General features: G+C 36.4%; 1 protein-coding gene across 2 annotated transcripts; it reads left to right on the top strand.

Moving 5' to 3' along the window:
* The first annotated feature begins 40439 nt into the window (after positions 1 to 40439).
* LOC117406716 (small conductance calcium-activated potassium channel protein 2-like) lies at positions 40440 to 119194 on the top strand. Of its 2 annotated transcripts, XM_059022720.1 has the most exons (9): positions 40440 to 40732; positions 66373 to 67343; positions 67833 to 67928; positions 80599 to 81017; positions 98514 to 98655; positions 106592 to 106702; positions 108475 to 108602; positions 113817 to 113886; positions 116704 to 119193. In XM_059022720.1, exons 2-9 carry the CDS (start codon positions 66381 to 66383, stop codon positions 116989 to 116991), a joined length of 2217 nt encoding a protein of 738 aa, XP_058878703.1. In that variant the 5' UTR covers positions 40440 to 40732; positions 66373 to 66380; the 3' UTR covers positions 116992 to 119193. The 2 variants fall into 2 exon arrangements, with proteins under 2 accessions (XP_058878703.1, XP_058878705.1); XM_059022722.1 differs by lacking the exons at positions 40440 to 40732; positions 66373 to 67343; positions 67833 to 67928; positions 80599 to 81017 and adding an exon at positions 85330 to 85408 and having other exon boundaries at positions 116704 to 119194.
* The last annotated feature ends 24985 nt before the right edge of the window (positions 119195 to 144179 follow it).

Below are 144179 nucleotides of genomic sequence, written 5' to 3'. Positions count from 1 at the left end.
AGTATTTATTTATTGGAATTAAATTCAGAACAAATGACCCCCCCCCCCCCCCCCCCCCAACATTTGCTAATTTTAAAAGCACCATTATAAAAGAAGTTTAATTGATAATTACATAGCTCTTATAACACATTAAAATATATATAAAGAAACACAAAATCTAATTATTATTTTTTTTGTTTAAAATAGCATACAAGCCTGAAGAATTTTCATTTTGCTAACTATATAGATGGAAACACGAGTTTGTGTCTTTTTGAATATGGTTCAAGCCATTAAGTCATTGCATCCGTGTTTGTGTTGCGATTTTCAATCCATGCTTTTTTACAGTACCAATCAATGATTATGAGAAAACGCCACACATGAACTTAATTAAAAGTTATACTGTACTTTTTTTCAGCTCGCAAACGTTGAATGTGTTTAGTTAGCTTAGACTCCGACTATTAAGACTGTGTTTGTTAACATTTATGTATTTAACTAAATCTGGACTTTTTTTTGTTAAATCTCGGAAAAAAATACGCAATTTACATTAATACATGACATTTTTTTTTACACTTATCGGCACTGTTCACTGCAATTTCACTGACACGCTCGCCACTTCAAAAATAATTTCTCCGGTTCTACAAGTCCTACCTAGAGTAATCGTCAACGGCTCATTTGAAAGGTAAAAACTTGGCCTAATTAGCAGTCATTTATTTATTTAAAATGTTCTATCTTTTTTTTTTTTTTTTTTAACAGAACTGCCTCTTTAGTCGTGCCCCCCTTAGTGACACTCCACGCCCCCAAGTTTGCGCACCACTGTTTTAGAGGACAGAGGAGGGAGTTACAGAGGAGGGAGGAGGGAGTTACCGAGGAGGGAGGAGGGAGTTACAGAGGAGGGAGGAGGGAGTTACAGAGGAGAGAGGAGGGAGTTACAGAGGAGGGAGGAGGGAGTTACAGAGGAGGGAGGAGGGAGTTACCGAGGAGGGAGGAGGGAGTTACCGAGGAGGGAGGAGGGAGTTACAGAGGAGGGAGGAGGGAGTTTCAGAGGACAGAGGAGGGAGTTTCAGAGGAGAGAGGAGAGAGTTACAGAGGAGGGAGGAGGGAGTTTCACAGGCGGGAGGAGGGAGTTAGGGAAGAGGAAGTTTCAGAGGAGGGAGTTACAGAAGAGGGAGGAGTGAGCACATAATGACTCATTTTTGCTTTATGTACGAAGATGTCCTACTATGGACACCGTCGGTCAGATTAAACATGATCCCTGCCTGGGTAGTTTATTGAATCAGTCATCCTGGAGGCCCACCGAGTCTGCTATTTATCGCGGAGCCCAGGGGGACGTGCTCCACAGTTTGAAAACCTCTGCCCTAAAGGGATCACTTATTGGCCAAGGCTGTCAGTAAAGCGATAAGATTAAAGTATTGGCGCTGTGCAATGAGGCAGAAAAGAGAAAAGAGGGAGGGCTCGTTTTAAGCATGTATAAATCTGCTTTTTATGATCATCACATTGCTTTGGTTTTTGGAAGTGCCTAAGATAAACATAAATGGAATGCTAAGGAAAGCTTTAAAATCCCCTCCCTCTCTGTTTGGCAATAAACAGCACTTCAGAATAGGGAGAATTTTCACAACAATATTAAATAAAATGTAATCCATTTTAATTTTGGAAGTGCTATCCATAGAGCAACTTTAAAGAATATGCCAATAAAGGATTTATCTTGCTATGAATAATACATGATCAATGTCTTAGTTAAATCTTATATATATATATATATATATATATATATATATATATATATATATATATATATATATATATATATATATAATGTATATATATATATATAGTCTATGTTAATTATATACTTTCCAAGAATGTGTTTTACCCAAGAAAACAGTTAACTGAATCGGGCCCTTTAGAGCCAGAAGATGAAGTTTGATTTCCAGTCCATTTCCTGACTGGAGTAACTTGACCTCTTTGTCCCTCTCAACTGTATAGCTGTGTTCAAGGTGGATCAAACTGGAGGTGAGATGTTCCATAGCTGGTCTATCCTGTGTAAATGCCTTCTAAATAAAGAGCTGTGAATTTCTAACTTTGCTCCATTGATATTACCATACGACAGTTAAAAGGGCTATACAGTAGTAATTGTTTCTGCTTATTGCTCATACAGGCTATTTATTAATGAGTTTCTGAATGATTAATTACTTTCAGACAGGGCGGGGGTTACATGCAGAATTGAGTTATGGGTAATTGGTAATTGATTGTGAGGTTTGCTATCCACTACTTGTCTGTAGATAAAATAAATAGCTTTTTAATAGCTTTGCTACAGATTTCTAAATTTAGGTCAGTGGTAAATTAAGTGTGACTTCTGAAATGAAAGTAATGCCTAAAACATTTAAATACATTTACCACCATATCCTGGTAAATCTGCTTCAATTACTAAAAACGATCCTGATAAACTAGAAGTGCAAAAGAATGAGATAATATTGACGTAAGTGCAGATTTGCAATTGTCTACATTGGCTCTGCTCTCTGTTTTTATAAAGAAGGCTGTGCTGTCCAAACTCAAAAAAGAAATACATAAAATAAATGAATAAATAAATAGCATGACCAAGTTCGGACCTGAGTTGTGCAGCTCTATGAACAACTACAACAAAGACTAACAGGTGTGGCTTTTAAATTGTTAAATTCTTTCCCTGTGGAAAAAAATGATCTCTGCAGCCTCATTGAGGGGGTGTTCCTGGTGATACTTATGATAACCCTATTCCCATTCTTCATTAAAGGAATCTCCTTGGCTTGATTAAATGCGATGCCAGGTTTTAAATTAACATCCAGTAAGGGCCATTGCACATGGTGCAGCAGATTGTTTGCATTCTCTGAAGTATAGTTCAAGTATAGAACACTGCTCACAAAAGAGAGAAACGTTAATGCACTGTTTCACATTTTGTCTGGTAAGAGGGGAAACCAAGTGAGAGATGCAGTACCAGTTCAGATGTACTTCTCCATTCCCCATGCGTTTGATATAAACATGTTTGACTTTTATTTTTGCTATGGCACCTGAGGCACCTGAATTTCAAACTTATTTGTGTTTACATAATGATAAGAATTGATTTGTTTTGTTTATCAATAGTTATCAATACCATAAATGTTCTATATTCAATTTGTGTATTATCAATAGTGTAGCGTGCACGGGGGAAGGCAGCAGCAGGGCTGGTAGGTGACGTAATCACACACAAAGACATAAGCCCGATATACTCTCCTTGCAAGGGAGCCGACTCTTTTGTACAGCGGTATCGGTGCTATGCTTTAGTACGAGAGGTCCCAGGTTCGCGCCCGCCCTCTGCCTGTGCGTGGATTGCACCTGCCTGCGGAAACCAGGATCGCTACAATATGTAGTGATGCAATTATGAATGCAATCTATATATAATAAAAGCAATTAAGTTAAGATCCAAACAAAAGTATCTAGTAAAAAAAGGCAAATCGACTTAAGAAACCAATCAAGTACCGTAATAGTATGTTTCTTCAACCATTGACTGCTATATTGTAGTAGATCCCAGGTGGGTACGAAACATAATGTCTGCAATTGAAGAGTAAAATAAAGTAGAATATTTTACAAGAGACATGATAACAATGTATGCTATCTAATTAATCGTGTTAAAAAGGAAATGCACAGGCAGAGCATTTATTAATGTGTGTAATGTTATTATCGTTCAATTTGGTTCATAAATGAATTTATAGTGTTATTTAGAATGCTGTTTTGGCTATTTATATAATTATATTAACCACAGCAGGTAAAAAAAAATCATGTTGTTTTTTAGTTGATTAACCTTCATCAAAGCAATGTGCACCAATACTTATTCTTGTACATTCATCAAATAGACACACTAAGTGCACATAAGACATTTGTTAACTGAAAATACTGTTCTTCATAGCAATTACTGAATTTAGTGCATCAGGGTAGACCCTTGGAGTCTGCAGTACAGTATAATGCTAGTTTTATTTGATTTGTAGTGCATTCACTTATAATTCTATTAGAAAGTACATCTATGTCATCTAACTTGATGGATAAGACTGTTAGCATTCTCTCATGTTACCTTAAACAGTGGCCATGACTCTGACTCAGTAGTTGCTCTTGATGAGAACATTTCTTGCCAGTGTCTGAAAAACGATTTGATTAATGAGTCGTTATCCACATACTAATTTAAAATAGTAGGCCACAGTGTATGATATCTGGGGCTACTGCAATCAGTGTATCAATTAAAATGTTTCAATTCACAAACATTGTATTCTGCATGATGATTTAGTATCACTGGGGGGGGGGGGGGGTCCTCACTGCTTTCCCTGGAGAGGCTATATCAATATTTAGTGAGCTCCTGAGTGGCTCTGGATTAACTGGGTTTAGATCAGGCAGAGCACAGATGGCTCTATCGATTGGTGAAGATCCAGGGACACCATGAAAATGAATCATGTTATCTGGCTTTTTTTCCCCCCTGAAAAGGTTAGAGTGTGTCCTACATGTAACTGTTAAGAAATAATAGTTCAGAACCTTACCTGACTAAAACCAGAAAAAGTGAACATATTATCCCTGTTTTGGCCTCTTTACACTGGCCAAAAGTTGCTCAAAAACTGACGAAATTCGGTAGGATGGTAGATTCTTATGGGAAGTTGGTAAATGTTAATTGAACATATGTCGTAGGTCACATGGTTTGGCCACCATATTGGATTGAAAAAAAAAACATTTTGCCTAAATGTAAAAATTCATCTTTCGAAAGCCACTTATTGCAGAGTGCTGAAAGTTGGTAAACTTATTGAGGGATAGTCCAAGATTAACTGGTGTTCGTAAGAAGCTTTGTGGTATGGCGGCCATGCTGCATGACGTCAAAATCACCTGGTACAGACGTCTTAATCACAAACTACAAAGATCTTTTCCCAAACCTAGTCCGATTGAACCAAAAATTGGCACACATGATCCTAGTATAGTTATCGTTAAGATTTGGCCAAGGGAAGCTGCTACAATAAAAAACATGGTGGCCACATTGGATGACATCATCAACATACAAAACTGGATAATAACCCCGGAGACAGTGCAGATAGGGTCATGGTTACTATGGAACACATATAGAAACACACGTGTGCTCTATAAAGTAATGTCATTGCCCATGACCTTTGACCTCTCCTAAAGGTCAAATGTAAAACTGGCTTATAACTCATTATAGAGTGCAGATAGAGTTATGGTTACTATGGAACACATATAGTAACCCATGTATGCTCTATAAATAAGTCATTGCACAAGTGTTTGGTACTGTTACTGGTACTAGTATTGGAAGCCATAAAGTTGCTGGAAACTCTAGTTATTATTATTATTCTTCCATCAACTTTAAACTGCTTCTGTTCGAAAACGGTGTAACCAATTAACATGAAACTTGATAGGTATCATCCTGTGTAGATTACAGTTCAGATGCATACTCCTGCTTTCAATCAAGATGGCGGCCTGGCGCATTTTTTTGAAATTCTTCTTCTTGGGAACCGGTGAATCGATTGATCTGACACTTTGCATATGTCATCAGCAACCAAACCCGCTTCAAGTTTATGAAGAAGTTGCTGCAATAAATTTTACTATCAAAATGGCTGCCACCAAATTTACCAAAATGTGCCCAAACTTCTTCTGTTTGCAAACCGTTTAACCTAACTTGGTAGGCGTCATCCTGGGGACAATGGAATTCAAATATGGTAAAATGGTGTTCTTTTGTAAAACAAGATGGCGACCAGATCTACATTTTCTTCTTAAATTTAAAACTGCTTCAATTGAAAAATTGTTTAATTTATTAACTCCAAAGTTGACAATAATTTCTGTGTCCATATAATTGACTTTTTCAAAAATGGTGTTTGTGCATAAACCAATATGGCCACATGACGCATTTCTTTAAAAACCTTTAAAAATCTTTGGTCAAATATAAAACTAGCTAGAAAGTGCAGATAGGTTAACGGTTACTGTGGAACACATATAAGAAACCAAATGTGCTCTATTCAAAAATGACATTGCATGTGACCTTTGACCTCTCCTTAAGTTAAAATGTAAAACTAGCTTATAACTCCTTACAGAGTGTATATACTGTAGGTTAATGGTTACTATAAATCCCAGATAGGAGTCCATATACAGTATGCTCTATCCAAAAATTACCTTACCTGTGACCTTTGACCTCCCCTTAAGGTTAAATGTAAAATTAGCTTATAACTCCTTACAGTGTGTAGATAGGGTCATGGTTACTATGGTGTTTAAAGTTATAAAGCATCGTGATATAATGAACTAATGCAGTATTTTGAATTGAAACTGCTCCAACTGATCTGTTGCTGACACTTGTGCTGCAATGCTACAGCTTGCCAAAATTTTCAACTGGTACTGAGCTTGGAAGCCGTAAAACTGCCTGGCAGTTCTAGTTCTAGATGTTTTTACCGTAACAGAGACATTTACGTTTTTCTATTAATAACCTCCTGCTCTGCTATTATCATTTTACTCCAATATGGCAGCACTAGGCTTCACAATCCACAGTTTACAAACTGTTGCAAAAGTGGCAGGGAGATTCTCCTACATCCCCCTTAAAGTGAAGAGCGGTTAAAAGCAGCAGGTTCTTCAACAGATGAAAACATATCTTTGTGTCACACTAGAACTAAAGCATTAATGTGATAGGACATTCTGTAGAAATGTAAATATCTATAGCCATACTATGGAAGTCATGTGGATGAGGTAAACATAATCTCTCCCTTCTTTTTAATTACCTCCATGTGGAAAAATGGATAGATAGAATTGCTGTGATTTACTGGTAAAACAAGAACAGTCGAAGATAGGATGCTAGAAATAGGGATTGATTGGAATCAAGTGGGATGGTAATCTAATCAATCAACAGAAATGTGCATGTAATTTCATGAAAAGAAAAAAGTTAGAAATAAGCAAACATGTTAATGTTTTTTTTTTGACTGAAATGCAATTATTATTTTAAGCAATACAAATGGCCCCACAATCCCTTTCCACAAAGCAATTTTAGAGAACTCTTTCAAAGGTATTTAATTTAGTTATTTCTTGGCAAGCTATAATATTGTTCTTAAAGTCTAAACTTCCTGACAAAAAAGGATTTGGGGCTCTGATATTTGCTTGATTTGATTGTCTGCTCTCAACATTAAAGGATCAGGGTAAGACTTTACAAACAAATTGCTAATTCCAGTTTCAGTAATGCCAGGATACTCTGGAGCCATTGTGGTATGAAATGAAGGTCTGTACAGCGGTCCTTAGCTTTCCTTGTCCTTATGGTTTCACTCAGTAGTGCACTCAGAATAAATGCTCAGCTAATGATGAAATCTACAGGGAAAGAGTCAATAACACCTACTTGACACCTACTTTAAAAACAAGAGGTTGTCTCAGTAATATAATAAGATCAATATTAGTGATTTAACATGTGAGGATCTCCTGTCTATTATAATCAAAGTTAGAGTTCCTGTATTTTTGTGTGCCAGAGTTTATATGTAACTCTCAACTACAGAATTCCCATTGATACTAGTATCACACAACAGTACTAGTATCTCTACCATAAATGACAAGAAAAATAAACTCAGTCCTCAATGGCATAAAAAACTCCAATTCACGTTCATATTACCACATAGGAAATGCAGATATCTATACATATCTACTGTATGTACTATACCTCTCAACACCTGTAGTTTTCAATTACACTAAGAACATCTAAAGTTGAACATAAGAGGATGAGAACATAAGCACATTTATGCACTAGAGGAAGCCTAAAAGAGCTTGCTTTCTCAGGCATTTTCTCCTGCTCAGTGCTGTGTCTAGCGGGTTATGCTGTTTCCATCCAAATAAACACAGTATTTTTTTTCATCAACAAATGTTTTTCTGAGCTAAGAGTTAAACCAAGCAGTTTAAAATAATGATTACAGGAAGGTTATATGAGACATCTGTCCCTTTTGTAGAGTGGTGTGCTGTGGCCTAGTCTTTAACGTATAAAAAAAGTAATACTTAAAATATGAAAAAAGTATCAATATGAATGAGATGAGTTGGTTCATGGAATACAACATACCATATTCATAAATATGTTATACAGTAAAACCTGACTAATCCGACAATGGTGGAATTACGGCCTGCGAGAGAGTGGCTGCCACTTCCAGTCGGGTGAGTTGGTCATGGTCTACAGCCACCATAGGAAGAAAGAGCGCTCTCCAAAGCTGGAAGCACCCTGGATAGGATCCTGTACAGTCCTGGCACGAGTGGGAGAGGTGGTCTACTGAGTACAACTCCTCGTCCAGACCCAGAAAGTTGTACTCCCCCGCCACAGCCTCGCCCCTTATCATGGATTGGAGCCAGCAGGGATGCCCCTTCTTCACCACTGCCACCACAGACCCCCACCGCTATCCCGGGACCTGCAAAGGACTCTCCCCAAGATGAGGTGCGACCTCAGCTGCACTGCTGGGTATCTGCTTGGTATCGGGACCTCGTGTCCAGGGATCGCATTGCATCGCTCGACAGCAGCAATCTGACTGTATTCCGCTGTTGTTGTTGACCGACAACAGCTACCTGCAAGCCCTGAACAGGACTAGCATCACTCCAACTGTAGAGCTAGACTCTCAGGTATTGCACACTGCAAACTTTTTGGGGACAAAAAAGAACTAAAGTGGGGGCAATGTAGTGATCTGTGTATTTGTGTTTCCATTTCTGTATTCCAGCCACTGCTGTTTACCTGTATGTGTAATTCTAGCCCTGCTTGTTTGTGTTCTGTGTCTCCCCTGTGATTGGTCCAGTCTGTGTGTGTTTCCATTGGTCCGAAGTGTGCGACCGAGGACAAATGGGATGTGTGTATGCTCCGCACCCTGATTTACATACGGGGCGGAGCTAAGTATATAAGAAAGGCTGTGCACGGCAATCTGAGTCACTGTTTTGGATCCTGAGTTACTGACTGAGTTATAAACTTAGAAGAGAAAAATCACAGGACCCAGGGCCAGATTGCAAAGTCAGATTTACATTGATTTTAGACAGTACAGATTTAGAGGGTATCACACCATTCATTTCAATAGGCATTTTGTCGGGACCGAAAAAACATGTAAAATTATACAGAAGGCTGGTTTGTAGAGTGGATGGATTACACACTTGATATTGTACAACACAAATCCATCAGATTTACAGGTACATAGAGTATATGATACCTTAAAACTACTGAAATCTAGTAATGTGTAAGAAAGTTCTACAAGCAATCTTGCATCTACTTTTTTTTTAAAATCCATTCCAACTGAGACCTTAAAGTTTCACGAATAATCAAATTACAAACTTTTTCTTCTGTCTTTTTATTTTGTTTACAATGTAATTGTGTTTAGTTGATGATAAAGTTGAGATGAGTTCAGAGACTGCCCAAGCGAAGTCTAGACATCAATATATTCCCTTTGTGCTTTTAGCCTGCAGATGTGATGACATCACACATGTTTATTGGAAGAGCCCATTTCAGTTTTATAGATTTTTTTTTATTTATTTAAGATGCCTTGAGTTATAAGAAACAATAGGATGCTTAGAAAACAAACTGTATCAGTTTACACTGCACTTGACAGATAGGTATTTTATTGAGCACCTTTTTGTTAACAAATAGATTGCTAGAATATTAATACATGTTTTTCATTATTTGTTAATAAACCCATTTCACTGATATGAAAATAGTTCTAGTAGAATTTTGTAATATTGTAAAGAAAAATTAAAGAAATCCATTAGTACAAGACTTAAAACAGAAATGTGAGCAACCGTGTTATCTCTCTAACTTACAGTGAATGCTTTATGATTTATTTAGTGATATTTGTAAAAGCACTCTCCCAGATGAAAATGATACAGTATAGCTCTTTAACAGCCCTGTTGCTGTGTCTCTAAAGGAGAGACCAGATAGGTCCTGATGTCTGATGGATTTCATTTCTGAAAGTATAATCTTTATAACTGCAACCCTCCAGAGCTGAAGATTCAGAATAACTTTGCCAGCCAGAACAGCTTTAAAAGCACTTACGAGTGTATTTGTATTCAAAATGCATTACAGCTTTCTAGCTCTGCATCCCTGACGCTGTAAGTAGTACATTTGTTTTTACTTGTATGACAAATACAATAAGCTCTATTACAATGCATGTATAAATGACGATGACATATTGACTAGGGCTCTTCGGTTGCATTCTTTATTTTTGATCACGTGATGTCCTTTTTTTCTGAGCCGACTCAATTAAACTCATGGGAAAGTGTTGATTGTGAAACAAGTTTACTTTAGTTTTTTCTCCCGTAACTTGATTGAGACTATGATTCTGTTTCACTGATTATGTAAAAAAAAAAAAAAAAGCAGCTCCTTATTTTTAATTCAAAGCGAACGCAAACAGCGAGTGAAGTTAAATTGATTTAAATCGTAATTAAGAGGAAACTATTTTTTTGTAAAACAGGTTATAACATTTTTGCAACGAGTCATTAAGATTTTAAATCCAGGAAAAACAATTGAACTAAACTCGCTTTTTGTGTTCGGTTTGTACAGTACAGGGGCCAATCTGAGTCAATTAATTTCTTGGCAAGTGAATTTATTTAAAAATAATTCATTATAATTATAAAAATAATTGATTGCTTTATTTAAGGAATTCCTTGCTGATGTGGTAAGTTACCTCACCCTGAATTTGCTTAGTGTGCTGATGTACCAACTGCTTCACAAGAGAGCCTTTTTACTCCTCAAGTTCGAGTAGATGCCAGTGCTCCAGATAACGGCCTACCAAAACCTGGCATTCAACAGCCAAAGATAATAAATAAACAACTGAGTGTAAAGAAGCACTATATTAATCCAATTATTGTCAGTGGGAGCAAAGTGCAATTAAGCTGAGCTAACTGGACATTGGGTATTGACAAAAAAGCTGTAACACATATCAAACTGCTGCCATTGATTTCACTGAACTTTTTTTCTTTGAAAAAAGACAAATGTGCTGAAATCCTCTTAAAATAATTTAAAAATTGATCAAGTCACCATTTAATCATATCATTTAAATCCATTTTAACCCAGCTGTGTCCATAACACATACACTTCAGTGGGTTTTAAATGAATTGCCAAAATAAATGGTGTATGTTTTTCTGCTTTGCAGCCCTTACAATGTCATTTAGTATGTTTGGGCTTTGACATGCGCCCAGGGCCTGGATCCCTATGATTGACTAAGCTCCAGAACAGAGCCACCATTTGTCCTCTTCACACAACTGCTCCATTATAGGTCTCCCAAACTCCCGCTTGGCTCAGTAATTTATCCTCTCATATCTCCACCCCCTTAAAGTGATTGTAGCTAACAAAATAATTCCATAACGTCTCAAATATACAATTTTCAAAGAAACAGACGTTATCCTTTTTATTTTAGAACATGATATATTGTACTACACTTGATTAAATAAATCTCTATTTGCAAGCAATGCGTTCAGTTAGTGTTGCAATTGCATGGTCATTTCACCTGAAGGGTAAAATGCCCCCATCCCTTGAGTGTATCCTTTCCTGTCATTAAGCAATCAGGTGTTTCTCCTATTGACAGACATGTTTTTAGCCAGTAAAATGCTTTGGCCCAGAAGACACTACTGAGGTGAAAAGACTCAGGAATTACAAGTGCAAACAGATAACCTCAGAACCAGACATAGAAACTGAGCTGCATAAAGTAATTATTCGGTCCTAAACCCTCCCCACAGGTGTGCTGACACAAGAGGGAAACCCAAAACAATAAATTAGCAAGGGCCTCCGCAATTATGTGAGTCCAGCTGGCCGGGAATTCCTCTGCTGGCCAGGCCAGTAACTAGTGCCGGTATTACGGGGCCTAGTGTGACCAATCACCCCTATAGGGCCCACACAATATACTTTTTGACTGGCAGACCATCATCGTTAGCTGAAAAATGGAATTACCCCTTAAACTGACCCATTTTAACACAAACAAATAAGATAGGTAATATTCAGAAACTACTATCAAACGCAGAAATGCACTGAATACTCTAGGCATCAGACGACATCTGCATACGGGATACGATATACTGGAATTTTTACAAATATTTGACATTGATTTTTCATTTAGCAGACATGTCACACAGAACTTATATTTTGAGGACGTTGGTAAGAAATAATACAAAATTAAAATGAATATCACAAGAATTTGTTTTTCAGGATATGAACACTCACTTTGCTCTTTAAACATATTGTGTGGGTTAAGAAATGGCAAAATTCATAGTAAACTGCTGAAAGTTTCTGGAGCTGATTTACCACATTGCACAGCAGCCTGTGTGACGCTTCCAGACGGCATTCAGTCTTAAAGACCACACTATTTAAAAATACAGTATACAATATGAATTCTAAGTGTAAAGCAGGTTATCACACTAAATGATTTGGACAGCTAAGCAGCTTTTGGTTTTCAAATAACTTAGACACATTTATGAAGAATATTGGAGCTAAGCGGCTAAACCCATTTAGAATTCAGGTAGTTTTACATCAAACCAAGTAATGATAAAGGTAGTTAATGCATTTATACTATTAAGGCATGGTAAAAATACATTATTAGAAAACATTTTCTAAAATAGTGACTTCTTTTCAGCTTACATGTGCAGTTAAAGGAACACTATACCTTCCGAATTTGCAAAGTATTACAATTTTGCTTCATAATAATGATAATTACTCCACACCGCTGTTTTCACATTGCACTGCTAAGATCTTCTCTCGTTGATCAACGAATGAGCACTGACACAAAGAGAAATGGGCGGAGATTTGTGACGCATGCCAAAATGAAATCTGATCAGAAAGAAAGCTCGGCCAATCAACATGCAGTGATTATACTGATGTTAATGGTGGCCAATAGCAACTAACTGAAACAGAAGCAGTGTGAGGAAACAGAATGCAAGCAGCACTAACTGTGCTGAATGAAAGCGCATTTGAGAAATGTTGCACTAGTGGACTGTGTGAGTGGATGGAATGCACCCAGTACCGGCATCAAAGTAAGTCCAGGTACGGAGTACCGGTGAGTGCCGGCAGAATTTCACCCCTGATAATAAAAATACACATTTCTATATATATATATATAAAAAGTGAAATGCTATTTTATTTCCTGCTGACATAATGTACACAACGATATTAGGAACGTATATAACTGTTGTCGATATTATAATAATTCATACATATTTTGTAAGTCTTTTTTTTCTATTATTACAGTAATGTTATTTTAAAATAAAATAAATATAAATGAATGAATAAATAGCCTACGCATAAAAGTGCAGGCTTCTGGTTAGGAACAGGGCACTAGATGAGAACCGCACTCTGCTTCTGACCTCAGCTCACATCCAGAGCGGACTTGGTGTTTCATTTACCAGGGCCGTAGCCAACCATGAAAAATCACTGAGGCACTTGCCCATTCACCATGCCATCCCCTATGGTGGTGTGAACTTAGTGGTGTCGCTGTAGTCTGCAATGACAGTAAAGATTTTGAAGAGCACAGAGGCTGTAGATATCAGCGGGACTTGAGAATGAATGCATATGTACAACGAGGAATCTAAAAATGCATTTTATTTAGCGGCAAAGCAACTTGTAAGAGAGCCTAAATAAATAATCGTAAGTATGATTTTAACCGAGGCCTCGGGTGCCTCATAGCTGGCTATGGCCTTGTTTACTGTATACAATTATTTTATGGTGTCTAAAAATACAAAACTAAAACCAAGAGGCTGGTGAGTTCATTCATCCCAAATGACACTGCTGCATGTGACACAAACAGACCGTATACTAGCAACATAAACCACTACCGTCTGCAAAAGTTAGCTTGAGAATAATGAGTGCATCTACTAACCTTGATCAGCATGGACTGACCGGAGAGAATGAAGATGCTAATTCCAGGACTGTGGCCAAAAATGTAAACAATATCATCAAGGTTCAGGATGATCGGAGTTGCCTGTAGCAGTTCATAACGCCATAACATATTGTGCTAGTATGAGCACTACTGGTAGTTTCTGCTTGCATGTATTCATCCAGCTAGTAACCGATTTATTGATTCATCATATATTTTCAGGCAGATTCATTTAATTAAACAGTGATTAAACATAGTTTGAAAAACAACATTCGAGGTCCTTTACCAGAGATTAAGGACCTTCTATTGACCAATCAGGTTAAAGGAAATCTCAGATCAATTTTCTGATTTCTTTTAGTATCAATTGTGAGAATGAATCAAGGTCGGAACAGAATTAAAAAGCTACTTCAGGGCATCAAGCCTAACAGAGAGAGCGCACACTTTATATTTCTTTTGGGGAGAAGTTAGTATTTCTGACGAGATGTCATACTTATTTAGTGAGAGTGTTCTAATTATATGCTATTGTGTCACAGGTGGAAACAGAGACTTGATTTGCAACCCTGATACAGTATTTAACCTGCAGGACACAAGCTGGTCATTTAACCCACAACGGGTATTTGTTTATAGTTTGTTTATTTTAATGGTTTGACATTCGCTCTGGTATATTTCTTCAGAACTTCTAAGCAGGTGGGGAAATACTAACCTCATCATGTGTTTGATTGAATCCTTCATGCTTTACTAACAGCCCGTGAAATTGCCTGCCAAGTAAATTATTTCTTGATAGTTTCAAATTCTGACTTCTGAAGTTTGTCAGTTTTCAGATATCATGTTTATGTTATCACCAGTATGATCCTATAATGTATGTTAATAGTATTTTAGAGAATTCCCTTATGCTTTTTCAGTATTTTTCAACTGCACAGTAAACACACACAAGGAGCTGGATATACTCCAGTAGGTTTGTATACAGTTTGGATTTTTTTTTTTCCCTAAGTGTTCCAGTCACAATTCACAACCATACAGTTTAGTAGAGGGTAAGATATTCTTCAGGATTGTGGCACTAAGGTTGTCAACTTGTCTATTGAAGAACCACAGGATCAACATCTCCACACAGAAAGCTGGAATCCCAGGATTTCTGGGATGCTTGGACCATGTCAGTGTGATCTGGCGGAGAGGACATTTCCAGCCCGCTCTTTAACAGCACTGAGAAGAACTGAGCATGGTTTATTCTTCTTAAATACATGTTCGGCCATGGAGTTTGCACAAGGTTTTTTTTTTTTTTTATGAAGATGCAGTACAGTATTTTCCATCATGCCTGTGCATAACCATTCCTTTTCCAGGTTCAAACCAAAATTAGGCACTTTTATGTTTAGCAGACTTGAGAATTGCATTAAAAAAGCTTATTTTTTATTTTATATTGAATGTGATTGGCGTTGCACTTTATAATTCATTATGGATGGAAAAATATATATTCTCCCAATTGTATAGCTGCATTTGTGCCATATAAAAATGTGAGAAACGTTATCATTGTATCCATCTGTCTGCAGTTATTACATAGCCTATATTGTTCTTATACAATTCTACGGTTATGCACCAATACAGCGCTTATATTTTCTGCACTCACACTACAGGATGGTCTGTCAGACCCGTTGAGACTCACTCATATGTTTGTGGGTTGCTTTGAGCTCCCTAAATTCAGATACAAACAAGCCCAGTATAACGCTAATTTGATACGAATCATATGCAAAGTTTGAAATAGCTGACACCGTACACGACATCGTAGGAACCTGTTAAAAACATGTTCATTGCAAGATGATATTTCCTAACTTTCACTTTATTTTCAATTTATGCATTTTTTCAGTACCAATCAATAATAATGAGAAAGCATCTTCGAATTTAATTAGATAACTTCTCTGAGCACTTTATGTAGGCTTTTTTTAATTGCTGATCATAACTGGGAATTCTTTTTTTTTTTTTTTACTTGGGTTAAGCTATGCGATTATAATAAGGAAGATTAAATTGTATTCCTTTCTGAATGTACATTACATCTTTTCATCTGCAATCAGCAACACAGCTGGGGAGAAAAACAGCTAGTTTATTAAAAAAAAATGTAAACAATGTGAGTGGAGCGGAGCGTGCCTATTTCGTCTGGAGCAGGGGAGCGGAATGGGAATCGCAAGCAGTGGAGTGGAATAGAAGAAAGAGCGGAGCGGAGGATATTATGAGCAGTGAGCGGAATTTTGTCACCGCTCCGCTCTGGCTCCATTCCTGGATTTAGCTAATGCATATGGTTCAGTGCCACATATGCTCATTTGGGCTGCATTTGAGTTATTCAGTGTACTATAACAGGGTTAGTGAAAGCCTACTTCGGTTTTTCAACTCCAGAGTTTATCACTACTTGGCAGTTTTTCGAAGTCGGAATCATGGTAGGTTGCACCATTTCTCCACTGGCCTTCACTGTGCCAATGTAAGTCATTATTAGGGCCTCAAAATGGGTAGTAGGAGGTGAACGGCTGACTTCTGGCATACTGCTACCACCACTTATAGCATACATGGACAACATGACCACCATGACTACAATGATAGCCTACACCACTCGGTTACTTGGCAAACTAGCAGCAGATGGGCACGTATGCAGATCAAGCCTGCCAAGCCAAGGAACATCTCCATCATCAAAGTGAAAGTCAAAGCCATTCCAACAGTGTCAAAAAAGCCTATAAAGAGTCTTGGGAGGTGGTACAATGGGGATTTAAAGGACACAATCTGAGTGGGAGAGGTGAGACAGCAGACAGTGCAAGGGCAACACTTGAAAGACTGGAAGCCTTGATTAGGCCTCCACGATGCTTTAGCAGGGTAGCACTCTACAGTAAAGGGAAACTGCAGCTGCCAGTCTCAGCTCTGAGGAATTCAAGTGCACTAAGCTGTTGTGGGCTAGTTGACGAAACACAGAAGATGTGAGGGGCACACCTGACCCCTGTGGAGTGCCCCACCCAGCCTATTGCAGATGGTTGCCATGCTGAGGCTCTAGGGAGGCCACACTTTGGTTGATTACATTCAGCCATCAACACCGAGCCAAAAGGAAATCCATGTCACCTGGTGGAGGTAAAGTACTGAAGGCTCATATATTACAGCGTCTCATATTATCATGGTGAAAGCAAAGAAACCAATATTAGCATGAAGTAAATAACAGCTCATCATGTAATAAAAATCTAATTACATGTTATTTAATATTATTTAATTTGTATTAGTGATGAATGATTGTAATTTGAAAAACAACATTACATTACTATTCATGATTATATTTTATATTTATTGTTAGTATACAGTACACAATGTTGCTATCAATTAGGCAAGAAATAATGATTTGCAGAATCCAATCAGTTTATCCATTAGGTTTTCCCTTGTAGGCCTCTCCTCTGTTGCAAAGCAGTCTGGTGTAAAGTGTGCTGAACACAAAACAGTGTTGTTGTTCTGCTGAACAGAATACCTCTTATGTAGGGGCCTGGAAAATTAGCGGTATTTTTTAAAGAAATTCACGAATGACAATCAAAAAGAACAACAGAGATCAGGGAGCAGAGCAGGTAGGCAGATATCAGGGAGCAGAGCAGGTGGGCACAGAGATCAGGGAGCAGAGCAGGTAGGCAGAGATCAGGGAGCAGAGCAGGTAGGCAGAGATCAGGGAGCAGAGCAGGTAGGCAGAGATCAGGGAGCAGAGCAGGTAGGCAGAGATCAGGGAGTAGAGCAGGTAGGCAGAGATCAGGGAGCAGAGCAGGTAGGCAGAGATCAGGGAGTAGAGCAGGTAGGCAGAGATCAGGGAGTAGAGCAGGTAGGCAGAGATCAGGGAGTAGAGCAGGTAGGCAGAGATCGTGGAGTAGAGCAAGTAGGCAGAGATCAGGGAGCAGAGCAGGTAGGCACAAAGATCAGGGAGCAGAGCAGGTAGGCAGAGATCAAGGAGCTAATGTTTACAGTCGGCTTTATACTTTTCAAACAAAGGGATTGTTTAAATTTCCTGCTGCACACTCTGATTGGCTAGTTCATGTCTGGATTGGGTTTGCAATCTGGATTGTCCCCCCCCCCCTTTCTCTTGCATGATTATCATAATTCAAAAAGGGGAAACTTTTAAATGTACTTAACTTTTGCGGAATCATTCTGATTTTATTCTGAATTCCGGTTATTTTTACCATAAAAAGTTACATTTCTTTAAACACCAAATATGTTGGGATGCGACTTTGGTTAGACATCACAAACAGTTTAATTTTCTTATGAATTTATTACCTGTGGTCCTGCACAATACTTTATTTTTCATATTTAAATTAAATCTTTGAAAAGAATGTTGAATTTCAACAGAAATATTTGGAAATAACTCATCTCAAAAGGTTTTAACTTAAAAAATGTCTTATTAAAAAAATTGAGATATCTTGTTTCTTTATTTGCAAAGACAACATAAAATGTAACATTAACAGAAAAATATATTCTGCACAGTAGAGTTAGTGAAAACCACACACATCTGCTGATCACTAACTTATATAAGGGTAAGAACGCTTCATTATGTCTATTTTTACTGTCATGATGGTCGTGTCATGTTGAGTTGGGGCGGGGGATACGTATATGATAATGAGTGTTCTTTGGGTATGACTCCTCCCATGTGTATGATGCGTATGACCCCACCCGCCCCCCTCCCCGGAGACGAGCGTCCCGCTGAACAGTTTCCAAATGTTGGCAAGTATGGTAATGGTGTCACAGTGTTGACAGCATGAAGTTAGACACCTGACACCAGGAAACTGCAGTATATAAACCGGGTAGCAATGTGGAATGCAAAGTCTGCATCTTACTGGAAAAAGAATGTCATGCCCGACTCTTAATGCTTTACCGCAGCCACTGTATATTCAGAGTTCTGCCGCCCTATTTCTGCTTTGTGCGTTCTTTTTACAGGTCAGTCAGTGTCACCACAGTAAAAAAATCACTGTCTCTTACAGCAAGTCAACACATGGCCAAGAAACTGCCTAAGTGCACATCCACAAGCACATTGGATTGGTGTAGCACAAGTGCTGAGAGGCTTGAACTGTGCCATGTTCTCAGTGTTGTCATTTATGTCTAAAGCAGCCTGTAATACAGCAGATTTGTCTAAATGTATAACCTTGTTACTTCATCACTGTTGAACTGTTCATCATCCAGATGTTAGTACACAGGGTCAGCATTCTATATTGATGCATATTTCTATATTATAAAACATTAAGCACAGAAATAAGAATATATGCACTTAGGAATTCTTACTTACATAGGAATTCTTACTGTACATATCAGCTTACTGTATTAAGTACTGGTGTAGGGCCAGAATGCATTAGGTGTGCCTGTTTAAACGCCAGCAAATGGTACTCTGTCAGTGCTGTGACTGATTACTGCACACATCACTACGAACAAGACAAACTGTCATTCACCCACAGCTTAGTATATGTTTACAATTTTAGATAACCCAATGTGTTGCTTAACAGTTAAAAAATATATAATATATAATAAAAAGAACTTTAAGGGCCAAACTCAGTACATCGTACCTCTTTCAGATGGTTGTTTCCTTGTTTTCTGAGCTAAAATAATTTGTGCATTCCCGGGCAAGAGCAATACACGGTGTAGCACGTTTTAACACGTACCACAAAATAACACCACACCAGTACCCCATGCCATTTTATAGCTTTTCTCAGTGTAAATAAATCATGTCTAAAATATAAAGTTAATGATTTATACTTACTGATATAGAGGCTGCAAACAGTTGTTAGGGCACATTTTATGTAATTGGATACCGGGTAATGCATTTTAGCAAGTTTCCTCTGCTCTTCAATTAACAGTACATTGTAAGCTCCTGGTAGAGCTCCTTCACAGTCATTAGCTAATTAAACACATTCACTAAATGGCAAAAACCTCCATATGCCCAGATTAGAGCATAAAAAGCAAACCTTAAGCTTTGCTACTTTACTTTTCTACTTGAACTCAAAATATATATATTTTTTAAATAATCAAATATTAAGATGCAAAATATATGTATAATGAAGTTAAAAAAAAAAAAATAGTGATGACTTAGCAAGCCACCAGTAAGACCTGTTTTTAGCGTCACGCTGTTTGTTTACTGGCAGTATACAGCATGATCCACAAGTCCTTACAATTTCAAAATATCTAAACACTTTTCTTAATACATTGGTCGTATTGGTAGTATTTTCTGGTACTGTAAACATCTTCATTCAAGTGTATTTCAATTCAATTCAATTTAATTTAATTAAAAAGGGGTGGTCACAATGCTGAGAGCCACTGGGTTACAGACATGTAGGTTACAAATTCTATAACTAATAGAACATGTAACATGTCGTACAAATCTGTATCCTTGTGACAGAAAAGGCTAGATTCTCACTTGCAGTTCAGTCCTATACCTCCAGAGGCCTGTATAATCAGCTTCAATTTACTGATCCAAAGAATAAATAAGGTATTAACACATGGGCTATACCAGTGTGTGTGAGAGAGAGACTAGTCAACCTAAGTAAAGGATAAGGCAAGTAGAAAAACAATATTTTTAAATGCTTTAAGAATTACTGTAATATTTTGCACTGCAAATTTAATAACGCCACTGGAAATATACAGTAAACAACAACTTGAGAAAAACAATGGCATAGAAAAATGCACTTTAAAAAGATGACAAACTTACTGCCGATATGGGGAAAAAAAGTATTATTACAATTTAAATTAGGCTACGTGTGTCAGGCTGTTGCAAACTTTTATAATAGGATATGTGAGTAGCAGTACAGAAACGCCTCTGTGGTAATTGTATTTCAGAGACTATAATTATTCAACGATAGTATAGCCTCTCCTTTCTTTTAGCTGACTTTGATATAGCCTGTCGTGATGTATCAAGAAATGGTCTGTCATTTAGATTAACATTTACACAACCTGAATACAGATAGAGCATGTATTTGATTACTTGGGTCCTTTTTGTTTAATTATGTATCTGTAGCATCTGTGCCTGACATTTTTAAAATGCTAATTAGATAGCCTAGGCTACGTCTACATTGATACTTGTTGGCTGTAGGAATACATTGCAGAACTGTCATTCAGTTTCCCCAGGCTTTAGCTATGACTCATTAAAAATGTGTTCTGTCACTAAATCCCTAAGTTATCTATGCTGAAGAATGTTTAAAAGGAATAGCAATTTTTTTTGATCATTTACATACAGTATCAAACTAATGCACTGTGATTGCATGTATTTGTTTGGCAGGATAGAGAAGTATTGATCCTTAAATTTGAACCCCATTGTCTCCGGGACTTCTGTCGCACTACCAGACACAGGGACTGAAAGGGAAAATCGAATTTGAGTTTGAAATCATTGCATCCCTAGTGGGAGTGACAGGGTCTCGGTAAATGGAGTAATTGAAATAAATTCCAAGGTTCTTTGCCTCTCTGATGGTTCGTAAGGTCAAGCATGGTGACAAGTCTCTGTGCCATTGCTCTAATGCCCAAACGATGGTCAAAACAATTTTGTTTTCATCGCACACAAAATGGTCTGAACTGAATTGTGAAATAAATAGATATATACAATGTGCCTTGTTGAAATGCAAAACAAACCCTTTATGATAAGATATAATATTATTTATTTGAAAGTCATAGACATATTTTGAAAGGTAATGAATAATCAATTTAAAGGAAACCTAAATAAACAGTTTAGATTAAATATTCATTCAAATGTTCAATCACATGAAGTGTTTTGCAAGAAATATAGAAGTCTTTTGACAACTGTAAGACGGCATAGTGATACTACAAATATGCTTTGATTAGAGTAGCTGTACCTGACTAAAGTATATTGGGGGCGGATGCAGCTGGATGCATTGTTCACAACCCTGAAGAATTGATTATAGACAATGATTATTTCATAGCCTTTTAAGTGAAAGAAATGACCTAGCAGAGCCTGGTCTAAAAGTGGGATTATTGAGTCAGGATTGGAGTTTACAGGAAAGACTGAATGACAAACTAGTTGTAAAATTATGCTTATATATGTTTGTATCATTATCAGTAATTCAGTGAAACCTTTTTTGTAAGGGTACTTACTATGTATATAAAGCAACTAGTCTTAAATATGTATTTAAGTGACCAAAAACACAAAACGCTATTTAGTGTTTTGTACTCCACCAGTTGTGCTGCTGTACAATCAATACTGAGCTGTCACTGTGGCTGATTCATTGTAGGTACCTTGAGGGTCATGCAGTCACATGGATTCACACACTGCACACATTTCATTTTTGCATCTGGCACCAAATTGAGAAAGCCCATGGCAACGCTGGTGGCCTGTCTAAATGTGCATGCGAGTGTTCTTGCAGTGAAATATGCATGAATCAATGCTGTGTGATTTCTATTCTATGTAGGTTGTCAAATTGATAAAATAATAAGCCAATTTTAACAATACCAAATGAGCAAGAAATGTAGAACATTAATTTAATGGATTCTTCTTTTTCTTGTTAGTTTAAAAGCCCTTTCACATTTGATGTAATTGTAGGTTCAGCATCATCACAGGGCAGTTGGTTCATTTTAAAGGCTAATGTGAAATGTCCTAAGAATCTCAGTAATGCAGTTCAGAGTCTGCATTTTTCAAGTAAACTTTGCACAAGGGAATAGGGGTCTGAGATGGTGATAGGGCCCCTATATTGTTACAAGAGTTGTATTCCTTTGAAGCCTTTTCACTTAGCTCAGTTCTCCTGAAAGACAGGAAGCAGTTAATCTAGCTGTGGCACTTTGTAACAAGAAATATGCCCTATATTAGGTTTCTACTACTTATTTGTTGCTCTAAGGCCCCTTAAATTCAATTCCTGATTTTACATGCTTTTCCAATGATGATTTTCAACCAAACTTTGTGCTGAGAATAGTGATTTCAAGTATTTTATTTCTGCCCCAAGCGTGTTGATAAAGGGGTTACACAAAAGTGAAAAGTGCTAATCAATATTTTAGCTCAATTCTCCCGAAAGACAATATGCAAAGTTCATCCAACTGTGGCACTTTGTAACAAGAGAATTGTGTTCTATTGATTAACACTGACAAGAGATAATTATCTGAGATTGGTACTGTAATAACCTTTACTAGAACTGTTGTGCCATTGGATTTAAAATTACAGAGCCATGTCTCTTTAGGTATGTGATATCAACCTTGGGTCACATAAAGCTTTTTTGTCACTGATCCTTATTAATTATTTAATCTGTGTTTATAATCCCTCTTCTTACCACTCTCAGAGCTGTACAGAAAACGATTATGTTTATGCCAGTAATGTGCATATTGCAGTCTCCACATGGGTCACCAGATGCTGTTCACGTGAACCCCATGCAGCTGTACAGGACTCTGATTGGGTGAGGAATGTGATAATCTATGACATTGTTGTTAGTTAAAGATGAGTGAGTGCTGACTGATTGAAGCCTCACATACTTGTAAGTTTGTGTTTTCTGTGTCTGGGGGATAACAGAAGGTGTATCAGGTGTGTGAGTGTGTGTGGATTCAGAAGATGGAGAATCGTGTGCTGTGAGCTGTGTTATTTGCTGTGAAGCTGCTGCTGCAAATAAAGAGCCTGCCGGCTCTTGAACCATGCTCTGTTGTCAAGATCTTCTTTTTCCGATAGTAATTGCATCCAATGCTAGATTGGTGATCAGAAGTGGGATGGATTGAACACTGTGGAAAGTAAAGAAGGAGCCACTGTCCCGACGGAGATCGGTAACAAGAGAGGGCGTCTCCCAAGACTGGCTGCAAGAGTGGGTTGCTGAGCAGGAGATGGAGAGCAGTACTCTGTAAAGTACATGATTAAATGCAGTAAAATAGGGAGCAGATAAGAGCAAGTAAAGTGCATTAAGGAAGAGTAATAAAGTGTCCAGAGGGAAAAGAGGAGTTCTACAGGTGCTGTCAAGAGGTGAGTCTTGAGGAGGCGCCGGAAGGTGGTCAGGGACTGGGCAGTCCTGACATCTGTAGGAAGGTCATTCCACCACTGCGGGGCGAGGGTGGAGAAGGAGTGGGCTCTAGAGGCAGGGGGCGGGCTCTAGTGTAAATGAGAAGTACTCTGGACCACTGGTTTTAACCAGTGGTCCAGAGTAGATATACAGGGCAGTACCTGTATATCTATTCATGAAGCAAAATAAACAAAACAAAAGTCTAACTCCTCCAAGGAGCACTGGCTAAACTTTGACAAGTTTTTAACTATAGACCAGATGGTGAAGTCGCTTACCAGTAACCAAAAACACTTGTAACCAACACAAGTCACACACACAATACACATTACGCAATGTACATTACACAATGCACAATGCACAATGCACAATACCTGCCTTCATGGTTTCCTATCTGCAGAGCTATAACTTCACACAGACAACCCAACAAAATATTTAGACCTCCTTATGTACCTGCCTGCTTGATCACAGGCAGGTTTCCCTCTCAAGTGGGACCAGGTGCGCCTGATTATTGGCTTGAATTTCAACCCCCAAGGTAGTCCGGTGGATGTAGTCCTGCTACCCACTTAGACCTCAGGGCTACATTTTCTTTATCCTCCCCGGTAAGTTCCGGTGACATGATCCAGTTACTGTTGATAGCAGCAGATATTACTGCAGGTATGTATACAGTTTACTAAAAATCAAATTTGTACTTGTTATTTTCACTGTACCATGTAGCTTCAAGGTTTTATAAAATAAAGTGACAATATAGTTTCACATTTAATGATTGTTTCCAAAATTTTGATTTCAGAAGAGGGGAAAATTTACCAATGAGACTTTTATTTAAGTATATTATGTGGATAATGATGTACATATTGATCAAGCTATGGAGCCAGCACACACCCCTGGAGCACTTGCACCTGCACATGACCACAACCCAGCCCTGCACTGGAGCACCTGCACTGCCTCAGCACTTGAACTGTGCTTGGACTACAGGGACTTGGAATTATTAATTATTGTTTTATTGTTTTGATTTCGGGACTGCAACCCGCTGGTTGTCATCATCCCCCCCCCCCCCCCCACCATTCTGACATTTTCAGATTGATTTTAAAACATTTAGCAACCATTTAGATTTTTTTTTTTTCATACAGTTGCTGGGACGCCTTGGGAGAAGTAAAAATATCCCAAAAAAGCAGCTGTCCCAATTAAATGAGACGCATTTGAGACAACCTTAGTCACGCTTTTTTGTTTCTGAATGAAAAGAAAAATAATGAAATCACATCACATTAGGATTAAATGTTAAATACATCATTTAAAATGTATTTAACAGCAGCCTGTGAAACCAAAGGAGACTCCAGCTCCTTCAAGAGTTCAGCGTGGTTTACGCAATTTACGCAAGTCACAGAGTAATCACGTACTCACTGCACTCTTGCAATCTCCGTTCATCATTTGAAAATACTGTATCCCAATTAAACGAAGTGACGTCCCAATTAAACAACATAAATAGCATTGGGGAGAACCTTCTCCCAGAGCTGTATCCCAGAAATCCGGATTAGGTGCTGCCAGCTGTACTGTAATTGCATCTGGTTATTGTGCAAATATATAGTATTTTCAGCATACTGATGAAAACAAATATAATAATAACGGTTTTGTGTGCAGTACAATAGTTTGTTGTATTGTCAGAGCTAAGTTAAAAAAGGTCAGTTGAAAATCTTCAGCTAAGCTGAAATTCTAGTTTTTCAGCTAGTCAGATTGGCCAGTCAAAATTTCTTCAAGTGAGTCATAACCCTAAATTCAACACCCTCCATGCTGACATGTTTGCTTATTTAATGACTGATTGTTTCTTTTGGGGTTTTTTCAGTTCTTCTTGTGTTCCAGCATCTTAAACAGATACAGATATATAATAGAGTTCAAATCCGGTTCAAATCCTGGCTCACTCACGGACTCATTGTGTGACCCTGAGCAAGTCACTTAACCTCCTTGTGCTCCATCTTTTGGGTGATGTTGTTGTAAGTGACTATGCAGCTGATGCATACTTCACACACCCTAGTCTCTGGAAGTCGCCTTGGATAAAGGTGCCTGCTAAATAAACTAATAATAATAATAATAATAATATGTTATTCTGGTGTGAATGAACCTGCAATATATGTGGTAAAATGTAAAAATGTTCATGCATTTGTGTTTATTTTACATCTAAATTTACAATGACATGCAGTTGAATTAAAAAATGAACTATTTTCTTGCCTAGCTGATGTAATTTGAAATCCAGTAAACAACATTATGTATAATTATTTTAATTTCAGTGGATGTTAAAAACAAAACTATTTGTATTTCAGACTTTTCTTTCATTAAACAGTGCTTCTTTTTGCACTACTGTCTTCAAAGACAAAGCAATACTGGGAAATACAACACAAATAAAGTATCTTTCAAATGGTGCATTTAAAGACAACTAAAAAAACGAGCTATGTACTTTGGTAGAACATGTTTGTACAGTAACAGCTGTAGACTTATCTTAGCCTTTAGTTAATCAGTTTTTCTGACATCATCCACTGGATTCAAAACACACTACCCTAGAACATGGAGTGTTTACATAGATGTTAAAACACTTTACTTTGCTCTACATGTAACATGGCGCTGCATTTGTTTTTATATGTACGTGTAAAATAGTACATGGGGAATCTTCTCAAACACTTTTGAGTAAATGGCTCTGTGAATGCTCCCTTGTGGTTTTCTCTGCAGGGTTACACTTCAATTGCTTACCTTGTGAGATTTGATGAGAGCAATACATGATAGTACGACTGCAGGCAGCGTTTGGGATTTCCAAATATATATCTTACACAATAATTATACTTGCCTCGAATAAGTAGTTAGATGTTGATTTAAATATTTATATGAATTAATAGAACCTTCGTCTGGGATTGGTGCTAATTGGGGGCTGTGAAACCAGTTGCCTTTAAAAAAAATACATATTAAAATGTATTCCAGCCACAGGTATACTGAAAGGTTAACACAAATAGATGATCTTAGTAGTATTTAGACATTTTACAGAAATGTGTCATGGTTCCTTTAGGGGGAGAGCAACAGCCATCCTAAGGATTGACCAAGCTGACAATGTGACATGGCTTGTGTGCCAGACAAAGCTGCTAGCAATATTCAGAGAGAGCACAAGTTCTGCCATCCAGCTGGCCTAATCGCCCATACAGCTGTGGGCTTTTTAGTCTATAATTGAAAAAAAGCTTTTTTGGTATTGCGCGGCTGTGGCTAGCATACAGAATTAAAATGTACTTCCATGTCATTTTCAAGTCAAAATAGCAAACACTGTTTACACAAACCATGTGAAGAGCTGATTTAAGACTTTGGATGCAGGGAGAGACATATTTTTGTGTGGTAATATATTCTTACCCATATTATTATTTTATATACTCTATGTTTCTTACCTTCTAGTTTCGTTTTGTTTGTGTAAACTGCGACGGGCTGCTGCAGAAAATGCTGCATTCATAGTTATGTCTGCACAGGTTATGCTGCTATGCTTGGTTCAAAGTCATCCCCATTTATTTATTTTTTTACTGACAAGATGGCATTCGAAAGGTGAATGCCCAGAATGTTACTGATATAATGATGAGTCAAAGGAAAATGTCAGATATGTTTTCCACAGGAGGTGGAAAACGGAAGAAATTACATGACAGCGAGACAGCAAGGAGGGATTCATTTGCGGAAGAAACTATTAATATGCCCAGGTAACATTATTTACACATGTATGCTTGTGACAGAGTGAAGGAATTTGAAGTGTGAATCTCCCTCCTGACCAGAAAGGGCGCTCTGTAAGGTTGGTGGTAAGCTTTCCCCTAGATGGGCTAATTCGCTGGTAGGTGGAAACTGGAAGTTGGCCATCTTGGGGGAAGTGAGTAGCTGCAAGTACCCTGAGCGACTTCATTGCAATCAGCTGCGAGGCAGACACCGATTGGAGCAACCATGGCAACAGGCTGATTGAGGGGAGAAGTTCTGGTAGTACAAAGGGGACACAGCTACATTAGTACGTCCCCTTACCGCTGATGTACGAACAAGCCAGAGTGCTGTTGTTTGTTTTGTTTATTGTGTTTGCAGAGGAATGAGATCCAGGGAGGTGCAGCCGCGGAGCCAGCATTATCACCCGGAGCAATACTTCACTGCACAGCACTTTCCACTGAAGGACACCAAGCACTTTTCGTGCACAAAAGGATAAAGAATATTGTTGCAACTGTTTGTATTATTTGGGGACCTGCCATGTTTTGCACCCGATACCATTGCTGGTAGAGGGTTGCCTTATTATTTTCATTGTTTAATAAAAACATGGATCGTTTTTGAAAGACAACAATACGTTGTGGACCTTGTTTATTCATCTACACCACACGCACCGTGACAATGCTCTAAAGAAAAGGTACCATACATTTGAAAATGAGATTTAGGCTCATGTGTTGGGCTGTGCTGTGCGTTTTCGGATTTCAATTTTACCCTATTTCAATTTAAGATTCTTGTAATTTCTTTAAATTCCGGTTTTCTTTAAAAAAAAAAATATCATTCACTGTTATGCACTGGGTGCTTTACAGCACACCCTGTGCTTGATCAGGTCAAATAAGGCATTGTTTAAATGATCAATCGCATTATACGGTATTGCAGTTCTCACAGAATATCATTTAAACAGCAAAAAAAAAACATGGCGGCACGGCATGGAGTTATTTTCAGGACACAACCAATAAAGCTGTTTCTAATTTTCTTATTACCTGTTTTACTGTAAATGTTATCTATGCAATTGCTGTTGTCTGTAATGAGGTTTATTGGATTCATATTGGATTTTTTCCATTGTATAAATATAATCTTTCAAACAAAAAGTTATGACCAAAAGAATACTGGAACATGGTATAGAAGCGTTGCAAAGAGGATTCTATTCTATTGATCTTAACAATGGCATATATTATTACCACAGGCATTTAAGTAAACAAATAAATACTCCTGAAGTTTAATATGTTTTTACTGAAAGAAATACACCAAAGGAACAGATTGCACTGTAACAGGCAATAGCTGTCAAAAAATACATTTTTAAATAATTTCAGTGGTGCTTGTATTAATAGCCAACACTGTTTAGATCAATTGAATGTCCTAGAGAATCTAAGGTTATTATTGAAAGATGCAGGGGAATGACCTAAAACAGATAACTATAGATTCAATTTAGTAGCTAACTATGAAGCACTAAAATACTGCAATTGTGCAAGGTCACACGATGATTACATTACTTGGCCTCCACAATGTATTATGATGGCTTTACAAATGACCGGAAACCATCAGTGCTGCAGCAATAGAAATAAGTCATCCCCAACAACTTCCATTACAGTCTAGGAGAGCCTGTTTGTAATATATTCAAGTAAAATATTTTTGTCATCTCTTTCATCTCTTTTGAATCAAAGTTCGGATTGAAAGGATTTACTCAACTTTATAATGATTTAAAAGTCTGGGAGCGAGTCCAAGGCAGGTTGAAACTGACTCAGCCATCATAAAGCATAAGATTTGGCAGCTATGCCTCTACATCCTTTTGTATATCGTCCTTGGTTGTCCTTTGCGGATACATTTTCTACAAAAATATTGATACCTACTATTGTATATACCTAATACTGTTTTGTTAGTTTGGCTAGGGTTTCATTGATTTAAATATTTATATTTTATTGGCCTGAAGTTCAGAGAAAGGGAACTGGGCAGTTAACAGTTCATAAGATTAGGTGGTTGTAATGAATATCCTTCTAGTGGCTGATGAATTAATAACACTGACATCAGCATAAGACCCATACTTACCTCTGGCCTACAGAGATTGCTCTTTAGCTGAATGGTAAATCAGTTGTCTTTCAACCATATGGTTTGTGTTTCTCATCCTGCTCTTCTTTCCCATTAATTCAACAGCCTGATATGCCAGTTTATAACAGTGGGAAGAACCCTGATTTTCATGAGGAAAGAGTGATCCATTTATGCACAAAGTGCTGCAGATGTGCTTAGTTTGTCAGTATTAATCCTGGAGCTGCGTATGTGTCAGGAGCCTTTTTCAGTTGACGAATCGATAACCTGAAGTTCCACCTGCGGTCCTGGAACAGAATGAATGTGGCAAGGAGGAGGGGAGAACAGGAAATACCTGCATTTTTAAAAGCATGCTTGTGATGCAACACTCTTAAAGGATAAACCATTGAAGGTAATGGGTCCCACGGGGGGAAAAAAAAAACATAACATAAACATTGACTTGTATGAAATAAATGTCAAAGTCTGTAATAATACAAATGGATTTCAGAGTCATTTCAAGAGAAGCAGGTGGAAAGTAGCAGTACAGACAGCATAGTCGCTCTTATTGTATTACTTGTATTGTAACGCTTGAAATGTTTTTGCTTACGATTGTAAGTCGCCCTGGATAAGGGCGTCTGCTAAGAAATAAATAATAATAATAATAATAATAATAATAAACATTTACCACAGTATTTTTATATAATATATATGTATATATGTAGTATATATGTTATACTACAGTTTACTCGGATTTGCCTTATTTATCAATATGCTTTGCCATACCTTGCTCTTCTTTGCAATGCTTACCTATGCTTCGCCATGCTTTCACTATGCTTCATTACTTGCTTTATTATGCTTTTACTATGGGACACTTTCATAGGGAGGACCTATTCACAAAAATGTTTAAGTAATGTAAATCCCATTTTGATTAATTAGATCATTTTTGCAGTTCCCCAAAACTTTTCTCAACCATTAAAGAAGGTTAAAGTTTAGGTTAAGTTTATGTTCAGTTTTGAAAGAACAGTCTTTAAAGTTTTGCGAATATGATATCTAACAGTGTAAATACTGTACTAGGGCCTGTGGCATCTAGCCCTTTTCAAAGCTGGAAAACATATTTTCTTTTTAATTTGCTGTTGTTTGCTGATCAGCCTGAGTGTTCCTGAAACACTGGTTTAGTTGGTCATAATTCTCTAGTACAGTCAGACTGTAAAGATGAAGGCTCTTCTCAAGATAAAGCAGGGTTGACCTGGGTGACAGACACAAGTGCACAGTCCAGGTATCAATGCCCCGGAAGCAGTGAGTGTCAGTGTGGAAGGGGATTATGTTACAGGTAGGAGATTAGTTGAAGTGTATCAGTTTTTGCTAGTTTTATAACAGTTGTTCTATTTCTTCCAGTAAAAATTGGGACAAACTTGCACTTTGCTTAAAAAAAAAGGCCCTTGGGGCCTGATTTATCAAGGCATGATGTTCTCTGCCATCTGCTTGAGCTAATTTACATTCAGGATTGCACCGGTCTCTTTTGTTTATTTATGAAAGCATTTTGACTCTGATCAAAGCCCTGAGAATGCACAATCATTAATATGTTAATTAGCCTACTTGTCATTCTTACTTAAATTAACTTTACCTGAAAAATCTACAACCATTTAGGATATTTTTACATACCCTAGTAAATCAGCAATGGTGTCCTTTGATTAAGGCTCTGCCATCTACCTTGACCTTCATTAGGGCCCTTGCTTATGGCTCGGGATGCATAACTTCCATCGGTAGATGCTTCATTGCAATTCAATTTTTTTTACCTTTTTAAAATTAAAATAAGTACATAAACTATTTTTAAAAAATTGCATGTCATTGTTGCTTTTAGGTGACTGAGCAGATGTGTTTCACAAAGAGATAGCTGAGAGTTCAATGGACACTGGCTGGCAAACAAATCCAAAAACTGGAAATTAAAAAAAAGCACATGCGCTGACGTCTCCACCTATGTGACAAATCTTCTGTGATAACATTTTACATGATACCGCACATCAAAAAGTATTCATCACTGCAAGACCACTTATAATTCAAGTTCTGAATTCAGAGCTTCAGACACTAGTTTGCAATTTTATGTTTTGTTTAGTGGAACAGCAAACCTAAGGAGTATGAAAATGAGCAAAACATTAAAATAAACTAGAAATTCCATGAAGGATTCTGAATGCTCTCTTCTGCCTTTGCCATAGTGCTGCTTTAAGTGAGCAAACATAATTTTGGAAGGGTAAGATAATGCAGTTTTAGTTGTATTAACGAGGCCTGTGCCGAGCACTGAGTACAAATGAGTATTTGTAACAAGCATGTAATACATGAATACTTGTGCTATTACTTGTATTTAAAAGAAAAAAAATGCATGTAATCAGCTCCTGGTTCCAATAGGGTAGTAGCAACTGTCACTCTCAAGAGCCAATCCAGGGAGGAAGGAGGAGGGACCATCAGCACATCAGGATTGAGACATAATTTAAAAATAAAACTACAAAAAAATATCTCAAAAGTCTACCGGAAGTTATAATAGTAGTAAAGTATTTCATGTTTCATTTTGAAATGTCTAAAGTAAAATGAGACAAAGAGAAGATCCCAGAAACACAAAAAAGCCTGAAATCCAACAAAAAAAAAACCCACTTGAAATAAATTACACACTAGTCATTTTTTTTTTTTAATTATTTGCACAGTCGAATACAAGGACAAACTGAAGGACTAGCTTTGAGAAGGGCTAAATTACCCAATATCAATGACAACAACAACAACGACAATATATATATATATATATATATATATATATATATATATATATATATATATATATATATATATATATATATATATATTAAAAGTATATTTTAATAAATTATATTATTTTAGAAATGTTATCAGGACATCTGTTTTTCAGAGTGAAAGTAATATATCTGAAAAGAGAATTCTGAGCAGAATGTTCCATCCTCCTCTCTCACACATCACAGGTCCACTGTGTTAGAGACTGTCACACTGGTCCCTCCTCCTTCCCCCCTGGATTGGTTCTCAATCTCTAGACTTGAGATTGACAGTTGCCACTGCCCTTTCAGGTTAGGGTTAAGGTTAGGATTATTAACTATTTGTTGATTTGAATAATAAGAGTAGCCAATGTTGATTGAGTGCAACTGAGCATAGAATCTTTTTTTTAAAATTAGCAATAAAGCAAATTCCTAGATAATCTGGGCCCAAAGTGAACACAAGCAAAAATACCAGCAACACCATAGCCTGGTTTCAGATAGAGAAAGGCCTTTTATATAATGCTGAGTTTTAGGTATAATTTAGTTCAAATAATATGCCCAGACAGTGTCCATTCTGCTGTGTTATGATACTCTGTCATTTAGTGAGAGAGAGAGAGAGTTTTAATTAGATCCCAGCATTGTTCAAACACATTCATGACTTGCAGACCATTGAGCAGCATCAGCGGCATGACATTTTCTGCATGCTATATATGTTGCCAGGGGATGTGAATTGTTAGGATTCCTAAATTATTACTCACTGGAAGACATCCAACAAACCTTAACTGTATAGCAGCTGGGTGATTTTCTTGCAGTAAACATTTTACCTATGCACAATAACACTGTATAGTCACCGCAATAGAGCAAAACAAATGGCTTTGACAGTTCATGAAGAAGTTGCCCTAATATCAGATATTTTCTAACCAATTATGTGTATGTGGAGACGGGTCATTCCATGGTCATGTCCTAAACACCTGTCTATAATAGTGTACCAAAACACTAACCAAACTAAAAGCATGTCTAATATTTGTAAACTGACCTTTGTGAAAGAATGATTTGCAAAAGTAATTATTTTATTAACATGTGTTCTTCATTATCAGGATAATAAAGGCTTTATCTTTAGAAGTATGTCAGCTGTTACATCTGAATGCAGATCATCCCCAGTTGCTGCTGAGCATTGAACATAGGACTTTTTTTTCCAGGTAATGTTCTTGACTGCTTCTTGTTATGTTATACAGGGTATGTAACATTCATGCTCTAAGAAAAAAAAAGATTACTGTATGTATTATTTACAAGGATATTCGCTATGAAATCTGTTATCAGAGCTGTAGGACTCAAGTCTCGACTGTTTTAGGACTACCAGGATGGACAAACCTGGACAAAAAAAAAAAACTACTTTGCAATTTTTCTAATAAAATGTTTTATTTTTCTTAAATGTTACAATGTTATCTTTCAGCCAGCAAAATATGTTTGTCCATCAGTGTACATATGATCCTCTCAGAATTTTCTGTTATCATACTAGTCAAATGAAAATAGCTATGGCTTTTTGAATGTCCTTACCAATAGCTTTAAAATGCCATTTGGAGAACACTGGCAAATCTGTGTGCATTCAAACTGCGTCAGATAGTGCTCTCACTGTAGGGTGGGCGAGTGTGATCGGGTTTTCGACACAACCACACCGACTTTCTTATACTACACATACAAAACTGCTTTAAAATAACCTTTTAATCATTCTGAATCACTGTTTTCACATTATTCTGACAGTCAGGACATAAAAAAAAATTACATTTTTATTTTGAAAACAAAACCAAATTCCAAACTCTCAAAAAAATACAGAATTGGTTAATGCTACGTGTCCAGAAGACATACCTCTTTGAATTATTATCGTATCAGATGTGGTTTGAAAGATATGTGGGTTGGAATAAGTGACGCGCATTCAGGTTTTTACACTGCAGCTCAGCACACACCAGCATGTGTACCACCTGCAGGCCCTAAAAGAATGGTTATCCACATTGGGACAAATAATGTAGCTCAATTTCTCATATGTTATTTTTAAATAATTAAAGTATTTTGTATTTATTAAGTACCCTAAAACAGTAAAATATGTAGGGCCATATATCACAGCCTCCATTCTTTAATTGAGAGGTTAAATGAGTGTTTAAGAAATTAAAATTACTTGATTGCTTGATTCTAGTTTTGTAAAATTAACATGCGTTTTACCTCTTTCAAAAAATAGGAATTAATTTCAGATTGGAGTAAACACTTTGAAAACAGGGCCAATTGTGTCCTGTTATATTTCTTTCTTCCTAAGCGTTGTTGTTTGAATTTTGATTTAATTATTAGTAGCATTAAATATTTATATTTACCAGGCATGGATTGTGCAACAGGTAAAAAGAAGAGTTGTGATCTATAGTTAACAAATCACAAGACTTCAAAAATGACTCCTGCACAGTTTTGCTGTGACAGATCAGCTATGTCAGTGTCATGCTTACCACCTTCTACTCGTAGTGAGATGTGCGGTTTTCAAGAGCCTGGCTTGTACACATAAAACATCTATCCTCCAATTTAAAGTGGTTGTTTAGCTTAGAGTAACATTCTTTCTTAAAATGTGTTATTCATTTAGTACATATTTCCAATTTAAATTACAAAGACAATTACAGAGGCGTAAAGGAGACGTTTGTCTTTCGGTCGTTCGATGATGGACAAATGGAACATCTTTTCCTTTTGAATTTGGGAATATCATCTGCAGGGACTGGGTCAGCAGGCAGGGGAGTTCCATGAATATCCGCTGTAAGAAGCAGAGTTTGCGAGGTACTTTGGTATTGGTCATTCTGTGCACCATAAAGGGAGGAGCTTCGGCTTTCCCAAGTGCGTTGAGGAACTTACATTTATCTGAGTTGAGCCTGTATTGGAGGGTAGATAACATGAAGGTCATTTCTAAAAAATAGTGACGTACTAAACATTTTTGGTACACAGTTTTATGCATATGGCCCCAAGCCTTGCAGAGAAAGAGTGTTCAGGCCAAACTTTTTGCTGTGCTGTGGCACTCTGACTCATCAATTGTTTGATTTTTTCCCTTTAATCTTTTTATATTTAATTCAATTTCTTGTGTTTAATGATTATAAATCCATTTGTTGACTCTACCTCTTTTACATTTTGATTGTAGTGTTAAAGTTTGAGAGATTGTTGTGTACATCTCAAAATGTTGTTATAAAAACAAGCTGCTAAAATATGACATTAAATGAATGTTGTAATGTATACTGTCTTGCATGTTACAAGTAAACAAAAATCTTTTAAAACACCACACTGATTTGTATACATGTGAGATTGTCCTCTTAAAAGCACTTATTGGATACCTGCTTTGAAAAGATGCTTAAGAAATTAGAATTTTTGCTAAAGGTACTAATTTAATGTAACCTTTAATTGGTGTACTCTTTTCCATTAGTAATTATTGAGCACATGTTACACCACCAGTCCTACTTTTTAAGTTATTTTCTAATCAGGTTCCCATAGTGGTTTTAGTTGAGTGTGCAATTATATTTGTATTGTACTGTACATAATGGCCTGACTGGAACAATGTGATAGTCCTGATGTATTTTTTTTAGCCCTTTCTGACTTTCTTAACTGCCTTCCAAAATGATTGCAAGAGAAGTAGAACAATTGTTTTTTAATTTGTAAAAAGACACCCCTCATGAGATCTGATTTGCTCATTGCAGTGTCTTGGGTCTTTCACATGCTCTACCTTGGGATTGAATCAGTGCTTTTTCATGCTAAATTAATGTATCCCATTTGTACCAGAATTACATTTTATGAATAGGCACCCATAAACAAACTAACTAAAAATATTCATCATACAATTCATTTACATTTTTTACTAAAATTGCAAGTCCACCAAAAAAAAAAAAAAAGTCTGACCTTAAAATAAAACGAATGTCCCTATTTGATAATCCATTGTGACTAAATGGATGATTATTCAAAGCAATTTGGGTTTTATTCTTAAGCTCTTCCCTAAGCACTTTTTGCATTTGAGAATGAATCAATGTGCTTCAGTTTGATAAGCGATCTGTATTATTTCACAAGGAGTTGTGTCATGGGAATATTCCAGCATGTCTTTAAGACATGAAGCTAATGCATGTGTATTTATGGTAGGGTCCTTGAAGCAGGCAGAGGATGAAAATAATTGAACAAGAGATATTAGTTTGAGGTTTTCCAAAAATAGGCAATGGACAGAGGCCTTAAGCATTGTTGCTTATTTGCTATGAACCAAATGTTTTTAATGAGCAGGAGCACACTCAAGAAGCACTTAGTTAATAGGAATAAGAATAATTACTGATGTTTTGTAGAAACACTTGTTCCCGTAATTGATCATTAATACAGTAAATGATTACTGCTGAACACGTAGGTATTGCAGTGTAAGAAATCATGACACACGATATAAATGGAACACGTGGGCTTTTTCTGATAAACACACCCCCTGTGCAGGGTGGTGTACACATTGTTCTGTTTCAGTTAAATGGCACAAGCTCTTCTTGTTTCATCAGCCGTTTGTTCCATTATGCAACATTTGCTTATGTGTCCCTTTGAATGATTTACTTTGTGAGAAACTCGGTCTGTAAACATTGTATGATTTTCCTGGGTTTAATGTAAGCTCTCAATCATTGCAGGGTTAATGAATTCTTAAAATTAAGCTGTACATAGCTGGTTTACATCAGCAGTTTGCAATCACCAGCTTTGTCGTTCGACCTTGTGATGCGTGGGTATAGCACTTTGCCGTCTGTGAGAATTTAGCAAAACTCATATCATAGCAAGCTGTTCTTAAGTCTAACTTCTTGTTATCTGGGTTTCTGCTGACCTTGGTGAAGTGAAGAAGAAACACAGATGTTAACTGTTAATGTGCTTTTTTCAGAATACTATCAGCTGACGCCTTGTGTATGTATTACATGTGCTTTGCTTTGTTCCTGAGTTACTGTGTTCCTGAATAAACTATTTTGATTGAAACTACCTGAAGAAGACTGTCTTATTATTTTTAAGAAGAAATCAAACCTTATAGTAGTAGTTTTGATCTGAAGAAACACTGAGTAATCAGAATTGCTGAAGCACTTTTGTTATATACTGTAAAGCACAAGGATAAAACATTTATGAAAGATGCATTTCAAACCCTTCCTGATCGGTTAGAAGTTCATATTCAATTTTATAATTAATAAAAGAATATACTGTGCCCAGACAGCTGCTCCCCATAAAAAGTAGATATATCCAGGGAGTATGTGGCTCTGGGTATACAATATGCTTACAGTGGATTGCTAGGTTTTCTAGAATTGCTAGAAAATGATATGAGCTTGTGATTGATTTACTAATTCCAAAGAAATCTGTGAAACTTTCAACTGCAATGAAAATATTTAAAAACCTCTATAACTAGTTTTACAGAATCTGTTTACTACTAATCTTTGACTACCTTACCCTGGGAAAGTGTATGGTGATCTTTATTTCACTGGTACCTGAAATAAGCAAAAAAAGTAAATGCAACTGAGATTAAGTGCTGTGCTGCAAATGGCAGTGTACGAGTGTTGAGTGCCAGGTGCAGTTTGACCTAATTATTTCATCTGTTATTATTAAAGAAATCCTTTTCAACCCCGTTCTGTAATTCAATCGTGCAGGATAAAATAAGTCTGAATACATTGATTAGATTTCGAAGGATTTTGATGTGAAGATGAAAAAGGTTAAAATGACTCCCTTTGTTACTTTTGGAGTACATTTCTCTTAGGCACTAATGCAATTATTTAATGCATGAAATATGTTAGAACAAAGGGACACTCACTTGAGAAAACTGCCACTGTCTTCTTTCTTGGAACATCTTGCCTCCTGCGAGTGATTTGTAAATGCCCCCCCCCCCCCCCCCCCCGACAACATATAAAAGGAAATAGTTTTCAAACACCACCTGAAATTTCTAGGAGTCAAAATCTTTTTTACTTTAATTGAAACCAAATGTGTATCAAATGCAAAACATCTCAGCCCTCTTCTGGCCTTCCTACATCACTGGAGTAATTTCACTTTGTCTTGCACCTCTTTATCTCACAGGCCTAGTGTATTTACCCTTCATGAAGCATACTCATCACGCATTCACATTTTGGGGGTACTCTAATTGAATTAGGTCCAATGATTCCTTAGGTTGTGTTTAATTCTGTAGTCAATCAAATGAAACACATTATGCAGGGAAGCTCACACTGCATGTGCTACATTGTACATATGCTTCATATACAGAGCATAAGGTTTTAACCCTCTGTGGTCCTATGTCGGACCAGGTACGACATTACAATTTTTTCTTTCCGGTCTGATGTCAGACTTTGTCCGACATCATCAAAAAGACGTCGCGCACAGGTCCCTAGTCTTCAATGGCCAATAGAAGCCGAGAGAAGCCGAAAAAAAGATAGCTGCCTCCGCATCCAGCGCTCAAAGAATATTGCAGACAATTGTCAAGCTTTTTGAGATGTTATAGTAATAAAATAATGACTTGGATCACATTATTGAGGAGTTTGGTGATAAAACAAGTGATCAGGAGATGATTTATCAGTATGCACTACAATGAAGAGAGTGGGGTAGGGCTGGAGATGCAGTACTGAGTGTCCTGTTGCTATGCAGTGCCTTTTTTTTTTTTTTTTTTAGTAGTCGCCAATTAGTTTTTTGTTTTCTCCCCAATTTAGTAGTATTTTTAGGCTCAGCTCACCACTACCACCCCTACGCTGACTCGGGAGAGGTGAAGACGAACACTTGCTGACCTCCGAAGCGTGTGCTGTTAGCCACCCGCTTTTTTACACACTGCAGACTCACCATGCAACCACCCAGAGCTAAAGCTCTGGGCAGCTTACAGGCAAGCCCACAGGCGCCCGGCCAGACCACAGGGGTCACTGGTACGCGGTGAGCCGAGGACACCCTGGCTGACCTAACCCTCCTTCCCCCGGGCGGCATTCGGCCAATAGTGCCCTGCCCCCTGGGAGCTCCCGTCCTCGGTCAGCAAAGGAATAGCCTGGACTCGAACCAGTGACGTCCAGACTATAGAGCGCATCCTGTACTCTACACGAGTGCTTTTACTGGATGCGCCACTCGGGAGCCATGCAGTGCCTTTTAAACCTGTTTAACTCTGAATAAAATTACTTTTAAACAGCGCATGTTATTTGTTTATTTGGCAGACGCCTTTATCCAAGGCGACTTACAGAGACTAGGGTGTGTGAACTATGCATCAGCTGCAGAGTCACTTACAATTACGTCTCACCCGAAAGGCATGTAAAATAAACAGCTTGTGTGAAAATAAATTGGACATGACGTGCTTGTCAGGCGCTGAATAAATGGACCGCAAAGGGTTAAAAGCTGAAAACGGCCACACTCAAGCAACACATGCAATCATATTTGATAGCCCTAGGACTCTACCTCAAGAAAACTAGGTTCTAGGAGAATCTATTTCTCACCAATGTTGCTTTTTTCTTCCAATACTTAATTTTTTTTAAATTAAATGTTATGTAACATTGAATTTCTTATTATACTATATATATATATATATATATATATATATATATATATATATATATATATATATATATATATATATATATATATATATATACAGTATATATATATAATTCTGAAAAAAGTGTAATTTTTAATCAGCACTTAAAATAAATGGTGTGAACATACAGCACCAGGTAATGATACAGGAAGAACATATGGTTTTGTCAGTTTGTTTAATAAGGAATTATCACAACAGGTGCCTGTTGTACTTATACTGCTGCAGGATATAGTTAATAATTCACTAAATACAGTAACCCAGTTTTGTTTTTACACAATTTCAGGCAGTAAACTACACTTCCTTTCTTGTGCATGTAATGGTTTAATAATTATTTCAATTTACGGTCTTATGTGGTTAAAGCCTCAGAATACCTAAGACAACAAGATGTGTGAGCCTCAAAAAAAGGTTGAGAGGGCTGTCATTCATTGTGACAATCCTGTGTCCTGCCCCCTCCTCTTTAAGAATCTGCCTGCCTCACAGATGTGTTTCTGTACGCAGGCAAGTAGCTTTTTTTCACAGATCAACAGAAGTTGAAAGAGGTTCCCCTTTCATCCCCAGGGGTCTTTGACAGCTGCTGGGAACTTATAGTCTAATGGGTTTCTACCTGGCTTGCTAAAGCTTTGCCTTACACTCATCCTCACAACAAATCAACAGCCTAATCTGGCAAGCTACAAGTTCTGAATGTTTTGAATTGCCACTATCTGCCCTACATGGTGGATTCAAACAGACAGAAATCAGGCATTTTGTGCAGGATTGAAATCAGAATTCTAAACTTGAGTGTGCAGCTGATGCCACAGAGGACAATATTGGTGTCTAGTAAAACGTGACTTTGGACCAGGCTAAGGAGCGACACAACAGGTATGTTCTAACAACCAACTATTACTATATATGTCTGTATGTTAGGATAATGTATTTGATTTTAATAACATTACATGTTTAACAGATACTACAGTCTGATCTTTGGCTGGTGTTTAGTTGAGATATAAAACAGTGCTATTGGTTATGTGTAGTAAAAGAAAATAAGTTATACACATTTATAATCTATAATTTAATTGATCTAGAAAATAATAAAGCGGGGATAGATAATTGAGAAGTAGCACAGATTTATATTATCAGGGAGTTTATTTTTCTCCCTTCCTAAACCAGTGATTACTAATCATTACATTTCTGTAGCCCATAAATATTCTACATCATACAATATTGTGTAACATTTTTTGCCTCAACTACGGTATGAAAACAAGAATTGTTGTGAAGTAAACTACATTGAAAAACTCATTCAATCATGACTGAAAAAATAATTTCACATATACATGATACACATTGCTATCTGATAAGCCCTCTGTCAGTTTGCTGTTGCATCCGTCCAGCTCGTTAGTATTCCTGTCATACTGAAGCTCCATTTCTGGGCTTCTCTCCTAGTAGCCTACTAATGTTTCAATCAAATCCTCTTTTAAAATCCAGACATTTCCTTGCCACTGAATCTTGACCATCTTTCATTACATTCAAACACTCATGGGCATGCAAACTGATAAAACTCAGGGGGGATGAAGACAGACAAATTGACACTTGAGACTAAAATCAATGGCAACACATTGTAACATGAGCACTGGTTGCACACCTTTTAAACTGTTAAAGATAACTGTCTCCAAAAATCTTTTTGGAGACAATTTTGAAATTATTTCATGATTTTCTTTTAAAAAAAAACATTTTTATATTAAGGCTGGAAATGTATTTAATTCAATAATTCAATATTTTATTCATTCCTGATACGGTAAAACTAAAAACCGTAATGCCTGTTAAAGGGTTACATAAATAATAATAATAATAATAATAATAATAATAATAATAATAATAATAATAATAATAATAATAATGATAAAATAAAAATAAATAATTATATATATATATAAACACGGCTTGGAAAAATAAAAACCTCTGATTGGTTAAACAGCATCACATGACCGTGCGTATATATAGCGTATACCATGGCTTGCATAGTAATGAGCCGCTTCACACTGAATAAATCACCACGCACCACTACATTTTAAATTCCATGACAAACTGCCATTTTATTTGTTACTAGTTACAAAACCACAGCCAAAAATGAGTGACATTCCACCTATTTCCATTAATATATTTGGCGATCAAAACAGATAACTGGACAACACCAACTTTCTGAGTGAAGACAGCAGCCCACCTGAAAAAAATAAAAATAAATAAAATAAGTGCACCAGCAACTGTCAAGAGTAGACACATAATTCCCCCAAATGACAGGTAGCCGTGTTATAAGCAGTATAAACCACTCCAGGCGTGGTATATATGATGGGAACTGCACGGCCCGTCGTGGTTTATACCTTACATATATATATATATATATATATTATTATGCTATTCATAGGAAGTCTGGAAGAATTCAGTGGTCTCACTTTCCAACTACACAGTTTACCATAATTGTCACTTGGCGCATTTGCATGAAAGGATTGGATGGCTAGAAGTGCATATTCATTCCTTATGAGGATGGCCCTCCACGGCATGCTTGTAAGGCAGCTAACATTACAATCCCTGCTTCAGGTGTGTATTTCCAGCATTGTAAACAGCATTATGAGTACCACAATATCAAAATAACTTCTACTTGAGGAGCAAATGCAGAACATAATAGAGCAACTAGAAATGCAGCACAATACAAGGCAATTCCATTGTATTTATACAATGCCTTTCAAAGCAGGTAGCACTGGTAAGGATTTCTGTGTTATATGTTCTTAAGGTAACAATAAAAAAAAAGATGGACCACACAGTGACCTGTGTCTGATTGACTGAACTGCAAGACAGCATGGAGGTCAGGCTCTATTTAGAACCTTGTAGATCAGTAAAACAGCCTGGTACTTGACAAGCAATGCAGTGGAGTGTTTCACATCCAAGCTACATTTGTATTTACCAGTCATACAAGGATTTGTGAACTTTTTCAGTGTACATGCAGAGATTAGGCATTGTCTTTTAATATTGTAGTGACTTCCAATGTGCCCATGAAGAGGAATATTGACCCCTTATATTGATAAAATAAAATTTGTATCAGTGTACGATTAACAAAGAATAAAGTCCAATTTTGATCTCCATGCAAACTGTACTTTTTTGATGTTGTAAGTACTTAGGGCAGTATACAGGTATACAATTGAGATGTATTTCTTGCAGTGATGAATATTGAAAGTTATTTTTTCAGGGGTCTGCTTCAGAAGACATGGCAGTAAAGTCATTTTAGAATTTGTCATTGTTTCAATGAAATATTTATTATTCATTTGATCGGGGTTTCGCATCACTTTTTTTTCTGACACTGAAGGTACTCCAGCCTACAACATGGCTTCCATCAGTTAACAGCTTAGGCACAAGTCTCTGCATATTAAAAAATATGTGATTACCAACTTCTCAATTTTTTAACCTTTCTTGATAGTATTTTTCACGTAATTGGTCTTGAAATTGTTAAATAATTAGACCTCAAATATGCCCCTTGTTATGCAGTGTGTCTTCATCTCTGTATTGGTATTGTGTGTGTGTGTGTGTATATGTGGTTTATTCTATTATAGTACATTTGCTCTTCATTTAGTACCCTACAGGATCGGCCCACCATTGTAGTTTTTTTCACCTGTCAATTCATTTAAAGAAAAATAAAATGCTGGCCTATTGTTTGTAGATGAATTTATACAGGTTTTCAAACAGTTGCCTGTGTTAAAAGTTCATCCACACACTTTAACTATACAATATGGCTATTGATGTTGGTATATTTTGATTATTAACTTTTAAAATTTTTGGTTTAAAATGATAAAACCTGTTAAAACACCACCATAAGAAATCATAATGATGTATTGAACACTGTTATGTTAGTGCAAGAAACACATTTATTTTCTGTCAAAACAGACAATATAAATGTTACCCCTTTCTCTGACAATTGTGCTGTATTGCTGTGAATACAATAATATTCAAACAGGTAGCTCACGCTAAACAGAAGTCATTTTCCTGTATCTTTTGCTTTCTCATTTGATTCCCCCATTCAAAAGTTGGTAAAACATTGGCCAGATCAATAAAATAGACAGTACAATGCATAATATGCAATTAAAATGACTGAAATACCTTTGAAGTTAGACCTTCTTTAAAAACAAATACATATTATTTCCAGAAAAGAAATCTATACTGTAGCCTTTGTGTAATCTTTTTTTTTTTTCTTTCTAAAAAATACACTCCACAGATGAACGCTTTTACCTTATTGAAAGATAGCTTACGCAAATGCTCTGCTTGGTTTCTTTTCAGCCCTTTCCATTTGTAGCTCCCTGCTTGATATGTATGCTATTAGTGATTGCATTCACTGCATTTGGTTTACTGGAGTGGATTGCATTCAGACTAATCTAGACTTCCAACCGGGGTCTTTTATATTAAAGCATTAGCTGGGCAATAATGTAATACACACCAGGATAGATACAGTTCTATAGCCATATGCTGTGTATCATTTATTGTAAAATAAAATATATGGCTTCACTGTTAGCAGTCTGATATTTACAGTTCAGCTGTGTTAGAGTTCTGGGTGTTAAAAATGTCTACCCACTGAGTAATTGGCAAGGTTAGATTATTTGAAAAGGAAAATAGCTCATTTTTAACCAGCAAAAGGCCCATCAGTGATGTGAAGAGAAGACATCCCAAACTACCCGAGTCCTGAGTTTAATTTAATCAGATACACCCCCTAATAAGATTTATAAACACAACAGGCTCTGTGGTTCAGTATGAATATTAAACAAGGAATTGACAATATGGAGTCTATTAAGCTGTGAAGTATACAACAGCTGTGGTGTCAGTAGCTATAAGTACAGTATTATGAAAGAAGCAATGATTTATTTATTTGCAAAACAAAAAACTTAGTTTCCATAAAAGGTTCCATAGTTATTAAAGCAGGGAGGTTGGTAGCTTTCTCAGAGATGCCAACTGCGGTAGAATATGTTTTAAAAAATGTGTTTAAAAGAATAAATGAAGGGTACTCCATGAACACTGATGCAAATCTATTTTTAAACTACATACATATTTTCCCATTTATTTTCTTTAATAATTGAATTAGCCTAAATATACATGTTCACTGTTAACAGTTCTAAACTCCCTAGGTTACTTAGCAACTGGCTCAGTGGTCCTTCAGAAACTTCCGTGTGAATGTGATATTGGTATCAATCGCACATTACTTGTTTTATTCGTTAAATTGAATGCAGAAATCCTTTTTTTTTTAACTCGCCCTCTCCTCCATCTAAAAGATTGTGGTTGGCTCATTAGAAATATCAGAAGGAATAGACCACAGAATGGTTATTTATGAAAAGAAGTCAAGTGTCTGAAGCTCATGTTTACTGTGAATACTGCTGGACAGAGACACAAAGAGACACAAGCAATACACAGTCAGTGTGGGTGATAAAGGCACAGACACTTTTTACACATTTTACTGGTGAGGACAATCTTACGGTTGTTGTTGTTGTTGTTGTCAATCACATTAGTTTTCTTTGCAAAGCTGGATTTCCTGACTCATAAATCGTCAGCAAATACAGGTCAGTCCGCACAAAAAAATAATACAATCAGTAAAAACCTTGATCATTTAGCAACAATGTGTCAGCTTCTGTCATGCTAGGAGTTCATAAAGGTGTGGCAGCATTTTTGCGGAAGCAAATATATGTCCTTGCCACCTGCTACACCTTGCAGCCCATCATACAGCATCAAAACTACCAGTATCTGTGGAAGTTCTGTTCATTGATATATTACTAGTTTTCCAAAAGCAGCAAGAGAAATACATACTGAAACAATATACATGCCCAAACATACATCACTTGATTGTCCTCTGTAATGCATTGTAAGTTCAACCCCCAATAGACTTTTAATTTGCTTTCTGTCTGGCACTGTATCTGCATTTTAGTGAAAGTTTTAAGTGCCTAGATTGTGTAGTGTTTTAGCAGGATAATTTGGCTTCCCCGTAATTGCTGTTGTGTTATTATATTTAAAAGATTGAATGAATAGAATTTCAACAAACAAACAAACAAAACCAGTGTATTTTTATTGGGGTTTACACATTTTGTGTGTTTACAATTACCAAAATTATGGACTGAACACAAAAATGATGTTCCTTAGCTTGTCATAGCTTATTAACCTTTTGATTTCTGGGGGTTATCAGCCCCTGGTACTTTACGGGTTCTACAGCATACAATGTTACAGAAAATACTTCAATTTTGATGATACAAATGAAAAGGTGTATACTGCTTTTAAATCCCAAACATACTTTTTTTTCTAAATGCAAATGTACAATTGTGATTACTTACTAAGTTGTTATGACATGCATGGTGATGGAAATCTGTTGGGGTAGGTGTCTGTGTGCAGCAGCATTTCAAAAGGCACTTCCTTAATGTATTATCGCATCCTTCTAATCTCTTGTCATTGCCTTTAGTCTTTCATTCGTTGCTTTGCATTTCAAAGAGCTGGTGTTCATTTTACAGCTGTTTTGCTTGATTTTGCTTCTCTCGCCAAGTTAAAAGGTGGTTATTTTTAATGCTTCAAACAAGACAACCCAGTGTCAGCCATACAGCTTTGTCCACAATGAAAGCAGATGTACAAAGAGACTTAGTATGCTAGAATTAATTACATGCACCTCCTTTCACAAACAGATTTCAAGATTCTGCTCCCTTGCAATGGGATTTTTAAAGTAAATCTAAAACTTTTACTGATTTGTGTACAAATAAAGTTTAGTCTTCATTCTGGTTCATTTCACGTGCAATTATAAGAAATTATTACTTATGGCATACAGGGGCCAATTTTGAAGCAAAGGCAAATTTTCAGAGAGGAAAAATAAAATGAAAAATGCAGTATAAAACTAGTAAGAAGCTATCCAGAACAGTATGAAGTATATTATGAATTGAGAAAGTACGACAGTTCATACTTTTATGACTATTCATTTTTACCAGTATTTAAATATAATAAACTGTTAAATACAATTAATAGATGGATAGACTGACTGACTGATGGACTGGTGTACAGGCATGCAGAAAGACTGAGAGTGAAGCTATAATTGCTTAGCCAGTGATGGAAAACACTTTTCATGTTGTAATGAAGCTCTGTTGAAACTAGAAACGGCTTCATTCAAGCTAAAAAAGTAAACAAATCATTTACAGTACCTAAATGTATGCAAATAATACCAGACAGATTACCATATTAATCTGTCTCATGAGCTCAACCTTTAACAAGAGACTTAAAATGAACCTGATATTCATTAGATACCCTGTACATCTCGTGCATCATGGAGCAAGCTTGTATTTGGAAACTGATGCAAGTTTACAATGAGCTCATTTGAACACTGTACCTTCATTTTCAACATTTGTCTACTTGCATAGACCATTAGGGTCAATGACAGTAAACTGTATAAAGTCCAAATACGAATCCTGAATTAATTTTGGAGGAAAATATTTGCAATTTAAATTGCAAAACAAAAGAATCTTAGCATTATAAAATGAAATTATGTATTTAAATGTTTAAAACACCTGAATATATTGTGCCTAAATAAATATTTGCTGAGCTTGTTTTGTCCATGTTCCATTTGACAATGACTGGTATAGCACTATTATCAGAACAGCGCATAAGGAATAAATATCTTTTGAACATGGTCAAATTTACTGTTACGATTATAATGCATACATGTCCAGACTTTTTAAATGATAATCACAAATTAGAATAGGTCAGTACTGTGACTGAAACATGGAGGCTGATTACATCTAAATCTAAATTCGGAACCTGCCTATTCTGTAAATTGCCATTATTTGTAAGTCTTGTCTGTATAAAATCAATGTAAATCTGATTGTGCAGTCTGGCATCAAGTCATGTGATTTTGATTTTCTAAGTTTATAATCAAGTATGTTGTGTAGATACGCACATGTGGAACGTGCAAAGGTCTTAAATGCATTTAGGGGAAAACAGAAAAAAAGCAAAAACACAGAAATAAAAGCTACCACAGGCAACATATATGTAACTATATTATAAAAACATTAATTGTCACCACTGTTTTATTTTTATTGTTGTTGTTGTGTGGTAGGGGTGAGTGATAATTTTTTTTAATTATATAAAGGTCTCCACACACCGGACACGATGTGATTTGTCCTGCAATAAAATGGTACTTTCGCTGCGACACTACCTTGCACACCAGTGGCGACAGGTGCGCAATGTGATGGGCGACTCTCCTCTGATTGTATCATCAGCTGGAAAAAAGCACATGTATGATAGTCCTATAAAAACAAATGAAAAATTTTAAATGTTTAAAATACACAACTGACTAACAAATAAAATAACACGACACAGAAACGCCCCAGAACAGCCCCAAAGCAGCCAGTGTCCTTTCCCGATGTTCTTGCACGACTGCCGCACAGCAATCCTTAATCGGAGACAGCAGAAACAGGTGTGTGATGGATGCAGGTGAAAACAACAAAGAATCATACACAACAGCTATATCCAGTTCCCTGGAAATGGACTGCCAGATGTTCCCCCCCCATTATATTTTTTGTGTCCTTTATTGTACAACTCCGGGTATTTTGATACTGCAAGAATTATCTTTTCTTCCGCCATTGTTTACTGAAGGTGTGCAAGGGAAGCTGTTCCTCATTGGTCAGTTCCCTAGCTAATATAAGGGATTAATGTTAGGTCTAACATGATTTAAGTACCCATGAAAATATGTCTGCCATGGATGTAGGAATCAGAAGTAAAAGCTTACTGGGGTAAGGGCTTTAGATGGGTGTAACTCAGGTTTTAGACGTTTACACTGGAGTCTAGTGTAAGAGCGATTTTTTAAAGCATCTAATGTTTGCACGTTATGCACTTAGGCATCTGTTGGCTTCTATTTTTTTTTAATGTATGCAAGTGAAAGGTAGACCTCATTAACATTTACATATGATTTTCAGTGTATGCACATATCTATAATTAGCAGTTTAGACGTCAAAAGTTACACCTGCTTCAAGTCAGTGTAACTAACACCCTATTCAATAAAACAGAAATAGTTGCCTCCAACTCCTCCAAGTTTAAAGGCACAAGGCTGGATGTATTCCTAGAAGTGGCTGCCATACGAGACGCACAAAGCACAGCTAGAAGTAGAAGGGCTTGGGCATATAGTGAAAGGATCTACCATCACCGGTTGACATTTCTGAGATTACCAGAAGACTAAATCGTCAGACGTTTCCATCTCAATAAGCAAGCCATTTCAGATTTGTGTGAAGTTAGCATCAGATTTGGAGAACCTCATGAGACAGAGCCACTCTGTTCCCGTGGCAGTGAAGCTTACTTCTGCTCTAAGATGTTATGCCTCAGGAGGTTTTCAGAGGCTGATCAGGGACATCTGTGGTAATAGCCAGTCTTCCATCTCCAAAATAGTGACCAAGGTCACTGATGCCTTAGTTAAGAGAGCAGGTAAATATATCTGTTTTTCTGCAACATAACAGCAGCTACACAAAACTAAGCAACGGTTTTATGACATCGCAGGATTTCCAAACATCATAGGTGCTATAGCTTGCACACATATTGCATTACGTGCCCCAGCCTTAAATGGTAGTGTTTATATAAATCGTAAAAATATCCATTCAATCAATGTTCAGGTGGTGTGTGATAAAATCTACAGACTGTCGACATAATTGCAAAATATCCAGGATCATGTCACGAATCCTACATTTTGTCCAGATCTGGTGTGGGCAGTATAGGGGCACTGAAGCATTGGCTGGCAGCTGGCTCATAGGTAAATAACCGTGTGTGTTTCCTTCTTCTTCATTAATGTATAAGGAAAGTTAGTAAAGTGTGTTTTTTTTAAATACATTGGTGACAACAGATATCCATTAAAACCATGGCTCATGACTCCTTCAACTCACAGCACTCACGTAGAGTGCAGGATGTGCCCTATAGTCTGGACGTCACCGGTTCGAGTCCAGGCTATTCCTTTGTGGACCGAGGAGGAGCTCCCAGGGGGCGGTGCACAATTGGCTGAGCACCGCCCAGGGGGAGGGAGGGTTAGGTTGGCCAGGGTGTCCTCGGCTCACGGCGCACCAGCGACCCCTGTGGTCTGGCCGGGTGCCTGCAGGCTTGCCTGTAAGCTGCCCAGGGCTGCGTTGTCCTCCGATGCTGTAGCTCTGGGTGGCTGCATGGTGAGTCTGCAGTATGTAAAAAAGCGGGCGGCTAATGGCACACGTTTCGGAGGACAGTGTGTGTTCGTCTTCACCCCTCCCGAGTCAGCACAGGGGTGATAGCGGTGAGCTGAGCTAAAACAAAATAATTGGACACTACTAAATTGGGGAGAAAACAACAAAAAAAGTAATTGGTAACTACTAAATAAATAAAAAAAATGTGTTTTAGGTGCCTTCAGGTGGTCTGCTACAGTATAGCCCACAAAATGTATGTAGCATCGTCACAGCTTGTTGCGTATTGCACAACATAGACATGGCATTGAGATGCAAGATTGTGACATTGGAGATGGATAGGAAGACAACGAAACTTTGGATCAGGAGCCTCAAATAAAAGCCAGGGCTACTATAATTCTTGAGAATTTGTGTGTCAATTGTTTTTAAATATAACACATATAACTAAACCTAGCTATACAGTGTTGAAATCCTATCAGGCAATTAAACTTAAAAACCCTGGGAAGCATAGCCTTAGCTATAGGTCTGATTTATTTAGTTGTCCAACAACTGCAACTAAGCAATTCTAACCCTGTTCTTTATATGCGGTTTGCAATGTAAACAAACTGGACCATCAACATCTCTCTGCTATATTGCGGTTTCCCCTTTCGTGTGTAGCAGGAGGGGAGATCTCTCTTTGATGTTTAAAATGCCTATCTACTTGTGTCCACTCCTCACCTAATGACTTTATGTTATGTTGTATAAACTATAGATTTCAGTTTGCCTTTTTGTTATGTCTGAGGTGAGGGCTTCTGTCTTTAGTACTTAGAGAAACGCTCCCATAAAACAGGGATGTCACAATTGCACCCCTGCAGAGACAGCTCCAGTTTGTAACAGCAGTTGTGTGATTTAATAATGCAAATGTGTGTTTTATAATGTGTATACAACTTAAACTTATTAATGTATAACACAGATGCAACTTACAAATACACTCACAGCACAATTGTTCTGTCAAAGTGGGGGGCTAAATAGGATTCCTATTAGTAGCTGTAAGTATTTATCTTTATTAATACCAGCATAGGGTTATTGTTTTACATCTTATATATTTGGGGATTATTTACACGTAGGCCAGTATAAACAAAACATTTCTAAATGATATAATTAAAAAAATATATATGTAGCATAGCCTTTTGATTGTTTTTAACATAACTGATAAATATTTAGATTGAACATTGCTTTCTCTCATTAGCCCAAAACAAAACATCATTTCAAACACCAAATCCCTTTCTTCCCTGCAGCAGGGCAAACATCTAACTCAGTGCTTTGAATTGTAGTCCCACATATTTCTGAATTTAGATTACATCGTTCTGTCTTTAGTTCTCTTAATACTACCGCAAGGTCTTTCATCACACCAGCCATTGACCTCTGTACTGCCTTTAGTTCTAAAAAGTTATAATTTATGTTTGACAAAATCTGACTTTGATGCTTTTGTTCACATAAATAAGAGTCACATTTATTTTCTATGCTGTCCTTAAATTTGGGGATAATATAGCTTTTAAATCAGTGTGGTGTTACATGAGTCTCGGCTCCAGGTGAATGTTTCTTCGTACAAGTGTACTGTCTGATGAAGGGGATACTGTGCGCACTGGATGTTCTTCATCTTCAGAAACGTGACGGGGATCCAGTTCCAGTCCCGTGGCTATAATTTCCCCAAAAAATTGGTCAGCTGCCTTCACTGATCCTGTACTCTAGTTTTATTTTTACTTTCGTTTTAACTTTTCCCCGCTCTCTCACGTACCGCCACTCTGTACAACCCCACACCGATCAGCAAATGCTGCAGATTTTTATCTGCGTGACCATCTCCAAATTAACACTTAATTCATCCAACTTTTGATCAAGACAAATAATGTATTAAACGGTGAAATTAGAACAGTGTTGTCTTCACAAATACCAAGATTAGTAACAAAACATACATAGCTATGCCTTTAGAATCTGTAGAATCTACTTGCCACACACTGTGACCTGACCAAGTGTCTTTATAGGAGGGAACCTCTCTATCCAAGAAAGGAGACAGGAGGTAAACTTCTGATGCTTTTTAAAGTATAACATTAATATACAATGTTCTGTAATACTGTAAAAATGAAACGTTGCAGTTAAAAAGGTAACTAAGTCATATATTTTGTTTCTGTTCTGACACATACCTGTTTTAGGGGTCATATTACACAATTAATAGATCTGTTCTCAAATATATATACAGTATTTAATTGTGCATGATTTACTGTAGGTTTAAAGGAATTCTACAAGACTTTTAAAATGTTTTTTTTTGTGAATGGCACAAGCTTTTCCACTGTTATACAGTATATTGTAAGGGCAACAAAAGAAAAAGAAAAAATCCATTTGATCTGGTAATGGTTCAATCCAGTTTTTCTGTGATATGCTGACCCTTTTAGTTCTACAGTGAAAGCCGCAGTCTAAACTAAAACAACACTGTTCTTTGATGGTGCATTTGCAAATTCCCCAGTGGAGAGATTATGGTTATCTTATACTTGCTGGATACTGTAATACATTGAATAAGTGGAGCAGTACTTCCAAAAATCCCATTAAATCTGAAAAATAAGTCATTGCCCTCATTTATTTGATTTCTTCAACATGTCTGCATCACATTGGCCTAAGCAATGTGATTTATTGTGTGCTTCAAATGTAATAAGCTCTCTGTTAATATCAAATCCATTTGTATTGTTCAAGAATGGTACTACAAATCTAATTCCAGAACCAGAAATCTCTTTACTAATAATAGTCTATAAACCACAGTAAGGTTTCAACAAAAATGTACTGAAAAGAGATTGGTTTAACTGTTCTTTCTTACCCAGACTGTGTATTGTACTGGGCTGGCAGGATGTAATTCAGTTCATAAAATGGCTTGGATAAATTAAGTGCTGTGATTGGCTGAACAAGATCACATGACCGTGCAGTAATAATTGTCTTACCACACGGCTATGACATCATAGACTTACTTACCTGATCTATTAATATTACTATGCCTTAATAGTAACACTATCTAAACAGTGTTTCTGTAGGTAAATATGTCAACATACAACTAAAACAGCATTTAAATCACCCAACAATCTTTTTTTTTCATCTCTGTCACTAAGAATTACAGAAAAATTGGCAAATATACTGTGGTATTTATTTAGTCAGGGAACAGAACAAAGAAAACTCTGGGCAAGCAGTAGCAGTAACACTGTTCAAAAGCCATCTGAGAAGTCACCACGCAAGTCTCATACAGCATGTAATATAATGTTGTACATATTAAACTATTCACAAATGTTATTTCATCTCGAAAATTTTACTATAAATGGCAATGTTTATGGCAAATAAATAAAAGTACAAAATACATGTTACAATCAAACAATCTTCAGGGACTATTTTTTCTCAGTGGAAGGATACATAATATATTTCTTATTTTTTTCCTTAAAAAAAGTTAGCTTGTGTAATTATTTAAAAAAAAAAAAAAAAATAGCCATTTTATAAGCGAAATAACCCACCCAGGGAGTGCGGTAAGAATTGTCTTACCACACACCCTGTTGTGGGTTATTTCTAACACAATTGCAATGTTGTTCCTAAAGTGAACAGTAGCATAGAACATTGCTGATCCAATCGTGTATACTTTGTCCCAGTCACTGATATACTGTGTAGAAAACCACAGTAGTAGAACCTACTGTGGTTTATAGACTATTATTAATCTGGAACCAACTCCCCAGTAATGTTGTTGAAGCTCACACTCTGGGATCCTTCAAGAAGCTTCTTGATGAGATTCTGGGATCAACAAGCTACTAACAACCAAATGAGCAAGATGGGCTGAATGGCCTCCTCTCGTTTGTAAACTTTCTTATGTTTTTATGTTCTTATATGTCCAAGTGAACCCATTATATATTGGAGAAAATACAAAACCCATTCCATAAATAGCATATGAGCAGAACGGTCCGTTATATTCCCATAAGGTACAGTACTATTTTGTCATGCATGTAATTTTTTTTATTTTTATTATTTTTTATGAGAAACAGCAAGCCGTACCATTCATTTCATCATATGGATGGGACAACAAGAATAAATCTTCATTTAACTGAGACAGAAACACAAACAGGTCTCATTCCAAAATCACCAACATATCTTAAAGGTGCAGGCACACATTTTTCAAACTGGCGTGTGGTGTTTGACAAGATTATTTGTCTTAATAATTATTTTAAAAGTTTTTTTTTTAAAAACGTACACAAAAAGTTTAAAAGATTAAAAAAAGTTTTAAAAAATCTTTTATTTTCAGGACATTTCGGGCAAAAGCCCTTCTTCAGCTGTTTAAAAAGAAAAGTAAACACAGTGCAGTAAATTGTTATTCAAGAATTGTAATTATACAAAAAATCTGTGGATGGTGTCATGATTATTAGAAAATAATGTTCATTTCCAGAGGTTCCAAAGCTCCCAGTTTGAAGATAAACTCTTGTTCCTTTTGTTTATATATATATATATGTTTATATATATATATATATATATATATATATATATATATATATATATATATATATATATATATATATATATATATATATATTTTTTTTTTTTTTTTTTTCAATACATTTAGTTTTAACACAGGCAATGCAAGCCTGAAACTTGTATTTCATCAGTTTTCAAAAAGCAAATTTGTTCTTATTTCACTAACCAGGTTGCCTGAGTTAAAAATATGTATATAAAAAAAGAGAGCGATTGGGGTTATTACCACTGTAGCAACACCAAGGCTTTACAGAATGGGCAGAGTGCTAAAAGCAGTGTATTTCAAAGAAGACTACAATAGTGAGTGGAAGATCTCACTCGAAGACAATTGATTTACCAAAAAAACATGTCCTAAATATTCAGTACATACACACATCAAATCAACTGAATTGTTATACTGAGCTACCTATGGTTTTTTTGTGCTATAAATATTGTGCTATTTTGCTTTGCTATAGTTAACAGTAGGGTGTTTAAAACATTTATTTTACCATATGGTATGCCCCAAATGTATTTTTAATTTTAAAAATGCCTCAAGCCCATTAAAAAACAACAATGCCCACCTCAGGCTACAGACAGGTGTGTTGTATTACAAAGGTGCGCCACTAGCCAGTCTTTTGTGTTCGTTGTAAACATATACAGTGGCTCATTCTGGGGATACAAAGGTGTCTATTTAAAAACTTATAGAATAGGTATTACAGGGCCTGGAAGTTTGCTTGTGCTAGTTCCCATATTCTGGATGATTTGAGTATGTAACAGGCAGATGTTGTGTGATGCAGTATTGTTACAGATTATGACCCCTGCCGATGAGATGAGATGCAGAGGCAAAGTGCAGGAAGGTGACAGAGGTGTGCCACGGAGAAGAGCAGTGTGTATGCAGGTGTATAAGATCTGGCTGATGTGGTCTCTGTGGAAAAATAGACCTCTCAGACTGTTATTATTGGTCAGGCGGAATTGTTTTAAGGCCTGACCAATAATAAAACTAAACTAACTTAATTTAATATTATAATCAATATTACAATACGGCATACAGACTGTATACAGCCAGTTTTTTGTAGTGGTTAAACATATTCCTAATTATATTCATATCAAAGTCTGTTTCTGAGATGAATATCGACTTTTACATTCTGAGAAATTAGTCAAAATCAAACATGGAAATGCAGAGCCTTGACTCACCCTTTGTTCAACAAAGACAGGAAATTAGAAAGTGTGTGTCTACCATAAAGCTTCTGTCTACCCATAAACCTGCACATCATTTTAGGCCTTATCAGAACTGAGCTAAGTGAATACCATTAAATACATTTACAATAATGAGAGTGGGTGTAAGAATGGTTTATTTACACAATGCGATATTAAGGTTCAATTGAGGAAAAACTCTCAGGTTCTGAAACAATAAACTTAAGTAGTACCTTGTTTGTGACAAAAAAATAAATAAAAAAGGGCACCTACGTGGACCATGTTAAAATTAACAGGAAGTAGAGTATTAAAATAATAAAGCTCTAAAAAAGCAAGCTACTAGGCACAATTGTCTATATTAGCAGCTTGAAAAAAAAGATATATCAGATAGCTCCATTGAAAGGTTTTTTTTTTAATTCCTTGAATGCCCTGACCCTTTCAAATCACTCCGGTGTTTTATCTTTTGCCAACTCATTTACATACATCCATCTCCATCCATGCACTACCATTAATAGGGTTGTATTTTGTTTCACGGTAAAAAAAAAAAGCTTATTTCACGACATTTCACAGTATAAAAATAGGTATTTCAAGATATTTCACGATTAAGCATAATGTTTATTAAAGCAGAAAAAATTGCGCTGTCACATCCAAAATGGATAATTTTCTCTAGAGCTATTTGAAAGTCTCTATTATTGCTTAGAGATTCCCATACAATCACAGTTTACATGATGTTGACATTTTCCTGAAGTTCGGAATGAATGACAGTGTTTCAGTTTACATTGGGTACGAAGTAAGACAATAAGGACCATTTGGGAGTTATGGAGACGTGACATGAATGCTTGGACCAAAGTGTGGTCCCGCTTGGATAAGTCTGACATAGCACTAAAGTCGGATGAAAGGTGTATGTAAACCTGAGTATATGATTAAAAAATAATAAAATGTTGCATGTTTTTCCATGATTATTATTATTTAATCATTTAGCAGACGCTTTTATTCAAAGCGACTTGCAGAGACTTTGATGAACTATGCATCACAACTGCTGCTGCAGAGTCACTTACAATAGGACCACAGTTTTACGTCTCATATGAAGGATATTTACCATGGGTTCTGGGATTTAAAGTTAGGAATTTATGCAGTGTCTCCTACTACAATCCACAAAAGCAATAAGTAGATTTTTAGTTTTAAAAAAACATCATTGCTTTACAATTACATATTTTATATAATATAGTGTAAGAGACCGAGCACAAATGTATATTTTAAATTTGTGTTTGGTGCAACCTGTACATTCTTGTTAACAATATTCTATAGCCTAGGCTACCTCTATGCCTACATCAACAATCGATCACAGTATGGACAGAAAAAAGGAAAAGCCTTCAATGAAGAAAACCTTTTACCTACAGGTAAACATGGAGGTGTTTCAATCATGATATGGGGGTGTTTTAGCAGTTCAGGGATTGGAGACATTTGTGTGATTGGAGATTGAATAAATGCAGCCATGTAGCAAAACATTCTACAAAGTACAATGATACCATCTGCTCATAGGCTGACTGGCAGACAGTTTATCTTCCAACACGACAAAGACCCAAAGCATATGGCTAAGTCAATTCTGGAATTCTTGAAGAAAACTAAGATAAAAGTTAGGGAATGGCCTTTGCAATCACCAGATTTCAATCCAATAGAAATGCTTTGGACTGATCTGAAAAATGCTGTGGCCAAGCATTGTGTATCCAATTTGTCTGAGCTGAAATAAACATGCATGCCAGAATGGGCCCAGGTTTCACCAACAGGATGTAACATACTGGTTAAGAATTATCATAAATGTCTGAAAGCTGTAATAAATGCAACACGAGGACACACGAAATACTAAAGCAGGGGTGCCAACACTTTTGTCATGAACAAATACTTTAAATGAAATACAGATTACTGCATGGTGTTTTGTTGTTGTTTTTTTTTTGTTGTTTTTTTTTTTTACGAATGCTTATTATCTGTCTTGTAGACACCCACAGCATGTTTAAAACTGAAAGAGGTGCATCTGCAAAGTCCCCTCCTCCTTTTATATATTCATTAATAATAGATGTGACGAGGGGTGCCCATGTGGCTCACCTGGTAAAAGCACAGTCACGTAGTGTGCAGGGTGAGTCATACAGAGCAGGTTCACATCCTGGCTGTGTGAACTCAGCAGTCTTCACTGGGGATTCTGAAGGGAGCATCGCATTGGCTCTATCGCTCCCGTGGATTAGGGAGGCAAAAACGGCTAGCCAAGCACCCAGTGAGCTCTGAAAGGACACCTGCACGACTAGCCTTTGTCCTCCAGAGGCCAGTAGCTCGCTGACATCCAATCTTGAGTTTCTTGGTGTAAAAGAGGAAGCTGGCTTGGCTGTGGGATCAGAGTATGCCCACTAAACCTTTCTGTGTGGAGAATTGCTGTGGTGAGGGGAAAAAATAATTAGACATTCCAAATTGGGGAGAAAGTCAGGGGTAAAATAATTGGGCACACTCAAAAAAAATAATAATAAAAAAATGTAAAGAAAAAAACAGCTTCCTAGCCTAAACATGTAACCCTGTGACTAGTTTCCCAACCTGAATTAACGCTTTACATACATTTAGCGCCATTGAAAAGTTTAGAAAATAAACAATAAAAACAGTGCCTACAGCATAATAAGTAGATCTGGTCTTTCTAATCAATACCATATCAAATTGTCTGTAAAATGCAGTCCCTTTCATTCTGTAAAATGATCTATAATTACTCTGAAGGCAGCTTACAGGGTTTACACTAATCTTATCATTTGTTCCATTTGTATTTTAATGGTATGGCATCTGTTAAATCTGATAATGGTGTTTGTAATCCAGAATTAAGAATGTATCAAGCCACTATGCATCAAGTCTGTTTGGACTTCACCAGCATGGACTATCTCCTGTATTAGATCAAACAGGTCAATTTGTATGTGTTTAATGTAATTGTGTTGCCATTCATAAGGAAAGGATTTGTCAAACATAAGAATGGTTCAGAACAGAAAAGGGCATTTATCTTTGTAAACCACATCCTGACTTTTGCTCTCACATTCACCACACTTTTAAAAAAAATTAAACCACCACAATAAATTTAAACTGCCCTAATATTAACCCTTTGTCTGACATTAAAATGTTTCCTTTCCGGTCCGATGTCGGACCCTGTCTGACATCATCAAATAGGCGTCAATCACAGGTACCTAGTCGGTTTTTCTCTGGAAAAAAAGCTTTCAATGGCCGAGAAAGGCCGAGAGAAGCCGGGAATAAAATGGAGGCGGATCTGAGCAATACACATAGTCCCTTCACCACAGACATAACATGGACATAAACAAGACAGCTGCTTCCGCATCCAGCACTCACAGAAAATCGTGGACATTTGCCAAGCTTTTTGAGATGTTATAGTAATAAAATAATTACTTGGATAGCATTATTGAGGAGTTTGGTGATAAATAGAGTAATCAGGAGATGATTTATCAGTATGCATGACTATGAAGAGATATGTGAAAAATACAGCGAACAAGGGGTGGGGCGGGGCTGGAGATGCAGTAATGAGTATCATGTTGATATGCAGTGCCTTTTAAACCTGTTTTACTATGAATAAAATTACTTTTAAACAGTGCATGTAAAATAAACAGCTTGTGTGAAAATAAATTAGACCTGACGCGCCTGACAGGCACTGAATAAATGGACCGCAAAGAGTTAACATTCATTTCCCTTTATAGAATTCTTACACTATAATATAAATCATGGTTACTGGTAATTGTCTATATACTTGATTTTATCATACATACAAGGGACCATCCAGGTTTTAGTTAGTTCATAATTATTAATAATGCTAGTCCATCCCATATACAATGAGGATAAATATGTAGCATTTCCCTTGCCCTTGGCATGAGGAGAATGTTTTACCTGAGCAGGCTCACTATTTCATGAGCCCAAAGGGCAGATTGAAATGAGGACAATTTCTGTACTCAGGGATGAAGTTAATGTGAAACCTATTACCCTCATTGGCATTTTCAGCATGGATTTAATGAATGAGCTCTCTCCATTTAAGCCCAAATACAGATTAGTACAGATTTAAGGCGGTATACATGGTATGGGTTACATAAAGTCACAGAGGTCTAAATAACATAAGTTTATTTATTTATTTATTTATTTATTTATTTATTTATTTTTATGTAGCTGATATCAAGGGGTCTATCTAAACAGTGGCAGATCTATAGACCACTGCTGAGAGGATTCCGTTTGAGAAGCAAGGTTATGAAAATCAGATATCTAACAGTGCATGTCAATCTCTAAACTTATTTTAGCTATTGGTCAGTAAATCTGTAGACTCAAACTGGATGGCCTCTTCATCTGCAACACACCATTCACAACCACACTGGCAACATTGAAACTCTTTCCTTTCCAGTTTAGTATATATTTGTTTCTATACATTTAGACATTGCAAACAAACAGTAATTTATGGTCCACTGCTGCATTTTCCATAATACTTTAGATTAATATTCTGTATAGACCTTTCTAAGATTTAAGCACTCATTTGTTTTTGGTTTGTTTGTTTATGATACTTAATTGTGTGTACTAAAAGCAGATTATAACCTGTCTGAACGAGTTATACTGGGGAATAACACATCAATTGCCTGATAATTATATTCTGGCAGTTTCATCTTAGACCAAGCTAATACACCTTTCTATATGAATCCATAGCTATGCACTTGGGTGTATGTTAAGGGAGTCATTATATAAAGACAATGAATTCCTTGCTATTTAGAAATCTATTCTTGCTGCTTTTTTTTTTTAGTATTACAGGAATGACCAGCTGATGGTTCCAAAATGTGGCTTTTCTGATTTGAAATCTGTTAGGTCTATACAATGACAAATGGTTATCTTTGGTAGGAAAAAACAATGAAACAAAGCCAACATCTTGTTGTCAATAGGAAATAATCTGGTGAGTTGTTTTAGTTTTAGTATTATGTGCCCATTTCAGGTTACAGTCTGAGATTTTCACATTTGATTACATTTGCATTTGTGATTATTCTGCATTTTTAATTGCCCTGGTTGTCAGCATGTTTTTTGTTTGTTGGTAGTGCATTGTGCTGTTTACATCTCCCGACTGAATAACCACAGCTGCATAACCAAAGTTGATTTTTGAAACAATTGTTTACACCACGTTAATTAGACAAGTTTTTTTTGTTTACATAAATCAATATTTCAAGGCAGGGCTGCATTGCTATTTGCTGTGCTACTGTTGTTGTGTCATTAGTTCAAAAATATTACATTTTCTAAAATATTTAGCGAGTTTCTCAAACATCAATAAGGTCCATAACATGTGCAGAAAAGTTATTAATTTATTTTACCAAAAAGGTTATAATGGTAACCTTTTTCACAACAGTCATTTATACTGATACAATATATACATATGGTTTGGAAAGTGCATAAGCATACCATTTCGAATCAATTTGTTTTACCTATTGAGGAAAATCAACAGAAAAACTGGTCAAAAGTTACACAAAATCATCGCGTTTTATACCTGGTGCGGTTTATAAAATTATTAATGTAATTTTATTTACTGCTCAACCAAGGAAGGAACTAGCCATGGTGCTGAATTTGCTAAACTATTTCTGTTTAGTGATGAGTAAGGGTCTACTACAATCGTTTGTTTTTTGTCAACATAGGTGATTTGCAGAGGCAGATGTTTTCCTTATCCCATCCATCTCCCAGGAAGTATTCCTTCCAAAAAACGTATAAACCCCGTCTAAACTCTAATCTTATAGTATTCAGCAATACTATAATGAAGACTTATGTAAATAATTTATCTACAAATCGTCTGAAAACTTATCTTTTTGTAAGTTAGTTTCTCATTTATTATAAAACAATTTGTACAGCTTTATTTGTTATTATTATTATTATTATTATTATTATCATTATTATTATTATACAATATTTGGACCTCTGATGACCACATTTGGGAGGCATGCTGAATAAGACGATTATGAGCTCAAGAGGGATTACTCATGTGTCGATATTTCTGGTCAGTTTGTTGTTATCTTTACAGCAATGTATCATAATTAATGAGCTTCTAACAGGGGTGCTTATGTGACATTTCAAATCAACACATATATGTGTTATCAACTGAGTGAAACACTACAAAATATCATTATGTTTAAGCAATAATGACCGACTGGCACGGCATTTCTTGGCCGTTAATGCCCCGGCCGGGAGAGTTGAAGGCCCGAGGCGTAAGCTCTTATAATCAGTCTTTATGGTTTTAACAGCAATAATATTAAGATTTATAACCTTGTATTTATTATTTTCTTTATGTCCTGCGGTGCTCGTCCCGTGCTGCTACAACGGTTCTTCGACGGTATAATTCAGCCTTGAACAGCTAAGGGAACTATTTTTCCTTAACAAACAAACCAAACATTAAAAAAAAAATCAAAATACAATTTAGTTTTTAATTTATTTAAGACAGGGAAAACATTTAAGACCGCTGTGTTTCGTCTTCTTTCTCGAAAAGAAAGTTACAACAACGAACGGATTCTATAACAGTATTATTAAACACATTAATGTATTCTTAAAAGAAAGGTATTAAATTACTAATTTTTTTTTTGCGGGGGGGCGGTAAGTTTACTTATGTCATGTTGAATTGCAGGTTTCCTGTGAGAGTGCAGTTTTGAAACATAGCCGGTATGTTCGTGATTCAGCTTTCTGAGGGTGCAGCAAAGCATTGGGGTTCAGATTTTGAATGTGTTTTTGCAGGTTTGCAGTTTGTCTGAAGGTTTGCTGTTGATTTCCAACTATTGACGACTGGTGGACATCAATAATTGCAGGAGTTAAGACATTGGAAAGATGTGAAGGCCATTCTTGTTTGGATAGAGATGGAGGCAGTATTTTTTATATCATATATATATATATAGAGGACTCGTTTTTGTGACCTGTTCTAGCCGTTATTTCATGGGTTTGTTGTGGTTTTGACAGTTATACTAGATGTTCTTTTCAGCGGATTGATACCTTACTGTACTTTATAGATGATGGCTGTGTGAACATTCTGAATGGCCATTAATGCCCTCTGCAACCAATCAGAAGACAGCATTCCCGTTCTATTCGTCTGACAGGTTTATAATCAATATTAAGGAAAGGTTTTTGTTCGAGAATTATTCCTTATAAAATGAATGAATTGGTTATATTATAAACTGTACCGAGCCTGAAAGTATTATTCCCATAAATTAACCATATTCACCCAATAGTCCAGTATACCAGTAGACCCTTTATTTGGTTATCTTTCTTACAGAGCTGCAAATATCAGGGTTGAATTATTCCAAGGTGTTGTGGATTATTACGACCTCTAGTGTCTGGAAAAGACCTGGATTTTACGTAAGAAGATAATTCCCGAAGCTCATTTTTTACACACACGCACACACGCGCACACACACACACACACACACACACACACACACACACACACACCCATTATACACCAGGTGTCATACAATATCAGTAAAGTTTAAATGTACTCACATACAACACTGCTATCTCATATGTAAATATATTTTTCCTGAACTACAAGTTAATATGTAAATGACCTTTTATCCTAACTAGATTATACTGACAAAATGCGATAACAGACCTGTTTTAAATTATATATATATATATATATATATATATATATATATATATATATATATATATATATATATATAACTTATACAACATATCAAAACCTTGGGCAGCTGGCTCTTTGATCTAAAATATATACAGCCAAACCCATTTACAACATACCTTGGATAATATGTGCTGCGCATATTGCGTACTCACAGTCCTACTTCTTGTTTGAACTTGACCTTGCTCTCTATTACTGTAATTTATGCAGTACTATCATGGCCACCGCTAAACGATCGTCAGTTTTATTTAAGGACAAACTGTACATTATTGGAGAAATCTTAAAGGAAGGAAAGCAGTCAGAATTATGTTGTCAAAGAGCTTAAATTTAAACAGCAGTCGCTGAGGCAGTCGTCAAAGGCCTTGTCCAAATTAGAGCAAAAAATAAATAAAAAATCGACAACCGAGTTCAGAACTGATTTACCTGAACCCTAGCCCAACAGTGTTAATAAATTAGATAGGGTGGGTATTTTCACAAAGGGAAAATCTTGGGCAGATAAGACGTTCTTTAATTTAATTAAAAGTCGAAATAAAGACCTTTAATGTGCTCGTTTGTGATGTGATCTAAGATAATTTAAAAAGTGTTTTCGCCACTTTTTAAGTTTTGTGTACTACGGTACATTAGCATATCTGAATGTACCAATGGAATATGACAAGAATAAATCCTCCTGTATTTTAATTAGGGTTTGTCTTTCTTTTATTCTCGTCTCGTGTAACCAGGTGGATTATGGCAACGTACTACCGCAAAGCACTAGGGGATATCGGAGGATACTATGAACCAGACTCGAACACTGTCACGTCCAGATTACAGTTAAACCAGTTTATAGAAACCAGTTATGCCGACAACCGAGTTCGAGACTACCTCTTGAGTAGGTTTCAAACTCGGATGTTGAACTCAGTAGTATGAACCGTGTTTAGTGTGGATGCAAATCGATTTAAGCAATGTTAAACGGGTTTTGAACACTTAACTTGGTTCTTAAATGCTAATGTGGCCAGGGTCTAAAAGACTTCTTAAAATAGCGTACAGGCAATGGTTACTGTACTGTACCGGAACTGACTGTATGGTAATGTTTATTGACGTGTATATTATTATTATTTATAGCCTACTACATACATTGTATATGTACATCAATCAATTATATTGTACTAGGTTCTGATTTTTGTGCTGATTTGGTAGGTATGTGCATGTATCTGGTTATTACATACCTCGGTTATAACATACTGTTTTTACGGTGCCAAGTCAGTATGTTGCATCAGAGTTTCACTATATATATATATATATAGACACACACACACACACATTAAATGCCCCATGAGTCAAAATAAAAGCACACATACTGGTAGTTTAAGGGGGTCATCAATATACATAAAGGGCCCTCATTAAATTAATTATTCATTGATGGTCTTGGCAAAATCTTTTCAACAAACAAGCAGCTGGCAACAAACTAAAGATGATATAGAATAGCATTTCAGGAAATCGAATCCAGGTAAGAAATCCAATTACTTAATGAAAGTGCTCCGGTTTCAGCCTGATGATGTTCTTCTGATCTTTTGGAAGAAATCCCAATAATATAAATCAATCGCTTTCTATAGCGTTGTTGGTTGATTAAAACAGTAAATCTTATGTTACACTTTTTTTTATTATTATTATTTTTACCCGATCGATAAAATGATTTTCTCTGTGGTAGCTTACTTTATATGCTGTATTATATCAACATATGTTCTGCAAATAAAATACTGGAACTGTTATTTAATAATAATAATAATAATAATAATAATAATAATAATAATAATAATAATAGAGATTTGCGCAGATTATTACTGTATGACCTTGAATGTACTGTATAGCCTATGTTTCTCGTTCAATTAAGCAAACTAACACAAAATATGTTCGTAATAAACTGATATCACAACACTTTATGCCAGGTCGCGGTAACATTGTTCTCAAATTAAGGATGCAGACGATCTTTCGACAAACGGGCATTGTTTTCACTTTCCCACCATTAAACGATAATGAAACCGGGTTTGACTTTCATTCCTGCGGGTAAACAAAGAAAGTTACCTTGTGAATTGATCAGAAGTGCTATACCAGCGTCACTACATTCACAAGCACCAGTCGCCTTGCGAGCTTTATCTCCCACAGCTGATTGCAGCATAGCTGACTGCAGCTGAAACTGGCACGATCGGCCGTGTGTGTCCCAGAAAGCAGATGTTGTCTATAGGATGCATAAAAAGTGTAATCTAATAGAAAGCAAAACACGGGCAGCTCATACGACTTCTTTATTAGAAACAGCGAAAATAGATCTTCTGCATCATTTACTTTATTACGTTATCATTTCAAAACCTATGTTTCATAGCCTGACTAATATGCTGTTAGGTTTCCAACCTGTGGGTATATACAGAATGAGAAGAGAACATAGATATTAGATATTTGACAAAAGAAAAAAAAAACACAATTCCTTGGAAGGCTGCACAAATACAACGACCTTCTATCATTATGAGCAAGCAAGAAAGATTTGGGATAATTTATAATATATATATATATATATATATATATATATATATATATATATATATATATATATATATACACACACACACACACACACACACACACACACATGCATTTAATTAAAACATAACACAAAACATTTCACTGAAACTATTGTTTGTTTTTTTCTTTTTTAAATTGTACAACATTTCAAAGTGTCTATAATTTACTACTGGTTTTTCAAGTGTTTTTATGCACGGTATAATTAGTTAGACATAAGTCCAACTACACAGATGACTATCTTCCTTAGAAATGCTGACATGATTATCAAGTAATAGACTGCTCTGAATCCTACAGATGCGGTGTTCCCAACCTTTGACAATTCCCTCTTTCTCTTACCACTTAAAGTGGAATCCCAAAGGTGCCCCAGCGTTTCCCAACTGCAATCCCACATTCTGTATCTGTCTGTGTTGCAGGTGACGTCATGCCAGTTGTTTTGGTCCGCCCAACCAATCGAACGCGCTGCTTGGATTCTACAGGAGCCGAAATGGGTCCTTCCACGCCCCAGCAGGACTTCCCCATCCCTACCGTAACGCATTGCGCTGGGTGCACTGCCCGTTCCTCCTGGTGCTTTAACAACTCTGACATGGAAACCCCATTGCAGTTGCAGCACGATTTTTTTCAGGAGCAGCAGGAGCAGCAACATCAACACTATCAACATCAGTACCACTGCCAGGACCAGGAACATCAGTTTCTCCAGCAGCAGGGCGATCCATGCTTCACATGCAACAACTGTCCTTATGGTGCGGGGGATAACTTGATTCTTCTGCGGACTTCACCCCCTTTAACGGGAGTCTACAGGACTAATTCATCGCCTGTCTCCTCTTCAAGCTACAGCAGTCAGCTAAACGTTAGCGAGTTCACGCCTTCCAACCATGCCAGTTCATCCAGACACCACCACCACCACCACCACCACCAGCAATACCAGCAATGCCACAGTAGGCAGCAGGGTAGCCCCACAAGCAACAGCAGAGATAGTAACCCATTCACCGAAATAGCCATGAGCAGCTGCAGGTACAACGGTGGAGTGATGCGGCCGCTAAGTAACCTTAGTTCTTCCCGCAGGAACCTGCACGAGTTGGACTCCGAGTCGCAGCCTTTGCAACCCATCTCCACCACTGCTGGCGCCCCAGAGATCGTGGTTTCCAAACCGGAGCAAAACAACTCCACTAACCTGGTGTCCTATGGATCAGGCGGTGGAGGTAGCAGCAGTGGGAATAACAAGTCGAGCAAAAAGAAAAACCAGAACATCGGCTATAAGCTTGGGCACAGGAGAGCGCTCTTTGAGAAAAGAAAACGACTCAGCGACTATGCTTTGATCTTTGGGATGTTTGGGATAGTGGTCATGGTTATAGAAACTGAACTTTCGTGGGGAGCATATGAAAAGGTAAGACCGAGAACTTGCCTGCTTTGTAGAATGTTTTCTCTTAGCATTATTGATATACGCCAGGTGTTTTCTTTGCACATTTTGGACATGAAAGTAGATATTTAAAGAACACAGTGTAAATAACAACATCATGCCATTGCTAAATAATACTATAATAATACAATATGCAACATGTCCAAATGTTAAAGCATTATAGCACTAACATAATGTCTTCTTGCGGTCACCGATGATGGAAGCAGTGGTAGTTCTTAGAACATGCAGAGGATACTTTTGTTTTGCAGCTAGAATGTGATGTTTCCCTGGTAGCAACTTCATTTATCAGCCATAGTTGCGAGAGTAGCATTAACAGTGGTTTTAATTTAAACCGTTATTTTTAAGGTTACATCTGCATTCATGTTGTTAATGTATGTTTTAATTGCAGCACGAAGATGACGGATATGAAGTATTTCAGCCTAACAATTACAACTTTTCTTTTCTGTTATTTTGCAGGGGTCGCTGTATTCATTAGCTCTAAAATGCCTTATTAGCCTTTCCACGATAATTCTGCTTGGTCTGATTATTGTATACCACGCAAGGGAAATTCAGGTAATGTTCATTTTTGTATAAAATACAACTTTATTATGTACACACTTTAGTTGTACTAGAAAGACACAACGGGGATTTCGTTACATTTTACACGTCCATCTGTCCCTTAATCGCATAACGTATTTCATTGTATAACTACAACCTCAATCATATCAGTGGGTTGTAAATATAAGTGGGTGTTTCCACAAGTGTTACTGAAGGAAACACGATAGACTCCAGGGATAGTGCATGGTTTTCTAGGTTACAGATCCACAGGGCGGTCCTTTGTAAGATGTACATTTTTATTGTTAAGTGTGAGGGAACAATGGTCGCAGTGTTACTTTCTTTTAGTTAACAATATTCAGATTACAGCTTTCGAATTTAGTCTACTTTAAAAGTATGGCGGAGATATGCTACTTTATTATTTACACACATTGCAGTGCAACTAGAAACAGATCCATTCGATGCCACAATATAAACCATTTTAATTGAGCGCATTTCTTAACTTTATCTGGTACTGTAAGTGGCTGGCACAACGACATTTGCATAACATATCTTGCTATTATATTGTAGAAAAACGGTAAGCAAATGAAAAGCTGCCTGGTTACTTTGAAGTTCTTTATATTCTTCATTGTCTACCACTTTAAAGTATTATTGGTGTTAGTTATTCATAACTAGTCAACTCAATACATTTAATTAAAGGCAACTTTTGGAATATGCCTATGAAAAGGGCTTGCCTTGAATAGTAAAACATCTTAATGTCACAGAAGCTAAAAAGCTTTTTTGTCAACACAAATACTGTATTTCAATAATATTATAAATACAATTGTTACATTAACAATATCACCAAAACACAATTAGGATATTGTTTATGTACCAGATACTTTTTTTCTTTTTTTTCACAAGTGGCATTTATATTTACTCAGCTGTCCTCTGACACTACATGCCACTGAAAGATCAAAATACTTAAATCTGAATTAAATTTAAAACAAGCCATGCGTTTAAACAAGGTATTGTTCTAAAATCTAGGCTTCATTAAATGACTGAACTTAATATTTAAATTGTATATAAGAGTATAGTAGTAAATTAAATATTTCACAAACCAGAGGAATCATTGCATTTTATACTTTGAGTTTTGTAGGGTGAAATATATAAAAAAAAAATATGCAGCTGGGAATAAAGTGAGCACTTCCCATGGTTAAACTGTATTATATAAACATGTAGTAAATATTGTAATTTGGATATACATACCTGTATTTGTAATTAGTAATACAGTTATTAGTGCACAGGGATTTGAGTGTGTGAGCAGTCAAACATTTATTTGTATTTCTTAACTAACTAACTCTATCAATACAATTAGACTTTCTGGTACCCAAATTCGTTTTGCAGATCGTGCAAGAATAAATGTACACACAAGTGCCTGCTGAAGACTGAAATTACTATTCATTGAAGCTCCAAAAATTCAAAAGTAGACCCATGATAATATTCTACAGATTCTAGAGCAATTCTGGAGAGCATTTATTTTTCTGTTCACTGTTTGTAATTTACTTTTATCTCAGGGTTTCACTGGTTTAGCTTCTATTTAGAAAATCCCCCCAAAAGTTCACACAGGTGACAATAGTAAAAGGGGGTATTCAGATTTTCAGTAATGGTGCAGTATCTTTATCAGTCTAGAATTAAAAAGAGCTATTGTATCTGTGTGGTGAAAGGAACATTTTTGTACCAAGGTGACACAAAAACTTAAGTAGCAATTTTGGACTACTTGTTAAAAAAAATGTATAGCGCAACACTAGTTTATAAAATGATGCACTGTTTCCCAGTGAAACAAGTGGATAAAGGTGTCTGCTAAATAAACAAATAATAATAATAATAATTTCTACCTGGTTGAACACAGAGGCCCCACATTTAAAAAAATATGTTTTGTACATAATTACTCCAAAATAAATGGGTGATTTTACCACTCCCGAGATTTTGGAAGTATATTCAAAACATGTCTGTGTTTTTTTATAATTTAATAATTACATTTTTGTATTTTAAAATGTGTTTTCAAACTGTACCAATATGTCTGTCCCTTTAAATGAGTTGCCGAGGAGTTAAACATGGTTCCTGTCTCCCCAACTCCAGGAAAAAAATACAGGAAAAAATAAATGTTGGTTGAATATGGCAGTTGGGACACTTAACTCTAGGAATGCCCACCAAATTGCGTGCTTCAGAACTTAAGTCCTTTTACAGTGTGTGGGTAACTGGGCTTGGTTGAGTATTCCAATTGGAAACCTGTGTGCACACTAAAGACTTCAGGTGAAACAAAAGGACAGGCGAAAACGAACTGTAGCATTTTTAAAGGTCAAATGCTGACAAGGTCTTTTAGGACAGTAATGATTATCTGAATGTGACACCAGAAACAATTTGTAGTGATTGTCTGAAATCAGGATTTACACTCAGCGGTCAGTCACTGTTGCCAGCGCTCTTCCATAAAGCACCTGCTCAATCAAACGCAGCATTTGTGATTTAGAAAGGATCGGTCATACAAGACAATCCGATCACCGTTTAAGCATTTCAAGCTGTTCAACAACAATGATATGGAATACATTACAATAAAGATACTGCAGTATTTCATTATTTAGCGTTCGTTTATGGGCCATTTTTAACCAAATGCTAGTTTACACAAATTTATTTTTCAGATACTGCAAAGCTTAAAAATATGACCTTAGTTGTTCATTGTTCGTCTGTAAAAACTGCCTTTTGTTTATTTCTTTTACATAAAAAAAAAAACAAGGTGGCAAATTTAGTTCTCGGGTAAATGCTTTGAGAATATAGCCTTATGCATGTATATGTCTGCCTGGATCCTGTTCTAAATGTATAATTATATAGAGTTTGCTTTACTCTCCATGCATGAGTAGTGTAGTAGTGTACTTCTATCTCAGTAATGTCCACAGTTATGTGTTACTGTAGCATTAACAGAAAGCCTGTAGGTCCCCTAGAGCAATCCTGTACTCAGTATAATAAAAACACCCACGCAGGCAAGGGGGGTGTTTTATAGCTGGAAATCATGGTATACACAACACATAATCCTAGCTCAGTTGAGGACTGGCTTTTCGTTTACTTACAGATTATTTTATTATTTTGGTATATTGTATATCGCATGCTGCCTGTCTAGCTAATAAGTGAACAGTATCAACATCTGACTAATATATTTCAGATTATTAAGCACCATCACCTTCTATCTATCTATCTATCTATCTATCTATCTATCTATCTATCTATCTATCTATCTATCTATCTATCCAGTACCTGCCTTCCTACTTATGCAGTTGGATACAAGAAGGCTACAGTGAATACTTAACACTAAAAGCACTTAACTTAGCACGTGTAAATATTTTTAACATGGTACTTTTAAGTGTATTAAATATATTATACATTATGGATACGGTTCAGTACTTGAAAAGTACCAAATAGGATTTGTACATTGTACAGACAAAAGACCTATTCAAAACTTTTCAATACCATTACATTGTCAGCACTCAACACCACTAGTTCTTTTCCATGTTTGCTGATACTCCTCATACACAGACAATCCTGGTTTTATAATTCCAGTTTTTCACTATGATATGACAGGTGGGTTCTCTTTGCTCTTTGACTTTAATTAGGTTACAAATCTAGCTGGTATCTGCAGTTTAGAGTTTTGAAAACCTTAGTGCTAAGTTAGTGCAATGTGCCAAGCGTGCGTTCTGCCTGTCAGACTGATTGAACTGCAGTGTGTAGGCAGGAGCAAACACTAGAGACTTAGTCGGGAGTAGGTCCTGTCAGCAGTTGCTTGTCAAAAACAAAAAGTATGTGCTTTCTTTTCCAACCCCCCCTTATGCCAAAGTCAAATGTCTGTCTACTTTCTTTTTTCCAAGGATAAAAACTGTTCCACTAAACCGAAATCAAACTATAAAGTCAAAGCATTCCCTAAAAAGACACAAATAGCATTGCATTTGTTTGTTAACTTTTTGCTGTCTAAAACCTTTAAATAGAGGCTCAGAGCTGCAGTGGTGATCCTGTGTTGTTTTTATATCTTAATCTCACATATCACACAGAGCTCTTTTTCATTTGCCATTTTTGAAACTTCTGGTGAGGTGTTAAATAAGTGCAAGGTATTTTTGTCATTTCTAGTGAAGACGAACATCTGATTTTTGGATCCGAATACATGTCAAAAAATATTTGTTTGAATATTCGTGACAGACAGACAGAGACTATTGCCAGGTGGTGTTAGGATGACAGGTCAATAGTTCAATCTGTTTTGCTCCTATGAGGTGGTTTTAACCAATCACAGGCCAGAATTTCCAATCACTGATTCATATATATATATCTCTATATAAGGTCTATATTATAATTATTTATTTATTAGCAGAGGCCCTTATCCAGGGCGACTTACAATTGTTACAAGATATCACATTATTTTTTACATACAATTACCCATTTATACAGTTGGGTTTTTACTGGAGCAATCTAGGTAAAGTAGCTTGCAGATCCCCCACCGGGGATTGAACCCATGACCCTCCGGTCAAGTGTCCAGAGTCCTAACCACTACTCCACACTGCTGCCCGTATATATAACATGTAAATGAGCTAGTTGTCAACTGTTAATTAATAAAACAAAAAAAGGGGCCCTTAATTAAAATGAAGCGCAACTGTGAACTGAAAGGTAAGAGTTAATTGCATAAACTAACACAGGTTCCTTCCTTACACTTACCTGCGTGGCAAGGATTAGTAAATATAATTATTTTTAGGGAATTAGGGCCCTTAGCCTGGTTGGCAAAGTTACATTTATACTGGAAGAGAAACATTAAGGACTTTCTAATGATTGCCACTTCCCCCAAGACTAGCTGTAATTAGGGATAAGATGGATGATGGCCACTATCCCAGACATGGTAGTATTGTATAAGTGTTGCACATGGGGTGGTATTTATGTAAGGCTATAATTTTCTTCCTTTATCCATTTCAAGTGAGGATATGTTTTTGTTTGTTGCAATTCCTACTGAAAACAAGAAGTCAGAAATAACAAACTGCAAGAAGGAAGAGATGAAAGAGGAGAATAGGAATCTACAGCAAAATGAGGGATTGTAAAGGTCAAATGTTCATAGACACGGTCATCTGACTAACTTTTACATAAACTCGACCCTGATTGACTCCCTGCTTTAAGCGGGGTTTATTAATAATAATAATAATAATAATAATAATAATAATAATAATAATAATAATAATAATAATAATAGTTAAATAGTTGAGAATTTGTAAGATTAACATTTAAAGTTTTCAAAATTATTATTATTATTATTATTATTATTATTATTATTATTATTATTATTATTATTACTAGAATTACAGTATTATTCAAAGTCCTCCTACAGTGCTTTTATTCTATTTTATTTATGTATTTATTTATTTATTGTGTGTGTATGGAAATTTACCAGCGTTGCCGAACAAAACGAAAATACAAGTATTTTTTTTTTTTTTTCTAAATTATGACATGTCCTGAATTTTTGGCAGACGTGATAGGGGCATCGGAATCAGGTTTTGCAAACTGCCAGTGACTGGCATCTGCAGACTCGGGTTTATTAATAATGCTGATGATGTCATCAAAAAGAGGTGGATTTTCGTTCTTGAACGACTGTATACCCATTCATAAAGTGCTTTGCGACAGTCGCCCATATTCTCAGATCATTTTATGAATAGCAATATGGACGACTTTTGTTAGTTTAATTTGTTTTATTACGGCAGTCGGCAAGTACTTTTATGAATAGGGCCCTCAGTTTATAGCAGAAGGTCTAGCACAACAAAACAGGGAGGCATCATTCTAGTATACTAAAATAAGCATTGCTCTCAATTATTTACTCATGTTAACAAGGGATTTATTTTAGCAGACAGAGATTATGTTTCCTGTTAAGACTGATCCTTGTATTGTTAAAAATAATGTATCCAACAGGCTACAGGTTCAGTCTTTCTGCCCAATACAGTTTTTTTTTCAAAAGTTGCCTGTATTAAATTGTTAAACACAATCATAAATGAAACAAGTTCCCATATACATGCTCATTGTGGTACAGCAATGAAAATGATTTACAATTCTTTCTCTGTGGTTTTACTACTACTATTAGTGATTACTAGGCCACTGCGGAGTACAAACGAATATTCGTAATGACTATGGACACACAATTGTACAACTAATTTTGTTATTACTCGTTATTCGAAGAAATACAATAAAGTAAGTAAAAATGTATTGAACCAGCTCCTGGCGTCTAGAGATAGAAGATGAATCTGGGGGGAAGAAGGAGTGACCATCAGCAATCTTTTAGCTATACAAAACGTCACTCCTCCATTACAGTTAAGGAAGAGAAGGGAGCAGAGCGGCGGTCAGCAAGGCTCTACATACATCTCCTTTCATTTTTGTTTTAGTTTTGAATTTGAGATCAGGTATATGATTTAATGTTGTGCTAGTAGTACCAGTATCGGTTTACACACATTCATTAATAATGCTTGTAAAACAACGAACACCTCAGCTTTTAATGTGCTTTACAGACACAAACTATTTTCTGTTTTGCATTAGGTTTTAAGAAGACAGATTATTTTTATGGCGGTGTATGTGTTATTTTTTTTTGTTTTTTCACAAGTTGTTTAAACTTTTTGGATAAAGGTGTGTGTTTGACCATCTTTGTGTTTGCAGATTCAATAAGCAGACATTAGCCTAATGAAAAATAATAATTGCTAAATAAACATTAAAACACTGTATGGTCACTCTGAGTGAAAATCAGTGCCAGAAATGTATTGTTTATGTAAAAGTGTTTATGTTTATGTAAAAGTGTTTCTTTTTCTGATGAGATCGAATTTGTAGCTCAGGTGGAAAGCAGGCATCAATGTGAAGTTCCTCTGCCAACTCCCTCCAAAACCCTTGTCTGTTCGATAATTCTGGAGATACATTTTCGTTGCCTGCAGCTGCTAATTGCTTGAGAGAGATCAAAGTTAGCTGCCTGGAGCTTTTTGCTTGTTATATTAATTTCGTACAGGATATTGTACCAAACCACTAGGCTCCACAAAAAATTGAAGTTCAGCATTTTCCCTGTGATACATTTTCCTTCCGCCCGTGATTTGACACTGCTACTTCCAGTGAGGGTAAGAACATAATAACATAAAAACATAAGAAAGCTTACCAACGAGAGGAGGCCATTCAGTTTTGTTAGTAGCTTATTGATCCTAGAAACTCATCTAGCAGCTTCTTGAAGGATCCCAGGGTGTCAGCTTCAACAACATTACTCCTATTTTCTGTTCTGAATACCCCTTTATCTAATCTCCATTTGTGACCCCTGGTCCTTGTTTCTTTTTTCAGGTTGAAAAAGTCCCCTGAGTCGACATTGTCAATACCTTTTAGAATTTGATATGCTTGAATCAGATCACGACGTAGTCTTCTTTATTCAAGACTGAATAGATTCCATTTTTTGGCCTGTCTGCTATGACATACCTTTTAAACCAAGAATAATAATAATTATTATTATTTATTTCTTAGCAGACACCCTTATCCAGGGCAACTTACTATGGTTACAAGATATCACATTATTTTTACATACATACCCATTTATACAGTTGGGTTTTTACTGGAGTGATCTAGGTAAAGAACCTTGCTCAAGGTTACAGCAGCAGTGTCCTCCCACTTGGGATTGAACCCACAACCCTCTGGTCAGGAGTCCAGAGCCCTAACCACTACTCTACACTGTTGCTCTTACTATATATATGATGGGAGAATTCAGATCCAGGAAACACAACAAGCAACATACAACTGACACTAATTACTGTTGCTTACTATCTATTATTCATCCCAAAAACACTCAATTGGTTAACAAGCTAAATGTAGCACCAAGTGTAGTTTATATTCCAAATGTATAGCAGAAGTCTGCTTTAAATAGAAGTATTGCCATTGCTGTTCTGAGATTGGAAAGGGTACTCAATCATCCATGGTAAATTAATATTTAACTTTTCTGCCTTTAAATGGAAGCAAGTGTGATTCACAAATGTTAGACTATAAAACTAGCTAGGAGTGGTACAGTAAAAATATATGCATAAAATGTATTTATTTCAGTGGGTAGAACATTATAATAGATACGATATATTACACAAGTAATATATAATGATACAAGTAATATATCATGATAATGGGATATATGTTATGCTTTTTTTTTTGACCAGATAACATTTTAAAATATGTTTGTAATTTACATTTAGCCTATTATCTTTTCATCTAACAGCCTAAAATGCACTGTAGTATTCCTGCATTTAATTTATATATTGAACAACCAACTATATAACAATAATTAAGAAGCTGCTGCAATGTAAGCTTAAACCATTTATTTATAGTTATTAAAACAGTCTTTACTGGTTTTCTTAGTTTACCTTGTATTACTTACAACAGGTTTATGTTTCCTGTTTACATTTGTCATGTAGAAAATCTGATTATAAATATGCATCAGAAGCACAAAGGTGCTTCATAGGTACTGAAACTCAACCCCTATTTCTGCATGTATTATACCCCTTCTAATGTAACTACAGTGCACACTCCATGTCTTTGTACAGTGAAATCCATCTACAACTTGATCCTCTAGACTGGTGTCGGGAAGCTGTTAATGACAGGCAACCTCACAGTGTTTTCATTGTACAACTTGGTTTTTGTGTATATTAAATATCTGATCTGGTGGAGATCATTTAAGACAGTTTTATTTGCTGGTTACATTTTCTTTTTGAAGTCCTAATGGGTACAGACTGTAATTTAGTAATTGCTACTAATTTGCTTTATCAACTGATAAAGTTTCCTAGGCTGGTAGAGATAGTAATAATAATCTTTATTTTTATATAGCGCCTTTCATAGTGGACCACTATCACAGAGCACTTTACAGAGGTAGGCTGTGAACTGTGCATTATATGCAGAGTCACTTACTATAGGACATTGATTTAACATCTCATCCACAGGATGGAGCACAAGGAGGTTAAGTGACTTGCTCAGGGTCACACAGTGAGTTGGTCAGTGGCAGAGGTGGCAGATTGCTAATGACGCATTCCCCAACATATTCTGTATTATCACTTAATGTGCTTTTTATGCATACTTTTGTAGCATTGAAGTTTAATCCCAATAGAGCTGAGCCATCCATTTAATGTTACCTTCATTTAGCAGCAGTATAATTCAATAATGAAAGTCAGCAAAGAAAAAAGTGCTTCCTTCATCAAGACAATAAAATTAAAATATCTTCCTTTCAATAAACATTAACAAGTGCATGTGATAATAAGTAGCATGATGGTTTCCTTAGCTAAGCAGCTAAAAGCTGAAAAGTGAAAAGCTTTGATATCATAAATAAAACATTGCATTAATCTCTAAATCGTGCTAAACCTCTCCACTCCATTTACTAATGAGATTGGAGGATTTCTTACAGACAAGATATACGTTGCAATCTCCACATTACACATATTAAATATTGAGTTGTAGTCCATTAAATGTATTGAGTATTCTGAAGACAGATTACTTTTACTTTTCTCTAGAGTTGTTTAAAAATATATACACTACATGCTGATTTGTGGTAACTGCATAGTCTTTTAAACTTCAACATGAGATGTTTTCCACTCAACTGATACTAAATGTTGCAGTACTTATTTCCAATCCGCTTTGTTTAAGTAGACCTGTTTGGGCGCTGGATATAATGTCAAAGCTGGCATTTGGAGGATTTGTTAGGAAAATGTGATCTGTTTTCCCAAAATAATTATCCATGGAAATTAAAGACTATTTTTACACATCAGAGGCTTTTGTCACAGAGAGATTTACTGTACTGGTAGCTTTGGAAACACGACTTGTAAAAGTAGATGTTAAAAGGATGTTGTTTTTTTTGCCTGTTTATACGTTAAGAGACTGGTAATTGGGAAACAGCCTGCTAACACGAATGAAAGTCATTTAAAACAGCTATGTATCTCTGTGCCAATGTTAATGTACAGCACTGAGTTGGTGGAGTGCGCTCCAGTAGGTTAAGTGTTCAAATCCCGGCTTCTCCACTTGCTGAGGAATCCAGGCAGACACAGCCCATAGGCGCAGTGAGCTGTTCTTACCAGATGTTGCTTACACACAGCAGAATGATCACTTTCTTCTTGGTGATAATGAGATCATTGCTTGCCACCAAATGGAAGGAAAAAACATGGGAATAATCCCTGTTCCCTGACTTCAGCTGTGCAGTTGGCTGCTGGTCAGGAGCAAAATAATGTTGGCAGGGACTGGTCACAGTCCAGCCCACTACAGTCCAGCCCTTCCACTCCCATTATTTCCTCCAGTAACATAAGTACAAAAGTTGCTACAAGCATGAAATATTGACTTGACAAAGAAAATACACTGTAGAAAAAAAATGCATGGATGCCTGATGGGCAATAATCTAATTATGTTAACAATTGAACCTTGGGTGTGAAGGATGTTTTTACTCATTATTGCATTTTTTTAAATTGGTTTTACCAGGCATTAAACCTTATTTACAAGGGGTAAGACTGTTCAGAAAATAGCCATTAACTCAATACGAACACAATTTAACTTACAATAATAATCTTAACAACATTATAGAATAGGAGCTCAAATACATAAAGAAATGACTGTCCAAAAATTAATAAACACGAGCGTATCATTGTATTAGGCTCAGACATAATCCACTCTTTGAAAAGAGCAACAGGTATATTAGCAATTAATTCTTAGTAAACATGCTAATTACCCTCAGCTAAATGAAGACAGGTTTTATGTGCAGTTGAGGTGACTAACTGAAAAGTTGCAATGTTACACTTTTAATTGTTACTATTCAAATCAAATTGTTTAAATGGATACCTAGTTATGATATTGTATGATACTATTCAGATTTCTCGAATAATGATTTCTTTTTTTTAATATTATGTGAGATCTTGTAGTTGACATTTTAAAGATTACTTTAGTTATTTAGTTTGAAAAGACAATTATTCGTCACTTATATTGTATTTGGAATTTGATACTTATCTATAAAAGGACATTTATTACATTTTGTAAAACCATAAAAAAAAGCCTTTCCAAGTGTCATTTACAGAAACTCAATTACAGTTTTCTATCCCCTCTAAAGTGCTGTATTGAGTTAAGATAAATACTCTCTTTAAATGTGTCTCATTCCATTTGTGTCTCATTCCAATCGTATTTTGTCATATACTTGTACTTGCTAGAACCGAAGTGATTGTATTTTATCTTGCTCTTAATTGTATTAATACTTGTACTGTGATTCTTAATGTATTTTTGTTTACGACTGGATAAGGGCGTCTGCTAATAAATAAATAAATAAATAAATGAATAATAATAATAATAATAATAATAATAATAATATTTGGTGTACTGCCATACCATTTTAAATAAAAAGGTGTACTAAATGCTTTAGGAATATTGTAGGCCAAAGCTCCTCAAGCTTTATTGTACATTTTATTTTAATAAAGCAGAACGGTTGACACTGTGAAATAACCCATATTGTTATAGTTATAGTATTTTTTTTTGTTGCTACCATGTCTGATAGAGGGAAAAAATGTAAATCCTCTCCACATCCATGTGTTGCTTCTGAGTATCAGTGTGGAAAATAATATGGAATTCAAACTTGCAGCACGACCTGGGGGGTACATTTTCAATTGCCAAAGCATCAGTGGCTCAGACAGTGTTTCCACCATCATCAACTTTCTAATGAAGCCTGAAATGAGTCAGTGAAGTGTTGACACATTTGCATGTCTGTTGTCATTGTGGGATTGGGGTTCTGCTCGCACTAGACCCAGGACTTCCACTTCCAGACATTGAATGTCCTATATTAATTACAGGTCCCATTTTATTATCTTAATGGCAATGAATCTCAGTACTGACACCATTTTGATCACTAAAATAGTGCCCCATGTGCGGTAAACCATGGTAAAAGCAGAGTAAGTACTTTAAAATCATCATGAAACATAGGCAAGCAAGGTAAATTACTACAGACTAGCATGTTAAAGGAAAGTATGTAACAGCTTCCAGGAAAATGTAGATTTCTTAAATAACTTAAGTGTTACTGAACAGACTGTAGAGTTTAAAACACAACACATTACTTCCCCTAGATTCCTGCTTGCTGTATGTGTTCCTGCAATATCTTTTTCAAAGTAATTGCAATTAATAAATCAGTTTTGAGTAGTTATTTTTGTTTGACAACGGTTAGGCATTGGGTCTTCCCTTCAAAATGTCTTTTGAATTCACAACATAGGCAGCTGAATCTAACCTGTTCAATCTAAATCTGTGCCGGAGCAAGTAGGTAAAAAAGATGTTGTTGAATCGCATGTCTAAGTTTCTTTATAGCATTAATGTACAGTATATATTTTAAGTTTTATAGATCAAGTGTTATAGAAGACCTATAAATAAGAATGTCTTGGCAACATGTAATGCATGATTTACTATAAAAAGAATATTAACAGTTGCAGTCATATTATGAGTGTTTAAAGTACTGTAGTTTTTTTTAGTATTAATGAACCACAGCAGAGTAACATAACAAAGCCTGAAGGTTAAGTTTGAGCTTTTTTAAATTGTAAACTAAGTAAGAGACACCATTACCTGTGAGGTCTCATTAACTGTGCTTCTGCCAACCCCTTTCAAATGTGTATTTTTTTTTTTATATTTTCAGTTGTTTATGGTGGACAATGGTGCGGACGACTGGAGAATAGCCATGACATACGAGCGGATTTTCTTTCTCTGTTTGGAGATATTAGTGTGTGCTATTCATCCGATTCCTGGGAACTATAAATTCACATGGACAGCTCGCCTTGCCTTTTCCTACACGCCGTCCACAGCAATAGCTGATGTGGATATTATATTATCAATACCAATGTTCCTAAGACTGTATCTTATTGCCAGAGTCATGCTGTTGCACAGCAAACTTTTTACTGATGCCTCATCACGAAGCATTGGAGCACTGAACAAAATAAACTTCAATACCCGTTTTGTAATGAAGACATTAATGACAATATGCCCAGGAACAGTATTGTTGGTTTTCAGCATCTCATTATGGATAATAGCTGCATGGACCGTCCGAGCTTGTGAAAGGTACGTTGACTTGCTCTTCAATGTGCAGTGCATCAGAGTGTTTGACAAAGTACGAATGCATGAGGAAATCTACATGCTGTTCAAAACATAAGTTCAGGAAACTCAAAGATATTTGTTAAAAGGTGTGAAAACATGAATCCCCATGTCTTGGTGTTTATAAAATGGAAAACAATTAATAAATAATGGAGAGGTGTGATCAGTTTAAAATAATCTGATTCCAAAGGTTTAGAAAAAGCTCTGTTCTAAGTTCAGAAGCTGTTTCACATTGTGTCTTTATTGACCTTTGTCTCCTTATTTTTTTCTCTGTCCTGCACCATAAAGAAATGTTAAGGATATGTTATAGTACTGGATACCTGAGGGTGAACTTAAAATAAGATTGATCACATCTAGTTTGCATGGTTTGGAAATATCAGCACAGAACATATCTTGCATATCTTTAATTTAGCGGTAGGCCACTGTAATTTCAAACGATACCCTCTCCAATTCAGACCTATCTATAATGGACTTTGTACAGTGCATAGTTACTTCAAACACACCTGCCACCCGCCACCCCAAAAAATAGCCTGATTTATTAATCAATCCATGATGCATAAAATATATACAGAAATTAGTTACTGAAGTTTTATAATGTTACCTATGACAGTTCCAGGTACTCAATATATATTAAGAATCATAGGACTAGAGAGATGTCAAATACAAGGTGTATTAGGCATCAATCAATTGTAAAACCGTATTTTCATATTGAGTTTTGAAATAACCATACATAATCATGCCTCAGCTACTTAATTTAAACAGAACCAAACCTGAATCGTTATAGGTCCTCTGTGTCTATTTCATTTACACTAAAACCTGTATATCAGAGTAAGCATTTCAAACCGTGTAAAAAACTTTTTTAGACTAACTCTTTATATTAGTTTTCCGAAACACATCATCCATGTACAGTAATTAATTCATTCTTTTTGGTGGGAAATCAGTATTGTGTTCTGCATTGTTATCAAGCTATTTATAGTACCTGCGAGCACCAGTTAAGGACGGGTGATTTTATAGCAGGATTTGAATGAAACCCAAAATGAAAAGTAATTCCCTCAACACAGAAGATTATGATGGCACCAGGACCTCCTTATCGTAAACTTCTTTCCATGGGAGTTTGAATTGGTAAAGCCCCCAACAATGTTGTGTTAATATATTGTGGACAGTGTGCAGTTTGGGATCTTTTGTACTTTATGTTTATTCATACTAACAGTACTGTTCTTTGAGTCAAAAAATACCTCAAATATCAGAAAGCTCCATTAAAGGCACACACAGTATTGTAGGAAAGGGCAGTAAAGTGTAGACAGGATTTCATACTTTAAATAAATGTAACGTAAAAAAAAAAAAAAAAAAAACATTGCTGAAAAGGTAAATACTGTGTAATTTAAAGATGCAAATGTTTAAAATAGTAGTAAAGGCACTGTTTACCGTTTTTTAATTGCAATAAAGCCATGGTTATCGGGCATTACCTTGGAAGTGTGTGCGGTAAACTCAGGAAAGTGAAATTAATTTTAAATCAGATTTCAACAAAAGAAATGTTTTTAACAATGTTTGGATGTAAATGTGTTTTTAATCTAATTGTAATCTTGTCAGCAAGTAAAAGGGAAACAGCTGTCAGCAGCACCAGGTTCCATAAACAACAAGTAATGAGTGAAAACAGAAAACTATACAGGGTGGCACTTCCTGTGTCTGAGCTCTTTAGGAATAACAGCATTACTAAGTTCTTTGGTGGTTCAAAAGCACCATAGAATTTAGAGGCATCAGAACTTTCATCCACCAATCAGGAGGCTCCATTGCAGGGCACTTTCACATGGTAGATGGCTAACCATTCAGATGGAATGACTAGATTTTTTTAATGGAAGGAAAGGAAAGGAAACACACTGAAAGGGTAAATAAACCTTGGTGGGGTATATTGCTTTAATAAAACTGTGTAGAGCTTTTATTTAAACACTATTACACTTATATTTAAATATTTTTTACTAAGGACATATGCTTATTTTGTTAAGTACCATGTCAATATACAGCTTCAAGTAACATTTGAATTCTAAAGGACAAAAGCTATGTCTTTTACAGTTACTAGGTGTAAGTTATGGTATTTTTTCTAGTACTAAATGAACTGCATGCTTGTATGTTAATCCAACACTGGCCCATCTATTCTTCAGTGTATGGGATTAATTGGCATACAATCTATTGCATTGTTAGACACAAATACATAGAGCTTGGATTTAGTTCTTGCTCTGACAGAGCTCCTGTCCCCCCCCCCCGTCCCCCGTCCCCCCGAGGGACTTTTTTTTTGATGGCCTTGATTTGCTTCACTGGTTTTGTGGTCTGTACCTACGCTCTTATTTGATAGCATCTTTTCACATTGAAAATGCAGAAAAACAAATGTGCCTATTGCCTGTCAAAGATTAAGGATTTATATTATGTGGTTTATAATCAGAATATTATAGGAACTAATATTTAAAAAAGTAAAGTAAAATAAAGTTTGGTTTTCTTTTATCAGTTAACATGTTATTTGCCTATTTATCTTTGACATGCCAGTTTTACGTAAGATGCAAATGTTTGAAATATTAGTAAAGGCACTGTTTACCGTTTTTGCAATTTAACCATGGTTATCGGGCATTACCTTGGAAGTGTGTGCGGTAAACTCATCCAGACGCTCTCAACCGCCAGACGGTAATGCCCTCTAATCAGGGTTCTGTTGCTTAGACTACTGAAAGAAACATCTGCATCCTTAACAATACTCTTGTAGCAGGATAGCGTCAGGAATGAGACTCCGAGACAAGAAAAGATGCAGTTTACGAGCTGTTGCGCATGTTTAATAAACAAAAACAAACACAGGAACAAAATAACAGTTTTAAACAAAACAATACGGGTGTCAAACACGAACATCAGGCTGGGCATTCGCCTTCACTGACGAACACAAACTACAGCACACACAGTGAAACACTCAACTAAACAAATACTTTCTCCTTGCTTTTATACATGTGACCATGAGTTAGCATCAATGACCTAATTGGGGAATAGCCACACCTGTCTGGCAGAGACAGATTAAACCCCATCCCTGCCAACCTTACATTCCCACACACACACTCCATTTACAGCAGCAGGGCTTCTGCCCTGCCACAGCTCTATTTACAGATACATATAGTGACTGAGGAGCAAGGTCTCCAGGTTTAAAGACCAATGTGCAGTTCAGTGCCATGGATTTATATTACTCAACTCAGTAGGCTACCAGAGCTACTTCATATAAAACATGGTTTGACTTATATAATTCCACAGTTCATGTTGTATGCTGCAAAGTTGAATGAATGAAGTAATAAAAGAGTAAACTGAAAATACTATTAGCATGTTTTGATCGTCATTTTATGTATTTTATGCACTCAAATAAACTAAAAAAAAAGAAAATAGGGAGCTTGGTTTAATTGTTGATGATGGTACAAAATATGTATTTCATGTCAGTCCTGACCAATGAAAGGGCTGAACCTTTTATATAACTTGTTTTCTGTTGGCCAATAACCACATCAAAGGGCATTACCGTTCTATTAGCACCATGTTTAATTGGTTTTATAAAAAAACAGAAGCTGACATGTTTGGCCTTGTGTCTTCTGTCTGTTTTGTGCAAAGATCAATTGCATGCAGCTTTCCATTGCTTGTTGGGTTTACACTTCATTACAGCTTTCCATTGCTTGTTGAGTTTACATTTCATTTTATAGATGTGTATCCTAGTCCATTTGAAAAAGTGAATCGTAAATAGGCAAATTACAAAACTGTTTTGCTTGCATCTTTGTACATAATTATCATAAGTATTTTTTTCCCCTAATAGTTATTGGTGTATTGACAGTTAACTGAGATATGTCATGAATATGTCAGAAAAAGGAAGGAAGTACAGTATAACCTTTATTTACAGCTCTGAAGTAAGTGCATCACCAACCAGTAAACCAGTCTCCTGTCCTAAGCAGCATGAATTACATGTTTAGTACCCAATTCAGGGTACTAAACATGGGTACATAAACAGGGTTTCACTGTTCTTCACTTGTTTTTATCATGCACAAAGTCAATGTAGAACACTGCATATATATATATATATATATATATATATATATATATATATATATATATATAGTAAGACAGCAGGGAGGGGGTTAATTCCTCCCTGCGTAGAACATGTGCGTATGCACCTTTGGTTTAATAGGTTTGCTTAATTGATGAATTGTTTTATTGCTTAATTATCCCCTGCACCTGGTGCTTATTATTAAATTAGAGCCAGGTGCAGGGTATAAAAGAAAAGCAGTTAGTTTGCTTAGGGCTGTGGAGGGGAAGGAGGCAGAAGAGGTGCTTTGCTTCCTGGCAGTCGTGAGGTAAAGAGTGTGCTGTAAGAAACCTGTGTGGTTTTTGTTTATTGTGTTTGGCGGGGGGAACTGGCTTAGCCGTTCTGCAAGTTAGTCAGGGGATAACCTGTGAAGTCAGCGCTCCAAAATCGGAGTTAGGTGTTTATTTTGTGTTTGTTTTATTTTGTGTGAATTAAAAATAATGCGTCGGCGCATAAAAATCCATTTCGGTGTGTTTGGTTGTATTTTTAAAGGGGCAATGAACCCGTGTGGCAGCAGTTAATTTACAATATATACATACATACATACATATACAATTGTAGTAAAAAATTTACATACAAATTTATAATTTCTAGAAATTTCTCAAATTATAATTTTATATTGGGGTATTTAAACTTTTGACTAAAACTGTGTGTGTGTATATATATATGATATTGATAATATTGAATTCTTCCAAAACACAGAAAAATCAATATGAAACATAGACATTAACAGATATTTACATAAGAAAAGCAATAACTTCCTTTAACTTAGTGGTGCTTTGCTTCACAATATCCATGGAGAAACAAGGTCTTCTTATTTTGTTTTACTATTCCATGCCATCATCAGCCACCTCAAAACTGAAATATTTCTATACTTCACTGCGCAGGCTAGCCAATCCAGAAGTAATTTAATCTTCTCTGCGTATAAATGCATGACACATCTAAAAGTATTAAGTACAGTGTCATGCTAAATGTTGCATTATATTGAGATGTGTTTTGATGTTTTAAAAGTACATCTCATTTATAATCCCATGCGCATACCTCAAAATAATCCCAATAGTGCTGAATGCAGCATGCGAATAGCGTTTGGTACCTTGTGAGCACGTTTTGAATGGAGTAAACAAACTTTGTATACAGTGCTTGCATTGAATACAGAAGCATCGTTATAAAAGAAGTAGTGGTCCAATGTTTGTTTTTTTACGATTCGCCACCTCCAGCTGTAAATCACTCTCAATTTTGCATGCAGCTTTGTAGCCAATTTTATAATGCTACAGTACCCGTACTTGTTTAGCACCGGGTTCACGTAGTGCCTCCAGAACCCGTACTTTATCGGCTATAGAAAGGTCTACACATTTTGAAGTCATGATGACAGACGACACTCAATAAATGCACCACTGCGTCATGAAAACTGATACATAAATAGACGGTGCGATGTATTCGTGTGCATGCCATAGCCATAGAAATTGATAATAATTGATAGATTATATATATATATATATATATATAGTGTGAATAGATGTTTTATATTTTATGGACTATGCATGACACCTGTCAAAGTCAATTGTATGATTGTGCATAAGAGGTATCAGCAGACCATTTTTAATATGTTTAAGAAATTTAGAATCAGTAATTGATTAATTAGTATATATATAATTTTAACTTTGAAATGGGACCCTATATTGTATTCAGCCTCATCATGCATCATGATGCTCCCCTATTGGCAGCTTATTTTAGAAACAAACCGTAACATCTTAATAAATGTGAACTGACATGTGCTAGACCTCCCAAAATCCACCATGAGCGATTTGTCCTTCTCTTGAAATAATTACCATTAATAAACGGACATAGAAACAGAAAAGCCAAAACTAAAAGAAAGCTGTTGCATTTAAAAACTCTCTTTTAAAAAAAGGTAAAGTGTATAATATAGTAGTAGCAATTGATATTGTGTGTCTACAGTGTTTTAGAAATTGCGTGTTTGTTTATCTGTTAATTTTTTTTACATTGATGTAGATGCGGCTGCTGTTCTGCACAGATATTACCAGAATAATGCTTTTTTTAATAGTGCTGGCAAATTATTACAAACTGAAAGAGCAAGAAATTCTGGCACACTGTATATTCATTTTGCTTGCACGAAAACTTAGTATATCCGGTCTCATTAGCCTCCCAAAGTAGTAGCATGGATTTTATCATCAAACACATTTTAGATGGAAAGGCTTTTAAAATGAAGAGAGACAGGAAATGCACTACATAAGCTGACAAAACAATGGCTAAAATCTGTAACAAGAGATTCACAAGCTTGCCCTCATGTAAGGTACCTAATTAATAGGAAAATTGGAAGGGACTCAATTATTATAGTTAATACATTTATAAAATGGGTAGCCCTAAAGATGTTACCGATGCATACATCTGCCTCCCTATTGTGGATCCCATGCATGTTGCATTTTGTATATAGAAAAGTCTTGAACTGTCATTCATTAGAGTAAGCATTCTATTCTATGACAGAAGTGCTCACATCATCTGACCCAACACAAGCACAAACGCCCCCAAACTGAGTTCCCATGGCAACATGTTTCCTTGCTGCTCCGCAATTCACTTTCTTAACAGTCTATTAAATTATTACATAACTGGTCTTTGTGCTTTGTGGAAGGTCAAGCTAAATGGTTGATTGTGGTTTTATTATTTTCTTTAAAAATAAAAAAGACATTGATCAGAATTGTATTATTACGATTGAGGATGTGTTGTAATAACAATACACCTACAGTACACAGTTGAAAGAATTAATTTCTTGTCATCTGACCCACAAGACTAACAAACTCTTTTTTATCCTAGAGATCCTTCACTGCCCATGTTAGAAAGCCCATGTTAGAAAACCCCAAAGGAAGGTCAGACAAAGCTATTTTGTAGAAACTATTCTTAAAGCATGGATTCTATGTCAAATAAAGATACAACAAACAGTATTATGAATGCTGTAAATATTGCAGGCTCCATTAGTTTAGAATTGTGTGATATTTTGCACGTGTTGGGAAGTGTTTGTTCTGGCCAATAATGCTGGCACTCCTTTGAGCCAGTATGTTAGCCGAAGCATGGCTTTGTTTTTGTAAACCTTTCTTAACCTATCCTAAATTTAGAAACAGCTGTGGCTTACAATGTTCTCACATATAAATAATAGATATTATTTGCAAATTAGCCAAGTGCTCTCAGAAATGAGCAGGTTAGAGTAATAAGAAGCTGTAATTGTGATTATAGGTTACTGTCTATGGGGTGACACATTTCTGGCATTGGCTTTGGCAATTAAAAATCTTCCTCTAGTGATGTCACAAGTTGTTATTTCTCATAATAACATCATGTAGTCTAGCACAGTATAAAGGACTGACAGCCTTTGCAACAAACATATACAACATATCTAAAATGAGTAGGGCTGTAAATGAGCTGTGAATGTGTGGCAGGTCTACCAACATATGTAATAGATGTTTTACATTTTATCTTTTTTTTTTTTATAAAAGATTATGATGCTTTTATAGCTTGAAATGTTCCTTTGCCTTCCTGAAACAGTACTACAGAAGAGAGATGTCAATTTTGTCAGAGTTCATGATGTTTTACTTTTGGTTGAGAAAAAAATGTCCGGTTAGAACACGTTTCATTCACTGCCTATTAAGTTCCTTTGTCATGAAATGGGTTTATCAATAAAACATAACAGTGTATATCACGGGTGATAATTTGAATGTCAAATGCTATAAAGTACCACTTACCATTAAATAAAAATACTGTTCATTGTTCAGTGTCGGAAAAATTGTGTTTTTATTTGTTATACTGTATTATAATACCACTCAGTTTCATTGCGAAATTGGATTAGGAAACTCAAAATATTTCATGCATTTTTTTTTGTAGTTGCAGAAATATTACCTCTTGTACTAACTAGCCGGCCCGCTGCCAGTCCCCCAAAAAACATACCCAATATTCTTGTTTATTATTATTATTATTATTATTATTATAGCCTGTTACTATATTTTACATACAACTATATTAAGTATGCCCATATACTTGAATTCAATCAAGGTATAGAATGCAGCAAAAGTAATCAGACGTGCTCACAGAAGCATCTGATTTACTGTAAAGGAGCTTCCCTGATAGGCTATAACACCCCTTTGAATCTAGGTGCATGGCCTTCCTCAAGTTACTCTCACATTGTTTTCGGATGACGGTGCCCGGGTCCGGTGCCTCTCTTTCACTTGTTCTGCAGCTTCACCCAGTTCACTGCTTATTCCAGGTTCACTCTTGGTTGGGACCTCAACGAACGATTTATTTTCTTTTGATACTTTTCATAATTAGTTATATTTCTACAGCACACATTTAAATGAGGTCTACACACTTAACTAACAGGAATAACAGCATTCAACATCAGATGATCACAGGAGCAGTAAAAAATGTAACTGAAATTTGATTTTCACTGGTCACTTCATCATTGTTTAGTGGAGCTTTTCCTTGTCAAAGGTGTTGTTGCTAAGGTTTTACATTTTTTGTATTTACCTCTGCAATTTTCACTGACTTTTGTGGCTTCAAGCTGCACCATTGAAGTTAATTTCATTGCCATTTTTGTAAAGAATTTCCTAACTTTTAAGGCTTCAAGCTTAAACCATAACATTTTTTAACAAAGTTGTTTTTATTGAATATAAACAGTAACAGTGCATGGCCTAACCTGCCAAAATAGTGATTTGAATTTCATGAAAGGTGTAGGTCAGTTTCAGAACAGCAGTGTATACAAACCTTTCACTTTCTACTTCCATCATGCACACTTCATGTCATTTGCTATGTTTTATACTATTTGTTTTAATTCAAATTTATAGCATTTCCCTTTAGTTAAAATAAGTTAATATTTTATCAATTTTTAACTAATTCTATTTTCAGCTGTCATGAAAAAAACACGATCCTGATGATTTGTGGGACATGTTATATTTGATTAATGAAGCTTCTTGTCAAATTTGATTTCTGATTTTGAAAGCAGTCAGTGATTGATGTACTTGCAGTTTGTGTTACTGTGTGTATAATGAAGGGGAATGCTATTAGAGTTTGCAATGCATTATGGTGGTGACCATATTGCCACCATCTACTACAGCACAGAGATGCACAATCTCATACTTGAAGCTGAACTATGCCTCTTGTTAAATTATTCCAGTTGCCTAAATACTGAAATAATTCATTTTTATTTTTGGAATAATAGATAACGGCTTAACTTTAAGATGTTTTTTGTTGTTGTTGTCGTCTTTTATATTCTTTTTTTGTGATTTCTTTTTTGTAACCAAATAAGCAGCTGGTTGATCTTTTGTGAGTATATTTGCTTCTGCTGTAGGGGTTTCTAAAAAAAATAAAATAAAGTGGTGTTGGTTATCTGCAGCTGTCAAATGTGAGTTTTCCTTTTTTCTGCTTTAATAGCATTTGCAGCCTGCTCTGTGTAGTGCTTCATACTTTATAGTCAGTTATAATTTGTGTTGCAGTGTGGACAGCTTATAGGCTTGTAAAAATGTTTTCGATTATAGCACAGTATATGTAGACATGAACTTTTAAACTATAATTTGGTAAAACGCCAAACAGGTCCAGTGTAACTCAGATTGCAACAAGGCTGCTGATCAACCACAATGGATTACTTTTGAAACAAATCAGACGCCATTGATTGTTATGGTTTGAAGTTGCATTTGGAAGCTGTTACTGTTAAATGACCTTATATGAGTTGAAAAGATAGAGGGTGGTGGGTGACTGCCAAATATTTACCCTGAATGGGAGCCTGCAGATAAAACTTGCAGTTGTGGTAGGGGCTTTGCTAAATGTCCCCTGAGACCAGACTGATGCCATCAGAAATGTATAACTTGTATGTGTACTTTAGGCCAGCAGATTGGAATGACACTAGGTCATAACAATACTTGGCTGGTATGACTCTGGAAACAGATAAAAGGCTTCACATCCCTAGTTATTCTAGTTATGGAATTAAGGGCTACAAGGGCACTTGAAGGCAGCAGGACGTTTTATATTGAAGCCTGCAATAAAAAAGAAAACCTGTTATACAAGGACAGTGTTTGCCTGTTGGTTATTTATTCCCAAAAGTCACTTTTTTGTTGCTATTAATAGCGATACAGAATCTTTCAGCAGATTCTTCTTTAAATGGACAAACACGATTGAATACCCTGGGCTTCTATTTAAAGAAGCTTTAAATGCAATGAATATAACCCCCCTTCTTGAGGAGATACCTGAGGGTGTATTTAGATGAGAAATGACTTTACTTTGATAAAATTGCCTATACAGTATCAGATGTTGGTTACGTATAAGGTTATAAATACCATTTCCAAAACTTAAATTTATTGTTTTTGACTCAGTAGGATTATCTAAACATATATATATTTTTTTAATATTATTATTATTTATCATACCAGAATAGATTAGGTCATACCATCCAGCTCAAATAAGATTTCCTGCCGTCAGTACACAATAATAATTTTAATAATGTCTACAGGCTTTGCATTTAACGTCATCTGAAATGTATGCACCCTACAATTGGATTTACTTCACCTTGATGACATTTTACTATGCAAATTTCAGCATTACAAGAGCCTATCAAATCGAGTGAAAGTCACCTAACGGCTTCTAAATTCACAGCGCTTTAAAAGTCAAAGTACAGTATCTGCAGACGTGTTTCACCTTCACGCAGTTTGATTGGCTTTTATGTGTGTATATATATATATATATAATATATATGGTTGGCCAAATTTAGCTCAACTTTAATATGGAATAATAATATAATAAATGGGAAGAAAGATCAGTGAGATTCTTAAATGGGTCTCCACAATGAAGGATAAATCTGAATTTTTTAGATATCTCCAAGTGCAGAGTGCCATGGCAAGGATACCTCCCTTCTGATCAGGGAAATTGATCCACTGTAAAAGCAGAGATATGGATATTATAATGTTGGTGAAAGCAGGTAATCTGAAGCTAGAAGATTCTGGGACACCTGGATGTGAAATATGATGAAAAACTAGGGGGTGTGTTAAGATGGGAAGGAGACATGTATAATGAGTGTCCACATTACTCCGTTAATAATATGGTTCATGATTAAAGGGAACTGCAGATAATGTTAAGACTTCACAATAAGGTGATAAAGCCATTTGTGTTGAACGGCTGCCGGAGATGGTAGATGCTGGCGGTGCAGAAAGGAAGGTGCTTTGACAGTGTGAAGTTGTTGGTAGATTAATGGGTGTTATTGTGGGGGATTTGGACCGCGGAGAGGTTAAAGTTGTTTTTTATAGTCCATATAGAGAGTGGGAGGGGAGTGGAATATCCAAGAATACCTGCTGGCTGATTGACCACTATTACATTTAAGCACCCTGAGCCAAGTCTAGTGAGGCTTCCTTTAAAACCTATTGTATGCGTGTATAGGGTTGTGAAGGTGTTTGTGTACTCAAGTAAAACTACGGCTTCTATGACTACAAACATATTTTATCATAGTGAATGTTTATTACCAGTAATCTCAATAGGTACCATGTACTGTTGGTTGTACTCTACTGTTGGAGTAAAAAAAACGAAATAGTCCAGAACTGTAGGAGTGTGCAATAGCATTCTAAAAGGTTGATGTGATTGATATGGAATCTGTTTCCTTTTCTTTCACTTGAATTCCAAATTCATACATCCTGCCATTTACAGAACAGTGTTCCCTAAGGTTAACTTCTAAATGTGCATAGAGGATGTGTTTCAGGGCATAACTGTTGTACAGTAAAATATTATCCTGAAAAAAAGCATATAAAGGCAACCAAGGTTAATTGACCTCATCTGCAAATCAGCCACAGGCAGTGCACACATTCTTGCACATGTTTTGCTGAGCTGAGGCTGATTTTAATTACTTTGATGTGGGACTATTTTAAAAACCTCAGCAGATTATTTCCTACTGTGCAGTTTAAATGTTGTACATTGATGTGTTAATGTACAGCTATGGTGGAACATTTTATATCATCTAGAATTTTAGGATTGAGACATAATGATAAAAAAAACAAAACTATATGAATACAATTTATATATTTTTTAATTTAACATCATGCAATCAAACAAACAACAAAATTATATTGCAAAAGCCACTTTCTTCCGCACTGAACTTAAAATCAAACAAGAAATCTTGAAGGGATATTCATCCTTTGAATTACTAATGCTAATTATTGATAAAATTACCTGTTCTTATTGCAATTGTCTATCGTCCACCCAAGTCTAATTTAATTTTTTTGACTGAATTTGGTGATTTTTTTTATCTATACTGTCTGTTAACTATGATAGGGTTCTTTTATTGGGTGACTTTAATATCCATGTGGACATTGATACTGATTTCTAATGGTTCAGAATTTTTTAAGCTATTGGATTCTCTAAATTATGCACAGCATGTTAGAGGTCCTACTCATAATCGTGGGCATACTTTAGATCTAGTGATTTCTCGTGGTTTGGATGTTCAAAATGTAGTAACTTCTGACCTTTCTATTTCTCATCATCTTGCAATTCATTTTGAGATTAAACTACCCTTAATTGTAAAGAGCCAAGCTTGTATAATTAAAATTTGGGTAGTTAACTCATTAACAGCTACAAAGTTTTGTGAGGCTTTTCATTTATTGCCAGTTGCTCAGACTGTATCATTAAATTAGTTAGTTGACACCTGTAACACCTCCATGACTAATTTTTTTGATACTATAGCTCCAGTTAAAACACGCTTCACGGTTTAATGATTTTACTCGGAAACTGAAATGTGATGGTTGTAAATTGGAACGCAGATGGCAGAATTCCAAACTGCATGTTCATGATCTTGCGTGGAAAAGCCACCAAGTTAAATATAAGAAGGCTTTGTCCCAGGCTAGATCTTTATACTATTCTAGCCTGATTGAAAAAAATAAAAATAATCCTAGACTTCTTTTTGCATCTATAGATAAACTAGTGTAGTAAATGATCTTTTGATTAGCTCAGATTCTGGCTTTCCTTCAGTTTGAATTCCTCTTGATCTTAGCGCTGCCTTTGACACAGTGGACCATTCCATTCTATTAAACCGGCTTGGGAGTTTAGTGGGTTTGGCAGGCGGTGTCCATTCCTGTTTTAGGTCTTATCTTTCCGATAGGTTTCAGTACGTTTCTGTCGGGGAGATGAAGTCTGATTTGCCAGAGGTTGTCTGTGGTGTTCCTCAGGGTTCTATTTTAGGTCCCATGTTGTTTTCATTATATATGTTACCATTAGGTGGTATTATCCTCAGGGATTTGGGGGTCATTTTTGATCCTGTTCTATCATTTGAGTCCCATATTAGGAAAATTACTAAAGCATCTTTTTATCATTTGAGAAATATAGCTAAACCTAGATCTATTATTTCTGTATCTGATCCTGAGAGGCTAATGCATGCCTATTGTTTAATCGAGAAACGACTATTGTAATGCACTTTTTTCTGGGATTCCAAAGTATTTGGTGTCTCGCTTGCAGCTTATTCAGAATGCTAACTAAAGCCAGAAAAGGTGAACATATTACTCCTGTCTTGGCCTCCTTACACTGGATTCCTGTGCAATTTCAAATTGATTTTAAGATTTTATTTTTAATGTATAAAGCCCTTAATGGATTAGCACCCAGTTATTTACAAGAGCTGTTGATCCCATACATTCCTAAGCAGAATCTTAGATCTCAGGATGCAGGGCTCTTGGTTATTCCGAGGGTAAATACTAATAGTATGGGAGGAAGGGACTTTTCTTATAAGGCTCCTACATTATGGAACGCTCTGCCTTTTTTGTCAGAGAAGCTACGAGTCTTGCTGTTTTTAAGTCAAGATTGAAGACTTATTTATATACACAGACCTTTTTATTATAGTCTTTATTATTACTGTTTTTTTTTTTTTTGTTTTTTAAATATACATGATTGGAAATGTATTTACTTTTATTTAAAATAGTATTTTTATTATCTTTTTATGCTATTTTAATGTTTTATTATGCTGTGTGTATTATGTTTTCTAGTTTAACTGGTCATGCTGGGTGATGATCTGGTTAATATTGTTCAAGTAAAGTCCTTTTAATATACATTTCTAAATATAAACCGATAGTTCTTTGATTGATGTAAACCTGTGCACCTGTTAATATATCTGGTGGATATCCAGTTGGAAACCAGTAAATGTCTGTTATAAATCCAAATCATTGCTGATGACCAGCTGGAATTTTCAGCAGGGCTATTAAAAGATCAAATCTTTTACCGAACACGTACATGTGATGAAAGCAAGGGGATTTACATAGTTGATATGGTATCAAGATGGAAGGATTAATTATGATTAAAACTGTATTATCAGGTTCATTTAATTAACTTTAAGCCTTGTGGTGCTTCTTAGATGTTTATTCAGCAGTTGCATGCAACTGTAGATGGTAGACTGTTAAGATAGGTTTTTATATGTAGAAGGCATTTGAAAAACATTCCTTAAAACAGTTTGGTGATAAATAACTGGTGAATCAATAATAACAATGGTGCAAAAATTGTCAACTTCATAGAGGTGCTGTCATGGCATGTCTATAGGTATAGCTTCCACAATGACTTTTGGATGACATTACCCACAGCAGAAAGTAGAAATACACACGAACTGCAAGAACTTCATGGACGATGGCATCATTTAATTCTGATCTGATATAAAAACAACAAGAAGCAGCTCTGAATGTTGGTGCAACTACTCTTAATTGTAAATTCCAGCATTTAAGTCACTGTTAGGTCCTAAAATGTATTAGCCAAAAAAAAAAAAAGTTTTAGTAATTAAACATGTCTAGTAGTTTATGTGTTAATGCTGTTCGGGCTGTTTGTTCAGTAACTTGTTTACAGTGTGTTCTTAAAGTTTACTCAAAGCCTCTTCCTGGCTTTGTTAGAGAAGAGAGCACTGTGACTGTGTTTTATCATTACGATATGCTGACGTGAAGTTGCTGACAGTAATCACACTGCATCCAGTTGTTTGGTTTCTTCAGCTCGTCATTCAATCCGGGGACTAGCTGCTAGTGTGGGTACTGTATATTGCCGCTGACAGCAAACACTGTTCTCAGTTTTATTTTTACTCTATTTGCTATACTAAATGTAAATAGGAAGCTGGCTTAATGTACATTGACGAGGGCGTGTACAAGAACTAAGATTTTCTTTCATCAAGCAGAAAAAAGTGAATACTGTATTTATGTATTTTCCAGCGGGTTGATTCGAAAGATAACATTTGAGATCCTTTACCTGAGATTAAGGCCCTCTTATTGGCCAGTCAGATTAAAGGAAATTTCTGATCCATTTTCTAATGTACATTCCATTATCCATTACACAATATGCGATATAATGGAACTTGGACCAAATAAGATAATTAGCTTACAGCAGAGTCATGTTGAGAAGATACACATTTTTTATGTTGTGAATACTTATTAACAGTCCAATAAAATCCAATGAAAAAATGTAACAGAACCATTACAGTTTGTGTTTTTATTATTATTATTTATTTTTTAGCAGACGCTCTTATCCAGGGCGACTTACAATTGTTACAAGATATCACATTATTTCACATTATATTGATTACACATTATTATTACATACAATTACCCATTTATACAGTTGGGTTTTTTCTGGAGTAATCTAGGTAAACTACCTTGCTCAAGGGTACAGCAGCAGTGTCCTCTACCTGGGATTGAACCCACAACCCTCCGGTCAAGAGTCCAGAGCCCTAACCACTACTCCACACTGCTGCCCTGTGTTGCAGTCCTTCCTTACACAAATTCAACAAATAAATCTCATGGACCTGTGCAGCATTGTAATGTAATTTCTTTTGTATCTTTCCACCTGTCAGTGGATACCCACAGTCCTCTTTCACAAGGCCTTTATTGTTGTTTTCCTCTATACATGTACTGTATATGGAATTGTGTTAACACAATTGTTGTTCATTGAGTGAATATAGTGTGGCGATCTCAGTTCCTGCAGGCAGGCGCATCACACAGGGCGAGGCAATCCACACACAGGCAGAGGGCAGGTGCGAACCCACGACCTCTCACACTAAAGCATAGCGCCGATACCGCTGTACAAAAGAACCGGCTCCATTGCAAGGAGCGTATATATCGGGCTTATGTCTCTGTTTGTGATTATGTCACCTACCAGCCCTGTTGCTGCCTTTGTTTATATGTAGAGGGCATTTGAATGAATAGGATACTGAGCAGACTGGATGGTTATTTAACTGATGGTAATGGTTTTCAAAAATGTCTTTTTTTTTCCTTGGAGGTTTTGTTGAACTAATCTGTAGGGTGAGCTTTGTTGGGAACAAAATGGTGGCACTGGTAGCTTATAAAAAGCAAATCTGGCAGAAGATCATGCTGTCAGTACAATATTATTGGCAGGCTGCATGCTGAAAAAAAAACTAATTGCATTCACAATAAAAATAATTAAATAGAGACATTACAACAACAACAAAAAGTAATGTATTGGGCCAGATTCTCAAATCTATTTACTCCAAGTTGTCATCAGCTAGTTTTTGTTTTTGTTTGGGTTTTTTTTCCAGAAAAAAAGCCCTTAATAAAGTTACCAAACCATTAATAAACAACTCAGACTTTTAAATGATGGGTCTCGGGTTGTTTTTGTAATTTATTTTAGAATTGGAATTGATCTTTTTTCCTTACAGAAAAAATTGCGCTAATGGCGATTTGAAGTAAATAGCTTGGAGAATCTAGCCCATTAGCTACATTTTGTTTTGAGCACGTAGGCAGCAAAGATGTTCCCATGTCAAAGCTTATGTTAGTTATTAATCCCATTGCATCAATGGAAAACACATTTTTGTATACATTCTTATGAATCTTTGCTTTCAAAGAGCAAATATGATTGTGACTAATTAATTTGTAGATTCCCACACAACACTTTAACATCAATACAGCTACTCTTAAAGCAATAGAAAATGCTATTCTAGGGTCTTGCTTTACTGAAAGGCTATATTGGATTTTGAATATCAGAATTGCAGAGGAGTACATAATGTTAAACTACATTGTTATTGAGAGCCCTGTCCAAACCTGAATTTCAAAGTAAAACAAACTCCATGGGGTGATGCACATCCTATTTACTATCTCAATGAGTACCTGATCTTTGATTATTTTGTTGTTGTCAGTGTTGCCCCCAGCCCCCACCCAAAAAACACATTTTAAAATACAGAATCTGGTTTGTCCGTCAGAATACAAAATTGTGTGAATCTATTTTTTTGTCAAACAGTTTTCCCTTTTTGAAAACAAAAAGGGGAATTTTCAATTAACACCTGAAGTACTCAAAGTAACTATGGACTTGTTTACATGTTTCCAGATTTACTGCAAGAACTGCTCATTTCTCAAATGTGTTTTGGGTTTCAGATACCATGACAACCAAGATGTCACTAGCAACTTTTTGGGAGCGATGTGGCTCATTTCAATCACATTTCTGTCCATTGGATATGGGGACATGGTACCACATACATACTGTGGCAAAGGAGTTTGTCTTCTTACTGGAATTATGGTAAGTATGAATTGTAGAACTTTTCTCCTTTTAATTGTAAATTTACATGTTAAACGTTATACAGATGTGGAGTTTAAGAAGTGGTTCATTTTTGGTGTTAATGATAATTCTTTCTTTGCAGTCTAGCGCATGAACCATTTCTCATGTAGAAATCTTTGTAGACTGTTAGTGTTCCTGTTTATAGGCAGGAAACGATACAAAGGCCAGGCCAATTTGCTTACACAAATTCTATGCATACCACACTTACATTTACAGCACATAAATAGATGGGGGATTTGGAATTCATTCACATGTCCACAGGGTTTGGCCCTGTTATTTTATTATTTTTTAGCAGACTTACAAATGTTACAAGATAACATTATTTTTTACATACAATTACATTATTGTTTACACATTATTTTTACATACAATTACCCATTTATACACTTGGGTTTTTACTGGAGCAATCTAGGTAAAATACCTTGCTCAAGGGTACAGCAGCAGTGTCCCCCACTGGGGATTGAACCCACGACCCGCCGGTCAAGAGTCCAGAGCCCTAACCACTACTCCACACTGCTGCCCTTATTTTAGTGTACCAGTATATTAAAACATTCCAATAATGGGCCCTATTTGCAAAAAGCCATTAAATAACACTCAATATTCTTAAAACTGTTATAGACTGTTGGTTTCTTTACCCTTTAACAGTTTCATGTACAGCTTTGGCCAAAAGTTTTATATCACCCTATATAATTAACACATTTTGCTTCATAAAGTCGAATGAAATCTGCTGAATAATGTTATGTTAACATATTGAATTATATATCGCTTTGTAGTTTTTCCATATACTTAACGTAAAACTGACAAACTTAAATCGAACATTAAATACTGTACTACTATTATGGTTTCCGGTAGACTTTTGCTAAATCATTTTGTAGTTTCTTTGATTACATGATGTAAAATAAGTTCTAAATTATGTTCATATATATATATTTTAAATTATGTCTCAATCTTAAAATTCTAGAAACTGTTGGCCATAGCTGTACACAAAACATTGTTTACACCTAAAATCAGACTTCCATTCTTTAAATAACAAAAAATAAAAATGGACATATTCCTAAAAGTACCAACAGCATTTTAAAGCAGTACCACATGCTCAGGGTAGAGAATGTTCCTGAAGTTACCACACAGAATACAGTAACATGAATTCAATGTGTTGCTGGTATCAGGGATTCTATACAAACAAAACCTGTATGGTTAATTTTCAGTGGTTTTTGTCAGGGTTATTTTCTACTGGACTTACTTTTTTAAAGATTGATATGATTAAATGCATGAAGTTTTGTATGAACCATGAAATACAAAATCGGAAAATCACAGACAGTAAATAGCCATATTGATTTGCACTACATTGAATTCAATGAGAGATGAAAAAAAAAACAACAACTCTGAGCTGTGATTCAAACAACAAAAGAAAGAAAAAAAAAACTTGCTTTCAGTAAAACTAATTTAGCTTTTCTTTGGAACTGCTTAATCAGTTTGTTTTATATCATGTTAGTTAACAACAAAAAGGCTCAGTTTTCTGACTGGCGCACTTCAAATAACTGCCAGTTATTTTCTTAGGTATTCTTTAAAACTGTTATATGTAGACTGTAGAGAAAGTTGAAAGCAAAATAACCAAAGAGCAGATAATCGCAGCTGTATTACTGGCTTTACACCATGGCCCAGGGCTATTGCACCTCTCTCACTTTAAGGTTCTAAATGTCTTTTAATGGCATAATCAAATCGTAAACATTTATAGAATTATGACAATCTCCTTTCATTCCTAGGCAGTAGCAATATACATTTTGTGTGTTCTCTTGCTTCACTTTGAAAAATCAGACAAAGCAATAATAATAATAATAATAATAATAATAATAATAATAATAATAATAATAATAATAATAATAAAATGCAATGCGATTCAAATACATGATTATGATTATTATATTCTGATATTTGTTACACATGTTTTATAAATCTAGATCATGTGTGTTTACAATTTCACAAATCTACCCGATAAACAAATCAGTAGTATATTGATCGACTTGTAATGCCCAAGGCCATCAGGCCACCAGTCAATGTTGTTTTAACAAGTCAGATTTCAAAGGCAAACAAGGTAAAACATATCATATCATAAATGCAACCTATGTGTTTTTTGCACAGCGGGTTTACAAAATGACATTTTAGCCCTGAATTGCTATTTAAACATGCATACAAATGTATGTAAATTAAATCAATAAAAAAACGTTCAAAATCAGTTCATAATGATATCTAAAGGAGGAAGCCTAACCTGTAATTTTTACAATCGGCACCCTAATTTTGTATTCGATTATCGTATAGGTATTTATCAATGATAATCAATGCACTGACGTTTTAGTTTTCAAAATAAAGAAGATCCAGTAACTAAAAACACTGTTGTACATAAGTTAAACAAAAAGCCACAATGTATTTTTAAATTAGAACACTTCTGATTATAAAAAAAAAAAAGAAATACAATGGACTTGAGTTTCAAACAACTGAAAAGAATATGCGTGCGAACTAATTTATATCTGAACTATGGTTGTTCATCATTGCTGTTAACATTTTATGTCCAAAAGCAAAGCAAAACATTTGAATTAATCTCACAAATCCTGACTAATTTAAGTATCATACTAAATTCAGCTTCTTTTCATATAATATTACCATATAATCCAAACACAACATGCTTTGAAACAAAAGAAGGTAATCAGTAGAAAACGTATTGCCTTCATTTTTAAATCAAGAAAACGTGAATACAATAGGCCAACCTCTGAATTGTCTTGTCCAACACAAATGTAGAGTGTGTAACGAACGCACTAATCCTAGCAACGCAGTAATCTACCGTACTAGCACTAAAAGAAGCGCACTTTCACACAGTCAAGGTTTTAATACAAACCGGCAACAGGAGACTTCAAACTGGGTTCTAATTGGATGCATCGATTCATCAATAGGTAATCGAAGCTCAGAAAATTTAAGGACAGATGATCAATAATCGATGCATTGTTGCACCCCTAGTAATTTTACTTATGTTCAACAAAATAATACAGCTAAGACTCGCATTCATTGTTAGAGACTTTGAGATGGCGGTATTAAAACCGAAAAGTGAAGGTGGTTGTTAGGGTTAATATTGTGTCCAGGATCACTGTATTTACAAACAGCTCATATTGGTATTAAAATATGTATTGGAATAACTGTTTTGTTGTTTGTATAATCTGTAAGCATCTTTTTAATCTCTAGAACCTGGCATGACAAGCTGATTTATAGAGAAATACTTGCCGGTATAAGGTGTGTGAGGAGAAAACATGTGGGAATGTGGCTGGGGCTGTAATTGAATGATTAAAGTTTAATGAGGCTCCAGCCACAGGTGTATAAGAAGGGGAATCACGGGTGTTAGAGAGGTTAATGTCGGTGTTGGTGAAGGTGTGTGTTGCTGTCCTGTTTATGTCTGTGAATTTTTGTGTAGGACTTTTGTCCCTTGTGCCCATTTATTTGTTTAGTGGTGTTTTGTTTTGTTTTGTTATTTGTACTGTATTAGTTATTAAACATGCGCGATAGTGCCTCAATGCAACTTCTGTGTTCTGAGTCTCTCTCCCTGCCGGTAACAGCTTGACCGTGATGCTGCCCTATCACGTTGTGGTATCGGAAGCAGGTTAGCGTTCCTGGAGACTCAGAGCAGGACTGCAGTTGAAAAAAAGAGAAAAAAATGTAAAATGAAAAGAAAGGGCCTCTATCGGGATGAGGTGGAGTGAGCTGAGGAATGGCTCCACCTGAAGGCTCTCCCAGCTCCAGCCCGAGTGCCGAAAAAGGGGAGGAGTGGCGGTGGAGGTGCTGCCTGCCCGAGTGCCAAAGGAGGTCAGCTGGCACACCTGTCTCAGCGCTCACAAGACATCAGGTTCGTGCCTCGTCTTTGGGGAGTGGGGGCAATTCATGATCAACTGCTCCCACCCAGAGGAGGAGGAACAGCTGCCAGCCCCCGGGCCCAAGAAGCAGGAGCCATCTCCAGCTGTATGTGCCAGCAACACGTCTGAATGGGCCAGCACCGCCCCCCCCCCTCCCCCCCAGGGCTGTGGGAGGGTAACTGGGACGCCTACTTCCGCACTCTTGAGGCCTCAAGTTGGTGCTTCGTCTGCGGGGAGTGGGGGCACTTTATGATCAACTGCCCCCTCCAAGAGGAGGAGGAGGAACAGCTGCCGGCCCGAGTGCCAAAGAAGGGGGAGCCGTCTTCAGCGCCAAAGAAGGGGGAGCCTTCTCCAGCTGCATGGCCGGAGGTACCAGCGTTGCTGCCACCATTGCCGCTGCTGGAGTGCCCCGCAGCGCTGCCAGCGTTGCCACTGCCAGAGGGCCCCACACCGCTGGCAGCATTGTCAATGCCGGAGTACCCCACACCCCTGCCCAATGCAGGTCAGGAGGGTCCAGCGTTGCTGCCAGCATTGCCACTGCCATTGTTGCCACTGCTGGATTACCCCGCACCCCTGCCAGCTGCACATCCGTCTGGAGTGGCTGCCAGCATGCTCACTGCTGGAGTGCCCTGCATTGCTGCCAGGGCTAGAATGCCCCACAGCTAGAGTGCCCCTTGCTTCTCCAGTTTGAGCATGAGTTTGAAACTCCAGAGAACAACCTGTCACAGCTCTATAATATTTATGTATTTCATTATTCTAAAAAAAAGCAACTGTATTTTATTTCCCAAAGGTGTGCTGACAACGTATTTGCAGTTTTTCATTTTGTAAATTATGCTATAGCCGATGAGTGGGAAGCTGAGATTTGTGAATGAATATTATTCTGAAGGCACTAACAGCATGCTTCCTGACAGCCGTTTATAAACAAGGGAATTAATGAGTCCCAGCATGTCTTTATTTAGCTTCTCTCCTGGGTGCACGTTTTTGATATGTCTGAATGTGTAGAACACAGACACACTTATTTTCAAAGACCCAGCAGATCTGCAGCACCACTTATTCCCTACATGCTTTCTTTTGCCAGACCTATACCTTTTTATTATTCTGTTTTTGTTTTGCCAATGTCCTGCTGGCTACTAACATTGAGTCACTTATTTTCTTTTCACTTTTTCCCCCTCCTTATTTTCCTTTGTGCTCACAGCTTTCAAGCTACTTTCACCACATTATACCAGTCCTGTGTATGTAACCATTAGGAACCACACAATTCGATAATAGCCTTACCATCTCATTATTCACGTTATATCACAGTAATTTGGTTTGTGCAGGTGCGCTGCAGTATTATTTTTTAAAACCCTTATGTAACAGGGACAATGTAACCTTCACTGGCTTCTCAGACTCAAGCGTGCATCTGCAGGAAAGAACCAGATACTCCATCTGTGACACGCTATCAGTGGTGTTTTGTCTACAGGGAATCGAAGCCGAGGATTGGGTGGCTGCGATTCTTTAACCGGCTGGTGGGCGTGTGCCAGTGGAGCTTCTTGCTATAAAAAGGAGCCAATAACCCCCCCCCCCCCCCTGGCCAGAAGATACTGGTCATTGTGACAGAGATCAAAAGGACAAAATGAACAACCTCACGTCTTGCAAACTTTTGTTCTTTCATATGATTACCAATACATTTTCACACTACAACATGATGGCAGTGGTGTCCCACAGAATCAAAGCGAGACAACCAGGAGAGACCAAGATGGACACTGACCAATTTGCGGTGCTGCTGCAAGTGATGCAGCAGGGCCAGATGACTGTTTTAAAGGCTGTGGGACCAGAAAGACAACGTCTTGACCAGTTATGACCCCCCTCCTGCATAGTGGTGGCTACAGAGGCTGACAAAGATGACATTAAGCCTCTGTTTAATTTTACCTTTCTGTAACATTTCATTAAAATACTTGCTTGGGAAACTGCTTAAAAGATACTCCAGTAAACAACCCATACACTTTTGCTTAAAATTTGTTTTTAAGAAACTATGGACCCCGGGGTTCTCAGCGTCCCGGTTGTTTTCTTTATAGGCCACAGCCAGTTGCGTTGAAATCTCCGACAGACAAGACCAATAGGCCAACTTATTGTAGCAGTAACATTATTGTATTGTAACAAAAAATCAATAGAACCTTGTGATCCCTCATTTGGTTTCCTGGCTGAAATGTTATTAATTGCTTCAATGTACTGTAAAAAAATTGGCAGGGTAGCCATATGTATAAAATAAAATAAGCTCTCACCAGAACACCCATAACTGAAAATAATTATCCTGTGTGTAAGCTGCTTTTTAGAGCTGACAGGATTTGTTTTTGTGGGATGAGGTTTTACACTAATGGTGGAAGAACGGGGATGACAGTATTAATTTGAGCCTTTCAGGTCTGTTTATTCAATATTAGATTGTGTCAGGTTTCAGAGGCAATAAGCGAGGTTGGATGTGGAAACAGATGCTGCAGAAAGTGGTGCTAGTTGGCTGTTTCCGCTGAGCCAAAGCACTTCCAGCATGTTGTTAAGTGAGATCATGTCTACTCTGTGGAAGCTGAGGTCCTCTCTCATCTGTAGGCATTTTAAGGTCCCACTGACACTTTTTTAAAGAGCAGGACGGGGCTAGCTAACTTTTGTTTGCTGACAACATGTTGACCTACGTGGTCTTGGTAGTGAGCTGTGCTGTAGAAAACACAGAATGAGAAAAAAGGCAAAGCTGTATGTATTAGATTTTACTTTTCAACATGACAGTAGAGAAAAAAAATCTCCTTTTTATCAGCTTTGAGTGGGATCCATCTGATTATAAAGATCGGTTTGTTTACACATGGCTCAGCCTTACCATTTTTGCTCAGGGGTTCCCTGTTATGGGCTTTAACTGAAAAGCAAAAAGGAGAAACATCTTGCCTAGTGGTTATCTTTTGTGGTCTACATCTAAAGTTCTTCAATATATATATATATATATATATATATATATATAGGGGTGGGCATCGATATGAAAATTGTACATCGATATCATGCACGTATTTTGATATTGATATTGATAATATCGAAGTCTTCCAGAACACAGAAAAATCAATATGAAACATATATACATATAGACATTAACAGATATTTACAGAAGAAAAGCAATAATTTCCTTTAACTTAGTGGTGCTTTGCTTCACAATATCCATGGAGAAAAACAAGGGAAAAATCTTTTGTAGCAGAAGTTTTGCTTTTGTGTCTACAATTATTTATTTCAGCAATTGTATTGCAAAACTCCAAAAATGCTAATTCAAAATTTCAACATGATAATGCAGAAGATTTACAAGCATTTGAGTATCCCAATTTCAATAATTGTTTTTATTATCAAGAAGTACAAGACTCATGGTACTGTTGCAACGCCCCCTTGGTCTGGAAGAAAGAGGGTTCTTTCACCAAGAGCAAGTAGAAGAATTGTGAGGAAGGTTAATAACAATTCGAGATTGACTGCCAAAGATATTCAAAGTGAATTGGCTGCAAGTGGGACTGGGGTTTCCATTTCAACCATAGGTCAAGTATTGCATGGTGAAGGTCTCAATGGTTGCAGGCCAAGGAAAAAGCCACTCTTAGGAAAGCGTCACAAGTACAATCGCTTAAAGTTTGCAAAACAGCATTTAAAAGAGGGATATAAGTTCTGGTCAAAGGTTTTGTGGAGTGATGAAACTCAAATCGAGCTATTTGGTCATGCTGATAGTCGTTACGTTTGGAGAAAATGTGGTGAGGCGTACAAAGAAAAGAACACCATACCTACTGTCAAGCATGGAGGTGGTAATATCCATCTATAGGGCTGTTTTTCCTCTAATGGCACAGGAAATTTAGTTCCAATACATTGTAAAATGGATTCCATAGCATACATCGATTGGTACTTGCTTTCATCTGGATAACCTTTAGCAGGGAAGTACAGTATGCTCGTTTTATCTTGAAGCGATTGATTTGAGAAAAGGAAACTGCACTGTTAATATTGGTTTTTCTTTCCAGGGAGCTGGCTGCACTGCTCTGGTGGTAGCTGTGGTTGCGAAGAAGTTAGAACTAACCAAAGCTGAAAAACATGTGCACAATTTTATGATGGACACACAGCTAACTAAAAGAGTAAGTCATTAACTGAATACAATTTGACGCAACAGCTTGCATATATAACAAATACAGTATATAATTGTCATTCTAGCACTAACGTGAGACCATAAGACATGTTCGACTTACTATAATATGTTAGTCCACGTCAGGATGAAGGATTGAGCGGCAGAACTAATTGTAACCTGGAGCCAGATCATAAACATCCAAGAATAATGCTGAATGACACAGAGAAGGAGCTTATAATGTTGTGTGGGTTTAAAATTCAGCTGTCACAGTTCCAGAGACTGCAGTTTGTATCTTTTTTTTTGTTTATTTGTTTTTTTAAATAATTAAAAAAAATTCTACCAAATATATTTTATATTGTTATGGCATTGGATGCAGGCAGGGTGGATATTAAGTCACATAGCCACTGACACCACACTGTATGGGTTTAAGAATCAAAATTCTAGTATATTTTATGAACACATGTTTCTTAAGACTTTCGCACAGTAATTTTGCAGACTTCACATTACTTTCCCGTGGTACCACAATACATTTACCACAGTTTGCCTTTTTTGTGTAATATGATTTACCATGCTTTTACTATGCTTTATTACACCTTATAATGCTTTTTATAAAACATTAGAAATAAAGTGTTATTGCATTAGCTGTTCAATACAGACACCATAGTGCAATACCCAGAGAGGACTTCCTCCTTGGGATATCATTAAAAAGTCATGTACATGTACAAGCACTCTGTACATGTGTTTATTGTACAGCATTTCTACTGTGTTTGGTTTTAATTCATTATTCATGAATGATTTGCCAAACTTTTGAAAACACTCCTTTCTAACACCTACCCACTAGCAAACACACACACACACACACACACAACCTGCTGTATCTTGGGCTCTTCTTGGAGCTCACTGTATTTTGTGTGTTTTTTGTAAATGCAGAGAAGCCTCATTACAGGAAGGGGGTGAGGCCCCAGTGCCAAAGTTACAAGGACACCTCGGCGTTCCTTATTGTCCTTAATATTTTTAATTGCACACAATTGTGTTGTTTCTACTGTTCAACAATTTAGGGTTGTTCATGCTTTTACAACCAATTCCTGTGAAATAAATACAGCCCTGAAAAAGCATACTTCAAGCTGACAGAGGACAGCATATACCAACTAGAGAGAAGCACCATCTGTTTACAGTATAGTGACTACCCATGTATGTATTTTTCCAATACAAAAACACATGTGGCCTATTTTAAATAGCCCCCTGGTCAGTTCAAAAGGAGTTTGGGCTGTATTGTTATACAAATGAAGAATGCTGTCCTATAATTATTCTGTTCAAAATTTTTCAAAGGTAAAAAAAATACATTCCATGTCGTATATAATGTACATTGTTGTAAAAACAAAGTAAAACAAAGTAAAATCATAGTAAAACATTGGTAGAGTACAGAAAAGCATCATAAAAAGCATAGTTAACCATATCTTCAGTACCGTAGAAACCACCTTTTGTAGTCAACCATAAGACACACAGGGCCAGATTTATGAAGTTCTTTATCTGCACCATTGTTTGTGAATGAAAAATGTAACTGATAATGTTACAAAACTTTAAAAAGCATCTCAGAAGTTTGATTTATGGATTTTAATGAATGGACTTGATTGTGATGGAGTTACCCTAGTTTTGTAAGATTAATAGGTGAAGAATTAACATGAAGTGTGTTTTGACATGGTTTAGTTATTGTTTTTCAGCATTCCTTCAATGCCATACACTCATGATTAAACTATCTGTTTTTTGTTTTGTTTTTTTAAGGTGAAAAATGCAGCTGCCAATGTACTCAGGGAAACATGGTTAATATACAAAAACACAAAGTTAGTTAAAAAGATAGACCATGCACGAGTGAGGAAACATCAACGGAAATTCTTACAGGCCATTCACCAGTGAGTATGGTTCTTTATTTATGTATGTCTTCTTATGTAATATAAATAATACAATCCAATGTCCACTAGTTTCTAAACTAAACTAAACACATTCTCCCCACCAAGTAATACAGAAGTCTGAATGGTGGTCATTCACATGCCATGAATTCTTGGTTACTTGTTACAGAGTCAAAAGTCAAAAGTCAGAGGGGTAGTTGTACTATGGGCCAGTCACAGCGCAAACATACCGCAATTTGCAATTTCGTTGTGACAATTTGCAAATTATTCATTTTGTCGTATGTACTAAGAGAAAATATGTTAATGAAAAGAGCCACAATATACTCATTTAAATATTTGTTGCATCTACTTAGCGAGGTCTCTAGCATTGCGAGAGTCGTGTGACATTATTCAAATAATAGCGGGAGTTGAGTTATGGTTTGCTGCAGCAGAGGGTGCCTGAAGGATAATGTCTATACATGCAAGGGTGCAAGAATCTAAATCTAAGCTGGAGGGGTTAGCGGCACATGTGTGCAGTCTATTACGCCCGACATGTTGGGGGAACCAGAAATGTCATAGAAAAGGCTTGTAAGTACACCCTGACTTTCGTGAAAATTAGGTACTTGGGTGTTTACCTCAAAAATGCATTGAGCATAACTGGCAACACATGAAATAAGCAGACTGGGAAATGCCAGCAACAACTGTGACTGTTTAAAACGTGCTTTCAAAAGTTCTTAAATTGATGGAATTGGAAGTGTTGCAATTGTCTGCAGCTTTAGTACATCTCATTATAATATCTGAGAGCCCTCATTTGATATCCTCCACACCCTTTTTTGTGAATTTATGCAAGAACGCCCATAATTACATAGTCATCTAAGATTGAACCGCAAAGAAAAACTGCTGCCGCAAAGCATTCCCTAAAAAGTCACCAACAGCATTGCGCTTGTTTAGTACATTTCACCCAAGACTTCCGACTCATTTGCTACTGGTTTGCGACTATTGCGACAGCTGCAACACTTTAGTACATCTACCGCAGAGACTGGGTTCAGTTAATACTTGATTAATACAGAAAAAGCCTAATATTACAATATAAAAAAAATATTGTTGCTTGTAAAATGTATTTGATGTGATTGTACATTTGTAATTAATTGTACAACTGAAAGCCAAAAATATATATTTTAAGAAAAAGTGGATTAGGTTTGAGAGGAAGTTAAAACATTAATGGGCCATTTCACAAAACATTTACTACTGTTCTAAGTTCGCACCAATTTTTGTAACAGGAAAAACAAATTGGAAACTGAACACGCAAGAAAGAGGTGCAGGCTAAATTAAATTATTTGAAGTTTTTTTGTTTTGTTTTTAGAGAACAAACTGGTGTTAACTTAGCATAGTGTTACATGTTTTGTGAGCATGTCAACCCTTGCTAACATACAGAAAAGATACATACTGTACTTACTAGCTAGTTACGGTCCTTTGGTTAGCTTCAATACTTTTTTTTCAAACTGTTCCTATCATTGCAGATTAGAGGTTTTCATTCTTAATGAATTTTGAAAATGTATCATTTATTCACTTAAGGAAGTATGCTGTTCTACTCTGTGTACCTCACAGTGCAATCTCTCTGTGCTGCATAGTTGGATACCCTTAAATGACATAGTGTACTCTCTTTACGATGTAACAACCATCTTCTTACCTCTTATTAACACAATTAACTTTATCATGAAGCCCTTTTTGCTAGTTGTCCAGAATGTATTTTCACATTGCCCCAGATGAAACCCATTTAACCTTAGAATTCCAAGGACAGCATGAAATAGGACCCCACCTGACACCCCACATAGAATCCTTGAGAGGGTCAGGTGGGATCATGCTTTCTGCTATCGTGAAAATTCGTTTATAATGTTGTGTCAGGATCAATTACTTTTTTCTGATGAGACTTTTTAATGCATGTTGCTGTTTTCTATTAATGTCAGGTATCATATGACTGTTATGGCTGCATATGTAATCTATTAATAAACAGGCTCTAATCACATTCACTGCTTTTCAGTTTAGTTTTATCTGTAGTGTTTTACAGTGGCAAATGACATTTTTTTAAAAAATTGCTTATACAGTTTTAACTCTCAATACTTTTAACCCACTTGAGTGCTCAGGAATAGCTGAAGATCAATCTAGATTTTTTTTGTTTTGATTTTGTGTGTTTCTTTTGCATAAAAGAATTGTCTGCTTTAATGCCCCCGTTCTAACAGATTACGGTATTGTCTTGACTTACCCATTCCCTTTGTGCTACTTTGTTTTTAGTGTATTTTACATTTACTTTTGTTTTGTTTTGTCTTTTTTTTTTGTTTCAACAAAATGAAACTAGAGCTCGGAAGTAAGTTTGTATGAGCTGTTCTTCAAAAAATGTTAAGATTCTGTGCATGCATCAGAGAGATCCTATTTCCTGTCAATCAAATGGTATGATCACTGCCATGGAAACGTATTCCAAAATCATGATCCTATCCGTGATAAGTGGAATTCACTGCACACATAATAGCAGTGTGTTCCATTTGAAAGCACGCTGCTGTATTTGCACTAGTTTCTATTATTGCCATCACTTGCAGCTAAACCAACCACAGATATTAATTTACTGGGGCCAGATTTTCAAATCACAAAGGTGTTGGTCACTCACAATTGTTTTTGTTCTGTTTTTCAACAAATGCATGTGCATTCCCAGATATGCACCACATTAAAAACCCTGCACTAAATATTGCTGTAAATAAATTGATCTGTTGTCTTGTTAGATGTTTGTGAGACTTGTTGTTCGGAAGTGCATCGTGCATCAGATTGTAAAATATCTCTGTTACATAAAAGCATGTAAGCCAGCATTTCCACAGAATAAAAAGCACAATCAGTGTTGTCTTGCATATTCACAGCAGTTTTGAAAATCAAGCCTGATATTTTAAATATCATTTCAAAATTAGATATAATTCCACCTACATTAAAATAATTACAATGAAATAATGCATTGTTTATTGTTATACATTATAAAGTATTTATGAAATACATGCTACTGTATAAGCAACAGTCTAGTGTAGATGACTTTGGTTTGCTTGTTTGTTTAGAAGTGCCTCTGATTGATCTAAATTGCCCAGTTCCAGTTCCAGTTCCTATTATGGTCATACTGGATGTATATGGCTTAAACATAAATACATATATAAGTATTTAAACACTTATATGGATATGAACCACACAACCTGAATAGTAAAGAATTGGGATGGATAATGGCCATAGTACAAAAAGAAAAGAAAAGGATAAATACAATAATAAACACCTCCTGAAGTGTTATTTGGCCAGACAAATTACTAGATAACAGGTATATCATATGTAGTTGAGTGGTAATATAATACAGTAATGGGTCTGAGTGATCGATCAGGCTTGTGAGTAAATGGTCTACCAGCCACTCATGAGTTTTCACACCTTCCCTCACTTGTGGTGGAAAATGCAATATAAACTTATGTGACATTGCCTAAAGAAACAGTATTGTGAACATATACTTTATAACCAGCTCATTGCATCTTAAGTTAAATTAGATACCCCCATTTGTAGTCTTGTGTAGAGCAACCCAATAACAAACCAAAATGTAAGAGATTCAATTTAGTGGGGTCCCAATCGAGAACAGCCCGGAAAAAGGACTAGCACAGCTAAAACACTTCACTTGCTTCTGTGAAGTTCTAATTTGGGTCCCTTTAACCACTTGTTCTGACATTGAATTATTGATGTAAACCCCAAAAGAGATGTTTTGTAAAGCCCCTGACTGACCGATAATTTCTTCTATGAAAATCTTGTATTCATCATTAAAGCAGAATTGATAAAAGGCCATAAAGTTAATGAAATATTCCAAAGTTAATGTGAAATGAAAAATTTCAGTAAAGCTGATCGTCCTGCATCAAAGGCACACACATTCTGGTTAATGTGCATTTGAGTTTTAAAGGTATATATTATGAGGGTTTGTTATAGTGAAGTTAGCCTGTACCTATTTTTAGACCGTGAAATGCAGTGAAATAAGCCCTTTTTTTACGTGAAAAAGTACAGACCTTGTCATAAATCTTTTGGGTATTATAATTTGTTTGCAGAATTGCACACAATTTTTAATTTATTACTTTTACAATCAAATATGCATTTGCCAGACCTGTGCATCTCTCATAAAGGAAAATGTAACATCTACGTGGTAAAGAGAAATGCACTCAGAAATACACTATTTACACAAACAACCAAATACTCAGGAGTGGCAAGGGGAGCTGTAATACAGCAAGGAACCCCCTTCAGTTATACATGCTAATTACTAAGTCTGCTGGATTGTTGTAAAATGCATTTAATGAACTAAGGCCTTTCTATAAAGTGACATGCACAGTCATGCGTAGGAATAGGAAAATAAGCATTTGCTGAAGTGACTGTAAAAACAGAAAGCTGGCATTAAGAAGAAGAAAAAAACATTTAAGATTTGTTAGGGTTTGTATAGTGATATTTGATTTTATTAGTTTTTCCAGAAAAATAAATGTTATTTCTTTGCAGAATCACAGATGATCTCAGATCAGTACACTAAACTGATGCATCAAAATATCACTAAGAACTAGTGTTTAAACAGAATAAGTGTGCAAAAATGTGATATGGGCTGCTTAAGGAATCCTCAGTAAACAGGTTACAATGGCAGACATCAAACAAATGACCACATACTGTATTGCTTTAGCTGCAAGTTAATGATTTGTTTTTCATATTGGTCAGAATCTTGCTTATCACTGACTCTCCATCGGGTCCAGACACCTTCTAATCAATTCCATTTCAGACTGAACAGAGCTAACTCCTGTATCTAGTCACTTAGGCATAGGAATAACCTAATTTCCAAATCATCTAAGCAGGTCACACAGTGCCTAAATTCAGAACTTCCTATGTCTATTTGTCATGATACTGAAGCTTTTGAGAATTGTTTCTGGCTTGTGTTTCATACTGGTAAGAAAAACTATATTAAATTGTTTAAACACATGGCAAACAACGCTCAGTGATCATGTAACATCTCTCTTGCTATTTGCTTTATTTTGCGGTGTGGAGAAAGCATGCATCTCATTCAACCAACTACATAACTAACTGGATTATGATGCCAAAGTAACACAAGCATTGTCCATGTGGATGTATGATCTGTGCATGATGTCTGGAGACCGCAGTGAAATGAGCTGTTTAATGACTGCTTTCCAAAAATTCCACATTTAGATTAAGAAGCGTAAAAATGGAACAACGAAAGCTGAATGATCAAGCAAATACTTTGGTGGACCTGGCTAAGGTTAGTACAGTTCAAAATCAATCCATTGTTTGTCATAAACGCTTACTACTTAAAAAGGAGAACAGGGCAACTCTGGAATTTCTACTTCTATAAAATTGAACATTGAAGGGGTCATTGCAGTTGTCTCGCTGCAAACAAAGGCTTTGATCTCCTTGTGGAAATCTCCCAAAAGGTACACATTGTCATGTGATTGAGAGGATACACTATATGGTAAAGCACTATCCTGTAATATGCATTGTATCGTGCTTATGAGGTCAAATTTATCAACCTCTTTACACCAAAATGCATTTTGTCCACATTTGACAAAAAAATGTCCTTATGTTGTTTTTACTTCCTCATTATCTGATTTATTTTCCTACACCAAACAAAAAAAAATGATGCTAATTACACTTTTGGTATAAAGACCTCCACCAGGGTCTCCCAAGTGGCGCATCCAGTAAAAGGCGCTCCACGCAGAGCGCAGGATGTGCCCTATAGCCTGGAGATCGCAGGTTTGAATCCAGGCTATGTCACAGCCGATCGTGATCGGGAGTTCCTAGGGGGCGGCGCACAATTGGCCGAGCGCTGCCCGGGTAGGGAGGGCTTAGGTCGGCAGGGGAATCCACGGCTCACCGCGCATCAGCGACCCCTGTGGCCGATAGGGCGTCTGTGGTTCTGCAGTGGAGCTGCCAGTTCTGTGTTGTCCTCCGGCACTATAGGTCTGGTAGCATTGCTGTGGATCCGCAGTGCGAAAAATGACGGCTTGGCAGGAGCACGTTTCGGAGGACGCGTGCTCCAGCCGCCGTTTCCTGAGTCGGCGGGGGGGTTGCGAGCGGTGGGCCGAGGATACAAATAATGATTGGGCACGCTAAATTGGGGAGAAAACCGGGGTAAAAAATTGGCGACGACTACATTCTTTTTTTAAAAAAAGACCTCCACCATGCTCTTTTCAATGTAATACTACTACCATGTTGATTAACATGGTATCTTGAGAATTCAGATGCAGTTTCTGCTGTGCATAGCTTTAATTGTCTGTCTATGTGACTGTAAAACTGTGTCTGGGGAATAGACAGAGGTTAAAGAAAAAAAACACATGTTTTCACAGCTTATGGTACCCATCATCATCATATTCTTAGTATTATTATTTAACAATATGTATATGTATATATATATATTAAATGTTGGAAGTTCTGAATGTATTAGTTAAAACTTCAATGTATAAAAGTACATGTATGACTAGTGTAGAAAATGTCAAAAACAGATTTTTTTTCTTTTTAGAAACATAAAATGATACAAATAATGATTATAATCACCGATTTCCATCACAAAACCGTTTTATGCTTATTCCCCACCACTTTGCTCATGTTTTCCATGACTAAAAACAAATGAAATGCAGAACATTTTCCTGGGAAATGTAAAAAAAAAAAAAATGTAAAGGCCGTGAACAAGACTATAAATGGGGAACACAAACATACAAAAAGTGCTTGTTATACAGGAACGTGAATATCAAAAGCATGTTCCAGGTAATGCTTCCAAACTTTCATTAAAATCACCATTGGAACCAAAGAGCTGTTGAGTTCTACAGTTTGTACTTGTACTGGTACAGTTTGTACTTGTACTGGTACAGTTTGTACTTGTACTGGTACAGTTTTTACTTGCGCAGTAAAAGCCTTTAGAGACACAGTAGTACTTGGAATGGGTGCATTCCCATGATGCTGCCAGACAAAATAATCCACTTGTGCATTTTAAGAGAAAAAGACCCCCAAACAGACATTTCTACAGCAATAAGCAGTAACGTATTGTAAGTGGAAACTATTTGAAGTATTGACTCTCATCAATTAATTTCATGAGCAGGGAGTAAATGCTGATTTTAATGAAATGTTTTAACATCAAGGCTTATTGCACAGACTCTGAATTCCACCAAGTATTGCTGGATTGAAATGAAGAGGTTATTAAAAACAAGATAGTCTTCAAGCAATGAGTTGTTGAAAATGATCGAGAGTGGCAATATATCTATATATCTATATATCTATATATCCCACATGCTTATGCAAAGAGCTTGTACAAGCTATGACAGGTCATCTGTGATAAATTAAGTTTCAATAAAGATAGACTGAATTAGTCTTAGTACTTCTGATAAAGACTTTTCCTTAGTCAACATATGGTTACTGGGGACTAATAGTAAAAAAGAAAAAAAACATATGTTTGTAATTGGAAAGTAATTAAGAATTAGTAACATTCAGACAGCAAAAGACTGAGTGCCCATATGTAAGCATAAAACAAGATCATTCATAATGGTAAAAACATATTCAAACTGGAGATGCAAGTGTTTGATTGTTTTTCTTGTTTTATTTCCTTTATTTTCTTTTTATGTTTGCAACCATTCTGAGTGGGTTGAGGTCTGGTACTCCAATATGAGATGTAATCATTTTTCTCCATACAAGCTGCTGCTGTACATGGCTTTGAGCTTGCATAAGACATATTTTGTTTTTAGCCATTCTCTGTGCTTCCTGATTCAAGAAAAAATAATCATACATGTACCACTGTGACCTTACAGCAGGCCTGATAGAATCAAGGACAATATATGTCCAAACAACATGGATTCTCCTATCATATATATTACTGTGTGTATGTATGTATATGTATGTATGTATATATGTATGTATATATGTATGTATATGTATGTATATATATATGTATGTATATATATGTATATGTATGTATGTATGTATGTATATATATGTATGTGTATATATATATATATAAATATATAAAATAAAGGCTACCCTAGTCATAATAGCTTTCTTGCTAATACCTTTTCTCTGTTTCTGCCATTAGACACAAAATATCATGTATGACATGATTTCGGACTTAAACGAAAGGGGTGAAGACTTTGAGAAGAGGGTTGTTAACCTGGAAACTAAACTAGAAACATTAATTGGGAGCATACAAGCTCTCCCTGTACTGCTTAGCCAGACAATTGGCCAACACCAGAGAGAGTTCCTCGAAGTTCAAATGCAATCCCACGACAAGCAAGTTTCCTGCAGTGCTGAGCGATCACGGTCCTTATCCAGACGAAGGAGGTCCTCTTCAACAGCACCGCCAACTTCATCAGAGAGCAGCTAGTTGACTAATATACCCACAAGATAAAGACTTTTTGCCATCATATGGTCAATATTTTAGCTTTTATTGTAAAGCCCTATGGTTTTAATCAGTGTTATCCGGGTTCTGATGTCAGAATCCAGGGAACCTGAACAAAAATGTTTTAGGCCAAAACAAGTGAGAATTTTTTTTTTTTTTTCCCAGATGCACAGTGAATGCACCTACCACTGCTATATAGATTGTTTCTTCTGTAATTACACTACCTTTTTATTCATGCACTTCAATGAACTTTACTATTATATAAAATAATATAATAAAATTAATTTCTGCATAGTTTTTTGGTCAAATTTGGAGTTCAAATGAGTTCAGAAGTATTAAAGGTTTGTATAATGATCGTCAAAGAAATCAATAACAATTGTTAATTTGCTGTTTTGATGAAACAATTCTAAAGGGAAACAAATTATGGAAAATCAGTAAAACATATATATATATATTATTTAACGAAAGGGAATAACCCAGAAAACAAGGTTTGGAGCAAGAAAAGAAAAGCCGGATATAGATCTTATATCAGTATGCTGATGATTTTGGACAAAGAGATATTCCCTGTTTTAACTGATGTTTGTTCTAGACATGGAGCTCAACACTTTGACTCACACTGCTTGTGCATTCACAGGCCTGCCCTTGATTCATTCAGCTGGAGGCTTGCCATAATTCTAAGGGACAGGCAAAAGCCCCCATTCACTAATTCCTAACTGAAGTCTTGTCTGAGACTATTTTTTTCTTCTCTGTCTTCTTAGAACATTATTTTGCTCCAGTGGCCTTTTGCTATAGTAGCCTTTTTTTATATTATTAAAGTTGACTTCAACTGAAGACGGCTTTGAAAGCAAGTCCTAAACTGAGTAAACATTCCCACATAATTGTTACTTTAAATCTACAGTATTCCACCTATCATAGATGGTTAGGTTGCCTCCATTTTGACTGAGTGACTCAGCTCCGGCACTCATCTGGACCTTGTTTAATTGGGTTTGGACTGGAAGGTCTATTGTTGATGTCATAAGATTTGCGTATAACGCTCTCCTAGTAACCATAAGGCACACCTGGAGGTGGTGATGTCACCACTGAATTGCCGAGGCATCCAGGCAGCTGCAAATACAATAGGGCCATTGCCAGAACTGAGTCATACAAAGAAACATTCAAATTTGGGATTTTCATTTAAATTAGATTAAAGAGCAAGTAGCAGGGTTCCACGTGTTGCTACAACTGTTTAAATACCGTATCTGTAATTTTTCTTTTCCTTGTTAACATCCTGACAACTTTTTATACTTATAACTTTAAAGTCTGTTTCAAAGCTCTTTTCAAAATGGCCACTCTAGTGCACTAATACAGCAAAAACTATCCATGATGTGGTACGGAAAAGAAAAGCCAGAGCACTTGTTATGTTTGTTTTTTTTTAAATCTTCTTGCAGTAATTTACTCTCAAACCCCAGTGCACTAGAAAAGATCTTTGAAACAGACTTTAAAGTTATATGTGTACAAAGTTATCAGGATATTAACGATGAAAAGAAAAAATAGTGGTACATTATTTAAGCAGTTGAAGCAACAGGTGGGGACATATAACGCTATATTTTTCAGAACCACACTACTTACTCTTTAAGAGCTTGGAAACAACACAGATCTCCAATTACAAGAGGTATTTTCAATCTTGTAGTGTTTTGCTAAAATGGACAAATTGTTCTAGGAAGCCTTCTCCTTTCTGTATTTCTTGGTTTAATGGCAATTTTCAGTCCAAACACTGCACAAAGAAGTTAAATCCTGTGCAAGGGTGATCATTGATTTCCTTTAATGTGCATCTCTGATGCTTATTGACAGCTCTGCTCATTCACTGTGAACTTAAATAAAATGCATGCATCTCCTTGGGGACTGCAACAAACATTTTAGCTGAATTAACAACGTTTTCAGTGAACAGGAAAATGCTTTAATTGGTGAAAGCCCACATGATTTGTTCTTTCTTTAACATGGAGTCCCAATACTACGGTGTGGTAAATACACACTATAGCTTTTGATTTCTCTAGTGTATGAAATGGAACTAGCGTAAGATAATAAAAACAAAACCAGTCAATCACTGGGGCAACTGTGAGGACTGCCACAAAAGAGAGCAAAGTATTCATCTTTAAACTTTAGCAAGACCTCAGTTTCGGGTCTCATTCAGTCACACAGTACCTAAACACATCAGGTGCAATTACAACTCTTATCCAGGTGACAGAGTAGCAGTAGGCAATTTGAGAGCAGTTTGAAGGGTATTTCAAAACAGCCTTAGTGTACATGTGGTGTACAAATCAATGAAATGACTAGGCTGTTGACGTTCTGTTCAAAGCATTTGATTATTGCAAGAGAATGACTCCTCCCAGGGTATTGGTGATATCGAGTGTCTTTGAACACCACCCCCTCCCCTTTAGTTACGTCATGTAAAATTAAATGAAATCAATTGATGACGTTCACTGTGTCCTCTTGGTGAACTTGTCTCATAGACAGATAGATCTATACTTTGTTCTTATTAGAATACAAGAAGTAGCTTTTGTAATACACAATTTTAATTTTTTTTTTTTTCATTTTACATCCATATTTCCTGAAACAAGCACAGGATTTAATACAAATTTAGAAGCTGCTGTAACCAAAAATCCTGGTTCTGCTACAATAAGGGACAACTGGCATGGCTAATTCAAAATATGAGCAAGAAAATCTGCACATATTTCACAAATAAGAAAATATATCTACCACGCTTCTGGTTTTCTATCAAGTGCCAACATCCCAAAGTTACAGCAATTTAAACAGATCTTTTTCCTTGCACAGATTCAGTGATTAGAGTACTGGGTCACTTCTTGCTGCATTACCAAAATGATTCCTGTTGGATCTGTAATATTGATAATTAATTGCAGGTTCCTCAAAAGACATAGGCGTCTCAATCGCCAAACCCTCTACCCAAATGCAAAATCATCCATGTTCATCCATGATCATGTTCCACATGTTAGATGGAGAAGGAGAAAGACTGACACAAACAGATTCCCTTTAACATAGAAGACAAAATAATACTCTATTGCCTTGTATTGTACTATAAACCTGACACATCCCCTTCACCTAAATTAGTAAACTGCATTGTTATTCATCTCACAGACCCAATCTTTCGTTTCTGTAAACTCTGCCTCTTCCACACAGATGGATTGAGTTGGCAAAGAACTACACAAACAGGTTTAGAGCAGTTGGTAACACCTGGCTTCAGACTCCTACATCTCTGTTTTTGTCTGCTATTGCATTTGCCCTTGAGATACTTTAATACTCGCTAATCACACATTTAAGAACCACGTGACTGACTTTTGAAAAGGATGAGCCTTTATTTTGCAACAAAGGATCTTCAGAGTGGGTGCTAGCCAGCATGTGGGTGGAAAGCTACAGCCATTCAACATCATTTGTTATATATATATATATATATATATATATATATATATATATATATATATATATATATATATATATATATTAGAGGGCAGCACTAATATATAGCAAGTAGAAAATCTTTTTCGGGTAATGATTAAATAAATCACATATATTAATGTTTTAAGTGCATGATACATATTTAAATATTATATAGTACACATACATTTAGTCCCTTATGATCTGTAAATGTGTAACCTTTTTTAGTACTACAAACATCGAAATAATAATAATAATAATAATAATAATAATAATAATAATAATAATAATAATAAAGCTGACAGGAGGAAATAGACCCCATGGGAGCTGACAAGGGTTTAGCCACCCTAGCTGGCAGTATCCAGCTCTGTGTTTTCAAATGGATCAGGATGCTGAAGACACCCGCCCAAGGCTTCTAAGAAATGAAAGAGAAAAATACCCCTAGAATCTGCGAGAGTGGGGGTGGAAGTTATCTCAAGGTTTGACAACATGGTTAACGACTTAGGAAAGGAAACGGATATGAGAACGGAGAGTTATTTGCAAAGGACTAGCTGAAGATTTGCAGTTAGCAAAGACATGGAGCTCCAGGTTTGTGTCTGTGGCTGGAGCAAAGTGACAAAGGTTAGGGGTTTGAAGATTCATCAAGGGAGGATGAAATGCTTGAGGGAGAAGGGGCAAGGGCCTCGCACTGACCAGTACTTCTTACGAAGTCAGTCAAGTCAGTCAAATGAAATCCAGCGACAGGAAGCAAACCACATTATGCAGGATATCAGCACCCCTTACTACCCTTACTAGATGAGAGGAGGACTTGCATAAACAATCGGATTCAGTGGTCAAGTGTTGCGACGCATAGTGAAGAACTTATCTGAAGCAGCAGAGAGGAGCAGCAACTGACTCTGGTTGAGATGAAAAGATTCTGGTTGGGGACCTCAAGCACAGTAGAAAGAAAGTAACATCGATGGAAAGGAAGGTAAGTAATCTGGGCTTAGCTGAGTGGAGGACGGAGGGGGGTGATGCTGAGACGCCAGAATCACTGTCGAGCCCTCTTAAGGTATCGTGGGCTAGTCGATGAAACACCAAGGATGGAAGGTGCCCACTTGAAGACCCCAGGGAAGTACCCTACTCAGCTCAGTCCAGACGGTTGTCATGCTGATGTGCTAGGGAGGCTGCACTGTGGTTGATCCCTGGAGCCAGCATTGCAGCCATTGTGTGTGCTGATGCGCCAGGGAGACAAAATAGGCTGATCCCTGGAGCCAGTATTACACTTCAGCCATCAACACCAGGCAGAAGGATATCTACATCATCAGATGGAAGGAAACGCAGATGGATCACATTAGATTACAGTAAAAGAAGCTATGATGTGCTTATCTTGGCGAGAGCTGAGTCCAATATTAGCATGAAGTTTTAACACCTACTCTCATGTAATAGAAATAATAATAATAATAATAATAATAATAATAATAATAATAATAATAATAATAATAATAATAATTGGTTTGACAAGTTTTCAAATTGTCTGGAAACAGGCAGCCATCACACTGATAAATCAGTGAAATTGGCAGGGTATGGGATTTGAAGTTTTTAATATCTAATTAACAGTGGGCAGTGGACACCAATAAACTACATTCCCAGAGTACAATTGAGCTATGAGAGTTAGATCTGTTTTTTTTTATACTTTCAGCTAAAAAAAAAAAAAAAAAAAAAATCATGTTTATTTTTTATAGTCAACCTTTAGGAATTTCTAGTGGCACCTGTGCACCTAAATAAAAATTTACGTTCGCACAAGAACATTTTTAGTCACATATGCGACCAAATTAGTCACACTGTGGAGCCCTGTTGTTATGTTGTTTTGTTTCCGATTTAGTTCCAGAGAATAGTCGCCGCAGTTATTATTATTGAGGTGTACTTGCCGCTCGCTGTGTTACGTCTTTTATTACACCGGCCAGAGACCCGCCCTTACAACTGTACTGTCATATTTTCTACATTTTCTTTAAATTCTCAAATTAATAAATCGGAATCCGGATAGTAAAAAGAGACCCGGGTAGCGTCGGGTTTTCGGGTACCCGTGCCGACCTCTAATATATATATATATATATATATATATATATATATATATATGAAAACTAAAGTACAGGAAAAATTCCTCTCACACATATATTTGTGTTTTCATTCAATAAATATTATATTATATTGAATACAAGAGAAAGGCACTTTTAATTGACTTTAACTTTATCCAATCAATGTAAAATATTAATTTTATCATTTAATTTAGAATTATCTACTATATTGTACACACGCAACACAAGACTTTAAGAAGCAACTTACAGGTAATTTATCTGAAACATAAGCACATTGGAAATGTGAAAAAACGCCCAAAAAAGTTATCAAAAGTGCCCAGCCATTTAAAGTGGAGATATCAAAAACACAAGCCAAGTTTCAAGAAACCACTGGGGCAACCTTGCCCAGGACAAAGCAAATAGGCACAACTGTAATACCAATGGGGGCCAGGGTTGTCCCAATTGTTTCGTCTAACTTGTATCAGAAACACAAGCTAAATTAGAAGAAACAACTGTTTCAGATTAAATATGTGATTAAAACCAAGATTAACTGAGATTTTTTTAACCTCAAGATTAATCACGATTAATCTTTTTAACAGCTTGACAGCACTAACATATATATATATATATATATATATATATATATATATATATATATATATATATATATATATATATATATATATATAAAATCAAACAAACATTAAAGCAATGAAAAAATGCTAGCACATACTTTTACAGAGGAGAGTTTATGTGCTATGACCCAATCACAATGCCAGGTTGCTAGGCAATTTTATAAACATAATGTGCCATAGGGACTCATATCTCAAGGATATCTTTCTATTCTGTTTCTAGTAGTTAACTTTTTTTTTTTTTAATGACGTGGTTCTCATGAACAATGTGCAGCCAAGATGAAAGACAAACCACCCTTACCTTACTGTCCATATTGAAAGGTATTTCTATGTATTTACTATGGTGGTGTTATTTAGTGACTTTATCAAGGCATATTCCAGAAATAATTGTGGTTGTGTGATCTTAAGTTCCATCAACTCACTGAGTTGCCATAAGTTTTGGCAGATTGTAAATGCCCAAATGACCAGAATACAGCAATAACAGAGCAGGAAAACAGTCTGGTCTGTGTTTGGGGCCTGCCAAGTGAAAACTATTCAACTCCAGGGAGTGTATAGTATATACTGTTTGATATTTTACAAGAAAGTTTAGCAGTATAAAGCTGAGAGTTAGTTAGTATCCTTACTTTTCTCATGTAAGTGAGTCTCACATACCTTGACAAGCAGCATATTTATATTGTGTTGTTAGCAGCCTGCATACTGAAGCCATGATGCAGCATCTTTGTTTTCTGTTCTCTATACTATGGCAGGAAAGTCACCATTGCATGAATCCAGACATCTTCAATGTTTCTTACCTCACTAATTAAAAGCCCTGCTTATTGTAAAAACGGACTAGGAGTACTTCCTGAGTGATTTAGATACTTTGAAAAAAAACAAAATAATTGTAATTAAGTGTTTACTATTTGATACTGATTTAAAAAGAAAAAAAAACATATCCATAACCATAAGCAGAATCAATTTTACATATTTAATATAATGTTAACAGTACTGAACAAAATATAATTTATTTCTAAAAATAGTTCCTTTTTTTAATACACCAACTAAAATATCATTATTTTAAAAAAGGAATACCTACTCTATATAATAAATTATTATAAACAAAGGACCTTTTTGGGGTAGTTTTCTGGATTCACTGTAGCTGTGCAGGAAAAATATCTTTGAAATATTTCCCTTGATGTAACTAACTGATACATAGCAGGCTACAAAAATCAACTACTTTTTACATGTGAACTTCCATTCAAATAGATTTTGTTTGTCACATTGTGAAATATGTCATGTTTGAAGTAAAAGCTGAAACTGATTGTATTTATATTGTAGTGTTAACAGCAATCATAAAAATAAAAGCATCAATTAAGGGAAAGGAACTGGGAGTCGAAAACGAAAATAAAATGATAATTTGTTTCTTTAATTTCCCTACCCACTTAATCTCTCCCGCTCTCCCTCTCTATCTCTCCATCCATGCACCCTCTCCACTCACTCTTGTCTCCCCCGATCTCCCAGTCATTTCAACCCCCCCCCCCCCCCCCAACCCACACACATCTTTTGTGCCATTCCTGAACCGAATTCCCTACACACACAGCACACAATTTACACTACCCACTCACACATCCCCAATCCCCCCTCAAGGATCGCTTCAATATGTTCATGAACACTACATTATAAAAATGATGTCATGCCTTAAACCAATTCAATTCAGGTTCAATATCAAAGCCAATGAATAATCAATAGCTATAATTAAAGATGAGGATTTTCTCCAATTTAAAAAATGTGACTCCACATACATAACTCTCAAGGCTGGAACAGAATATAATAAAACAGAGATTTGTGTTCAAAACAAATTAATTGCAGAACGTGTAACTCTTTTTATTTCTCTGAAAATGGCAGTAAAGTACATCCGCATTGGGACTTGACCAATGTCCCTAGTCTGATCAAAGCCATCAGTGAGCAGCCACAGTTCAATGCACATTTGACTTTACACAGGTACAACAGTCAAGGGACTTTAGTCAAAGTCAATACATTACACTGAGGTCTAAGCTGAATAACTAAACTCATTTACAGCCCAGCAGGCTGTTGCAATAAGGCCAACCAATTTGGCAGGTTTTTTTTTGTTTAGTTTTAAATTGAAACCTGGAATACAGTTATATGATTCTTGTTTTAATAGAATTCATTAAAGAATCTTTAATGGTCTGTAAGTGGTTTGAAATGGACTGCTGTGAATTCCCATTAAAATGTATATGAACAAAGTACTTTATTTTGAAAATGGCTTGGTGGTCACTGACAGCTTTTTTTTTTTTTAAACTCTCTCTGTAATTCCTTCACACACAGACATGAAGAATACCAAAGATTGATCATATATCCTGCTCTGGTTGGGATGGAGACATTTCTCTTACTTGACTTGTATTGTTTTGGATGGAACCGGCGTTGGCAGTGCTGCACATGTAACAGCAGTTGGCAGGGTGGAGAAAAACAATAGATCATTCTCAGTCATGTAACTGAGCTTCCCCAGAATTGAAGATCAACCAAAGCACTTAACCATTGAAAGTTTAATTTAATTTACTAAATATAGTGCTTGTCCTGCTCTTGTCAACTGCAAGGGAAAGTCATATAGGTCAAAGCCCCAAAGAAGGCCATTGTTATCTTGAGGGACATTTTCCATTTGTCAAAAGGTGGGAGACTGAAGTAAAAGTGATTCCTTTTCCATGTGTAAACATGTCAGCTGTTGTGTAGCTTTGTTTAATGCAGCATGAAAGTGGATTGACAGGGTATGCTATTATGAATGAAAAAGCCTCCAATAAACACATGTCAGAGTGCGTTCTGTAAGAAACTGATTTCATAATGTATAATAGAAGGCAACAACCTATAATTAGATAGCAGTCGGGAACAACACATTTTAATGACCTTTTATTTTACCAGGTGCTGCACAATCTATATCAAGAACGTTTTTCTTGTTTGGACTGGAATTTAAGAATAAACAGGATTGCTTTTGAACACAGGTCTTGAAATTCCGTGGTAATTTGACCATCTGTGACATGTACTTGATTGACAGATAGATGTCTGCCCTTTATCAGAAGCATAAATATAATTTGGGATTATTTATTTATGTCTTCATGTATTTAATTTACAGGTAACTCTTAGAACAAGCAGACTAATTTTCAAATGGACCCTGTTCCTATCCCCAAACTGACTGCAGGGTTGTAAATGTTCTAGGAATTGGTAACATCAGAACCCCGACACCCGCGATATATATCGAGTGGGTGGTGTATACAGTGTATATATATATATATATGTATATGTATATATATATGCAATAAGGTCCGACAGTATAAGGACGCCTTGGGTCGTTGTGCGACACGAGGCAAAGCCGAGTGCCTCCAACCCCTGTGAAGTCTGTATATTGGACATATATGTACACCCTGAAGGACCTTCTTGCATTTATAATCCAGGTAAAACAGTGGATTTGAAAAAAAAGCATAAATCATGTTTAGGGCAAAAACTGATTTGTTTTTTATTAAATATCCTCTACGCCAACAAGTTAAGCTTACACTAAGTTAAACTGAGTAAATTAATTTAATTGAAACATGCAAAATAAAGTACATCTTTATTTTTTATATTGTGGACATTGCCATTGAAAAGATACACCAGGGGGCAGACACTGTTTGAGCAGAACAGACGGGAGGAATAAAAATAAATTCAATGACATCTTGGATTTCAGTCATTTTTCAAAGCCTGTTTTGGACAGGGGTGGATAATGTGCAGCAGTGTTTTTCTGTGTTTATCTGTAGTGTTTACAAACCTCTAAAAAGTGAAGAGAAGTGACAAAGTCGGGGTGAGTGAGTATTATTTATTTTTGGTATTTTCTTCTGTTTTGCTGTCTTCCAGTTCATTTAATTGTTCTTCATCCAAATCGGCATGTCTGCTTACAACATTTGGGATTTTTTTGCTGGTAATTGGTCACTCATTTTTATAGTTATTGTATATCTGTATCTGTAAACAAGATGGCTACTGGTGCTGTGAATTCTGTCCCCCCGTACAGTTATTTCCCCTCTCAGGTGCTGTTCACATCTGAACAGTCACAGACCCGACAGTGCGCTTCACATGAACAGTTCTGTGAGCGTCCTTTCATGGGTTAGGATGAAGGCTACTAGCACCACCCTGCAGGTCCAGTGTACCTAACAACAGAACATTAACAGAACATAAACAGCCAATCACAGAACACTCACACACACACAGAACATGCAGTCCAGTGGCCACGCCCCTTTGCAAGCTTGAATCTTATTTTTCCAAATTTCTCAAAAAGAGAATTTGTTCTCGTTTGACATACCAGATTGCTTGTGTTAAAATTATATGTATAAAGAGAGAGAGAGAGAATTCTTACCACGTACTACAGGGTAGGTTATACCCTACAAAGCATTACATCATCACTGTACCAACACTGCTCTGCGAGACAGATTTACAAAAAAAAACAGTATGTGCTAAATATACAGTACAGAACAGTATATAATTATTTTGTTGGTCATTTATTTAAGTTGAGCAAATTAAGTCGATAGGATGTTCTTGATTTTTGTCTGCCTTTCTCTTGCCTTAAAAACTTTGTTTAGAAAATATTTTATGCAAAGTATGTTAGTGATGTGGTCTGGAAAAGTAAAAGCTTTATTAATGTTGTATACTGTGCATATGCTAGCAGTGTGTAACAGTTAAGTTTATTAGAATAAATGGTGATGGGCTACTGTTTTCTTTTCTCTGTTGGTTAGTGGAGAAAATGTGTTTAACAGCCGAATTGGGGTAAACCATTAAGATATGAAAAGTGTTGTCAGCCAGAATAGAATAATAAGATTCTACTGCTGCTGGGGGCTTAAGGGGACACATATCACTCCAATGAACTGAATTGTTAGAATAGGCTACCTATGTTTTTTTTTTTTTTTTTTTTTTAAAGAGACCTTGCTGTGCTGTTTTGCTTTACTAAGTTTAACTTGGTTTGCTATGTTTTTTAAACTATTAATTTTACTATACCGTATGTCCTGAATGCATTTTTAATCTAAACTTTCATTAAACTGAACCATTTTAGCATAGCACCACGGCAATTAAAATACAATGACGCTCACTTTATCTCATTACCAAGGTGTGCCGGTAGTGTACCTTCCTATTTCTGTTGTAAACATAGTCATTCTTACGGAAATACCCTGAAGACTTTGGGCTCTTTGTTAATTATTTAAACAGTGCCATATTTAGATCTGCCATCATTAATATCAACGGAACATACCTCACTGTGTATGATCTGCCCGGGAAGCCTGAATATTTTATGGAAACTGTACCAGGTATATTGAGAGAAACAGATTGTCCACAAGGGATGGAGCATGTGAGTATAGACCACAAGATGAAAAGTGTGTTCCAGCAGGAAAGTGGGTTTGCCTGACCACACCACAGCAAACCCTGCCAGTAAGGTGCCAGACAAGGCCAAGTTCAGACCAGCCAGGGAGAAATGTTGCCTGCAGTGTTCTCTAGTTATTAGCAAATTATCCCATTTGCAAACATTACTTTTTTTACACACCACAAACTCAACCTTTTTTTCTGTACTACAACAAGGGTACAAGCAACGTGAACAGAACATTGGGTAACTAAATTGGCTGTGACTGGTTCTCTGATATACTATCCCAGTTTTAAATGAGAAGCATTATACTGCATGAATATGTGTTTATTTAATATATAGATTGTCAATTTATTTTGGGGCAACCTTTGCTGTAAACATCCGATAGCACATTTAATTCTACATTGCTTCTGAGAACAGTTAGAATATGGATGTGTGCCAGATTTTAGTTTTTCTGTTTGGGGCACGTGCAACTGGCTACCACTGGAGCACTTGGCTGCTGATTACTTGTGTCTTAGTATTATTATTATTTGCTTATTTAGCGGACGCCTTTATCCAAGGCAACTTACAGAGACTAGGGTGTGTAAACTATGCATCAGCTGCAGAGTCACTTACAACTACGTCTCACCCGAAAGACGGAGCACAAGGAGGTTAAGTGACTTGCTCAAGGTCACACAATGAGTCAGTGGCTGAGGTGGGATTTGAACCGGGGACCTCCTGGTTACAAGCCCATTTCTTTAACCACTGGACCACACAGCCTCCTATTCACAAGCAAGGTTATTGAAATGAAATGCAAGGAAAAGCTACGCTTCGAATGTGTGTGTGTAGACATACTGTAGCATCAGCGGTTTGATTAAGTTAAAGTTACATTTCTTTTTGTTGACAGTTTATTTCATGGCAGAATCCACCCTGAGTGTTTCAGCACCTTGCTTTAGTGCTTTCACAAATTCTGAATTAACAATTTTATCTCAAGGGGACTAAGAATGGGCTTCTTCTGTCTCTTTCATGCACAAACTGACTCATTCAAATTGACAGCACCAGCACAAGCAACAGCAGCATTATTAAGATCGGACTTAACCTCATGGATGCCAGTATATTCATCGTTGAGCACACACACTAGTTAGAGACATTTTGCAGCACTAAAATAACTCAGATACTTGCATATTATATTGACACGTATTTATAGCAATCATTTAAATCCTATTCATTTTAAAACTATTGCAGCAAATGTATACTGTACACCACCTCAAATCCTAACTATACTCATATTGAAATCCTAAAATGTTGATACTAGTCAGTCATATTTTACAAAAGGTTGCTGATGCTACCCAGTTTATTATATTTATGTATAGGGGGGTGTATATCCCTCTGATGTGTGCAGGTATATCATACTTTCATTGCTCTACATATTTTGATAACAGGTCCATAAGTTGGAACAAAACTTGGTATCGACATTAATTAGCACAGTAACTGAATCCAGATCATGGTAATTAATTAAACTCAAATCTAACAGGCTCCTTTTATCTTTTAATCTGGAGTTACAAATAATAACAATTTAAGATTAGGTTATTGATTTATATATGGTGTCTGGTTTCAATATTTCCAAATCATATTTTACAAACCTAAATACAGTTTATATAGTTCTGTTAACCGATGGGTGATGATCATTTTTCACTTCGTCCAATGACATCATTGACATCATCATCATCATATGATACCTCTCTATACAGAATAAAAGTTATACAAAATAAGAATACTGGATTAATTAAAGCAATATTTCTGTGTAACAATGGCATGGTTAACATGCAAAAATAAAAATATATGTCTTGTCTTTTTGGCACGCTCTTTTGGTAGTACCTTTCAAGTAGTTTGGGTTTACATGTAGTTTTCTTTTAGGGAGAGAAATTCTCCTTCAAAATTCAATGAACTCATTAATATTACAATGTGGGAGGGTATATTTAAATTTTTCTGTCAGGGTTCTAATTTGGCCTTGCACTACAACTGTTATTGTTCAGCTTTCTTAAACTGGGTTTACAAGAAGTTTTTAAGTTGTAAGCTGAAGACCCACAAGTGCAGCCTGCCTCATTTGGCCACCAAAAATCTAATAAAAAAGCATGGGAATCAAAACAAAAACCCAGACAGCGCATTACAGAAATACAAACACAAAATAAATTAGAAATAATAATATTATATACTAACATTCCATAAGAAAGTGCTTTGTACAATACATGCATTATTTGCTAAAAACATTTTTTGACTGCATATGTGTGAACAGGCTGACTGTAGGGGTGACGTCAGACCAGAAATGAAGGCAAGGATACGGGATATGGCGTGAAACTGAGTTGCAATGGCTGTGCTCAGAATTTATTAAACAGAAAATAAACGTTTAAACAAAACACAAAAGAAAACGGCACGTTGGCCAAACAAATAAACAATGAATAGCAACAAGTAGTATGCTGGTTGCCAAGCCAGCATACATAGCAATTGTTATCTTTTTTTTAAATCACTTTACCTCCTAACTCCATGACCATTCTCCACTCTGAGGTTATAAAGACAATAAAAAGAAAGACGCCATATGGTAAGAAATAACAGAACAATTGGAAATTGACAGTATGTCTATCTCTCTTATTTCACCCTAATTTTATTCAAAGTGATGGGGAGCACCACACTCTGGTTTTGAATTAAATTACGCTTCTTTGTTTTAATAATGTTGACCAATAATAATAATCACATTCACACACTAACTGAAGATTTTATTAAAACTGAAAATCAATTTAAAAAGTATATTAAACTAATTATCAGTATTTACAAAGAAATATGTGTAGTTGTATTCCTTTTGAATAATTTACATGTTAAACCAGATGACATATAAACATTCACTGTTAAATGTCTTTTTTTTAGTGTGTGGTGTACCCAGACTATTTCTTTGTAACACTAGCTACATGAATGCAGCATAAGTAATTTGCTGCCTGCTGCTCTTAATTGAGTATCAGAATACCTGGCCAGGTTAAGTTGATTCTCTATTCAATTGCTAAATAAGTAATTTTGTCCTTGTTTCTAAAATGGGCCTTTCAGATTCATAAGGTAAAACTTAGGTGAAGCTATATCAATTTACTGTCAGTTTTTGGTAAGGGGTTTATCTCTGCACTGGTCTCTCTTGTTTTAAATGAATGATCTTTTCCTTAATTTCCACATGGAAGTTCTAATTAGAGTCTCATTTTTGTTTATTTATCAGGGTTTAACACGCACACTGCTCAGAAGTCTCATTTTTTGTTTATTTATCAGGGTTTAACACGCACACTGCTCAGAAGTCTCATTTTCTGTTTATTTATCAGGGTTTAACGCGCACACTGCTCAGAAGTCTCATTTTCTGTTTATTTATCAGGGTTTAACGCGCACACTGCTCAGAAGTCTCATTTTTTGTTTATTTATCAGGGTTTAACACGCACACTGCTCAGAAGTCTCATTTTCTGTTTATTTATCAGGGTTTAACGCGCACACTGCTCAGAAGTCTCATTTTTTGTTTATTTATCAGGGTTTAACGCGCACACTGCTCAGAAGTCTCATTTTTTGTTTATTTATCAGGGTTTAACGCGCACACTGCTCAGAAGTCTCATTTTTGTTTATTTATCAGGGTTTAACGCGCACACTGCTCAGAAGTCTCATTTTTTGTTTATTTATCAGGGTTTAACGCGCACACTGCTCAGAAGTCTCATTTTTTGTTTATTTATCAGGGTTTAACGCGCACACTGCTCAGAAGTCTCATTTTTGTTTATTTATCAGGGTTTAACGCGCACACTGCTCGGAAGTCTCATTTTTGTTTATTTATCAGGGTTTAACGCGCACACTGCTCAGAAGTCTCATTTTTTGTTTATTTATCAGGGTTTAACGAGCACACTGCTCAGAAGTCTCATTTTGTTTTTTTTGTTTTGTGTTTAAACTGTTCTGGCTCAACTGCATTCTCAATATGGACCTGATATAACAGCTTGGGACTTTTAAAGTATTGGTGGTTGTTTAATTTTTTTCTATAAGGACTGCCTGATGGACTCTTTGGTAAACACTTTAATCAACATGGACATCTGTCCTATATGACTGGTATTAATGTGTGTTCTGGTAAACATTTTGACTGGTCCAAATGCTGTCTGATTAAAACCCATGTACACCAAATGTTTGATACCTCTATCTACAAGTATAATATGCCATGCATATTCAATAACATCTGCTATTTGAATTCTGGTGTTGCCTTCTGGTTTAATGTTCTTCCTATTTTCTATGTGTTGTAAACAATCCTGCCTTTACACAGCAATTTTTCTTGGTTCTGTCGCGCAATCCTACTGCTTTGGAGAGTTTATATTGTTCAGGGTAGTTTATTTGTATTTCCATCACAAAATACTAGTTATTGGATGTTGCTTAAGGATTGAGGTTGTTACATCTTTGTCTTTATTTTATTTCGTCTCCAAAAAAGGAGGAAAAGCAGACAGTATTTTCTTTTCATGACTTGCTACAGTTGTGTTTTTTTTTTTTTTTTTTTTGTATGTACTCGTGCTCTATTTGGATGTCTTTTGAGGTATAATGTTAAATATTGCAATATGCACTACACAGTACCAGCAAAAGACGAAGCAGATCTGGAAGCAGTACTACGACCAAGATTGCCAGCTCCGTGGCAGGGCTGGGGCAACGGGAATGGTGAAAGTGATGGCCGTGGCTGGAGCTGTTGGTGCAACTAGTGCGGGAGGAGGGAGGCTGATGGTTCCAGACGAGTGACCTGATTTTTAAGCGTAACCAGATGATCAGTGACTGATGAAACTGTAGTGTTGAGTGCTAGAATGAGTTGCTTGATGTCTTGGTGATTTGGAGATGCATTTTGGATAAAAAATCTGTAGTAGCAGATGGATCAGGGAAAACAGAGCCTGGGACAAGAGCTGCATTATTGTTAATACCTGGGAGCTAGCGGGTTTGGAAGATGAAATGATGGCAATACTGGAATCCAAATCAGATAATGCAGGAGCTGCATGATAAGGGGCAAGAAGAAAACAGTCCTTTTGTTGATGATATTAACTGTAGCTTGGAATGGGCCCACAGAGAAACTGCAACCTTGAAGGGGAGAACTCAAGGAGAGTTGGCTCCTGCCCCCTGAACCACACTCAAAGGTTACAATAAGAAAATAGATTTTAAAAACTTGGTTCATACTCTAATGTTAGGAAGTGTATTTGACAAGCAATATGTTCTTTTGAAAACAAATATATGACAAGATACCAAGTCAAAAAAAGTATTTTTAAAGTGCCTGAAAGTTTTATGGGAAGCAGACAACTAATGCATTTTTTTTTTTTTTTTTTTTTACCTGAGGGGGGTGATAACAATAAATTAGTTGATCAAATATTTGTATTCAACCTTCCTTTTTATATCAATTTTCTTTGCAGGCACTTCAATCACAATTTGTTTGACATCAATGCAGGAACATATTGCTTTAAAAACTAGAACAAAACTTACAGCACATGCTTTTAAAATGAATTAGTAATTTGCTCCCTTATTCCACAGAGCATTTTCAAACTAGGTTGTATTTCAAATGAGGTACAGTATATTGCTCATAGAAATTGCACACATTTAATATAAAATATATTTTGTAACTCAATCTAAAATATTTTCAAACAATATATTTACATTGTACTTTAAATGGAAACTGGTACACAGAATGGCACTTATACTAAAAAAAAATTAACAAACAAGGGGCCATAGTCACAAAGCTTTAACTTATAAGCTATTTAAAGTCAGTAATGCATACTGCATTTGGCTTTCTTAAGAGACTAGGAGAATTCCATGAATATCAATCTTTATTTATAAATGAAATGAAAGTGCTCCTGCTCATTCCAGTGACTGTATGAACAGTGTACTATCTTACAATTAAACAATAAATAAATTTTATTCCATTAGGATACATGCAAAGAGAAAAAAAATGTTTTTGTATAGCATCCAAATGTATTTCGGCAATTAAGAGTTACCCTGCAATGTTTTCATGCTGATGGCGGGTATCCTGCAGCAGGAGACTATCATCAGTCAGAATAATTCATAGTTGCCATATGGTCCATTTGTTCAGTAGTTTCCCTGGTTTGGGGCAGATTTCTCTGCTTAATGTCAGCTTTGCATTATAATTGATTAATCTGAGCACATTTTACCTAGTGACATTTAAAAGAAAGATTGTTAAGGGATTACATTTTCCAACTCTGAGGTCAGGCACCGATCTCTTAAGAAATAATATATAGAGGGACTATTACACAATGGTTCTAATACGTACCAATCAGGGTCCTGCTGAGGTGCTCACTGTCCTCTGGTTCCTCCCCGCCACAAAATTGTTTGGAATTTTTATTAGGTGGACTACTGTCATCACTGGGAAAGTTAGTGCTGTATCAGTTCTCTGGAGTTTCATATCCAAAGATATTAATGAAAATGGGTGGAATGTCACTCATTTTGTGGAAGTTATTTAACAAATACATTGCAGACCTATGCTTTCAAATAAAATTATCAAATGATCTTATTTTATTTATGTATGTGTTTATTTATATTTCAAAAGATGTAATGTATACATTACTGCATTAATGTTTATTTTTGTATTTATACTTTTGGGGCAGCCTTGGAGAATAATTCAAACTAGTCTTATTTGACATGAAGGGATGATCGGATCTTTTTCTGGTATCAGACCTTCTTCAGATCTGCTTCGGATAAAGTGATTTGTTGGTACACAAAATATGCTGTTTTACCTGATCTGCGTCTACTGATTCTTTCTCCTGCATGCACCTTCAAATCATTGTGACATCAAGCAACTCATTCTACCACTCAAGCCCACAGTTTCTTCAGTCACCGATCGCCTGGTCCTGCTTCAGAATCATACCAGCCACTCAAGCCATGGCCATCACTTCAGTTGTTCCCGTTGCACCCGCCCTACCGGCAAGTTGCCAATCTTCTCTCTGCTACTGCTTCCAATCTGCCTCCTCTCGTCTGCTGGCAGTCTCTTTCACCACTGCTACAACACAACATTATTGATTCATCCCTGCTCAGTCTCCACACCTTCATCCAAGACTACACGACTGCTGCCCTCACTCCTTCCACCCTCTCCTCCGTGACCAGCTGGTCCTCTTTACCGCCTTCATCCGGTTTTCCCCTTCAACCAGGAATGCCCACGCAAAAGACAATCCATTCCTTATGTTTTGGTGCAGTAACCCCAACAGCCAAAGTCAATGTCAACCAGCACCTCATCAAAAAAATGTTCGTTCCTCTCTCCATGATATTTCTTTTGCCCAACAGAGTATTGCTAGTATGCCTGGAGTAGGGCCATCTCTCCACCAGGACCACCAGTGATTTCCTCCCACATGGGGGGTTTCCTCTCCACTGATTAGTCTTTAATTACTCATTAATAATAATAAAATAAATCTATTCCTTTTCTATTTATTTTCCATTGCATTGGTGGCACAGTTGTGGGGAGCCGGGGGTCTTCTTTTGGGGACAAGTGAAGCTCTCTTCCCAACCTTAGAGGCCCTGCCGCGCTGGCCTCCGTCAAGAAGGTTCTTCACAAGCCAGAGGGGACCCCCCAGCCAAACCTATCCTCTCTTTCTTTTCATTTTTCCCCTGCTCATTCTACCCTTTTTCACCCGTGTCACTCTGGAGAGCAAAGCTTGTTCCCAGCCTCAGAGCCAAGCCACACGGCCTCGACTCCTCGGAGGTGGCTCTCTGATTATTTCTTATTTTTCTTTTTCCAGTGTCCCAGTCTTCCCCGGCCGCGTCGACCTCACTCAGCAAAGGTGACCCTTGCAAGCCAGGGAGAACTCTGGACTTCTCCATCTTTTTCGATTCTTCCGCTATTCTATTTTTTCGTTTCACCTTGGGGAAAGCGAAGCTCATCTCCCAGCCTTGGAGGCGGGTTGGTCCAGCCTCACATCCTTGAAGGTGGCTCTCTTTTCTAAGTCACAAGCACTTTTCTCGCATTTCAACTCTCTTCCTTCACGCAGCCCCTGCTCCTGTACCATGAATAGTATATATAAAGGCAAAAATCTTTCAAGCAGTGTAGTGCTATACTTTAATAATTTAGACAAGGTAATTGTTAATACATTGTCACTATGCTGTGGTCATTTGATATCTCAGAGTATTAAGGTTCCAGTATAATTTTAGACTGTAATAAATCTAATAATGGTAAGTTCAAAGTTCAAATCGAATAACGGTAACTGCAATGTTCAAATCTAAAAAAAGTTACTTTCTGCTATGAGCCATCAAGCTTCAGAGGAAAAGGTTTTAGTTTAACTTTATTGTGAGTGACATTATTGACTCAACAAAATCAGGTGCAAACAAAGAGATTAATTACCATCCCCAACTAAACCATCAATTTAATGTAGTGTTGCCTTTTATAAAACTGAAGAAGCCAGATGAGTAGTAATAGAACGTGACTTCCCTTAATCAAAAACAAATTACATTCCCAAACAGAATACATTAAAATATGGGCTTTTCTGGTGCAAGTGTTGGGCGCCCTTGACCATTTAATATATAAACATATTTCTGTTTAAAAAAAGGTAATAAAGAAGTACTGTACATGGCTGTTGCACCTGCTAATTTCAGCAATTCTCTTATATTACTTTGAATTTATGGCTCTTAAAGAGTAAGTAGTGTGTTCCGAAAAATATAGCGTTATACTTTCCCATGTGCTGCTACAACTGTTTAAATACCGTACCTATAATTTCTTTTCCTTAACATCCTGACAACTTTTTACACTTAGAACTTTAAAGTCTGCTTTAAAGCTCTTTTCAAAATGGCCGCTCTAGTGCACTGAGGTTATAAAATAAACTGTATATGGTGTGGCAAAGTGGGGTATTCTTTGCCACAATCAGGACATTTCACACTGGCTTCTAATGTAAAATGAAGATTCTCTGGACCAGGTTGCAAAAACAGGGTGGTGCCTGTATATTTATTTTCATTTACAAACACAAAATAAATAATGTAAAAGCCTAACTCCAACAAGGAGTGCTTAGCTAAATATTTTAAAGTTCTAGCTAATAAACTGGACGGCTAAGCAGTTTACCAGTAACCAAACACCAACACTTATACACAAGTATTAAATACCTTTCAAGATCTGACCACAGGTCTCTCCCTGTGTTATAATCTAGGGAAAAAAAACAACTACGTTTAAATATAAATGAACACAACAAAAGAAATAATAATAATGCTTGAATGTGTTAATATCATCGTTTCTTATTGGGTGATTCATACATGTTACTCATGTAAATAAATAGTCATCTGTTCTGCAATGAGTTTGCATTTCACACCAACAAGCAGCACTGGACAAAACTGCTTCATTGTGGTTTTAATAAGTCATAGAAAAAAGCAACAGAAACACAAAGTGAAATCGAGGAAACTGCAACTGATATTAACCACTTCCAACCATCTTAAAACCGGTATTTAGATTACTTTCATACAGATAAGGGCTTTCAGAATTGTAATCAGTGGTAATAATCACATTGCACACTGTATGATGGCTTTGTCCTACTAATTGTCTTATGCTATTGTATAAAGCCCCTGATGTGATTACTCCTGGGGACAAGGAGTGAGGAGAGCAGAGATAGCAAGATAAACTTTGCACATCTCTGTCAAGTTGCCAAGCCACGTACAAAGCTGCCAGAGCTGCAGGATCAGAAATATCGTCCACAGCAGCATCTTGAGGTCTTCGTTCCTTATTCACATTGGTTATGATGATGAGCCTCCTGGTACTCAGAAAGGCTGCTCTTGAGCACTTGTTTTAACACAGTGTGACAGATGGTATAACATTGCACTCATTCCAAAGGATATGACTGAAATACCTTAATCTGTTCAGGGGCTGGTGAAGACACTTATGGGATAAACAGCATGAAAAATGTATCTGTCAATCAAACAATGGGAAAATTGGCATAGAGAGCTGATAATGTGTTTCTGTTAAATAACTTCTGGAACCTTTTGGCACTTGTGACCAAACATATTGGACAAGACTTGTCACAGCTGGTACGCACTATACTTTAACCCAACTTGGCAATATTAATAGGATATTAGCTGGAAAACTAGAAAAGTTCTGGTTATGTAAATATCAATACACTCCTAAGCTATGCTCTCCTTGTAACCTGCACTCATCTAGCACCAGTAAGTTAAGGTCATCACCTTCTAAATGGGGCTGCTCTGTAAGCGGTAAGCTGCTTCTGTCAGAAACCAACCATGTAGAAGAAGATCCAAAAATAAAATAATGGCTTTTTGCTGTCCATGAGCCTTTGTAAAAACCATGGTAAATTAGCACAGTCATTTTGCAGTTCCCTATGCTTATGTTATGTATTTAAAAACAAAAACGACATCTACATGGAGGAGTTAACAGAGACTAATACCATGACGGTGTCAACATGGATCATCACAGAGAGTGCATTCCAAGAGATGGTGCCTGAATGCAGCAGAATTCCTAACAGAAGATGGAATACCAGCTCCATCCTCACCATGCAATGTGTCCTCTATGGCGATATGGGATTTAGTTTCCCATCTTATTATACTGTTCACAAAATCAATGCATTTGCTGCTACACTATGTTAAAGTGGCCTACTTTTATATTCATCCAGAACAGATATTCTACTGATCTAACTAATGGAAACCACTGTCACTTAAACCATTATAACAAGACCCTTTGAGTACTGACAGTATAACAACATATAGGAGTATATCTGAGGGCTCTGCTGAAATGGCTTAAACAAGACAACAATATACCAGTAGATGTGCAGGATATTCCTCAGTGCTTTTTCAAAGCTAGAGTACTTTTAGAGTAAATGTGAAATGTGAAGTTAACTATACTGTTTATTTTCTTTGTACTTATCTGCATATATACATAAAGGATCAATTCATTTTAAGACCTGAATGAAGTCTATAGCCTCGTAGGGTTGTTTTTTTATTTATGGTTGCTGTAGTTTTTATGCAGCCCCAGTTCATACATCCACTTTCTATCAATCCACAAATCACTGTACTGAAGAATGATTTACAACATAAATAGTTAAGGAGTCCATGAGGAAAAATATGCATATACATTCTTCTGTGTAAATTATTAAGGTAGAACTAAAATGTCACAAATGACATCTGTTGCTGTATAGTAATAATAATAATAATAATACATTTTGTTTTTTAATCAAGTTCCACAACACTCTCAATTACAAAGCATTTACCACTGTTCTTGACAGTTCTGAAACTAAAAATTTGTAAGAGCTCTTGTTTTTACCTTCTTTATTTATTTGAAGCTTTTTAAAGTATCCTTTTTCTAAACATCACTCTTAAAGCACTGTTGTGTCTGCAGGTCAAAAAATACTAATACTTCAGTAGAAATGATTCAAATTGTAAAACTGAGTGTATTATTGAAATTACATAAATAAATATTGTATTATTAATTCATTCATTTCTAATACTTATTTGAATTGATCAGTCATGGCATTACAAACATGTTGAAAAATATCAGTGAAATAAACATCTCTCTTGTCTGAGCCATTACACATTTTAGGCCATAAAGGCCATCCTTATGGGCGTGAAACAGACAGGAAACATTTACTTTGTGCAGTATTATTTGAAGAAAGAGAACATATTGATTTTACCGATGACTTTTTTCCTCTAGTGTTTTGTTCTTGTTTGCACAGTTCTTATTGTTCTCCATGTGTTCTTGTTTTTTTATTACTCAGTTTATAATCAATTTACTTGCACTCATTCTATCTCTCACTCTCAAGCTAGCCTGGAATCATCATGGGTACTTGGCAGTTATGAATGTCTTCCCCAAGGCAGCACTAACCTGTACTGCTTGGTTCCTTACTTGGATTTGTGAGTCCACAAAAACTAAGATTAATGCAGCAGAGAAAAAAGAGCTGTTCTTTACATGTACCTACCAGCATAAAGTTCTGAAACAAATTGAAGTGAAGCGGAACACACAGTGAATTAAAAAAGCCTATGCACCAGGAGAATAAATCGTGCAACAGGTTACAGAATAAGAAATGCATTGCAATTCATTAAAATAAATGCAGAATTTATTACCACAAAAAAGGTTAATCTCATATGCAATCCATTCACACTGCCAACCTCGATTAATTAGTTTGTTTTAAAATATACAGATTATTTAACCCCACTTTACAGTAAAGACAAGTGCACCTTACTTTATCTTTTATTGTTATTGTAAACCAATCAAGTAACAGGAATGGGAAAATAAATAATGTGTTAATTGTGCAACAGGTGGCAGTAGATTTAGTACCGGATTAAGCACATTATTGTCGTTCTCTATATATATGAAATGTTATTTTTTAAAGAGGAGTCTGTGTTCAAAAGGGAAAATTCTAAAATGAAATACCATAGAGCCTCAGCAACCAGGTCTTCACCTCCTGCATGCATGCAACTGAACTAATCAGTCATTCACCATGACAGCATTTTGAACGAGAATGGTGTCAAGAAAGTGAATGGGTAGTAAAAATGCAGCTGCTTGAGTCTTAAATGTTTGGTTTCATGATGTGTGGATTGAGCTGGATGTAATTGTAGTTTTACTGAGCTTTTAACACTGTATTTAATGCAATGATTTGCAGAGGTTTTACCAGCACCGGAAAATAACTGACTGAAAATAATTAATTGCTGTTATTGTGAAATCTATAACCACTACACCAAGAAACAGGAAAGGAGAAATGTACATATTTGACTCTTATAATTGTTTATTCCTAATAACGGTCATTCAGAAATGGTTACAAGTAATTGTATCCCACATTTAGTCCTACCTTTCCTTGTTCATTTGAGGCAAATATGTATTTGTGGCAGGGTTGAGGCCTGCCATGGTAAATGATATTCTCTTCTTTGTGCTGTGCTGTGCTGTGCTGTGCAGTGCACCAGCATGAGGATTCATGACTGTGTGGATAGCCAGGGAGTGGGAACCAACTGCATGACCAATGACCACAGTGTGTTAATGGTAAGGATTCATTTAGGGGATTTTAATCCCACCAAAGTTGATTTAGTTTATGCAGGTAGGAGGTTCCTGAAGCAGAACCTCCCTTTTAGTGGGAGTAGTGCTTGGCCACTTTTTATTTTCTAGTTGTTTTTGTAGAGTTTTGTTTTACTTTTTGGACATGTACTGCATTGTAAATATCCCCCTGCACTAGGGCCACCAATCACTGCAACTCTCTAAGTCCTTGTTTATAAATAAAACCTGGACGCCTGAGCAGCGTTTCAACTTCAAACACTCCTGTGTCTCTCACTTCTCTCAGGGGATACCCACACTGTAACAGAACACTCCTGTTACAGTGTTAAAATAGCCACTGGCATAATTCGACCCACAGACCATGTCCGTTGAAGTCAGTGTCTACCCAGTGACACACACAGGGTAAAACAGAACGTTCCTTTAGGTTGAAAGTAGGGGTGAACTAGACAACAGCAATCAGAGAGGGAATTTAACTTAACAGGGGTCCAACCCAAATGAAAAGCCATAACCATGCACATTGAAAATACCTCTCCAACTTAAAAACATTGTTCATTTGTTTGTTTTATTTGATTGTATAAAAAAAAAAAAAAAAAAACTGTTCTACAGCCTGCACAGTATCGGAACAATTCAGTTTTACAAAATCTGAGCAGGAGGTTGCCATTCAGAGCATTCTGCTTTGTCACCTATCTGCATAATTGCATTGATTTCACAAAAGTGTCCTTTAAGCTTAAGAGCTAATACATTACAGTGAAACGAGCAATGCTGAAAAACTCAGCTGTGGAGAAAATGGAGATGAAACTATTTGTTTTCATAAACTGCAGAGAAGCACTAGACTTTCAAACTGATCCATTAACACAGTAGACAATATTCATGGACAAATTGTAGTCCCCAGACTTTATTTCCATAATGAAATCAACTTATGCTAATGAAGGCATAACACTTGTTTTAATTACAGCTAAAGGTTGTTTGCCAGGAGCACTCGTAGTTAGCATTGTACAGATTTCACTTGGGCAATAGGCATGTCACTGTAGTTTGTTTTGATTAAACTGATAATTACCTTGTGCATATGGAACTTATTGGGTGTCCCTCAGATTTTCCGTTATTTTGACGGTATCATTTAAGTCGATTCATCAACTACTTTAATGTATAAAAATTGAACAAAACATGTTAAACTTGATGTGCTGCTCAGTGGGCCTTCCATAAATTTGCCTTAACTCTGTCCTCATTTAGCCTAGTTCCACTGAGTGGGCTTTTCCTGCTGATTAGAAATGAAAAGGTAAAGGCAGAGAAAACACAATTTGGTGATCGATTCCTGGTGGTAATATCATCACTTCTCAGACAGGATGAACAACCACGACTGTCTGTGCTTTCCCCTGGAGTGTGCCAATCATTGCAGGCTTTTTCTCACTTTGCAGTTGCCCTCGAATGTGATACTACCAGCTTTGAAGCTTAGAATTTTGAAGTGGTTCTGATTGCTTGTTTCATTATTTCATTTACCTTTTTACCTTTTTCATATTTCTCAACTTTACCTCTGAACCTCTTGTGGACTTCTATGACTGGACAAATGTTATACATTACTTATCATTGCCGTTCTGGGTCATTTAAGAAAGGCCCCATAACACATTCCATACATAGTAACAAGGGAAAGGTTTTCTACTGAAAGCCACGTGCCAGTTATATGCAGTAGAAATCTGGTTAAAAGGGAGATAAATACAATACTGACGAGGTAACATACCTCTGAAAGCCAGTTGCTGAAAAATAACCCATGACATGTTAGCAAAGACATTGAGAACTAGTGCTCTCATTTCTGGTTGGGAGGTGTATAGAGTAAAAGTAAAAAGAAAATATGAATCAGATGTAGTTACATAAAGTGTGATTATAGCATCACTTTTTGACATTACTAAACTGAAGAAGTTATCATGGCTTATTATTACAGCCTAGTGGAAAATAGGATCACACTCGAATAATATATAGATTTAATATTAGAAGTAACAGATAATCAGAAAAGCAGTGTCAAATTTACTATACAGTATTTGGAACACTGCAGCTTTAAGAATAAGAACAGCTGTACTTTAATCATCCTTTTGGAAAACTAATAACAGGTTGTGAGTGTTCTTTCTAGGGTTGTGGGAATTCACTGGGCAAGGACAAAGATATAGTTGTTTAATGTTGCCATGCTGCAGAGACACGTAAATTTATTGACAATCACACAATGTAGTGCAGTGGTACATGGCCGCCACTAGGGTACCAACAATGGTATCCCTAGTGCGGAAGAAAACACTCAGTGTTGAGACAGTGTAAAAATGAAACACATTAAAACACAGCTAATAAATAAAAGGTGACCAAGCTCGGGCCATGCACTAGCTCCACTATAAGGAGTGTCCTGCTGTTAAAAGGCTGAACTGAACCCTCGCTATACTATTGGGGATCGGTAACCGGATCCCACAAACTCACCCTGCTACCAACACCACAAGTCCTGGTTCATGTACCCGGTGATCTCAATCCTGACAATCCCGAGTCACACCCACAGTGACTTGTTGCTGTTGCCCACGGTCTTGTTTTATTTCGCTCGCCCGTTTCACTGATAACTTTCTTGAGCCGAACGCTGACTCTTTCCGCCAGACCTGGCTGCACACAGCTGACCTGCTATAGAGGCGATTAGGAGGTGGAGAGCGAGTGTTCAGTGCAACCTCCCTTTATGGTCGGGAGCACCTCAG

The sequence above is a fragment of the Acipenser ruthenus genome, chromosome 1 (assembly GCF_902713425.1).
Source record: "Acipenser ruthenus chromosome 1, fAciRut3.2 maternal haplotype, whole genome shotgun sequence".
NCBI classification, from domain to species: domain Eukaryota; kingdom Metazoa; phylum Chordata; class Actinopteri; order Acipenseriformes; family Acipenseridae; genus Acipenser; species Acipenser ruthenus.
This window is presented reverse-complemented; position numbering and strand designations above follow the sequence as displayed.

Coding starts and splice junctions, on each gene's coding strand:
- LOC117406716 (XM_059022720.1), top strand. CDS start 66,381: ATGCCAGTTGTTTTGGTCCGCCCAACCAATCGAACGCGCTGCTTGGAT. Junction 67,344..67,832: donor CGTGGGGAGCATATGAAAAG/GTAAGACCGAGA, acceptor GTTATTTTGCAG/GGGTCGCTGTATTCATTAGC. Junction 81,018..98,513: donor ACCGTCCGAGCTTGTGAAAG/GTACGTTGACTT, acceptor TTTGGGTTTCAG/ATACCATGACAACCAAGATG.